Source organism: Bos taurus, chromosome 20 (genome assembly GCF_002263795.3).
Source record: "Bos taurus isolate L1 Dominette 01449 registration number 42190680 breed Hereford chromosome 20, ARS-UCD2.0, whole genome shotgun sequence".
In the NCBI taxonomy this organism is placed as follows: Eukaryota; Metazoa; Chordata; class Mammalia; order Artiodactyla; family Bovidae; genus Bos; species Bos taurus.
In genome coordinates, this window is record NC_037347.1 from 21994404 (window position 1) to 22138582 (window position 144179).

General features: G+C 39.0%; 1 protein-coding gene, 1 long non-coding RNA gene and 1 pseudogene across 11 annotated transcripts; 2 read left to right on the forward strand and 1 right to left on the reverse strand.

Moving 5' to 3' along the window:
- Positions 1–22598: 22598 nt before the first annotated feature.
- GPBP1 (GC-rich promoter binding protein 1) lies at positions 22599–88077 on the reverse strand. Of its 10 annotated transcripts, XM_010816760.4 has the most exons (14): positions 87714–87866; positions 87060–87092; positions 85557–86519; positions 53216–53335; positions 41352–41475; positions 40996–41219; positions 40052–40118; positions 38947–39006; positions 31908–32092; positions 31161–31301; positions 29193–29360; positions 28550–28737; positions 25247–25349; positions 22599–23568 (listed from the first exon to the last, which is right to left on the reverse strand). In XM_010816760.4, the coding sequence occupies exons 4-14, from the start codon at positions 53276–53278 to the stop codon at positions 23410–23412; spliced, it is 1482 nt and encodes a 493-aa protein (XP_010815062.1). In that variant the 5' UTR covers positions 53279–53335; positions 85557–86519; positions 87060–87092; positions 87714–87866; the 3' UTR covers positions 22599–23409.
- LOC132343217 (uncharacterized) lies at positions 54836–56191 on the forward strand. Its single transcript, XR_009491929.1, has 2 exons — positions 54836–55340; positions 55924–56191. It is a non-coding gene; the product is annotated as an uncharacterized lncRNA (long non-coding RNA).
- Positions 88078–127211: 39134 nt separating the features above from the next.
- Positions 127212–127646, forward strand: LOC524269 (40S ribosomal protein S15a pseudogene; annotated as a pseudogene).
- Positions 127647–144179: the final 16533 nt, after the last annotated feature.

Here is a 144179-nt window from a genome sequence, read left to right on the forward strand (position 1 = left end):
ACCTTGCCCCCGGTTAGCCACCAAGGCTCAAACCTAAGTCTGTTGAAAGATTTAAACAGACTTTATAGATGGGATTCGGGGCTTCTCTTTTGTGGGTCTTTTCCTTCTGGAATATCCCCCCTAACTTTCTGTCCTGTGGTTCTTCAGCCAGAAAGAATACAGGTTTTCTGTTGGAGTTCTAGCTGTTTGTAACTAGGGCCTGACTCAGGCTAGATGCCAGAAAACAGAAATCTCGGACGGTGCTATCCATTTTTTCAGAGCCAACGTCCATCCAGGTGTTTCTGGATGGTCTCTTGCCTGTGCCCCTCTGTGTATCAGTCACTCAGTCGTGTCCAATTCTTTGTGATCCTATGGACCATAACCCGTCAAGTTCCTCTGTCCATGGGATTCTCCAGGCAAGATCCTGGAGTGGGTTGCCATTCCCTTCTCCAGGGGATCTCCCCACCCAGGGATTGTACCCAGGTCTCCTGAATTGCAGACATTCTTTACCACCCGAGCCACAAAGAAGCCCTAGTCTTCCGCCCTCCAAATCTGATGACTAACTGCCTTCGAGACATTGCTATTTGAATATCTCAAATGCAGTCATCCTTATTCCCAGAATACACTGTTCCTTCTGAATTTCTGATTTTAGTGATGACACAACCATCTAAACCAAACACAGGGCCGGCGTCCTGGACATCTTCACTCCCTTACCTACCAAATCCTACTGATTCTCTCTCCTTAACGTTTCCATTTCATTCCTATTGAATTGCCTGAGTTCACTTCTTTTCCATTTGTTGCCAAAATGCAACATTTCAAATTCACTCCCTACTCCTCAGTTTACCCCCTTCTCATCTTCTTTTCACACTGTGGCCAAAGTGAACTTTCTGAAATGTGTGTACCTGCTCATATGACTCCCCAGTTTAAAACTTTTCAGCAGTTTGTTGCCTCCAAGAAAACCTGCCAGATGTTTATTTGAATAGTCAAGATCTCTGCCTGCCTCTTACAGCTATTCCTCCACACAGTCCTCCAATACCATCCACACACTAGCCCCGTTGTTGAAACATCCTTTCCTCCACCATCCAACTAACACTTAATTGTTCTGCAAGACAGGATCAGAATTTTACGTCTGCAGAGGATTTTCTGACATGCCTATATGCTTGTCACAGCACTTACGACGCTGCCTTGTTTTTAACTTTGCTGGCCTCTCTAGGAGAAGAGCTTCGTGAAGGACGAGACTCCCTTTTCAATATCCGTGTTCCCAGAGCCCAGGATAATGGCTGATACATATTAGACTCTCCATAAATATTTGAACAAATAAATGAAATAAAATGTTTTAAAAATGGAAGGGTGGTCATGTTGTAAATACACTCTGTGGATGCATCTATCCTAGACTTTTCTCTATCTAGATAAAAATTTTAGTTCTTCCAAACTTTTAACACTTTGGTGAACTTCCACCAAAAACCAAACAAAAAAATCTCTTCAGTGTCCTCACATGGCATTCAACCTTAAAGCAAGTATAAAATTCTTGGTTCTTTCTACTACATTGACCATCAGTGTGACTGAGTGATCCGAAAGTCTTTTTAATAATTTGGGTATTATAAGGAACTCAATACACCTAAGGCATATCAAAACTGCCAAATTTGTTAATAATAACTGGGGAGATCACCCACATTTTCCATTTATGTAAGAGTTCCCTGAAAATAAATGTGGTCACCTTTGCTCTTTTGGTTACAAGTATGTGCACCTACAAAACCACAGAGTAAAAAAACTCATTTATTTTGGAACAGGTATAACAAGATAAAATAATTAAACTCAATTAAAAGAAAATTTTAAATATGCCAGACATTCGTAATATGAAATAATGTCTGCTCTCAAAAGAAATATAGACCCATAACAGGGTGAAATAACAAAGATTTGAATCAAAGGCAAGAGGTAATTTCAGAATATCAAGTACAAAACTCACCTCTCTCATCAGAGAAAACTAGCTGCAATGATCAGCTTTTCTTGGCAACAGGAAAGTAAGAAACCGTGGAGTATAGTCAATTGGTCAGCATCTTAATGCTAGTAAGAAACTATTCAGTAAAGAATATTATCATTTCAACCTGTATCAACATGAAATGGGACATAAAAAGTGGAATACAAGAATCTGTTTGACACTTGTAAGATAATTTGGAGTGGAAGAAAACTCTTATCAATCCAGAGAGGTAGCAACCTAAACCCAAATTAGGCTCAAAATTAAAAAATAATGCATGCAGTATTTTCCATAAGCTGCTTTGCACTACTATGCCTCTTGAGGGCACCAAAGATTTTTAAATACTTTGACCATGTTTTCTGATGAAATTAAAAATTCTCAAATTTTTTCAATGAACATTTATTGAAGACTGTTAATATGTTTTATGGACAAGGAGCCATAATAAAGATGCAAAGATAAACAAAACATGATCACTTCCTTGGTGACTGAGCTCAAGGTCTGGTGGGAGTGGCCTTAGCACTATTAAGATAATGGAGAACGTAATTTGGTGAACTAACTACTGGCATTAGGTATAAGCATATCTAATCTAGCCTTTACAGGGGTTCTCTAAGTAGGGGCCAGACTCCTGAGGCTATGACTCCCTTTTCAGGTTGGGAAAAGTCAGAACTCCTTTCACTGTAATACTAACATGTTTTTGCTTCTGTAACTTTCATTTTTCCATACATGTACAGCGGAGTTTTCCAGAGGCTACGTGACACATGATAGTGTTACTGCTCTGCTGACTGATGCAATGTGTATTTGTATATTGTAATTTTTTTTAGAAATTTCTAAGGCATAACTGGTTTAGGGTATGAATCCCTGCATTTTCAAAGATTAATTTTGTCCTCTGTTCTCCTACAGGGCTCTTGCTAGCTATCTTCAGTTATACTTGCTATGTTTTCTGCTAATTCATTATCCAATAAATCATGATTCTGAAGCCCACAATATTTTCTTGTAACTCTGTGGAAACAACACTACTGAGTATAATTTTATATTTTTATATTCTTTAATATTGAATATAAAATTCAATATTTTAAAATTCTTGAAACTGTTTTAGAGTTTCACATAAAATATTAGGGTAGCTTAATATTTTATATGAAAATTAACTATATATTTTTCTTATGTTTTAGCATAGATGCCTTAAAATAGGGAGATTGAAAGACTGTTTTTTTCAATCCACACTTGTGCCATCTACATTTAAAGATGTTGAAAGAGATGAAATTGACACCCATAGAAGGGTCCTATCTCATGGAAGGGAGAAGAATCTACATCTACTCCAAAGAAACCGGGAAAAACTATAAGCAAACAAAAGTACAATTAAAACTATCTTCCCCTTGGCTTTACAGATGCTTATAACTTGCCTTATTGTGCCTTATACAGGAGAATATTTTCATATAGTTTTTCAAATAGTTTTATAGTGCTACTTAAGTTGCAACATCATTTTGAGACCAGAGTTTAAAGAAAGTATATAAAGAGTTTAAAGAAAAAGGGATTGAGTTCCCACTGAGTTGTGTGCCGCCCCTCAAGTTCCTGTCTACCTTGAAAGTGAGAATGTCATTTGATGGAGGCAGGGTCTTTCAGACATAATCAACTAAGATGAATCATAATAGCTTAAGCCCTAATCTAATCACTGATGTCCTAAAAGAAGACAGATACTAGATACACAGAGGGAAAAGAACCATGTGAAGATGCAAACAGAGATTTCGTGTTACTTCCTGTTACTGCCACAAAGCAAGGAATGCCAAGCATTGTCAGAAAACACCGGAAGCTAGTTAGAGACAAGGAGGAACCGTCCCCTAGAAACTTCAGGAAGGGGATGGCCCTGCCAACCGGAAGCTAGTTAGAGACAAGGAGGAACCGTCCCCTAGAAACTTCAGGAAGGGGATGGCCCTGCCAACACCTTAATTTCAGGCTTCTAGTCTCCAGAACTGAGAGACAATAAATTCCTGTTGTTAAAAGCCACCTAATTTGTGGTACTTTGTTATAGCAGCCCTATTATTTTTAACATGGACATGATGAGCTCTTTAAAAGCCAAAATAGTTTTAGGCATTTCCAGACTGGAAATGAAAAGGTCATCAAAGCATCTCACAGGTTTTTGTATTCCACTAACTAGAGAAACTCACACATTAGCTGAGAGGCATTTAATTTCAAGCCCTGATAGAACAGACAATATGGAATGCCTGAAAATTAAGTAAAGAAATCACAAGCGTGCTATTTTCCAATGATATGGTAATTTGTTGAATTAAAATTTTAGCTGCAAACATGGAGACTGAATTAATAGCTTATCTTTAAAATTGTACTTGCCATGTAAATGACTGAATTTGGGATTTGTTGTTTTGCTTATATTCACCTGGTATCAATATCAATTAATTACCAAAGAATATCTTCTTCTTTCATGTAAATGCTTGCCAACAAAAAAATTATTCAGTGCTTAAACAGTCAAACACTGAATGATTTCTTTAAAATATATAGTTCATAGTAGAACAATTGTGTTGAATGTGTACACCAATAGTACTTTAGCATGAATCGAGGTGGAGGCACCAAACAATATTAGTAATCATTGTATCTTTTCACTCCCAGGTACTAACAGTAAAGGAAAACAAAACAAAACAAAACACCAGCTTCATTTAAAAATGTTCTGCATAAAACAGTAAGTTATTTTTACCAGATTTCAATTCTTGAATACATGTCTTTTTAATATTCTGTGTGATGCAAAGGGACACACACCTAAGGCTAAATATTCCAGGTCATGTTAGTCATAGAGTGCTATTAGAAAGCATGAGGCAAATGAATTACACAGAACATCCAAGGGAGAAGCAGCTGAAGTTATTTATGACCTTGTAATGAGTCACAGTGAAAAATGACAATTTAAAGAGCACAAGTTAACAAATTTCCCCTACGTGAAACCACACAATCTAAGTCAAAAGGGCCATTTCAGTTATCTAGGTCAAGATTTTCCCAAATACAAAAAGCCCTTAATAATATCTATCAAAATTGGTCACCCAGCTCCTGCTTGACTACTGTCACTGCTCATACCTTCTCAAGGAAACCACTTCGTAAGAACTCTAGTAGGAAGATTTTTCATTCAGTGAGCTGAAACCTCCATCCCTCATCCAACATTCTCGGACTGGCCCTTAACCTAGTAGAAAGCACACTGAATTAGGAAATTAGACAGCCCCATTCATAATTTCCAGCGTACCCACGTGCTAGGAGGGTGACTTGAGGCAAATTACTAATCTCCTTGGATTTCAGTTTGTAAAAATAAGAGTACTTAGTCTTTTCAACTACATTCCAGCAACTGGTGTAAGGACCAGTGAAGAATATGTTTAAAACTACTTGTTAAACATAAAAATAATGTTTACTCATATGACACATTTATTTAGAAAAATACTTGCTAGATTTCTCAATAAGCTACATAGGGGAAAAACAATAGCAAAAGCTAATATTGCTGGTTGTTGACTACCTGCCAAGCTCTTAAAAGGGCTTTACATGTTTGAGAGGTTTTGTTAGTCTTCCCCCAAATTTTATAAGACAGCTCCAAATAGTATCCAATTTTTTACCTAAGGAAACAAGTACACACAAGTTAGGTAACTGGACCAACATTGCACAAAAACTATCTAATTAATCCCTCTTTTTCCAAGAGTCCTGCAAACTCTTAAAACCAGCCTTCTTACTTGCTCTCTACTTGCCTCATCTTTGGGGGACCCTTGCACACACATTTATCTTTTGCTAAAAATAGCCTGGAGTCTCAGCAAATGATAGATGGACCTTCTGAGACCCAAAAATGCCTGTGCTAATTAGATTCAACAAGATGAATGAATGCCTATGAAGAGTCACCCAGCCTGCATTGAGAGAGATGCTAGGAAAATCTAACCTCTCTTCATAATTATCTCCAAGTCAAAAACAACAGCTTGGAAATTTGCCAAAGTTAGCAACTGCAATTTCAGCAAAACTCCTGTCTACCAAATCAGTAGCTAAAATTCAAGGCAAACAACAAGTAATACTCTAGGAATTTTTTTATTAACATTACATCTTATAAAACATGTGATTTTTATTTTTTTTAACAAGCACACTGGAACTGGACCATCCAAATGACTATTGTTTCAGAGTAATCACATTGGTAGGCTGTACACTTCGGAAGACTCAGGAGAGGACCTGGACACACCAAAGTTGCTTAGATGTGCAAATAATTTTGGTGATATTGCCATTACTTAGATCATTTTTGGAATTCTTTTGGTTCTGTCCTCCAAAGTCAAGACATGTATTTATTTTAAATAATCTTTGATAGGAGCACTTCTTGGCCTTAGAGGATACAGCTTAGCACTTTGTGAATTTCTTCCTCTCAATTGTGAAATAAACCACAGAAAATTACATACAACATATGAAGAATCTGAACAAGCTTTAAGTGTAAATTCAATTTATTTTTGGAAATAACACAAATACCTATTCAAAGAGATTTTTTAAAAACAAACGTTCAGATACTAAGAATGTATCTAAGTAAGCTATACAAAGAATCAGACTTATCTTCCCTGGTCTTAAAAATACAGATATTTAGGTAAAAAGAGCATGTCTCTCGAGGAAGGACCATGTCTTTATATGTTGAGTCTCCTCATTCACTATTCCTACATTTTGTTTATGGTAATTGTCAAATAATTTTCAACTATTTGCTTTTTAGTATGAGTTACTTTGGACTACCGGAAGCTGACTGTGGCTCAGATCATGAACTCCTTATTGCCAAACTCAGACTTAAACTGAAGAAAGTAGGGAAAACTACTAGACCATTCAGGTATGACCTAAGTCAAATCCCTAATGATTATACAGTGAAAGTGAGAAATAGATTTAAGGGACTAGATCTGAAGGACAGTGTGTCTGATGAACTATGGACGGAGGTTCCTGACATTGTACAGGGGACAGGATCAAGACCAAGAAATGCAAGAAAAAGAAATGTAAAAAATCAAAATGGCTGTCTGAGGAGGCCTTACAAATAGCTTTGAAAAGAAGACAAGCAAAAAGCAAAGGAGAAAAGGAAAGATATACCCATTTGAATGCAGAGTTCCAAAGAATAGCAAGGAGAGATAAGAAAGCCTTCCTCAGTGATCAATGCAAAGAAATAGAGGAAAACAATAGAATAGGAAAGACTAGAGATCTCTTCAAGAAAATTAGAGATACCAAAGGAACATTTCATCCAAAGATGGGCTCAATAAAAGACAGAAATGGTATGGACCTAACAGAAGCAGAAGATACTAAGAAGTGGTGGCAAGAATACACAGAAGAACTGTATGAACAACATCTTCACGACCCAGATAATCACGATTGTGTGATCACTCACCTAGAGCCAGACATCCTGGAATGTGAAGTCAAGTGGGCCTTAGGAAGCATCACCACAAACAAAGATAGTGGAGGTGATGGAATTCCAGTCGAACTATTTCAAATCCTAAAAGATGATTTTGTGAAAGTGCTGTACTCAATATGCCAGGAAATTTGGAAAACTCAGCAGTGGCCACAGGACTGGAAAAGGTCAGTTCTCATTCCAATCCCAAAGAAAGGCAATGCCAAAGAATGTTCAAACTACTGCACAATTGCACTCATCTCACACGCTAATTGGAGAAGGCAATGGCACCCTACTCCAGTACTCTTGCCTGGAAAATCCCATGGACGGAGGAGCCTGGTAGGCTGCAGTCCATGGGGTCGCTAAGAGTCAGACTCGACTTAGCGACTTCACTTTCTCTTTTCACCCTCATGCATTGGAGAAGGAAATGGAAACCCACTACAGTGTTCTTGCCTGGAGAATCCCAGGGACGGGGAAGCCTGGTCGCACAGAGTCGGACACGACTAAGTGACTTAGCAGGAGCAGGAGCAGCACACGCTAGTAAAGTAGTGCTCAAAATTCTCCAAGCCAGGCTTTAACAATACATGAACCGTGAACTTCCAGATGTTTAAGCTCGTTTTAGAAACAGCAGAGGAGCCAGAGATCAAATTGCCAACATTGGCTGGATCATCGAAAAAACAAGAGAGTTCCAGAAAAACGTCTTTTTCTGCTTTATTGACTAAGCCAAAGCCTTTGACTGTGTGGATCACAATAAATTGTGGAAAATTCTGAAAGAGACGTGAATACCAGACCACCTGACCTGCCTCTTGAGGAATGCGATGCAGGTTAAGCAGCTACAGTTAGAACTGGTCATGGAACAACACACTGGTTCCAAATAGGAAAAGGAATACATCAAGGCTGTATATTGTCACCCTGCTTATTTAACTTATATGCAGAGTACATCATGATAAATGCTGGGCTGGATGAAGCACAAGCTGGAATCAAGATTGCCAGGAGAAATATCAAAAACCTCAGATATGCAGATGACACCACCCTTATGGCAGAAAGTGAAGAGGAACTAAAGAGCCTCTTGACGAAAGAGGAGAGTGAAAAAGTTGGCTTAAAGCTCAACAAAGATCGTGGCATCTGGTCCCATCACTTCACGGCAAATAGATGGGAAAACAGTGGAAACAGTGTCAGACTTTATCTTTTTGGGCTCCAAAATCACTGCAGATGGTGACTGCAGCCATGAAATTAAAAGATGCTTACTCCTTGGAAGGAAAACTTATGACCAACCTAGACAGCATATTAAAAAGCAGAGACATTACTTTGCCAACAAAGGTCTGTTGAGTCAAGGCTATGGTTTTCCAGTGGTCACATATGGATGTGAGAGTTGGACTATAAAGAAAGCAGAGTGCCGAAGAATTGATGCTTTTGAACTGTGGTGTTGGAGAAGATTCTTGAGAGTCCCTTGGACTGCAAGGAGATCCAGCCAGTCCATTCTCAAGAAAATCAGTCCTGAATATTCACTGGAAGGACCGATGTTGAAGCTGAAGCTCCAATACTTTGGCTACCTGATGTGAAGAGTTGACTCATTGGAAAAGACCCTGATGCTGAAGGGATTGGGGGCAGGAGGAGAAGGGGACGACAGAGGATGAGATAGTTGGATGGCATCACCGACTCAATGGACATGAGTTTGAGTAAACTCAGGGAGTTGGTGATGGACAGGGAGGCCTGGTGTGCTGCAGTCCATGGGGTTGCAAAGTCAGACACGACTCAGTGACTGAACTGAACTGACTTTGTACAAAGGAGAGAGAAGAAGTTTACTTATTGAAAGAGAAAAATCATTCATTAGAACCTCATTTTTCTGGGGTCATTATCTAACATGGTATTATTGATGGGCTGCCTTGGGGAACTTCTCTTGTGCAAATCAGACCCCTGTTCAACCTTTCTCCCAACGTGCCGGTTTTAGTTTGCCTCTTCTATTGCTAACATTCACCCCTCAACCTAGATGACTTTATGTACGCAAACCTGCATGAGACATTGGCAAGCTTTCCCTCCTACCTGTCCCTGAGATTTAAGAAAGCATACATATGAACCTTGACGTAAAAAGATTTAAAGCTCAAGCTTACACTGAACCCCGTAAGGTTTCCTGAACTCAGTATGGGCCAATTCCCATAATTCGCCTACAATTCCCTTCTGTCCTCTGTGTGCCTTATAAATTATTATTCGTTAAAACCAAGCTAAGACATCTTCTGGAAAGCCTCCCCTGAGACCTCTTACCCTACCCCTAACTCTACACACTGCACATATTTTGAAAACTCATTTACATTAATTTATCCTACAAAGCCGTGATCAATTTCAGCACAGGGGTTATCTTTATTCTTTGTACTTTCAGCACAGGGCCTGGCCTAGCAGGCCCTCCTTTTACAGACTTTTCTATTTGTTTTAACTTGGGAAGTTCCAGATATAAGGAGTATTTACTGCTAAATAAGTCACTGGTCAAATTTAAATGTAAGCTAACAAGAGTTTATATCTCCACATTTTTTCATTCTCCATTTTAGATCAAATCCCTCTTATCTAGGTTGGATGACAGAGTATTTAAACCTGGAGCCAGTTAAAGACCATTTAGTCCTGTCTCTTGTGAGTTATGGCTGGGTTCAGTCACTGCTGCAGGAACTTACTCCTTATTCTTTTCTATGGATTTAGACCCCATGCGGTATCTGTGCAGTGGCTTGACTGCACTGTTTTGCAGCTTTACTAGCTGAGGAAGCTGTTTCCTATCATGAATTTCTGGGTTCAGATTCAATACACTAGTCTTACCTTTTTCCCTGTTAGAGACCTGAGACCTTTCCCTCACTCCAACTTGAGGAATAATTTTGTACTGTCCTCTTTTCTGTGCCAAACTGCTATTCTGAACATGCACTAATGAGAGATTATCCAAGTTATTATCTGGGCAGTCATCTAAGCAGCCACCATACTTCAAATGAAGGGACCCAAAATCTAATGGGAACCTGATGTGTTGTAATAGTAACTTCCAGTACCAAACAGAATTGCTTCTCTCATGTTTAACAGATAAACTATTCTTCACCATAAACTGCCGCTTCAGAGAAAAATTCTAATTTCTACCAAAGGCTTTGCCTAAAGGCTTTTCCTTTAAAATAAATGGTTCATATTACTGTTGACAAAATAAAAAATGAAAAAAAAGTTTCTTTTTATGTTTATAAACACATGAAGTCCAGAATGCTGGCAGAGTAACAGAAGTCAGGAAAGAAATTACTGCACTTTTAGAGGAGGAAAAAGTTTGTACTTCTAAAACTCTCCATGTGTTACTAAAGTTTTTCCATTTTCTCAGTAGTCTCTACTTATATGGTATTGATAAATCTGCATTTCTTTCGATGTGATTCAGGATGCAATGTATTTTATCCTGCGTAGATACATTACTACAATCATCTTTACAAAAACAGGAAAAATATTTTAAAGGTTTTTTTAACAAGACAAAAAATCATCCAGGTAATGGTGCAAAGATCAAATACCACAATCCAACTTTTACTCATTTCCAAAGTTCTGGTCCTTAAGACTGAAAAGTTGTTGAGCAGTCACCAGGTCATATCCGACTCTTTGTGACCCCAAGGACTGCAGCACGCCAGATGGATTCCTTGTTGTTCACTATCTCCTGGACTTTGCTCAGACGTGTATCCATTGAGTCAGTGATGCCATCCAACCATCCCATCCTGTCACCCCCTTCTCCTCCTGCCCTCAATCTAGCCAACTACTGCCCCTAGATAGCTAGTTTTATTGGAACACAGGACACATCCATTCATTCAGGTATTTTCTGACTGCTTTCATGCTATAATGGCAAATTTGAGTAGTTGCAACAGACCATATGGGGCTTCCCTGGTGGCTCAGATGGTAAAGAATCCACTTACAATAAGATCCCCTAGAGAAGTGAATGGCTACCCACTCTGATATTCTTCCCTGGAGAATTCCATTGACAGAGGAGGCTGGCAGGCTACAGTCCACAGGATCACAGAGTCAGACATGACTGAGCGACTTAACACTTTTCAACAGATTATATGGCCTAAAATATTTACCATCTGCCATTTTATAGAAAGTCTGCCAACACCCAACTTAAAAAAAAAAAAGTTCCCCATAAGGAAATTATAGATATCTTGATGGGTGGCATGAAGCCTTTACATCTCTATTTGGGCATAAAGATGGGCCCTATATGCCTCACTTCTCACTACCCAGGTTTTATCTATTCCACCAAATGACTCTCTGCTCTACAACTCACTTCACCAAAAATAGCAGTGCCATTGTCAGGACATTTCAGCTCAATTTTGAGGAGAAAGTACTAACTCCAAATAAAATACTTTTTCACCTCACCAAATCAGCTTCTTGTAAAGCAACTACTACTATTTCAGTACCCAGACTAACTGAAGGAGGCGTTTAAAGTGTGCTTAGTCTGCCAGGATTCTTTGCAACCCTGTGGACTATAGCCCACCAGACTCCGCTGTCCATGGGACTCTCCAGGAAAGAATACTGGAGTGGGTTGCTATTTCCTTCTCCAGGGATCGTCCCAACCCAGGAATCAAACCTGGATCTTCTGCATTGCAGGTGGACTGACTCTTCACCATCTGAACCACCAGGGAAAACACCAGTTAATTGCTAGTCTGCAAATTCCTCCTATCTTTAAAAAAAACCACATTCAGTTCAGTTCAGTCACTCAGTCGTGTCCGACTCTTTGTGAGCCCATGAATCGCAGCACACCAGGCCTCCCTGTCCATCACCAACTCCTGGAGTTTACACAAACTCATGTCCATCGAGTCGGTGATGCCATCCAGCCATCGCATCCTTTGTTGTCCCCTTCTCCTCCTGCCCCCAATCCCTCCCAGCATCAGGGTCTTTTCCAATGAGTCAGTTCTTTGCATCAGGTGGCCAAAGTATTGGAGTTTCAGCCTCAGCATCAGTCCTTCCAATGAACACCCAGGACTGATCTCCTTTAAGATGGACTGGTTGGATCTCCTTGCAGTCCAAGGGACTCTCAAGAGTCTTCTCCAACACCACAGTTCAAAAGCATCAATTCTTTGGCACTCAGCTTTGTTTATAGTCCAACTCTCACATCCATACATGACTACTGGATAAACCATAGCCTTGACCAGACGGATCTTTGTTGGCAAAGTAATGTCTCTGCTTTTTAATATGCTATCTAGGTTGATGATAACTTTCCTTCCAAGGAGTAACCATCTTTTAATTTCACTGCTGCAATCACCATCTGTAGTGATTTTGAGCCCAAAAAAATAGTCTGCCATTGTTTCCACTGTTTCCCCATCTATTTCCCATGAAGGGATGGGACCAGATGCCATGATCTTCGTTTTCTGAATGTTGAGCTTTAAGCCAACTTTTTCACTCTCCTCTTTCACTTTCATCAAGAGGCTTTTGAGTTCCTCTTCACTTTCTGCCATAAGGGTGGTGTCATCTGCATTATCTGAGGTTATTGATATTTCTCCTGGCAATCTTGGATTCCAGCTTGTGCTTCTTCCAGCCCAACGTTTCTCATGATGTACTCTGCGTATAAGTTAAATAAGCAGGGTGATAATATATAGCCTTGACGTACTCCTTTTCCTATTTGGAACCAGTCTGTTGTTCCATGTCCAGTTCTAACTGTTGCTTCCTGACCTGCATATAGGTTTCTCAAGAGGCAGGTCAGGTGGTCTGGTATTCCCATCTCTATCAGAATTTTCCTGTAGAAGGCGATGGCACCCCACTCTAGTACTCTTGCCTGGAAAATCCCATGGACGGAGGAGCCTGGTAGGCTGCAGTCCATGGGCTCATGAAGAGTCGGACATGACTGAGCAACTTCACTTTTACTTTTCACTTTCATGCATTGGAGAAGGAAATGGCAAGCCACTCCAGTGTTCTTGCCTGGAGAATCCCAGGGACGGGGGAGCCTGGTGGCCTGCCATCTATGGGGACGCACAGAGTCGGACACGACTGAAGCGAGTTAGCAGCAGCAGCAGCAAAATGAATTTCTTACTTTTGACTTATATTTAAAAAGAACTAAGATCTTTTTACTTATATTTCTTTTTACAATAAAAATGGGTTAATTATGAAAAAAGAAAAAGAATTTTCCACAATTTACTATGATCCACACAGTCAAAGGCTTTGGCATAGTCAATAAAGCAGAAATAGATGTTTTTCTGGAACTCTCTTGCTTTTTCCATGGTCCAGCGGGTGTTGGCAATTTGATCTCTGGTTCCTCTGCCTTTTCTAAAACCAGCTTGAACATCTGGAAGTTCACGGTTCATGTATTGCTGAAGCCTGACTTGGAGAATTTTGAGCATTACAAAACCATGTTAAAGCTGCATTAAAGTTGTAACAACAAAAGTAAATCCCTTACTGAAAAAATACTCTAATATCTAAAATGTCATTACAAGGGAACCTTACTACACTGTTGTTGGGAATGTCAATCGGTACAGCCACTATGGAGGACAGTATGGAGGTCCCTTAAGAAACTAAAAACAAGAGCTACCATATGATCCAGCAATTCCACTCGTGGGCATATATTTGGAGAATACCATAACTCGAAAAGATACATGTACCCCAATGTTCACTACAGCGCTATTTACAATAGCCAGGAAGCAAACTAAATGTCCACTGGCAAAAGAATGGATTAAAAAAATATGGTAAATACATATACATAGGTCTTCCCTGTAGCCCAGACAATAAAGAATCTGCCTGTAGGAGAACCAGATTCAGGAAGATACTCTAAGAGACTGGAACCAGAGTGCGTGTGCATGTCTGTGTGTGTATCTGTGTGTCTGTGTGTGTCCACTCCACTGTGTGTGTGTTGCTGCTTAGTTGCTATGTCTTGTCCAACTCTTTGCATCCCCATGGACTGCAGCACACCAGGCTTCCCTATCCTTCATGAACTCCCATAGTTTGCTCTGATTCATGTTCGTTGTGTCAACAATGCCATCTAATTATCTCATCCTGTTGGCCCTTCTCTTCCTGCCCTCAATCTAGATAGATATCTATATATTTAGATCTATATCTAAATATATAGATATCTATCTAGATATATACACACACATACAATGGAATATTAGTCATGAAAAAGAGAATGAAATCATGGCATTTGCAGTGACATGGATGGGCCTAGAGATTGTCATACTGAGTGAAAAGAAAAGAAATATACTGCTTATATGTGGAATCTAATAAAATGGTACAAATGAGCCTATTTACAAACCAGAAAGTCACAGATGTAGAAAACAAATTTATGGTTACCAAGGGGGAAGGCAGGAGAGTTGGGAAGGATAAATTGGAAGGTTGGGTTGATATATACACAACACTATAATAAAATACATAATTAGTACCTATTGTGTAGCACAGGGTACTCTACTCAAGGCTCTGTAATGATGTATATGGGGATAGAATCTAAAAAAAAGTGGATATATGTGTAACTGATTCACTTTGCTATTCAGCAGAAACACATTGTAAATCAACTATGCTCCAATAAAAAAATTTTAAATATTACAGAATCATAAACTTCTTAAAAGTTGATACCTATAATCTTAATTTTCTTGTGACCCAGACCTAGTAAGCTTGTCCCATGATCTAGTGTCCATTTAAGGGTAAACAGCTTTTAAAAAGTCATATTCCTCTCATCAAAATTCTCCACATTATCTCTGATCATCTTTAGCATCCTAGTAAAAGGATAAAACCTTGAGAGAAATAAACTCCAGCTTAAAATTATTTCTACAAAAAATGTCACTATTAAATGCAATTCTATTTTTAAAAATTTGAAAGTACTGAAGCCCACCTTTGTAATTAGTTGACAAGAATATGATTTACCACTAAAGTTTAATGACTGCATTTCAGAAAACTGGTAAACTTCTCCTTAGAGTAAAAAAAAAATATATCAAGTTTAGTTCATAACTGAGTATAATGTCAAATAAATGAAGTGGAAAGGAAGTCAGTTTAGTAAGAACTCAACCAGTTGTTTTACACCACATATAACCATTTAGAATAGTTTCTGTTTAATCTAACATGTAACTTTTAAAAATATGTACTACCTGCTTCAAAATCACTGCAGACGGTGACTGCGGCCATGAAATTAAAAGATGCTTGCTCCTTGGAAGCAAAGCTATGATCAACCTAGACAGCATATTAAAAAGCAGAGACATTACTTTGCCAGCAAAAGTCTGTCTAGTCAAAGCTATGGTTTTTCCAGTAGTTATGTATGGATTTGAGAGTTGGACTATAAAGAAAGCTGAGCACTGAAGAACTGATGCTTTTGAACTGTGGTGTTGGAGAAGACTCTTGAGAGTCCCTTGGACTGCAAGGAGATCCAACCAGTCCATCCTAAAGGAAATCAGCCCTGAATATTCATTGGAAGGATTGATGCTGAACTTGAAACTCCCAATCCTTTGGCTACCTGATGTGAAGAACTTACTCATTTGAAAAGACCCTGATGCTGGGAAATATTGAAGGTAGGAGAAGGGGACGACAGAAGATGAGATGGTTGGATGGCATCACCGACTCGATGGACCAGAGTTTGAGCAAGTTCTGGGGGTTTGGTGATGGACAGGGAAGCCCTGCAGGCCGCAGCCCACAGGGTTGCAGAGTTGGACACGACTGAGCGACTGAACTACATGCTACTGGGATCCTGTTGAATTACGTGGTATTAACAGTAGTGATTAACAGCTAAAATTCATGAACACCTACTGTGTACCCAGGATTTACACTAGGTGTTAGTGATTCTCTTCATCCTTACGGTAATTCTACAGAAGAGATATTAACATCTCAAGAAGTTAACTATCTGGATTAAGATCAAAGCTCACATAAAGGGTAAAGCCAGGTTTCAAATCCAAGTGTGACTACTCTACCATACTGCATGTCAATACATTAGAATCTTTTTTAAGTTCTCTAGTAACACTAATGTGTAGACAAATTTGAGAACTACTATTACAGGGGGTCTTATGTATACCCAAGGGTTGGGTATACACTGCTGCCATTAAACATGCTACAGTAATGCCCTTCTAACATGATTTAACATTATGAATTTCAGTTTCAGATTAGGTTTCTACAAAACAAAGATTATAAATGGATAGGTAGAGTGAAATCTACAGGATAAATTAAATGTCAGCAAGTGATGAACTGCACAAGTAGTGATTAACTGCACTTTATATCTCATGAGGACAGAATTTCAATTAGAAAACCTTTTAAAGTAGATAAGTGAATTATACATATTCTCAAGCCCTTAAGTAGTAACACTTTGGGTCCATGTGTCAGCAAACAAAACTACCTACTAAAATAATCAAAAGTTCTCTTGGGAGACCCATCATTTTTCTAAATTCTAGCATTCAGCCCTAAGGCAAATTTACATTAAGTAGCAAAATAGAATAATGGAAACTTCTTTACAGCCCTCGGAGATTTTAATGGATTTTGCTATTGCTTGAAATGTCCTGCTCACTCACTCCTGAAGAGCCAAGTAATGATTACAACCTCCAGAAATGTAACTGTTTTCAAAAGAAAAAATCATAATACCCACCTCTCACAATTAGTGATATTCTTATTTAAAAACCTAGCAATATATCCCTAGGCCTTCCCAGGTGGCGCTAGTGGTAAAGAACCCTCCTGCCAATGCAGGAGACATAACAGACGTGGGTTCAATCTGGTCAGGAAGATCCCCTGGAGGAAGGCATGGTAACCAGTATTCTTGCCGGGAGAATCGCATGGGCAGGTGGTACAAGAGGTCATAACCTGCCTGCCAATGCAGGAGACAGAGAGAGACGCAGGTTCAATCCAATCGGGAAGATCCCCTAGAGGAGGGCATGGCAACCCACTCCAGTATTCTTGCCTGGAGAATCCCATGGACAAAGGAGCCTGACAGGCTACAGTCCATAGGGCTGCAAAGAGTTGGACATGACTGAGGTAACTTAGCAGCAGAAGCAATATATTCCTAAATTTATATGGCAAAATAAAAACCTCACTTTAATGAAAAATTTCACAAGTACCTTTTCTAATCCAGGTAGCTGAATTCTAATAAAACACATTTAATAAAACATCTTTTACAAAGTTTTAGAGTAAGGGATTATGAATCATTTAGGCAGAATCTGAAGGTCAAGGTTAGTTATGTTTTGGGAGTCAGTAATATACACTTCCTATGTATAATCATAAAGGATAAATCAAATTCCTTACGATTATACAGTGGAAGTCAGAAATAGATTTAAGGGACTAGACCTGATAGACAGAGTGCCTGAAGAACTATGGACAGAGGTTCATGACATTGTACAGGAGACAGGATCAAGACCATCCTCAAAAAAAAGAAATGCAAAAAACCAAAATGGCTGTCTGAGGAGGCCTTACAAATAGCTGTGAAAAGGGAAGCAAAAAGCTAAGGAGGAAAAGAAAGATATACCCATTTGAATGCAGAGTTCTACATAGCAAGGACAGATAAGAAAGCCTTCCTCAAAATCAATGCAAAGAAATAGAGGAAAACAACAGACTAGCAAAGACTAGAGATATCAAACTACTGCACAATTGCACTCATCTCACACACTAGTGAAGTAATGCTCAAAATTCTACAAGCCAGGCTTCAGCAATATGTGAACCGTGAAATTCCTGATGTTCAAGCTGGTTTTAGAAAAGGCACAGCAACCAGAAATCAAACTGCCAACATCTGCTGGATCATGGAAAAAGCAAGAGAGTTCCAGAAAAGCCTCTATTTCTGCTTTCTTGACTATGCCAAAGCCTTTGACTGTGTGGATCACAATCAACTGTGGAAAATTCTGAGAGATGGGAATACCAGACCACCTGATCTGCTTCTTGAGAAATTTGTATGCAGGTCAGGAAGCAACAGTTAGAACTGGACATGGAACAACAGACTGGTTCCAAGGCTGTATATTGTCACCCTGTTTATTTAACTTATATGCAGAGTACATCATGAGAAACGCTAGACTGGAAGAAGCACAAGCTGGAATCAAGATTGCTGGGAGAAATATCAATAAGATCAATTCAGATATGCAGATGATACCACCCTTATGGCAGAAAGTGAAGAGGAACTCAAAAGCCTTTTGATGAAAGTGAAAGAGGAGAGTGAAAAAGTTGGCTTAAAGCTCAACATTCAGAAAACGAAGATCATGGCATCCAGTCCCATCACTTCATGGGAAATAGATGGGGAAACAGTAGAAACAGTGTCAGACTTTATTTTCTTGGGCTCCAAAATCACTGCAGATGGTGACCGCAGCCATGAAATTAAAAGACGCTTACTCCTTGGAAGGAAAATTATGACCAACCTAGATAGCATATTAAAAAGCAGAGACATTACTTTGCCAACAAAGGTTCGTCTAGTCAAGGCTATGGTTTTTCCTGTGGTCATGTATGGATGTGCGAGTTGGGACTGTGAAGAAGGCTGAGCGCCAAAGAATTGATGCTTTTGAAGTGTGGTGTTGGAGAAGACTCTTGAGAGTCCCTTGGACTGCAAGGAGGTCCAACCAGTCCATTCTGAAGGAGATCAACCCTGGGATTTCTTTGGAAGGAATGCTAAAGCTGAAGCTCCAATACTTTAGCCACCTCACGCAGAGTTGACTCATTGGAAAAGACTCTGATGCTGGGAGGGATTGGGGGCACAAGAAGGGGACAACAGAGGATGAGATGGCTGGATGGCATCACTGACTCGAAGGACCCGAGTCTGGGTGACTCCAGGAGTTGGTGATGGACAGGGAGGCCTGGCATGCTGCGATTCATGGGGTCGCAGAGTCGGACATGACTGAGCGACTGAACTGAACTGAACTGAGAGATCTCTTCAAGAAAACTAAAGATACCAAGGGAACATTTCATGCAAAGATGGGCTCAATCAAGGACAGAAATGGTACGGACCTAACAGAAGCATTAGATATTAAGAAGGGTCAAGAATACACAGAAGAACTATACAAAAAAGATCTTCATGACCCAGATAACGGCAATGGTGTGATCACTCATCTAGAGCCAGACATCCTGGAATGTGAAGTCAAGTGGGCCTTAGGAAGTATCACTTCAAACAAAGCTAGTGGAGGTGATGGAATTCCAGTTGAGCTATTTCAAATCCTGAAAGATGATGCTGTGAAGGTGCTGCACTCAATCAGCCAGCAATCTCGAAAACTCAGCAGTGGCCACAGGACTGGAAAAAGTCAGTTTTCATTCCAATCCCAAAGAAAGGCAATGCCAAAGAATGCTCAAACTACCGCACAATTGCACTCACCTCACACGCTAATGAAGTAATGCTCAAAATTCTCCAAGCCTGGCTTCGGCAATATGTGAACCATGAATTTCCAGATGTTCAAGCTGATTTTAGAAAAGGCAGAGGAACCAGGATTCAAATTGCCAACATCCACTGGATCATCATAAAAGCAAAAGAGTTCCAGAAAAACGTCCACTTCTGCTTTATTGTCTACGCCAAAGCCTTTGACTGTGTGGATCACAGTAACTGTGGAAAATTCTTCGAGAGAGAGGAATACCAGACCACCTGACCTGCCTCTTGAGAAACCTGTATGCAGGTCAGGAAGCAACTGTAAGAAATGGACATGGAACAACACACTGGTTCCAAATAGGACAAGGAGTACGTCAAGGCTGTATATTGTCACCCTGCCTATTTAACTCATATGCAGAGTACATCATTAGTACAGAAACACTGGGCTGGACGAAGCACAAGCTGGAATCAAGATTGCAGGAAGAAATATCAATAACCTCAGATACGCAGATGACACCACCCTTATGCCAGAAAGTGAAGAACTCAAGAGTCTCTTGATGAAAGTGAAAGAGGAGAGTGAAAAAATTGGCTTAAAGCTCAACATTCAGAAAACTAAGATCATGGCATCTGGTCCCATCAGTTCATGGCAAATAGATGGGGAAACAGTGGCAAGTGTCAGACTTTATTTTTCTGGTCTCCAAAATCACTGCAGATGGTGACTGCAGCCATGAAATTAAGACGCTTACCCCTTGGAAGGAAAAGTTATGACCAACCTAGACAGCATATTAAAAAGCAGAGACATTACTTTGTCAACAAAGGTCCGTCTAGTCAAGGCTATGGTTTTTCCAGTAGTCACGTATGGATGTGAGAGTTGGGACTGTGAAGAAAGCTAAGCGCAAAAGAAGTGATGCTTCTGAACTGTGGTGTTGTAGAAGACTCTTGAGAGTCCCTTGGACTGCAAGAAGAGCCAACCAGTCCACCCAGGCCCGGGTGTTCATTAGAAGAAGTGATGTTGAAGCTGAAACTCCAATATTTTGGCCACCTGATGTGAAGAGCTGACTCATTTGTAAAGACCCTGACGTTGGGAAAGACTGAAGGCAGGAGAAGGGGACGACAGAGGATGAGACGGTTGGATGGCATCACTGACTCAATGGACATGGGTTTCGGTGGGCTCCGGGAGTTGGTGATGGACAGGGAGGCCTGGCGTGTTGCGGTTCATGGGGTCGCAAAGAGTCAGACACGACTGAGTGACATTAGGACATTTAGGACATTAGTATTTAAACTTATCCTTAAGTAATTTTAAAATGCTTATGTAATCTTATTCTAACAAGAGTACAAACACTAGCCAAGAAATCTGAAATGTTTATAGATACCAAGCCCTTCAACATACTGTATTTTAATAAGGTATACCTGATGCTTTCAAATCTGATTTTTTTTAGCTCAACATTTCTATATTCATTTCAACTTTAATAAAAATGTATTTATGGAAATAAGTTACCCTAATCCTGAATATAAGACAAGATACAGTTTTGGAAATGCTATTTAAAATCCATTACCGTAAGAATTTTGCTCATTAAAAAAAGGCTGGGAAGAGGGGGTAGTAGTAGTAGTAAAAGGGGAAGATTACAATGGAGGAAACATAAAACTTCTCAGCGTGACATATATATTCAGTACCCTGACTCCAGCAATGGTTTCCACAAGGCAAAGATAAACTATATGCTTTAAATATGTAGTTTATGTCAATTTATACCACAATAAAGTGGTTGTAAAAAAGAACTTACCACAGAGAAACAGTTTGAAGCAATTAAAAGCAGTAACTTTTCCCCCCAGGCCTCCATGTCCTGGGTTTGACAATTTCACACTAGATGTACAATTTAACTAGTTTCCATAATACTCACGGGTTCCCTTTCAAACAATATAGTCCAAACTCTACCAGCTGCCCATATTTCAAAAGCAAGTTTAAATCATGCTATGCTTTAAACATTCTATCAAAATAAAATACATCCATATGGCTCCATCTACTCCGTAGCCAAACTGGTTAATGCTATCATTAAATACACAGAATAACCATACCATTGTATCTTACCACAATGGAAACATTCAATATCACAATATGTGAATGCACAATAAACAGTAACTGCTGAAAAATGAGACTTAAGGCAAAATTATCAGAAAGCAGAAAACGACAAAAAATTGAAAATTATAGAATCTTTTCAAAAAGCTATTTAGAAAACAATAAATTAATTTCAAACATAAACCACATTTTTCAGATCCCTTCGAGCTTGTGTTAGCAAATACAACTTGCATCTGATAAATTAAGCCATAAACCAAACAGTGCAATCTAAGGGTTCCAAAAACATTCGATACTGACAAAGCTTTGTTTCAGTTTCACTGTAGCTAATGCTACCATTCACTTTAAGTGATTAGACTGATTTATGGCATATTATATAATAAAAGCCTATTATAAAAGATAAATTTTAAGATATATTTAATACTAATATCCACTTTAATCCATCCTCAGAAGTTTTGTGGGGGTGAAACTTGTGTTTTGTTTCAATTTCCCCATCACCAGCAGTCTCAATGTGAACCAAAAAATCTGGCTTCTGGTGAAAGCTGGGGATCCTGCACAGGATTTCTAAAATGGAAAACAGCAAAAACACTGCAGCTTTCTGAGAAGACATCTTGAGGATGTTGGCTCTTTACAATCAGAATATATTTAAACATGGAAATGGGATGGAAGAAGCTAAAAGCAAATGTGGGTAAACAAAATTAGAAGAGTCAAAAATACTAAAAAAAGGAGAACAAAATTACTCTTACAGTGAGCAGTAAAGAGAAAATTCTATAATTAATGTGCAAATGAAAAATAAAGTGTCTTTTTTTTTTTACCATTCATTTAATAAACTTGTTAAGCAGTTGATAATAAAAGGGCTATTTTAAGTAGTTTTCTTTTTCTAAACTCAAAAGTAATCACCATAAAGAAATAAAGTATAACTTTGTTTTAAAAAGTGAATAAACCACAATGTGTTTAGAGACCAATATCTTGAACACTACAGAGAACGACAATATTCTGAAAATCCAGTTTATTTTCCATGTGGACAGATCCAGTCAGTGTGATCAGTTTTCTGCATGTGTAATAATTTATCAAAATAAGTTTTCCCACAGACTCTTTTCCATCAACTCTGAAAATCCTGGTCTTACAACATACCCAAATAAAGCTCTTGAAAATCACCTCCTTAAATTTGGAAGAAAGTGTGGCAAGTCTTTCCTGTTATATTTACTGAACTACAAATGGCTAAAGAGCAATTTATGTTTTAAAACGTGACTAGCACAACAGTTGAGTTCAGGAAATTAACGTTTTAGTGCACTCTGCTCCAGTTTTAGCCAACATGCTACATTGTCCTTTTTTGACGAGGGGGAAGGCTGGGGACAGCGCCACACAAAGTGGACTTGAGGATTTCCATTGTACGAAAAGATATGACTCTGCAAGCAGAACAGTGTAAGCTGCCTTTTTTCTTAAGACCTGGACATTTTAAGACAGAAGCTTTGCAAAACATTACACAATTTTTTTATTATTAAATGAGAAACTCTCATTTGTTACATCGTCACATTGCTAGTCAGAGAAATGCTGCAGTGATGAAGAAAGTCAATGTTGGATCAACCAAAGTCCTCATTTCTACAACATTCATTTACAAAGAAATAATGTTCAACACAGCCCAACACAACATTCTTGGTTTTCTTCATATTGAAGTCCCCCAAAAAATCATCTTCTAATGGGGTATTTTACTACATAAATTATAGTTCTTCATTTTTACAATTCACCCCAAACTGTATGAGAGATGTATCACACTAAAATTTCTAAAGCTGTTAGGAAATCCTTCACACATCGTCGTCATCTGATGTGTCACTGCTACTTGTCTCTGTGTCGTCATTCTCAATAGTGGGTTTGAAAGTGCTGTTTTTCCAGGGTCCAAACTTGAAGTCACAGATCAGGCCATTTTTCAAAATACCATTTTTCCTCAGACCATTCTTCTGTAACTAAAATATCAACAAAAATAAACTGAATAAATAAATTATCCTCCAAGAGTTACTACAAACTAAGAATCCTCTAGTAATTAAACATAATCAAGAACACAGTAAAGGTAAATAGAACTCCACAGATTACGGTATCATTTCTGAAAAACTAGCTATATAGGTAATTATAGATCAAACCAATATAACAAAATATTTCCTAGGAATAAATCACTACTCTTGGGAGAGCTGCATTTACAGCATACCAAACCATTTATATATATACACATATATATTCTAATGTTTTGGGGTGGGTGGGTGGGTGGGGGTGTGTGTGTGTGTATAGAGAGAGAGAGACAGAGACAGAGAAAGAGACACTACTTATCAACCTATAGCCATGTAGATAGATATCTATACACCCATATTCACACAGCATTATTTACAACAGCCAAAAGGTGGAAGCACATCAAGTGTCCATCAACGGACGAATGGATAAACAAAATGTGGTACATACACATATAATGGATTATTGTGTCTCGGAAAAAAGATATTCTGATTGACCCATGCTACAACATGGATGAACCCTGAAGATATTCTGCTAAGTAAAATAAGCCAGTCACAAAAGGACAAATACTGCATGATTTCACTTACATAAGGGGCTAAGGCAGTCAAATTCATAGAGACAGAAAGCAGAGTGGTTGTTTCCAAGGGTTGGGAGCAACAAGGAATGGAGTTATGGTTTAATAGGTACAGATGTTCAATTTTACAAAATGAAAAGAGCTCTGGAGGTGAGTGGTGGTAATATCTGCATAACAATGTGAATGTAGCTAAATGCCACAGAACTGTATGCTTAAAAATGATCTAAATGGTAAAATTTATGCTATTTGCATTTTGGCACAAATTTTTTTTAGGATGATGAATCTACTAATATAACTAATTTCCTCAAAAATTTCATTCAAAGCATGTGAAAAGTGTTTGGAAGATTATTAACATTAATAATACTTGAAAATCACTTCTGTATGACCAGAACTATTTTCAAAAAGTATAATGGATTTGAAAAAAATTTTGAAAAACTCCCTCAGATTTCCCTCAACTCTACCATACATCTAAGAAACACTCCCTGGTGGCTCAGTGGTACAGAATTCACCTGGCAACACAGCAGATCAGGTTTGATCCCTGGGTTGGGAAGATGACCTGGAGAAGGAAATGGGAACCCACTCCTATATTATTGCCTGGGAAATCCCATGGACAGAGGAGCCAGAACGGCTATAGTTCACTGGGTCAAGAGTCAGACACGACTTAGCAACTAAACAACATAGTTGCAAAAAAGCAACTATGCAGACATTAAAATATATATAAGATGTTATAGGATATCAAAATTCCTGTGCCAAGAAAAGGATAAAAGTGAAATTACATTTGAGAAAGCTACTGTTGTTTTCTACTTATCACCAAGTCATTTTTTAAATGCCTGGAAAATGATAAATCAGACACATTCTTTACACTAATTTCTAAGTACTGTGGATCCATGGATTTAAAGAAATTAGCCTTGAAGACCTATTTAAAACAAAGGCAAATCTGACCTATAATGTGATGCTCAACAAATCCCTAAATAAAACTATCTTACCCCTTAAAAATGCTTAGTTATATGTTGTTCTGATTAAGGAAGGGCTATTTTTAAAGTGAGCTTACATGATTCAGTTCTTACCTGTTCACTAATAACCTGGAATTCTCTCATTTCATCCTCAGTTAAGGGTGCACATGTTTCATCATTTTCACTGTCTTCTTGCCAACCCATCTCCTTTAACAATCTGGAAAGGGGAAATGAATACATTTAATTTAGAATTTCACCCAAATTAAGTCCATATTTTATATTATGTGCAAGAAAATATGATCCATTATACAAAGTCCACACAAAAGATGTTATGTGCAAGAAAATATGATCCATTATATGCAAGAAAATATGATCCATTTTTTATATTTTATATTTTGTGCAAGAAAATATGATCCATTATACAAAGTCCACACAAAAGATGTTAGGGTTTATGCTTTAAATATCTTTCTGAAAATGAATAGGTAAGATTATGCCCAATAAACTTTTAAATAATCAGATTAGAATGAAATGCCTAATTACTTTATCTTTGGTGTAAGAGGTTCTCTAAGGCTGGAAACCTGCAAAAGGTTCTTTAGGATAAAAACTGAAGAAAATTTGCTAAATTCTTACACTAAAAGTAGAAGCAATACACCTCCCCATTTTCTTTAGGGCCACTACAGTTCATCATGTTCTTAGCTATTCATTAGGTTTTCTACTTCTGCTTTTTTTTTTGGTTTTTTTTTTTAATAATTACATCCCTTAAGCACTTGTTTTACTCCTTTTTATACCTAACTCATTTTTCAAACTGAACCTGTCACAAACTGACTACTCTGTAGACCTTTACACACTGTCAAACAATCTCATAAAAAATCAGTGCTCAGAGACTTGAAATATACCCACAATTTCACCTAAAGCCTTTGACTATGTGGAGCATCACAAACTGTAGAAAACTCTTAAAAGAGATGGGAATACCAGACCATCTTACCTGTTTCTTGAGAAACCTGTATCCAGGTCAAGAAGCAACAGTTACAACCTTTTTATGGAACAACTGACTGGTTCAGGATTAAGAAAGGAGTACAATAAGGCTGTTTATCGCCATCCTGTCTATTTAACTTATACACAGAGAACATCATGCGAAATGGCGGGCTGGACGAGTTACAAGCTAGAATCAAGACTGCCAGGAGACATAGCAACAACCTCAGATATGCGAATGATAATGGCAGAAAGCGAAGAAGAACTAAAGAACCTCTTGATGAGGGTAAAGGAGAGTGAAAAAGCAGGCTTAAAACTCAGTATTACAAGAATTAAGATCGTGGCATCTGGTCCCATCACTTCACGGTAAATAGAAGGGGGAAAAGGTGGAAGCAATAACAGATTTCCTCTTCTTGGGCTATAAGATCACTGTGGACGGTGACTGCAGCCATAAAATTAAAAGACAATTGCTTCTTGGCAGGAAAGCTATGACAAACGTGGATAGTACAGTAAAAAGCAAAGACATCACTTTGCTGATAAGGTCCATATAGTCAAGATTAGGGTCCTTCCGGTAGTCATGCATGGATTTGAGAGCTGGACGATAAAGGCAGAGTGGTAAAGAATCAATGCCTTCAAATTGTGGTGCTAGATAATGCTCTTGAGAGTCCCTTGGAGAGCAAGGAGATCAAGCCAGTCAATCTTAAAGGAAATCAACCCTGAATACTCATTGGAAGGACTACTGCTAAAGCTCTAATACTTTGGCTACCTGATGCGAACAGCCAACTCATTAGAAAAGACCCTGCCTGATGCTGGGAAAGAGTGAAAGCAGGAGAAGGGGCACCAGACGATGAGATGGCTGGATAGCATCACTGACTCAATGGACATGAGTTTGAGCAAACTCCAGGAGACAGTGAAGGACAAGGAGTGCTGCAGTCCATGGGGTTGTGAACTTGGACATGACTTGGCAACTGAACACCACCACACTATACCCACATTTTACAGATCAAGAACCATGATCATGTAAGTAAAAAATTTTGCCTACTTGATAGCAAAGAAGCAGAATTCTGGTTTTCTGCCTCCCAAGTTAATATACACTGCACCAAACTCTGTGGCCTCTGGACTAAACCCACACTTAGGAACAGATCATAACAGTGATCTGCACTGTCCCTTTTCATTAGCATTTCTTCTCATTCTCTTTCAAACTATTATCAAATCACTCTAATACCACTTTCACAATTACCATCCTCTGCCAAATATTTTCAACAGCTCCCCAATTCCTAAAAGAGCAAACTCCGTAACACACAATGACCACAAATTCAAATTCCTTACATTAGAGAAAGCACAGCACTAGAAGTGGAAGACCTGGGTCACAAATCCTACTCTATCAAAAACTAGGTATAAGACAGAGCTCCTCCTTCATCTAAAGCATTCAGAGTTTGACTAGATCTCTAAGACCCTGTCTTTGCAATGTATCTCTAACTCAATTTAGGACTCCACACTCTTGTCAAGTTATGCTATACATCACCCCTAAAACAAACCATGCATGTATTCTATTCTAAACATCCTTTCATATCCCCATTTAAAAATGACTACCCAGTACCCTTGCCTGTATTGTCTCAGCCTTTAAGATTTAATTTAGGTCCCAATTAAAACTTTCTAACTGGTACTCAAGCCATAATGCTATCTAACCCCAAATCCCTTTGAATTTTTCTGGCACTCATTTCTATTAAATCATTTGGTACTTAGACAAGGTAACAATTACCTCTCTGATGTTGAAACTATCCTCAATATTTTGATGATATACTGAAACTTGGTAATAACTAGTAATATATATGCCAAACTATTTCATTTTAAATTTTAATTTACGCATTTGAACAAAAAAAGTCATCCATGAGAACTGTATCACTGATACCTAACTTTTTAAATCAAGCAACATGAGTACTTAAATATGTATGTAACTTAAGAAAGTTTACAGGGAGGTCCCTAGTGGTCTAGTGGTTAGGATTAACGCTTTCACTATTGTGGGCTGGGTTCAATCCCAGGTCCGGAAACATATCCCACAGCCCTCCCCCTCGCTCCCCGCCAAGAGATTTACAGAAAATCTGAAGCCATGGAAAATAAATAGCACTCAATTTTCAGAGAAACACATTACAATATGGATGAACCTTGAAAGTATTACTGAAAGTAGACTGGTGGTTACCCAGGAAAGAGAGTAACAATGAGGTGTAACTGTAAATGAGCAGGGGTTTCTTTATGGAGTGAAAGAAATGTTCTGAAATTAGACTGTGGTGACAGCTACATAACTTCAAATATACCCAAAATTAATGAACCGAGTAAAAAAATTAAGAGTGTATATAAATTATATCTCAATGAAGTTGTTAAAAAAAAATCAATTTGCCATGTAAAATCAAAAGTTTGGGTAGAGAAAAATGTAAAAACACTGACCTGTGTTCTGCTTCAAGTGAACTAGAAAGAACATCAGTCTGTGGGAAGGCTGAAGACCGAATGATCTGTTGGGAAATTACTGAGGCATTGCCATTCTCTTGTGGAATTTCATTTTCATCGAAGTTTCGGTTTATATCCCTTTCTTGGTGAGTACTATTGCTGTTATGCAAATTAAATGAGTCGTCATCCTGATTTTCGAAGAGTTAAAAAAAAATTAGAGAATAGTTATTAAAAAAGGAAACTTTAATAGATCCTGGTTAGATTTTCATGGATAAAACATAACTGTAATGTTTATATAATCATGTAGAAAACAGTTTCGTAAGATGTAAAACTAAGTTGTGAAGGCAACTTACTAACTTCAAGTATTCACATCTATTCAACCAAAAATTAAAAGGACAAAGGCAGGCAAGATGGGGAAAACCAAAAATACAAATATGAACAGCAATCTTTTAAATTTCATTTTTGCACATCAACTAGAGTAAGAAAAATCTATTAAGAAAGGAATTCATTATTTATGCAAATAGCTAACTAGGCCTTGCTTTCATCAATATGAAAATATTCAAAGATCCTAAATAATATCTGTCCAACTATTCCAATGACATGCTAATGTCAAGCCCAAGAATTACACTACACGTTCAATTACCTTTTCTGAGCCTACATGGCTTTCATCTTCATGTTCCTCTTCCACTCTGTCCCTTTTCAATGCTTTCAAAAACTCACTCTTTTTATCTGTGCGCATTCGTGTCAGTTTGGTTAGACGAGGCTGCTGATTAAGTTTGTCAACAGGTGAAGAAGAATTTGAGCGATTACACTAAGAAAAAAATTTAGAATGTTGATAAATACATAGAGAACTAATATCAACATAAAGTTCACAACTATAATGACTTTCTATTTCACTTTCTTCACAATATACAAAATTGATTTTAAATTGTATTTTCTACTATCCTTGTTATTTTTAATCTATCGCACTGAATGACTAAATATAAAATCTTTCTTATCTGAGAAACAAAGTCTGATAATACTAAGACCTATGATTCTAAATTAGGAGTTTTAAATACTATTTTATAAAATGGATCCTGAAATTGTTAAATATTTTTATATATATTTTTTAAAAAGCAGTTTTAAAAACTGTGTTCCACAGAGTTCGAAGGTTCTAATAATAGTTTCCAAAACGAACTAGTATAATTATTTATGCACAGGTACACTAAGGGTTTATCATATAGAATTTCACAAGGGAAGTTTTGTGGAAGAGCAGAGGAGCGTGGTAAAGGGACTTGTATTGGAGTCCTTTTATTTTTCATATATTGAGAGTGGAATACAGAAGGAAAGAGAATGTTGGAATTCTGTGTCACAGGAATTTTAAGCCTTGGGAATACATCAAAATGCTTAACTTAGCAATAACATCTGCAGACTATAATGAATTGAAGCCACAATTAACCAGCTGGTAATGTGGGTCCTTCTAGCATAGCTCTAAAATTCTATGACTGAGAACTAGTCAATGAGGGGTTATAATATTCCATTATAGTACCCAGAACAATCTCAGTTATTACAATATAGTCACAAGTGTCTTTTGTCCCTGAACTGGTCAGGAAAGTCCCTCATCTAAAAGTTTCAGAAAGCTGGCCAAATGAGAAAGAAATGTGTAAGCTATTAAGTATTCAAAGTCAGTAAATATACATCTTTCTCTCTTCTTCCTCCTCTCCATCCTGAGTGTTGATACTAATAAAATGTCCATAATCCCCAAAAGAAGAGTATATAAATCCTGATTTTTTAGTCAAGGTTTAATCCTACATCATAGCATAACTTTATGACAAAAGTAAAAACATCTGTTTTCATAATTCTTTTCTTAAAAATTACTCTTTCTGGGGCTTCCCTGGTAGCTCAGTGGTAAAGAACCCACCTGCCAAGCAGGAGACGTGGGTTCGATCTCTGGGTTGGTTAAGATCCCCTGGAAAAGGAAATGGCAAACCACTCCAATATCCTTGCCTGGGAAATCCCATGGACAGAGGAGTCTGGTGGGCTACATCTATGGGGTCATGAAGAGTTGGACACAGACTTAGCAGGAGACACGGGTTCCACCCCGATCTAGAAGATTCCACATGCCGAGGAGCAACGACACGTGTGCACCACAACTATTGAGCCTGTGTTCAAGAGCCCAGGAGTTCCAACTACTGAGCCCACATGCTGCAAACACTGATGCCTAAGCACCCTAGAGCACGTGCTCCACAAGGGAAACCCAGGCACTGCAACTAGAGAGTATCCCCCGCTTGTCAAAACTCAAGAAAAGCCTGTACAGCAGTAAGACCCAGCAGAACCAAAAATAAATACTTTAAAAACTCCTTCTGGTTAATGGGTTACACATGTTTATTTTACCATAGAATTTGCTACACTTTAGGTTATTTGGACGTTGTGTTAGAAATTTTTTAAATTAATCCTCCTTAAATTGCAAAATTAGTTAGCAAACAGAGAGAAGTATCTGAATTCTAGAACTAAAGTCTCTTACTTTAATGAATTTGTTCAATGAATCTATGCCTTTTGTTCACTGTTAATTAAATTACCATGATTGAGATACGTTTGGCTTCTCAGGACTACTTTTCATTAAATGCCATACCTCTTTCACTGAAGTTGTTGATGGACTAAAATTCTTGGCAGTTGATTTAAAAGCATTAAAGTTGCCAACACCGTATGTAGACTCATGAGGGAAAGAAGTCCCAACTTTATTTTCTTTAGTTTGGCTTTTCCATTGTGTAGGCTAAAGAAAAAACACACAAACATTAATTAATGTGTATCTAAACAGATTACATAGAGGAAAGAGAGAACAAAATGAATAACTATAAAATAAAGATGACTAAATATGACTTAAAAAAACAATTATTTTGTATCTTAATCATTTCTACATGGTTCTCTCTTCTTTTTTTTTAAACAAATAAAATCAAAATCTGGTATTCAGATAAAACATTTAACTACCTTGCCTTTTTTCCAACTTTTATAAACCTTAAGTTAGGTTTCCTTTGCCTAATACCAAGAGAACACAAGTGAGAGTTTCAAAAGCCTAAAACTGAAGATGAAGGACAGCATTTTATACCATTATTAAGCAAATATATCACAGACCCATCTGGCAAACACGTATTTACAGATTTCATTTACTACTGACTACTAAAACAAGAAAACATACACAGACAAACACACAAACCACTTAAAAGATAATTAAGGATACACAATGGCCCAACACTTTCCACTGAGAAATCAGCAGCCCATCAATACCCTCCCCACTTTGATGTGAATTTTTCAACATTTGGCCAAAGTAACTCAGTTGATATCAACCTGTAACTTGCATGTTAAACAATTTAGAACTTACTTTTGTAGGTGGAGCAGCAGGTTTAGGAACTAAGCCTTTATAAACACTTGGACCAGTCCCATTCTTAACTGGCTGTGACTGAAGATTTCCTACTACTGGGAATCCAGATAGTTGTAAGTCTTTTGTATTACCTTTCTTAATGACCAGCATCCTTTGAGTTCTAGATTTAGGATTCGGGGGATATTCTGTATAAATAAAGCACGAGCAACAGTTATACAGTTTAGATTTTAGCATAAAATTAAATCACCAAAGAAAAGCATATTCCAAACTTTACTATATTTAAAAATAACAGCTGCTTCTTGGATAAAATGACTAAGCTATGTAAGTATGAATTATATCCTTGCTTGAGAAATAAAGCTTCAACAATCATCAGACCACAGCAAGGAACTGAGCAATGTCAAGTAACATTCAGAGATGAATTCAGTTAGATAGTAGCCTAGAATGCTATGACCAAGCCAAAATTAATTACATTTGAGTATATTTTTAGATTATAAATTTCATCCTAACAAGCTCTTAAGACTTGAGATACAAGATACATTTTCCTCTTTTCTATTTTGAAAAGAGTTTTCCTAATTCTTTTTATTTCATTCATAAAATTACTACCAATAAGAAAGGATCTACAGTCCCTCTATTTCTAAATTCCTGCTTAATTTATGACGAATGAAAAAGGGAACTATGTTTTCACAATACCAGTTCATTCAAATATTTACTAGCCATCCAAACTAAACTGAAGGCATTGTGCAAGCTGTAGGGGATCCAACTCAATCTTTGCTTCTGAAGATTATACTAGAAAGATTTTCTCAAGACAACTGAATTTGCTAAAATATGAAATTTAACTTCTAGAGTTTAATCAGTTAATGTGTAACCAAACAGTTAATGTGTAATTAAACAGGTGTTACAATGAGCACGTTCCCAACAATGGCAGTGACATGTCTTTCTGCCTACAGAAATACTCTGAAAGCCATCAGTTTCGCCACTGAAGAGTTTTGAAGAAAAGAATTAACTGGAAACAAAACTGCAGAAAATGTAAATTAAAATTAGTTTAAGATATGATCCTATGAAACAGTGAGTAATACAAATGTACATAATGATGGCCTACATCAAACAAACTTTCTACTGATTTATCTCAGAAACTAAACAAGGACTACTAGGGACACAGAGGCATTCTCAAAGTCCCTCTGAAACTTAACTCTTCAAACTATAGAGCTGATAAAGTAGTTCATTTATTGTAATGCTAAAAAAATAAAAGAACCTGAGAATTCCCTGGTGGTCCAATGGTTAGGACTCAGTGCTTTCACTGCACAAGCCCTGTGGTATAGCAAAAACAAGCAAACAAATGAAAAAACATACCACCCAAGAACCTAAAGCAACTGAGAAAAGATTCATCTTTCTGAAAGTTAAACACTGAAAGTTTATCTACTAGGGCAAACATTCCAACTTCTCAGCTACCTACAAAGGCCCAAGATATGAAGGCTAAGAAAAATATTTTCAGGCACACAAGGACACTAATTACATCACCAGTATATAGTTTTTCTGAAAAACTAGCACACTGAAGTCAAAACGAAAATGAAGAATAATGTTCTTACACAGAGATCCAATGAAGAACATTAGAAATAGTGCTGAACAATTTTAAGTTTTACGATTACTTCTGGTAAGCAGAAGGTGACACCATAAATAAAATAATAAAAAGACTCCTGAAATTACCAATTCTTTAAATTAGAATATAAGAGAAAATCTTAACAGTCTAGTACTCAAAATCTAAGTTAATGAACCTCAAGAATCTGAGGGATGACTGACTGATGCTGGGAAATGCAAAAAATCTAAGTCTCTAAGGTCTGATCTCAGAAAAATCCAAGTGCTGAAGTAGGAGGTGGTCTTATCTGTGCACCACAATAAGTTCATATATGACTGGCAAAGACTTCTATTCCAATATCGTCAATTAAGCACACAAGTTTATCTTCCTTCCCTTTTAGATCCTTATGTTAAAATTACCATAATGAGTGTTAGTCGCTCAGTCACATCTGACTCTTTGCAACCCTAAGGACTGTAGCCCGCCAGGTTCATCTGTCCATGGGATTCTCCAGGCAAGAATCTGGAGTGAGTTGCCATTCCCTTCTCCAGGGGATCTTCTCGACCCAGAGATTTAACCCAGGTCTCCTGCATTGCCTGCAGGCAGGTTCTTTACCATCTGAGCTACCAGGAAGCCCCCCAAACTATGCGGGAGTAAACAAATACAGCAATAAAGAACAGGAGGAGGTTCCTCAGCAATGAATGATATCAACCCATATTTCTAGACAGTAAATAAAGAAACTTCAGCTTAGTGTGTGCACAAAGAACTCAACAGCTGAGGAGGAGACTAATTTCCGCTGTAGAGTAGATTGTAGAGTGGGACTTGGAAATGCCATATAAAGCAAAAGGAGGAAATCAAATCTTTTCAGACAAAAGTTAATCACCAAGAAAAGTAAAGTAAATCTACTAAAGTAAAATCTTTACTAAAGCAAATCCTAAACAATGCACTTTAGGGAGAAGTAAATGATTTCACATTGAAGGCTGAGGATACAAGATAAGAAATAATATTTTTGTACATAAGTCATCACTGATCAAAAATAGAAGACAGAAGAGGAGAACAGATAAGCACGCAGGGATGATTAAGCCTCAATATAATTTCTGAATACAAAGTTCACCTTTCCTAAAACTGGATTTCTAGATACCTAAGAAATACTTTCACAGTTTCCTCAAAGAGGTCTTTGGTGCAAAGAATGAAAGGAAATCCTACAAAGAAAGATGAAGCCTAAGAAATCAATCACAGACAAGAGGTAGTAAAGTAAAAGATAATAAATGTACCTAAAAGATGATGAAAGGGACTGGGAGGAAAAAGAAAGCAGACACAGTGCTGATTTACTTACTAAGCATTCATATTCAAGTAGTATAGAAATTAAGACCATGTGCTTTTGTACCAGATTTACAGAATTTTGATACCTGCTCCAACATCACTAGTTAATCTCATCTATAAAATGAAAAACAACAGTTCTTGTCTCAGAGTTACAGTGAAATGGTCTCTTTAAAGAAAAATGTCCAGAAAAGTCATATACAATCTCCACTGTAATAGGTAACTGTATTTCAAATTAAAGGTGTCTTTTTGAAGAATTTTAAACCTAAAATTTAAACTGAACAACCACAAGAGTATAGAAGATGAGAAAAATTACAACAGAAATAAACAAAATAAAGACTAACCTATATCATATATATCTATGCTGAACACACTACATAAACCTGCCTGCTTAACAAGAAATGTGTCCTTAGTCTGATGGGCCAGGATGGCATGGCGGCCGCCAGCAGAGGTGTTCACCTGGTGAAGTGTTCCCAACTGTGTGTGCCACCAGTGTCTGTGTCCTCAGGGTGAGCTGCAGGCAATTCCCACCAGCCTTCCCTGCTGCTCTGGGAGACTCTCCAAGAGCAGCAGATGCTGGTTATTGAACTGGTATCATGAGACTGGCTGACCAAAATTGAGAATTCAGACTTCAGAATCCCTACTTTTTGATAAGCGCTCAAATTAATGTGTTAAACATCAATACAAGAACACAGGAGCCAAAAAGACGAGTGGGGAAGAGGTCTGAGGGAGGGGGAGAGGGAAGGAAGAAGGGAAACAGGAAGAATGGGAAAGCTGGTTCTTGATGGTAATATCACATCTAAACAATAGCAAAGGTGATGGCAGCACTAGTAACTTAAATCTGCATCATTTCTATTACTTATAAACTGGTTTACCTATTCATAGATTATCTCTACAAATTCTCCTGACATGAACCTTCTGAGCTAGGTGCTGAATCTGTTGGATTCAAACAGTATCCAATAACTCCTTCTATATTTTCTTCACTTTATCAACTGGTAAACTTCCTGAAAAAGATTCAAACTGCTCATTTTTTTTTAAAGAGAAAATTTATGCATTGATGAAAGACATTAACACTTATAAGGAAGAATTAGTGACTTCGGTGACTTCCTTCTATAAATCATATATGCTTACTTATCAAGCTCATATAAAGCAAATATTCAAATTGCCTTCAAAATACCTAAAGGCAAATATGAGTTGTGGATTTTCATTTCATTACTTCCTTCTATCCTCACCAACAACTGTAATCTGATGATACCTGGCTTTAAATATTGTTTTATCATCTTGTTATTTCATGCTCTCCCAGTATCTTTGAATGTTGTAGTAAGTTTTGTTCCTTAAATACAAAGCCAATAGTGGAGGGGAGAGGCTCAATCTTTTGAAGAAAAATCAGAATTAAAACACTGCCACGTATAATACAAAGTAAGTTGGCCACACGCATAAGTCAGAGCTGACATCTCAATTCCTTATTCTCTTTTCTGTTTTCATGCTCTCCATACAGTTGGCTTATATTCTGAGTCAATCAGTTTTCACTTTTATTTTTGAATCTATCACTTTTCATCTTTTCGTAAATCTGTAAGAATCTTCCTCACTTACTAGATTTGAACTTAATTAGCTAACTCATATTAAACAGCTGTTAACATGATCAAGGATACCAATTTAATAGACAACTTAATATTAACAATGCTTTTCTCATTAGTATTAGCATAGTGCTCCATCCTCATCTCAGAGACAAGAAAATTCACTGAGATTAAGTAACCTTCCCAAAGTCTAAATAATTAAAAAGTAAAAGACCTAATGTTAGCACCCAGAACTATCTGATAATGCACTTAACCACTATATTATATTACTGGAGAAAATGGATTAGAGTATTGGCTAGGTCAAACAGTTCAAAATGTATACGATTCTCAACTAAACTACTACTAGTAAGTCTATACTGAATGGTCAAAATAGGAGGCTTGAAAGTGTACACTACCAAGTCAGGGTCCACCTTTCCCCTCATCACAGTGATGACAATTACTATGTTTAGCTTCCTCGTAGTGATATAAGAGGCAACTTTACTGTGTGAATAGTAGTCAAGTGAAGGATAAATAGTATTTTAATTGTTTTCACATTAATTTGAAGAAGAAACTCAATCACATAAGACATAATAACATACAAATATCAGAAGCAAAGAATCGGTACCATAGCAATAAAGCCATCTGAACACTAATTTTAAAAGACAAAAAGATTTTAAAGATTATTTTTCTATAGATTGATATTATTTGAATATTGCTATTTTTGATATTTTATATAGTGTACAAATATTTTGTTTCACAGTAGTATGAGGCTTTTAGTCACATGAGTTTCACTAACATAATGTCAAAGAAGGGGCATGATATTCTTTCCTTTAACAAGGTACCCACATTACTCATATGAAAAAGAGGAGGCTTTTTAAAACAAAAACAACTTAACTGACGAACACTATTTCTAACTCTAACTCTTACTTATGTCAAGTCATCTAATCAAACTCTTAATTTTCCCTTCTCAACTTTGAACATGTGTTGTAGTTACCTTTTTCTTACTGTTAACAACTGTTTTCACCAGAGACACTGAAGGAACATAGACTCATACCAATATATAATCTACCTACAGAATACTTTTATATAGAGCAATCTGATAAAGATTATTCCCTTCTCTTAATCCCTTTACAAAGTCACCTTAAACACTTCATTTGTTTTCATGACCTAAAACCTCATTTAGTGTTATCATGTCACTCAACCTGTATGCTAGTGGCTAGTATCATTAGAATTCTCTAGAAAACAATCCATCTTTAAGAATTGGTCAACAATTTGCTTTAATTTAGAAGGCTAAACAAATAAAGTTCATAGTACTGTATCAAAAACAAGCAAAAATTAGGAAGTTCATCAAATTATCAAGGGATAAACACAAATGTAAATGCTGAGTTGCAACAAAACTAATTAATAGTGACTAAAGGTTTTCATTATTTAGTATCTTAAGCACAAAATGTTAGATCTGTTAATACTATGTTGCTAACATATTATGTCAACACAGAATAGCCAGTAGGACTTCTAAAAACACAAGTCAATTTGATAGTTACTAATGTCTCAAACTGCATACAAACACTTATCATTTTCTCTCTTTCTCACTACTCAAATCAATCACCCAGCTAAATTATTTTAAAATTCTCAAAGGAACAATGAAGTGCCTTGATTTTTTGTTTTAGATTTAAATTGCTAGATATAGGAGATAAATTTAGTATGAATCAAGCAACAGTAATCCTGGTTAAGATAAAAACACTACAAAAGTCAATTACAAACTACAAGGAGTTTCCAATAAAACTAAGTTCTAGGTAGAATTAAACATATTTAACAACAGGTTTAAACAGCTTAACTATTAATACTTCATTCAAACAATTTTTTTAAATTGGGATATTATGTTTAGACTCTTGCAATTTTTGATTTACAAAAGGACAGTTCCAGGGACAAACTGGTGGTATTTGTTTTTAATATATATTACATTTCCATTATTAAATTTTGACTTACCTGGAAGGAAGTAGCACTAGAAAAGTTCTACTGAAAATTTTCTGTCTTCCTCAGGAACAAAGCTATTTTAAATGTTGCAATGGGGATAACAATATTTGGGAACCCAGGGCATAAATTAAGAAAGGAATAGTGAAGTGTAACACAGTGAAAGTTTCATTGTATTCCTATGGGAAGTACTGGGAATTTAACAATTAATCAAGTCACAGTTTTTTTTCCTAATGCAGACACACTTTTTAGTTTACCTAAGACACAGTAAAGAGTACATCGTCCTTTTAAACATCTTTTCAACTAATGCTCAAAATCCTTAGACCAACTCTGAAACAGTAGTACCAAAATCTTTATATTAATACATTTTATGCTCAATATTTTCAAAAATGTATTTCTAAATCATTTCTAAAATTATTAACCAAGGATCAGTACCAGTAGTATCTATAGGTAGTTTTATATGACAATGCTCACTAACATTCTTGATTTTATTTACTTTCATTTTAATCAAATCCAAATTATTCCTAATTTCTTAAGAGATTTTATTTAACACCTTGCAGGTGGTTCTATATTCTTATGCAATCAGCTGTTCCCAGAAAAACTGAATAATAAGGAAACATACCTAAGAGAGGAGCTTGGGAGATTTTTTTGGTTGGGTATGTGTGTGTCTGGGCGTGTAGGCCTGGGGAGAGTGGTAGAAATACTAATTTGCAATACAGAAAAAACAATGCCATTCACATGGTTCTAACAAAAGTGTCTGACCACCCCCACCCCCACCCTCAAGAAGCCCTTAAATATATTGGGAGATCAAAAGAAACAAAATAATTCCCCCAGCATATCACCCCCAAATACAATAAAGAACAGCACAGGAAGTGGCAAAGTTTAAAATAATGCCTTTATCATTAGGACTATTATGCTGTCATAAGCCACGATCCTTTTGTTTTGGTAAATTGCTTATTTTCAACAGAAAAACACAAGAACGTGTGTACAAGTTCCAAAGCGGATGCATCGCCTCTGAATTTGGTATCAAATAATTAAATTTATTTTTCAGATATCAAATCTTCATATTTTAAATTATTCCATTATTTTAAACTTCACTTGAATCTCTAAAAAGCTAATTAAGTTACTCTAAGTGCAGTTTTATCTTCTGTAGATGCTATCAAATTAAACTTTCAGCAGTTTTAAAGAAAAGGGAGTCATTACCAGAAAAACTGTCAAGATTTGACAACCAAAAAGGCAAATAATTTCAAACATAGACTAGTTCTAGGCAAAATTTATACAATTACTTTTAATACTGTCTATGTAGAACCATTTTCATTAAGTAAAAAATTATTTTTATAGCACACTATGATTAAAAGTACTTATCTTTCCAGTTAAGTTTTCAACTTTGAAAAACTATAAATTGAGTTAAAGTAAATTTTTTGTTTCAACAGATTATCAAGCTGCTCTCCAAATGATATCAATTCATTACATTTAACTTACTTTAAAAAAACTCATATCTGAATATATTTAATGGTACTAATATGTATAATTATCCAAATCAAGCTTTTCTTCTGTCCCCAATATCTTGTTTTTTTAAAGTGCTACCTTTTTTTTATAGCTTAGCACATCAAAAACAGGTATTTAAAAGATAAAGTTTAATTCTAGCCTACTATTTTAAAAAACACAAATGTGAAACCTAAAAATAACATTTTATACCCCTCAACAATAGATCAAAAATTACTTACCCCATACACCCGCAGCTAAAGATTTATTCTGATTTGGTTCTCTCTCATATTCAGGATTTAGAGATGGCTGGAAAAAAAAAGGTGGAATAAAAAGAACAAATGTTTAAACTAATCCTATTTAAGAAAAAAATTCCTTTTAAAAGTAATCTCAAGAATATACTGACAAATTTGACATAATGAACTCTTAACAACTAAACACTAATTATTCATAAACCTTACTTTCTACTTATTGTAACAATTAAAATGGTTAATATCTATACTCAAGCTAAGTTGAAAAAAACAAGGTAAGTGTCTTTAAATGCTCTCCTCATCCTCAATTACATGAAGAAAAACTGTTAAAAAAAAAGAAGAAAGCAAATGTAGGAGAATGCAGTCTTTGCATCATTATGAGAAACCATCCTTTCTTAGCATAAGGTTAAGAGCAGACAAGAGGAAATCAGACCATTCCTTAATTCTTCTGTTAGGTTTGCATCACTGAATGCTTTAGTTAACAAGCTCATACTCAAAGCAAAGTACAAGTTTATTACTTCAAATAGTGATGCTCAGGTTATTAAAAGGAAACTGAGTTGAGCGCTGAATGTGTACTCTAAGATTAGCTTAGTAGATGTTTGCTCTTTAGAAAAGGGAAATTTAAACTTCTATGAAGAATAATATGACAAATTTATCCAAAGTTTAAAAAAACCACATGGTGAGACACAGGAATAAGTAGATGTAAGGAATGAAGAAGATTGGGGAATGAAAGAGTTATCTACAGAAAGTCTCACGAAATGTAAAGACTAAAGATACCTGAACCAAAATAAATAAATAAAAATTAAAAAATAATTGAACCTGTCAAGTGTGATCTCTGGAGAAAATGATATGTACTGATAAAATCTCCTGAGAGATTTGATGCTTAAATAGCACTTGTAGAAACCTCATTCGTATTAAAATTACAAGCAACTTACAAAATCCTCAGCCTCAAACTGCTTGCGTTCTCTCTTGTCGTCTTTCCTCCCTGTCTCATTGTCAGGTATGTTGTTTTCATGAAGTCCTTGGCTTTTTCCAGAATGGAAAATACTGCTACGAGAACGGGAACTTCCACCATGGTATCCCCCTCGATGATTTATGTTTTCAGTACCATTTCTTCCATGTGTACGCCATCCATTTTTTTCTTTCCTTCCAAAGTTACCTTTGAAAAATAATGGCAAAGTATTACAAATTCAAAGATGGTTATTCTTAAAGACTCAATCACAATCAAAACAATTCTTGCAAGAATGTGAACAAAATTCTTCTTAAACTCTACTATTTCTCAGCAACTTACCTCCATTAGGACGTCCAATACCAGAATCAAAGCCATCTGAAGAGTTGTGTCGTCGGCGGTTCACATCATAACGATTTTCTGTCCATGAAAAGTTTTCAGAATGCTTTTCAAAATTCAATGACGACTGAAACAAAGTATAAGCATACAGATAAACATACATATAAAATTTGACTAACTTTAGAAACTAGTAATAAATTGGCTTAATTAATTCCCAAGAATTTTAAATGGTTAAGAAGAATATTTTATAATTATTTCAATGTGTTTGGTAACTGAAAACTTGTAAGAGGGATTCCACTGTTCATCTATTTTTTCTACTTAAGATAAACGACAGCACCATTCTTAAAGAGTTTAACAACTACATTCACCAGAAAACTTTAAAGGTAAAGCCACTATAAAGGCGTCAAGACAAATATAGTACACTTCTTTTAAAATAAAACATAGTATCGTGTATTTCACATTCTTTGATTTAAATAGCTCAAGGTTTTCTTCAAGATCAGAAAATTATGGTGAATGAAGCTACAGTTCTATTTTAAGTTCTCTATAGATTTATTTCCAAACTGCTCTTCCCCAAAACAAGTGAATTAAAAAATCTGTCAAAGGAAGAATGTTGTAAAAACAATTACTACAATTCTCTCCAGGACAAACAGAAAAGCTCCTCAGTTTTAATACAAACACACTGCACACACTCTTTACATTTAACTAGGCTCCTCCACATGGCCACTGTGGGACTTACTGGTGCAAGTTCCCCTACTGCTCCTGGCTTCATCCTCATGCTGCTTCTGTGCATGAAGGACAAAGCCCTTCATCTGTCTTCCACCAGCATCCATGAAACAACAGTGACAACCTGGCTTGCTAAGCTTTTAAGCAGGGTAAAAACCCAAACACTTCACAACCCTACCAGTTATGGTGATGAAGATACCATGCTCTCAAAGCTAAAACTTTCTAGAAAAACAAGGGTAGGGTCTCTTAGGCCAGACGGGGGCACAGGATAAGATTCTTCAGGACCTGGCAACAATTGTTCTCATCCAAATGATGGGTAGAAGTAAAGGTTCCTCACTGTTTAGCAACTAAGTAAGTGGCAAGGGGCAGGACTGAAACAAGATAGTCCCAATAGTGCTTTAATGATGAAACTCTCCTCTGAGTAAAAGGAAGAGATGTATTATCATGAGATGGGGTCCCATCTGAAAGGCAATACAGCTTCAGCCGCTGAAGTCAAGAGGTCACCAAAGCCGAACAGCAATGAGAATAGAGAGTTTGGGAAAGACTGAAAATATTAGAAGTAAATCTGTTAAGGCCAAACTGCTACTGACATTGGAAACAAAGAAAAATGCAAAGCCTAGCTTTCTGGAGTGGATGTATTCTGTGCTCTTTGTACTTTCTGACTCCTTTCTTCCCCACATCAAACTCAGCTGCTTTAACAAGAAAGTCAGTGTGCGCCAGAAGTTAAGGCAAGAAAGAAACAAACTCTTATAGTTCTCTTACACACAGGTATCCAAGTTACCATCCTACCCACTCCCATGGAGGGGAGACAGCATTAAGCACAAGAGTAACTCAAACTTTTCCATACAGGGCAAAGCCATGGCATTGTGGTACACGGGGGCATGAAAGGTCCCAGCCTGGGGTGTTTCCTGGGGCCAGGAGGTACATAAAAGAGAAATCAACACCAATCTTGGCTTGAGAAGCCACAAAAGAAAAAAGCCTCCAGGCCACCCATGCAACCCCCAAAGGAACAGTCTCCCCCTCCACCCTGAACTTTCCCACATTCCATGCTAAAGAAATCATGAGCGGTCCTGAAAGCTTAGACTGTAACTCTGATATGCATATACATACTAAACTCCTTAGTCTAGGCAAGAATATACAACTGAGAAAAGACAATCTCTTTAACAAGTGGTGCTGGGAAAACTGGTCAACCACTTGTAAAAGAATGAAACTAGAACACTTTCTAACACCATACACAAAAATAAACTCAAAATGGATTAAAGATCTCAATGTAAGACCAGAAACTATAAAACTCCTAGAGGAAAACATAACCAAAACACTCTCTGACATAAATCACAGCAAGATCCTCTATGACCCACCTCCCAGAGTAATGGAAATAAAAGCAAAAATAAACAAATGGGACCTAATTAAACTGAAAAGCTTTTGCACAACGAAGGAAACCATAAGCAAAGTGAAAAGACAGCCTTCAGAATGGGAGAAAATAATAGCAAACAAAGCAACTGACAAAGAATTAATCTCAAAAATATACAAGCAGCTCATGCAGCTCAATTACAGAAAAATAAATGACCCAATCAAAAAATGGGCCAAAGAACTAAACAGACACTTCTCCAAAGAAGACCTACAGATGGCTAACAAACACATGAAAAGATGCTCAACATCACTCATTATCACAGAAATGCAAATCAAAACCACAATGAGGTACCATCTCACGCCGGTCAGAATGGCTGCGATCAAAAAGTCTACAAACAATAAATGCTGGAGAAGGTGCAGAGAAAAAGGAACCCTCTTACACTGTTGGTGAGAATGCAAACTAGTACAGCCACTATAGAGAACAGTGTGGAGAGTCCTTAAAACACTGGAAACAGAACTGCCATACGACCCAGCAATCCCACTGCTGGGCATACACACTGAGGAAACCAGAATTGAAAGAGACACATGTACCACAATGCTCATCACAGCACTATTTAACAATAGTCAGGACATGGAAGCAACCTAGATGTCCATCGACAGACGAACGGATAAGAAACCTGTGGTACATATACATAATGCAATATTACTCAGCTATTAAAAAGAATACATTTGATTCAGTTCTAATGAGGTGGATGAAACTGGAGCCTATTATACAGAGTGAAGTAAGTCAGAAAGAAAAACATCAATATAGTATATTAACGCATATATGTGCAATTTAGAAAGATGGTAACGATGACCCTATATGTGAGACAGCAAAAGAGACAACAGATGTAAAGAACAGACTCTTGGACTCTGTGGGAGAAGGCGAGGGTGGGATGATTTGAGAGAACAGCATTGAAACATGTATATGACCTTATGGGAAATAGATCGTCAGTCCAGGTTTGATGCATGAGATAGGGTGCTCAGGGCTAGAGCACTGGGATGACCCTGAGGGATGGGATGGGGAGGGAGGTGGGTTCAGTTTGGGGAATACATGTACACCCATGGCTGATTCATGTCAATGTATGGCCAAAACCACTGAATACTGTAAAGTAATTAGCCTCCAATTAAATAAATTAATTTAAATAAATAAATAAACAAACACCTTAGTCTGTGTGCCCATGGTGGGAATGGAATGGACCCTAGTATCCCAACATGGCTGATAAAAATTTGGAAAAATCTCAGCAGTAAGAGTGGGAAATTAAAGTGATCCTGCAGGTGGAGCCACTAGGCCAATTCAATGTACCAGTGTGTTTTATAGTTGGTGCTAACGTTACATGCTTGTACTAAAAATGCTCTAGATTCTCCCATTCAGGAAATGTCACAGGTTGAAAGATGATTCCCATCCCCTTCAAAATGGTCTAATAAAAAGTACAGCTTCCAGAAGGAAAGAAAATAAAATCATATGTGGCTGAAGACTTGGCTCTGCAGTATTCAGAAAGACTATTTTCCAGTACAGCAATACCATCTGCCTGACACACACACCAAGTACACACTCCTTTTAAAAACTGAGTTCCCCTGGTAGCCTAATGGTTAGGATTCCAGGCTTTCACTGCCATGGCCAAGGTTCAGTGTTCAATCCCTAGTCGGCCAAAAAAAAGAATGTGGCTCCTGCCATAATGCTGAGCTCTTACTGAAAGCAAACTTAAACTAAGGACTAACCAATAAAAGAACCCAAGAGGGCTCTTGATCAAATGGAAATCATGTGTTCAACAACACAGCTGGCCTCGCCCTTGAAGTGCCAACCATAAATTTGCAGTATACTTTATTCCCCTTCCTGCCACCATGACAAACCAGTGTTTCAATAAGCTCTCAAATCAGAAAAGTTCCCCTAAATGACTGAGCCTGGTTCACTGATAGTTCAGCTAAGTTAAAAGATGCTGGTACACACAGTAGCCACCCAGCCCCAACAACTCTGGAAAACCAAATGGTTAAGTGCCAATCACCTCAATGGAATAAAGCTATGATCCCTGCCTTAGATATTCTTAAGGACAAGACATTTTATATTTTTCTAACTCTTGTGTTGTTGCCAATGGCCTCATCATCTATCACTGAAAAACTATAGACTAGCCAATTAAAAACATCTCTTGGGGTCACACATGATGGGAAACTGCAGCTGCTGCTGAGACAATCTGAGTCATTTATGTTGATTCAGTAAGGCTTGCTATCTGATGAGAGTGAATGGCATTGAGAGTGACTGAAATTAGAATGCTGATCAAATCTTCAGCATACCACCTAGACCCATTATCACACCAGACATGGAACACACCCACTATCACAGACTGGTTACAAAAGAAAGGACTTTATCTTTCTGATGCAGAAACCTCTACTGCATGCCAGCTTGTGACTCCTGCCAAAAGCTGATCCATCTGTCTCACTGTAAAGAACACCACATCACACGGAACTACATCAAAGATCTGACTTCTTCATGGAGTCCTCAACGGAGTTATATCACTACTGAAACTTTTTCAGGTTACATTATTACTGCTGCAGTCTGATGGGCAAACTCTGGTCACAGTATTGTGTCTCCTGAAATTAATTCACGTAATGGGTATATTCAGACCAGGAACAGTCCATTAAACAGTGCATCTTTTGTCAAAAAGGTCATCCTGCAATGAATCAATATTCAAAGTACTCAATGGATGTTTCATACTATTATTCACAAGTATAGACAAGCATTTTAACAGTCCCCTCAAAATTCAACTCAGAACCATTTATACTATACCTCTACACCCCTCATCTCTTCCCACATCTTAGTAAGATGAATGAATGCAGCATAACCAAAAGGGGATCATCTCCTCTTGGCCACTTCTTGTGTAGTAATCAGGATGACAGAAGTGGAAGAGTTATGACAGTAAACAGACTTACACTAAAAATTCTGCTCTGATTATCCCTAGATATAATGTTTCTTTCTTTTCCCTAAGAACAACTACAGGCCAGGCCAACCCACAGGGTGATGGCTAACCAAAATGAAATTCAAACAAATCTAGTTTGGCCATCTGGATTCTCCTGTTGAACTGGCATGGTCCTAGACATGTAGACAACAGCCATTTGCTTGTGTACACTTCTCACAGAGTCCCTGCCTACAGTATCCAAAGTAGACGAAGGTGAGGGTGAGATATCTTTAAAATGGGGTCTCTGAAAATTATTTTAAAATGCCCCTGTCCCACTCACATCCAGTTCCTCTAGATTAAAATATCTAGGTACAAGGAGAGTTTTTAAGTGAAGTTAGAGCTATGGGAATGGGACACACTGCATACAGATTACATGGCTATAGAGGGAGAGCAAAAACCCTAGCAATTGGGAGAAGAAACATCTTTAACACCAGAAAGCACAGGTACAAAGGAGAACAATTAATGATCTCCTTATCCCTTGGAACAAGGGTCCCCAACACGCCAGGCCACGGACCACTACAGGTCTATGGCTTGTAAGGAACTAACCCACAAGCAGGTGAGCAGTGGGTGAGTGAGAGAAGCTTCAACTGTATTTACAGCTGCTCCCCATCATTCACATTACTGCCTGAGCTCCACCTCCTGTCAGATCAGTGACAGCATTAAATTCTCATAGGATTGCGAACTCTACCACGAACCATGCACAGAACAGACCTAAGTTTCACACTCCTTATGAGAATCTAATGCCTAATGATCTGAGGTGGAGCTGAGATGGTGATGCTAGCACTGGGGAGCATCTGCAAATACAGATTACCATTAGCAGAGAGGTCTGACTGCACAGTGAAAGTTGCTCAGTCCTGTCCAACTCTTTGTGACCCCACAGACTATACAGTCCATGGAATTCTCCAGGCCAGAATACTGGAGTGAGTAGCCTTTCCCTTCTCCAGGGGATTTTCCCAACCCAGGGATCAAACCCAGGTCCCCGCACTGCAGGTGGATTCTTTGCCAGCTGAGCCACAAGGTATGGACTCCTGACTGCACAGAGACCATAATAAATCAACTGCTTGCAGATTATCATCAAAACCCTATCAGTGAATGTCAAGTCACAACAGGGCCGCATCTGGTGGCAGGCTTTATAGTGGCAATAATGCACTTCATCTCATGAGACCTGGAAGTCTCATCTTCTGCCAGCATCCATGACAGTAACAAGCTAGCTTATTACAGTTATCTTGAAAGCAGGATAAAATTTCAGACCTTTCAGACTCTGACATATAGCCAGCATAGTAAAATATGAATAAGAAACACAAAACAGGATTGAAAATATAGAAAGAAAACTGATATTATTTGTGAATGATTGATTTTCCACATTAAAAATTCCAAAAGCATTCAAGTAAAAATTAATCAATGTTGCTAGCAACAACATTAATACTTCAAGATACAATATATATGCTAGAAAGACTTAATAAGAAAGCGTTTTAAAATAGCATTTAAGGTAGCAACAAATAGGAACCTCCCTGGTGGTCCAGTGGCTAAGACTCCATGCTCCCAAAGCAGGGCACCCAGGTTTCATTCTTGGTCAGGGAACTAGATCACACATGCCACAACTAAGACCAAAAATCCTGCATTTCACAACTTAGAGCCAGCACAGCCAAATAAATAAGACTTTTACAGAAAGAAAAAAAAAAAAGGAACAGCTACTATAAAGCAATTGAATATGGTGGGTACATGTGTGTGTGTGTAGAGAGAGAGAGAGAGAGAAATACCTGGGTGACTGAAAAAGAACTATGCAACTTTATGTAAAACAGTTAAAGATCACACACAGACATACATACACACACACTCTCTTTTTCTCTCCCCCGCCAAACCAGTACTCCCCCCAGAAAGGCAGCCCATAAGAAATAATAAACAAAGAACGTGAATAGGCAATTCACAGAAATATAACCCAATGTCCAAGAAACAGTAAAAATACATTTCATAACAAAGACCGGCAAAAATGTTAACCCTGATAATCTGACAAAGTCTTGACAAGAGTACAAAGTAAAAAGAATAGTTATGTACAGCACGCTATGCTATGCTAAGTCACTTCAGTCATGTCCGACTCTGTGCAACCCCATAGACGGCAGCCCACCAGGATCCCCCATCCCTGGGATTCTCCAGACAAGAACACTGGAGTGGGCTGCCATTTCCTTCTCCAATGCATGAAAGTGAAAAGTGAAAGTGAAGTCGCTCAGTCGTGTCCGACTCTATCGACCCCATGGACTGCAGCCTACCAGACTCCTCCGTCCATGGGATTTTCCAGGCAAGAGTATTGGAGTGGGGTGCCATTGCCTTCTCCGATGTACAGCATACAGGAGTATAAATCAGTATACCAGATGGAAAAGAAATTTGGCAGTATGGAACTGAATTCCAGCAATTTTTCTTCTAACTATAGGTAAGAGCCTTGCCATTCAAAATGTGGTCCAGAGACAAGCAGAATCAACAATACTTTGAAGATTGTCAGGACTAGGACCCCATTAGAGATTTACTGAAATTAGAATCTGCATTTTAACAAAATCCCCAGGTTACTTTCATAGCCATTAAAGTCTGAGAAGCAGGAGTCTAAAGAATTCTTATCTATGCATGCTAGGAGACAGTAAAAGAATAGTCAATACAGTATTCATTATAGAGTTCAGTTCAGTCGCTCAGTCATGTCCGACTTTTTGTGACCCCATGAACCACAGCACAGTCCAGTGAGTTGGTGATGCCATCCAACCATCTTATCCTGTCGTCCCCTTCTCCTCCTGCCCTCAATCCTTCCCAGCGATATAAACAATCTCAACTTAATGAGATAAACACAGTGTGATACAGAGGCAAAAAATAGAATACAGAGTTTTGAGGCTCCCCTGGTGGTTCAGACTGAAGAATCCACCTGAAATGTAGGAGACTCGGGAACAGTTTTTAAGATAATTACAGCAAATCTGCAGATATCAACATGGGGGGAAATCTAAAAGATATAAATAACAAATATAAAAACAAGGTTCAGAATATAAATGTTAATCATTTATATTAATGTTCTATATATACAGAAAACTCTTTTGATATTCACATACCTAGTAACAATATAAGAACATGCACTGAGAATATCTCTGGGGAAAAAACGAAGACAGAAAAAGGACTGTGAAGAAGTCAACAGCAGACTTCAATTGTCTATTTCCGTAAGAGACACAAAGATAAAACTGCAAAATGTTATGATGTGACTTATTCTCCATGTTTCTCTGTACGTTTAAATATTTCTTTAGAACTATCCACATGGTTCTTTTAGAATTATTAAGACAAATATACTGTAGGAAAATATATGCAGAATATGCAACAAACCCCTCAATATGAAAAGAGCTATTACAAATAAATCACTAAGAAATAAATTACATGAATAACATTTCGTAAGACAAAACTATGCTCAGTCATAATTAAATAATGCAAATCAAAACAATGAAGTGTCGTTTTTCATTGAATTTCACAAATATGAAAAAATGGGGCAACAGCCAGCATTGCCAATAGGGAAAAATCTGCCCCCCTCCATATAATTTTTATAGGATTATAAACTGGTACAATCTTTCTAGACAACAATTAGGCACTATCTACCAAAAGGTATAAACTTCCTAATTCACAGATTCTGCTGCTAGGAATTTCCCCTACAAATACATTCAAGAGATGGCCAAGCATTCCTGCAACTTAGTCCATTAATAGGTCCAATTAATCTATGTAGATTCACTCAATAAAAGATTAAGATTGACAGTTGAAAAATGCAGGGAGTTAGGGGTGCCGACTCTATGTATGGTCAAAATCAGTATCCACAGATCACGGAGCTGTACAGTACATATATTTATTGGGGAGAAAAAATCCACATAAGTGGACATAAATAGCCCAAACCCATATTGCTCAAGGGTCAACTGTACACAGCTACTGCAGAGTGAAGACACCCATGTACTAACTACATAAATAGATTTTTTTTTTTTTTCCAGAAATAGATTATTGGAGATGCTACCCTTGAAGGAAAAATTGCTTTTAATTTCATTCGCTTACCCAAACCAAGATAAAATTATATTCTGATATATATATTAAAACATCCCAGTATTTCACTTCTGAAAATTAGTCTATTTCTTAATAATCAAAAAAAGGAAGTTATTAAACATAAATATTTAAAGTCAAGCACACATATGTTCCTACACTAACGCAAGCACTTTGGGTCAAGTTACTTGTCTCTGTCAACCTCAGTTCCCCATCTGTTTACATGGATTGGGGCAAGTAGTGGTGGAAGAGCCGAACAGTATTTTACCTTTTATGCTTTTGTTTGCCTTTTTATAAAGCGCTTTACACAGTGACTGGTATACAGTAATGACTTGAGAAATATTAGTTACCACATTTTAAATCTTTTACTGAATTTTTAAAAATAATAGCATAATTTTCTGATTCCCAGAATATGTGAATCAACAGTTAAAAACTACTTAGTAAACAAGAAGTTTCAATGAATTCAGCTACCAGTCTAAATTTTCTCATCCTTTCTTAGCCTAAAGTTTAAAAAGCACAGTTTCAATGCAAACTGATACTACTTATATTATTGAAGGCAAGTAATTACAATTCTATTTTTCAAACTGCAGGTGAGGTCTCATTATAAATAAGACACATAATTAGTAACAATTTGTTTTTAGCATTTTTTTTTGATTGGAATAAAAAGACCCCAAGAGAAAGAAGAACATAGGTAAATGACTTTCTAGTTACAGCTATGTGAATATGAAAACATGATGTAAAATTTCTTACTGGGTCCTAATGAACAGTTCAAATGCCAGTATGTCTATTTCATAGACAGAAACAACCACATGCAGTTTAAAATTCCACCACATGATGGGGCTAAAATTCTGCACACCTTAGAAAACTGCTCAGGTGCAGTGTTGAAAACATTGTTAACCCTTAATTCAAGTACTCTTATCATCTCTTCAAATAATAAAAGAAAAGACTTAACACAAAGTTGAAAAAGAGAACCCAACAGTTATTTATGACTATCCCATTTATTCAGGAAAAGATTAAAAGGGCTCTGTCAGAAAACAAGAATTACAACTGAAAACCCACGAATAGTGATTTTGAGTGATACAGACAGCATTAATACCTAATGATGTGTGTATTTATTTATTTGTTAAAACCACTTTGCGAAAGGTCTAAGAAGGTAATTTCAAATATTGCTAGCTAAGAGTTCAAAGTGACATTATTTTCTGTAGGTAAGCTAAAATAAATTAGAATTAATTGAAAATTTAGAATTGGCAAAATCAAGACTTCGTTTCATGAGGGCCTATATTCAGATCAAATGTCTGGTTCTAGAAAACATTAAGAATTCCACCACACAAAACAAAGTCAATCTTAATCAACCTTAATCAACACTTCAATGAAGACAAGAATTATCCTCAATAATGTTTGTAACTAATTTTCCAGGTGCTGATAATTTTTATTGATATGTTTAAAAATGAAAACAAATCTTAACTCATTTCAAAGAGAAAAGGGAAACAAACGGAGGAGCAAGAAATTCATGTACTTCCAGGCTCTGAAGTAGGTCTGGAAAAAACTGAATCCAGGAAAAGCATAGCTGACAGCAACCAGGGGGGTGGGGTAGACATAAACAACAAGAGCAAAGCAAATTTCAGAGACCTAAATAGAAGAGGAAAGGCAGGCAAACAGAGTCTGTAACTAAGAAATGGTTTTCCCATTTCCTAACAACTGTGATCCCATTTTATAATCTATGAAATAAAATGTTTAATCATTTTACAAAATTCACAAATGAAAATACTACAAAATAGAAAATGCATCCTAGATTCTAGTCTAGGCTCACACTAATCATATGAAAAGAGGCAAGTCAATGAGCCTTCCAGAGAATCCATCTGCATAAAATAAAGTCAGTTCACATGCTGTTTCTCCAATGCAACTTTTCCAATATATTATGATCTGACAAGTCCTTACTGGGGAACAACTCTACAAATTTAAAATTGTTCCCATAAAAGCTGTTTCAGCAAACTGTTCTATAAGAACTGCTTGGACCCCCAAAAGGTCCTAGATGAATGCTTTAGCATGGTAGAGACTGATTAAAAGGTAAGCAGATGATTAAGACCTCCCTCTTGATTCCTTTGCACTATGGAAAAAACGAAGTGGAAGATAGTATGGAGCCAGATAGATTGATTCTAATCCATTTCAACATCCCTCTCAGCAAGGCTTATAAGCAGATGACAATTTCAAGCATGTCAAGCATGTCTTATACACTAAGTTCTGTTTCGGTTATATAAAATGAACATTTTAAAATCAGTGAGTCATCTGATATGTAGCAACACTGCAATGTTCTCATAACTCCTAAAACTGAGTAATATGCCAAAGTCTTATTATTTGAAAAAGAATTCTTCCAGTTGTAAGGAAAGACTTAAAAAACTTCTGATGTTTTTTTAATGTTATCTATAGGAAAGTAAGCAAAGTTAGTTATCAGAAGAATAGTACACAGAGAGGTAAGCCGCAAAAGTAAAGTGCAATGTATTTAACTGGCTTGAATTGTAAAATGCAGAACTTTAGCACAAAAGATAACTTTTGAAGTAAATGGTTTAAGAATGTTGATGGTATACTGAAAATTGACATATATAGATAAACCAACACATTAAATATGAAATAATTTAGAAAGTTTAGGTGTTTCTCTGCAAAACATTAAGCTTTGGTTTAACTACATCTGTGCACAACATGAACTAAATAAAAGCAGATAGAAAGACAAAAAGAAAAGAGAGATGCAAGAAAGAATACCTTTGTTGATGATGGTGGGGTAGGAAAATTAAGCCAGGCTGGAGCAAAGTCATGCTGCGCCATTTAGGTCCAGTCTCTCCAACTCAGCGAAACAAGGTTTCAACACCTCATGGCAAGTCCCTGTCATACAAAAGCGGAAAACATTAGATCTATATAGTTCCTGGCCAAAGTATCTTATACCTCCTTTAAATTACAATGATCTGACTACTATAAGATTTCAATTATAATTCTAGAAAAGGCAAAAATATAGTGACAAACCAGATCAGCACAGTGGAGGGTAAAGGGCCTGGAGAGAAGGGAAATGACTACAAAGGGAAGAAAGAAATTTTCAAGGGTAACTGGGTATTTATCTTAATTGTGGTGAAGGTTATTATACAAATGTAGACACCTGTTAAAACTCACCAAATTATGCACTTAAAACTGGATAATTTTATTATAAACTACCTCAATGAAGCTTAGTTTTGAAATTATAATAGTCTTGAAACAGACTAGTTATAAAGTGTCTCCTGATGTGACACAATATGATGCACACAGCATTACCTATGTACACAGCACATGTTCTTCCCCCTGGCCCATACAGAATCTGAATTCTGATCTAATTACCAATTTGCAGGAAATTCAACACAGATAATAAGTTAAAGGACAACTGAGGGAAGTAATCCCATCGAATGGAGATGACATGATATTCTACAGGTCAAATGACCTGGCTTCTTCAACAAATACATGGATTTCACAGACAGATCAATCAAATACATGTGGACCTTACTTACATAGATCCTTATTCCAACCAAATTCAAAAAGTGAAAATTATGAAACAGTCCAAAATTTGAACATGATCTGAATATTAAATGACTTTAAGAAATTATTAGTCACTGTAGATGTAACTGTTAGTGCAATGACGGTACAGTGGACCCTTCAATAATAAGGTCTCAAACTGTCATGGTTTGAGATACTTATATACAGATTTTTTTTCACTAAATATGTAATACAGCACTACATGACCTGAGGTTGGCTGGATCCAAAGATGTGGAGCAGCAAGTGGGGAGGGCCAACTGTAAAGATTTTTTGATTTCTCAAGTCAGACTTTTGAACTGCGTGGATGGACAGCACCCCAACCTCTATGCTACTCAAGGGTCAACTGTATATAAAAGGACATATACTGAAGTCTTTGCAATTAAATCCATGTATCTGGAACTTGCTTTAGGGGAAAAAAACAAGGAATATGGAAGTCACTGAAACAAAGTTGTCCGTGTGTTATAAATGTTAGTACAAGGTGGTACCTAAGTAGTCTCTCTACTTGCATGTATATTTGAAAATTTCCACAGTTAAAATGATTTTTAAAATTACAATCATCACAATGGGCATCCACTACTCTTCTACATTCTAAATTTAACTTTTTGGAAGCCTTTCTCAATTGCATCAAAAATTTCAAGTCACCAGCCCAATCTAAACACAGTAAATTCACAGATTTTTTTAAAATGGGGAAGAAGCCAACTGGGCAACTGTACTCATTTCAATATAGAGCTTAGAAATTAGTCAATGAAGAAATAAAATTTTCTGAACATTAATGTCTAAATTTACTAATGTCTTATAATTACAACTGCGGAATAATCTCAAAAGGGAAATTTTAAGAAGCAAAAGTATCAATACTACTGATAATCATCCTTTTTCAAAATTCTTTCAAATGTAAGTGCTATGGCAGAATTTAAGTCATACCAAAGTATTTCCTAAAATAAAAATTCTCGAGATACTACACAAAAACTCCACTTCTACTATCCAATGTACTGGAAAGGGGAAGGGGCGGAGTGAAGGTCAACAAACGTCAGATATAAGAAACAGAAACTGGTTAACTCACTAAGGTAAAGAAAATGTTTACATAATTAAATGAGCAGGGCTTCACTGGTGGTCCAGTAGTTAAGAATTTGCCTGTCAATGCAGGGGACACTGGTTGATCCCTGGTCCTCAAAAATCCCATATGCCACAAGGCAACTAAGCCTGCGTGCTGCAACTACTGAGCCTGCGCCCCTAGAGCCTGCATTATGCAAGAGAAGCCACCACAACACCAAGCCTGCACACAGCAACTAGAGAGTAGCCCCGGGAACCACAGAAAACCAAAGATTAAATGGTAAGTTACACACTAAACTTATTCCTAAGAGACACACCACTACTATTATCTCTTTCTGTGTGTCTTTATGAATTCTAATTTAAATCAATTCTTAAATAATAAAGCATAGATAGCTAATGGTATAAGTTTTCCTGTTCTGAAAAAAGGTAAAGAGCAATACTAGTTAATATCACATTTATGCCATCCCCTAAACAAGCCACCTTGATATAAGAAAAATTGAGCTGAAGGCATGCGAGTTCCTAAAATTTCTTATCAACCTAAATGCAGAAACTGCCAAAAGAATTTATTAATCCCCTCTCCTGGAGCAACTCATCTTCTCTTTTTGGGAGAACAAAAAAGAAAAAAAAAATTCAGCACCATACTCAGACACTGCCACAAACGCCTAAGGACCCCGTTATCCATTTTGTCTCAAAAATCATTTGCTTTTTTCTACTAAGTATTCTTTCCCCCTGTGAAGTTACGTATACACACAGACCCCAAGTTCTACTCATCCTCTTTGAGTTACTCACGGTGAGAGGTACTGCCAAGTGACCGCATGCTAATAAACTTGTTTGTTTTCTCTTGTTAATATGTCTTTCCTCAGTTTAATTTACAGAGCCCCAGCCAGAGAACACAGGAACGGAGAAAAGAAATTTTTCCCTGGTGGCTGAGGGGTAAAAGAATCCGCCTGCAGTGCAGAAGATACAAGAGACATGGGTTTGATCCCTGCGTCAGGGAAGATCCCCTGGTGGCAGGCTCAGCAACCCACTCCAGTATTCTTGCCCAGAAAATCCCATGGAGAGAAGAGCCTGGCAGGCTACAGTCTGTAGGGCTGCAGACTCAGACACGACTTAGCGGCTGAACAACAGAGGAACTAAGATGCCACATGCTGCAGGGCAACTAAGCCTACAGTCACAACTACTGAGTCCATATACCACAAATAAGAGCCCAGGCACCACAAAGAAAGATCCCACCTGCCACAACTAAGACCCAATGCAACCAAAAATAAATAAATATTTAAAGCAAAGACAGAGTACCCTAACACAGATCCAATAAACAATGACTGGGAGAGTTCTTATTTCTTTCATTTTCATTCCCTTTAGGTTCCAGACACGTATCTGCAACAAAACACAAGCTGGACAAGGTAACAATGGCTCTTGTTTGAAGAGCTCTGACAACAGCCATATCTACGGACAGCTGAAATAAAACTATTATATTGCCTTGAAACTACTTTCTATAACCACTGAACCTTTAGTAAAGTCTTATTAAAGGCTGCAACCTGTCTCAGCTGTGCTATGAGCACTAAGTTGATTTCTTGCTTGCCTATGTGTGAAGGATTTGCAACCTTTAGACAATATACTGAGCCTGATAACTTCTTATTCACCATGGACTTTTTGCATTAAACTTTATTAAAATATTATTTCTCTCAAACAACAAAACACTAGGTGATTACAATCTGAGGGACAGAGACCTCAGAAACTACCCAAAACAAAGAATACAGACTTTCAGAAATAGTTTAGAAAAGTCACTAAATGAACACACAACCACAACCCAATAGTAAGCAACTCCAACGATGGGAAGAAAAAAATATTTGACTCCTAGAGTCTCCAACTTATTCAGTATTCAAAATGCTTGATTTTCTAATAAACATTACAGAGCATGCAAAGAAACAATACAGTACAGCCCATGGGGCAGCGGGGGTGGGGGGGTGGGGGGGTGGGGGGGTGGGGGGGTGGGGGGGCCGGGGGGCCGGGGGGGAGCTGTGACATTAGCAGAAACTGCCACTGATGAGAAACAGACATCAATTGTCTTAAATACAAAGGGCTAAAGGAAACCAGAACAATGTCTCAACAAACAGTATCATAAAGAGATAAGAAATACAGAAAAGAACCAAACAAATTCTGGAGCTAAAAAGTACGTTAACTGAAATGAAAATTTCACTACACAGTTTAATAGCAGATTTGAGCCAGCAGAAAGAATCATCAGAGAACCTGAAGAGTGAAGAGGTCAATTAAAATTACCAGATTAAGGAGCTAGAAGAAAAGAAAACTGAACAAAAACCTGTGGGACATCATCGAGCATACCAACATACACATAACAAAAGTTTCAGGAGAGAAAAGAAGGGGGACAGAAAAAGAAATCAAGAAATAATGGCTAAACACTTAGCAAATTAGCTAAAAACACAAAATATACATATCCAAGAAGTTAACTGAACTCCAAAAAGATAAACACAAAAAGATTCACACCAAGACACATAACCATCTAGTCAAAGCTATGGTTTTTCCAGTAGTCAAGTATGGATGTGAGAGTTGGACTATAAGGAAAGCTGAGTGCCGAAGAACTGATGCTTTTGAACAGTGGTGTTGGAGAAGACTCTTGAGAGTCCCTTGGACTGCAGGGAGATCAAACCAGTCAATCCTAAAGGAAAACAACCCTGATTTCTGTATCTGTGGGTAAAACTATAAGAGCTAATAAACTCAGCAATATTGTAGGATACAAGATCAACAAAGAAAATTCAGTAGCATTTCTATATACTAGCAGTAACAATCCAAAAGGAAATGAATAAACAAGTCTATTCAAAAATTATCCAGAAATAAATTTAACCAAGGAGGTTTAAGATTTGTTCACTAAAAACTACAAACCATTGCTACAGGAAAATTTTAAAGATCCAAATTAATATAAAGACACGCTTTGTTCAAGGACTGGGAAACTTAAGTATTGTTAAGATAGCAATAACAGATTCAACATAACTTCTATTAAAATTCCAAAAACCCTTTTTGCAGGAACAGAAAAGCCATTCTCAATTCATTTGGAACTGCAAGGAACCCCAAATAGCCAAAACACTACTGGAAAAGGAGAACACAGTTACAGGACTCACAAATCCCTATTTTGAAACTTACTACAAAGCTATAATGATCAAAATGATGTCTTACTGGTATAGTGTAAGGGATAGATATATAAACCAATGGAACGGAACTGAGAATCCAGAAAAAGTCATACATGTATGGCCAATTGACTTTTTTTTAAACCAAACTGCTAAGACCACAACAAATGGATTTCAACAAGTGGATACCCAATAAACTCCTATTGATATCTATCAAAATGGATCAAAGACCTACAAAAGCTAAAATTATAAACTAGCAGAAGAAAACAGAAGTAAGGTTTCACTAATTTGGATTTGGTAATAGAATTTTAGATACAGCACCTTTGGATTTCACTAAAATTTAAAAATTCTATACAAAGGATATCATCTAGAAAGTGGAAAGACAACAAAATGGAAGAAAATATTTTCAAATTTTATCTAACAGGTGTCCAGTGTTCAGAATATAAAGAATTCTTGAAGACAATGTAAAAATGTGCAAAGGACTTGAACAGACATTTCTCAGCATCCCTCCAAGAAAGGGGAAAGGAAACAAAAGAGTAAAACAGTAAGTGTTAGACAACCCTGGTGGTCCAGTGGTTAAGAATCCTCTTGCCAATGCAGGGGACATGGGTTTGATCCCTGGTCCATGAAGATTTCACATGCCACAGGACAACTAAGCTCATGCGTCGCAACTATTGAAGCCTGCATGCCTTGAGCCTGTGCTCCACAATGCAAGAGAAGTCACTGCAATGAGAAGCCTGCCCACTGCAGCAAGAGTAGCCCCACCTCGAAGCAACTACAGAAAGCCCAAGTGCAGAAAAGACCCAGCACAGCCAAAAATTAATTAATTAAAAAACAAGTGTCTGTACACCCATGGTTGATTCATGTCAATGTATGGCAAAAACCACTACAATACTGTAGTTAGCCTCCAATGAAAATAAATAAATTTAAATATATATATATATAAATAATATAAAAATGAAACTTAAAAGTACATAAAATAATAACAAGTGTCGTCAAATATATGAAGAAACTGGTACCCTGGTACATTTTTAATGGGAAGGTAAACTGATGCAAGTGCTGGGGAAACAGTTTGATAATTCCTCAGAAAGCTAAAAGCATATAGCACATGACTCAGTAATACCACTGCATTCAAAAGAATTGAAAATGGATACTTAAATACTTGAATGCTGATGTCCACAGCAGATCTATTTACAACAGCCCAGAGGTGGAAACATCTCAATGTCCACCTATAGATAAATGAATAAAAAACAAACCGTGTACGTATTCAATAGAAGACATATTCTCTTATGATTAACCATGAAAATATGCTAAGCCACCAAAAACATCCAGAAGCCAGATCACATGCTATACAATCCCAATTTTTATGAAATATCCAGAACAGACAAATTCAGAGATGAAAAGCAGAGACCTAACCAGGGACTGCTGGGAAGGAGGAATGGGACTGGCTGCTAAATGGATTCAGACTTTTCTTAGAGGGTAATGAAAATGTTCTGGAACTTGGTTTCACATCATTGTTAATGTACTAAATGACACTGAATTATACATTTTTAAATGGTTAATTTCATGTAACATGGCTTTCACCCCATAAAAATAAATGTGCTATATTATAACCCCCTGAATAAAACACTATGAATCCAGATATATATACAACTGAAAAATTTTAGAAGGAAGAGGTTATTTATACAATTTCTAAGTACCTCAAAAAAAAAAAAAAAAAAAAAAGGTTACTACAATTTTGCAATGAAATGGCCTGGCACATAGCCTGGGAAATCCTTTATCAACAGACCAAAGTAAGCATCATCAGTAAAAGAACAAACTGAAATTGTGTGCCAATGAGCAAGACAGGGCACCATTTCACTTCTGTAATATCCTAACCAAAGCACAGCCTGTCTTCAACAGGAGAGGCACTAACTTGAGAGACATTCAGTTCAGTTCAGTTGCTCAGTCATGTCCGACTCTTTGAGAGACTCCACGGACTGCAGCATGCCAGGCTTCTCTGTCCATCACCAACTCCTGGAGCGGTGATATTATATGAGACACATTGTATGTACTCTAACAACTAGCTCAAAATCTTCAAGAATCAGGTTTTTTTAAAAATCATTTTTCTAAAATGATAAGGCTGTGACATGTTTATTCTGTATTTTTGCATCATGTTTTTAACACTTTTTAAAGTTTTTTTTCTTTTTTTTGATGTGGACCATTCTTAAAATTTTTATTGAATGTCACAATATTGTTTCTGTTTTATGTTTTGGCTTTTTGGCCCTAAGGCATGTGGGATCTTAGCTCCCCAACCTGAACCCCCCTTTCTTTGGAAGGTGAAGTCTTAACCACTGGACCACCAGGGAAGTTTCATATTTTTAACTTTTGAAAAGTATATTCTGACATCTTATTCCACTGTTGTGTCTGCTTCACTACTGCAATACCACTAATGAAGTCTGATTAACATTTAGTAAGCGTAGGTGATTTCCAGATTTCCCTAATAAAAAGTAAAAGATCCTTTCACTATAGATTCTGACTCAGCGGTTCTTAAGGCTGAGAATTCTATTCTTGAGTACTTTAAGTAACGATAATCAGGAAAAGATGGTAAGTACTGTAATATTTACCAAGAAAAAAACTCTTGCCTAAGGAACATGGCCTCTAAACACAGGAAAATAATCTACTGCTCTACTGTTTTTTGCAGTTTCAGTTATGAAACAAAGTGTCTAGTATCTTTTCTTAGTTATCAAACTCTCAATTATAGATTAGACTCTCAAATATAAAACATCAGCAAATTTCACAAGAAATCTAGAGTATTAGAAATTTCCATCCTTTAAAAAGCTTCATATTATTGGCTTGCTTTAACCTTGAGTTTTGTTAGGTTCCCTACCTCCCTCAGCTTATCTCTTATTAAGTTGCTCAGAACCTGTTTTACTTACATATAAAAATAAAAAACAAAACAGAAGAATTTTATGAGAATTGTTATTTGCTAAATTGCTACATGTGAAAATTGCTACTTTCACCCCTACAAAAAGAATTCTATTTAAGGAGAAAAAAAAAGACTGGAAACAGCATGCTTTCAATTCTTGAGATTTTAGATTACTAAAGGCTTAATACACAAAATATAACTGAAGTACTCCAAAACTTATAATGAGCTAACAATTTTCATACAAAATGTACCACTACAAAAAAACAACCCCTACTCTATAAACAAATTTTTACTCACTGAGCTTCTCTGTCAAGCTCACAATACTAAACAGTTTAAGTCATCCCTGAATGAGATCTTTTTTTAAGGGCTGGTAAAGATACATTTTAATTTAGAATTATACTGCAAACAATATGGTCTATATAGGATAAAATTTAATTCAAATCAGCTCATTTACTAAACAGCCAATGTAAGCAAAAACAAGCAGCACTAAACACTGCTGAAGATACTAGATTTAAAAGGGCAGTCTTCCCTCTTTAACAGCTAACAAATGGAAACAAGGTTGCTGCCTCATATCCTTCATAAGTTAAGGTATAAGCAAATTATCCATCTGAAGTATTTAACCAAAGAAAAGCGCAAACTATGTGTGTGTGTGTATGTGTGTGCGCACGCACGTGCACTTCGTCACTCAGCCCCATCCAACTCTTTGCAACCCCACGGACTGCAGCCCACCAGGCTCCTCTGTCCATGGAATTTTCCAGGCAAGAATACTGGAGTGGGTTACCATTTTCTACTCCAGGGGAATATTCCCAACCCAGGTCACCCCTTGACTGTGGACTAGTCTTAATAGCTTGCTTCTAATGAAAAGAATGTGGTAGAAGAAACTTCTAAGACTAGGTCATAAAAGGCACTGCACACTTCTACCTACTTTTCTTCTCAGATCACTTCCTCTTGAAATGCAGAAGCCAGGCACACAGTTGGACATCTACATATGCAAAGGACATTTGAGTGCTCTAGACAACAGCCAGCAGCAACCTGCTAACCCAAAGAAGAACACCTTCTTAGAAGGAGATCCTCTAGGCAGCAGTGTCAAGCCTTCAAATGACAGCAACCTTTGAGATTTTTATGAAAGAAATGGAAGAAGCCAGAACCACTCAGCTAAACTGCTACCAAATTTCTGGCCCACAGAAAATTCACGTGCAAAAGTATTTTAACTCCCTTGTTAAAAGAATATACAGTTTAAGGGGAAAAAAAATGATGTTTTGCCATTAAAAAAATGCCAATATTGTTAGAGTTCAAATAAAGTAAACAGATATACTTTAAAAAATAAATGTGGCATCAGTTTATATATGTTCTCTGAAAGGGGTGGGGTGGGGCGCAGAATAGGAAGAGATAATTTACCCCCAGACTAGGTCCTTCCCAGGTGGTTCAGTCAAGAATCCGCTTGCCAATGCAGGAGAAAGCAGGTTTGATCCCTGGGGGTCAGAAGAACCACTGGAGAAGGAAATGGCAACCCACTCCAGTATTCTTGCCACCGACAGAGGAGTCTGGCAGGCTACAATCCATGGGGTCACAGAGTCAGACACAATTTAGCAACTAAACAACAAAAAAAAAACTACAGAGCCTGTTACGATATGAACTCAAATCTTCCTGCCTCAAAACCATGCTCATTGTTCATTATCAGTATATTTCTCAAACTTTTTCCCACAGAAGTTACTTACAAAGTTAACAAACCTGCACCCTCCAAAATGTATTTTCAGAAAGTAACCAAAACAACTCGTCCTCAAGTCCTATTGTACAAACTCATGAAATTTCTGAACGGTACTTTATATATGTTTCAATATAAAAAATTTTAAGTTACTTATTCAACTAAAATAACTTTGGATCAGAGATGATTGGTTTACCTTAAGGTTTCTTAAACCGTGTGTTTGAGAAAACACTGCTATAACAAGGTAAAATCCCAAAGATGACTTAGTTCAACTGGAATATAAACATGAGAAAAAAAACAGAAAGATGTATAACTATGGTTAAATATAGATATATATCTTAGACACAACTGACAATGTTTCATATAATATAGAATATTTTAAAAAAAAACGGTATTATAAATTAGAATAATTACCAAGAAGCTTCTAAATTACCATCCCTTAAGATTTAAAGATCTTGTTATTTAAAATCTTCAAATTTATTTAGCCCAAGACACAAAACCATAATGTTTAATGTCATGTTTCAATTAAGTACAAAGCAGAAAACAAATTACACTCTCTGGCACTGACACAGGAAGGAAATGGAATTTATCACTGTTTCTCCTTGTCTGTCCCCACACCTTGGCCAGTAACATAATCCTAAAAAATAAAAAACCTGAAGGAATCATTTTGTGTGAATAATTTAGAGTAAGCACAGAATATTTCTAAACAGGTCTCTTAAAACCACTGGGGGACTTCCCTGGTGGTACAGTGGATAGGAATCTGCCTGCCACTGCAGGGGACATGAATTTGATCCCTGGTCCAGGAAGATTCCACATGATGCAGGCAACTAACCCTGTGGGCCACAACCACGGAGACCGAGTGCTGAAACTACTGAAGGCCACGTTCCAGAGCCTGTGCTCCTCAACAAGAGAATCTCCCACAATGAGAAGCCTGAGCAGCGAAACAAAGAGTTGCCCCTGGCTCGCTGCAACTAGCAAAAGCTCGTGAGCAGCAACGAAGATTCAGCACAACCAAAAATAAGTAATTTAAAAAACAACCACTACTACTAGGGGTTTCCTTTCTCAATGGTACTAAGTCATTCTGTTACAAACTTCTTTGAACTAATGAATCTAGCCAATAGACTCTCAACACATCAACCCAGTAATGAAAATGTCAACCAACACCACTCAACACGCCAGTATATCTAAAACCAAGTAGAGAAAGTACTCTGAGGACACTACGTACTGCCTTGAACAGCACACAGGAATGAGAAATCGGAACTAAATTCAGCAGGCAAAGGAAGCACCCAGAAGTTTTAAAGTTACAACTGTATGTCTGGAAATGTGCTTAGAAAAAACAAATCTGGTATAGTTTGTTGTAAAATAAAGGGGGCAGGGAGGATTCAGAAAATCACCTTGAGAGGAAAGGTATTGGTTCCCATTACCACTCACTCATAACAGAAGCTTTCAAAAGATGTGTTACTTAAAAAATTCCAATTTCAGTGGAAAAGAGCTAGCTTCCTTCAATTTTCTAAAAACTGTAATATAAAAGCCAAACTCAAAGCTCTCTTATAAAGAATGGAAGTAAAGAGAGCAAGAATAAGGAGATAGTACATGCAAATAAATGAAGTCAGAACACTCTCATACCACACACAATAACAAACTCAAAATAGCTTATAGACAAATATAATACGTGACACCGTAAAACTCCTAGGAAAGATCATAAACAAAACATTCTGACATAAATTGTACCAGTGTCTTCTTAGGCCATTCTCCCAAGACAATAGAAATAAAAGCAAAAATAAACAAAAGGGACCTGATAAAACTTATAAGCTTCTACACAGCAAAGGAAACCATAAAGACAACCTACAGACTGGGAGAAAATATTTGCAAACAATGTGACCAACAAGAGCTTAATTTCCAAAACACACAAACATCTTCTACAACTCAGTAACATAAAACAAACAAACCCAAACAAAAAATGGGCAGAAGACCTAAATAAGATATTTGTCCTCCATATCTAGAGATATTCTTCTCCAAAGAAGATATACAAATGGCCAAAAAAGCACATCAACAGACGCCCAATACAATAATTCTTAGAGAAACGCAAACCAAAACAATGAGTTATCAACCTTACTTGGTCAGAATGGCCACCGTCAGAGAGTCTAGAAATAACAAATGCTGGAGAGGTTGTGGAGAAAAGTAAACCTTCCTACACTGTTGCTGGGAATACAAATTCCTGCAGCCACTGTGGAAAAGAGTACGGACGCTCCTTTAAAAACTAAAAGAGAGTTACTGTATGACCAGCAAATCCCTCTCCTGGGCATGCATATGGAAAACACAAAAATTCTAATTCCAAAAGATACATGCACTCTAATGTTCATAGAAGGATTATTTACAATAGCCAAGACATGGAGGCAACCATGGACATTTATCCATACAGATGAAAGGATAAAGAACATGTACCGACCGACACACACAGGAGTATTACCCAGCCATAAGAAAGAATGAAATACCATTTGCAGCAATATGGATGGACCCAGAGATTATCAAACTAAGTGACGTAAGTCAGAGAAAGACAAATATTATATATCATTTATATGTAGAATCTAAAAAACAGTAGTACAGATGAATTTACTACAAAACAGATTCATAGAAAAAACTTATAGTGACCAAAGGTGAATGGGAGGCATAAACTGGGATTTCGGTATTAAAAGATGCACACCACCATATATAAAATAAACAACAAGGATGTAAACCAACTATACTTCAAGTAAAGAAAAAAACAACAAAGAATAAGGGGGTATTAACGATGGAAATGATGTGCAGGGGGGGAGACAGAGGGAGACTGCAGAAACACAACCTATAGGTGGGTGATTGCAAAGGACTGGATGTGAAGACAGAAACTGGATGTGGAGACAGAAAGGGAAGATGAAAAACATTTCAAAGTTAGAAAATGAGAAGGACACAAACATTTGGGGGTGCTGGTAAACGGTGTTAATACAGGGTGTTCACTTGTGAACACACTGCATACTTAAAATTTTGTGTGCAGTGTCCATTAGTGCATGTGTGTTACAAATGAAAACTTTTTACCAACAGAAAACCAGAAACAAAATTTTCAAGAACTACTGGGCAACTTGCAGCAAATCACTAAAGGCCAATGATTTAATCACTCACTCCTAGGTACTAGAACCTCTGTAAAAACCCTAAAAGAACGGGTTTACAGAACTTCCAGGTTGCTGAATGTGCCTACTTGCTGAGGCAGTGGTATACCCCAAACTCCAAAGGGACTATTCCAGACAGCACCCTATGTACTGCTTCATTTGGCTGTTCAGTTGTGTCTTCTAGAATATCCTTTACAATAAACCAGTAACAGTAGTGTTCTGTTGCATTCCATGAACCATTACAGAAAAATATGAAACCTGGGGGATGGCAGGGGGGAACTGGTGGTGGTGGGAGGGGTGTCCATGGGCATCTCTACTTTAAAACCAAATCAGACAGAAGTGTGGGTAACCTGAAAATCTAGTACTTGAGATTCATATCTGAAGTGGGACCAGAAGGGCAGTCCTATGGGACTGAGCCCTTAACCTGTACAGTCTAAACTAACTCCAGGTGATAAGTGTCAGAAAATCCGAACTGAATTCAATTGTAGAAAACCCAGTTGAGTATCCACAAAAAAAAACTGGAGAACTGCTTGCTGCTTGGTATACGAATGTACATAGAGTATGGAGCAGTACTCGAAAAGAACGGAATTAGGGTAGATTCTCCAAATAAAGAGCTAAAATGGGCACTAACACCACAAAGATATTTGGCTTTCCAGAGTCCTTCAACATAACAGCCATTCAAAAAGCACTGTTTACACACATAAAGTCCCAAAGAACTTTTTAACCATTTTTAAATGTGAAGTAATAACCAAACATTTTAAGACAAGTGGCAACAGCAAGGAGACCACTAAAAACCATGAACACAGAGGAAACACATAATTCAAGAAATAACTAGCAAAATGGAATTTTCAGAACCCCAAAAATACAGAACAATTTCTTGAGAGATAAAAACATTTCCACATGAAGGGGAAAAAAATCATACGGCATCAAACTACTTAAACATCTCATGCTATAAGACAACAAAATGGCAGTCAAGGTGCTGAGGGAAAAAGTATTTTGAATCATGAAAGCTATACTCAAAGTATCAAAAGTGAAGCAGATAAATACATTCTTAGACAAGCAATTCCTAACAACCGGGAGGAAAGAAAAAGAAGAGTGGGACTTCCCTGGCTATCCAGTGGTTAAGACTCCAGGGTTCCAACTGCAGGGGGTGCAGGTTTGATCCCTGATGGAGGAACTAAGACCCCACATGCAGTGTGGCGCAGCCAAAAGAAAAAAAGACTAAGACCAGTGACCAACATTTTCTAGTCACTTTATGGACAGTTCATTAAAAAAATTAACCATTAGGGGCTTCTCTGGCGGTATAGTGGTTAAGAAATTTGTCTGGCAATGCAGGGGATGAAGGTTCAATCCCTGGTCAGGAAACTAAGATCCCACATGCTATGGAGCAACTAAGCTCCCAGGCACCACAACTACGGAGCCGGTCCACTATGGAGCCCGTGTGCCACAACTAGAGCACCCAAGTGCCACAACTTCTAAAGACTGAGAGTGGCTGAAGACTCCTGGAAGCCTTGAGCCACACACAACTAGAAAACCCAGGCACAACAACAAAAATCACATACAATGCAACAAAGATCCTGTATGTTGCAACTAAAAACCCGAGGCAAATTAAAAAAGAAAAAAACTATTAGACGGGAAAAGATGTCCAGCTATTTTAATAACAAATTAAAATACTGGAACTACTCAGCTACCAAACTTACAAAACTCTTGGTTCAGTTCAGTTCAGTCGCTCAATTGTGTCCAACTCTTTGCAACCCCCATGAATCGCAGCACGCCAGGCCTCCCTGTCCATCACCAACTCCCGAAGTTCACTCAAACTCACATCCATCGAGTCGGTGATGCCATCCAGCCATCTCATCCTCTGTCGACCCCTTCTCCTGCCCCCAATCCCTCGCAGCATCAGAGTCTTTTCCAATGAGTCAACTCTTCGCATGAAATGGCCAAAGTACTGGAGTTTCAGCTTTAGCATCATTCCTTCCAAAGAACACCCAGGGCTGATCTCCTTTAGAATGGACTGGTTGGATCTCCTTGCAGTCCAAGGGACTCTCAAGAGTCTTCTCCAACACCACAGTTCAAAAGCATCAATCTTTGGCACTCGGCTTTCTTCACAGTCCAACTCTCACATCCATACATGACCAAAGGAAAAACAGACAGACCTTTGTTAGCAAAGTAATGTCTCTGCTTTTCAATATGTTGTCTAGGTTGGTCATAAGTTTTCCTTCCAAGGAGTAAGTGTCTTTTAATTTCATGGCTGCAGTCACCATCTGCAGTGATTTGGGAGCCCACAAAAATAAAGTCTGACACTGTTTCCACTGTTTCCCCATCTATTTCCCATGAAGTGATGGGACCAGATGCCATGATCTTCGTTTTCTGAATGTTGAGCTTTAAGCCAACTTTTTTCACTCTCCTCTTTCACTTTCTGCCATAAGGGTGGTGTCATCTGCATATCTGAGGTTACTGATATTTCTCCCAGCAATCTTGATTCCAGCTTGTGCTTCTTCCAGCCCAGCATTTCTCATGATGTACTCTGCATACAAGTTAAATAAGCAGGGTGACAATATACAGCCTTGACGTACTCCTTTTCCTCTTCGGAACCAGTCTGTTGTTCCATGTCCAGTTAGAGTGGGTCCAGAAAAGCTTGTAGTTTAGAGTTAATTTTGCACCACTAATTGGAACTAATCCTTTTGAAGATTTTGCCTATATTCTACTTACTGCCTATGCTCCAAATCTTAGGTGGGTTTTCCACTGAAGCTGATGTAAACATAAACTTTTCCTGACCCTACGTAAATCTTTGGAATTGGTACACCTACTCCTTTCTGGTGGTTGTATTCCCTGGCTTCAGTCACTTCCAAACATGCACATGCAGGTCCAGTTGTAAGTCACAAGCCTTGAGTAGATTCTTCTGAGTTCTCTCTCCACTCAACAGTTTCCTATTACTTTGCCCCACAAATTCTATCTACTTTGACCTTTCCAAATTTTCAGCTGTCTCCTCAACTTGTAGTAAGACCACCAGACTGTTTGAATTCAACCCACCACTCCCCCGCCCCGTGCTACAACCTATTACTTTTCTTCAAGCAATGAGGGCTTTTATAAGACTGACCACCTCCTGTTACCCAATGTATAAAAGCCTGCAACATACGTTTTGTCTGGCTTTTTAAATTTCCGAGATGAGTGGGTAAATCTGGTTATCTGGTTACCTGTTACTCTGTCATAGCCAGAATTTAAAAACTGCATGCCAATTCAATTTTACTATTACAGGATTTTCACGAAATTCAAAGTTTTACTTGTATAAATTTCCTCTTAGAACTTTTCTTGAAAGGATCCAACTAATTCCAGCTTGTTTCCCAAAGCAAAGTCCAATGACAAAACCTAACACTTAACAATATGAAATTCATAATCTTTAGCATTCAGTCAAAAATTATCAGTCACTCAAGACTTCCCTGGTGGTCCAACAGTAAAGAATCTGCCTGCCAAGGCAGGGGGACACAGGTTTGCTCCCTGGTCCGAGAAGATTTCACACGCCGTGGGGCAACTGAACCTGTGCGCCACAACTAGTGAGACTGCACTCTGGAGCCCACATGCTGCAGCTACTGAAACCTGCACACCTACAGCCTGTGTTCCGCAACAAGAGAAGCCACGATGATGAAAAGCCAACGCACCGCACTAGACTAGCCCCAGCTCCCCACAACCAGAAACCTGCTTGCAGCAATGAAGACCCAGAGAAGCCAAATAAACAAAACAAAAATAATTAAAAGTATCTGTCATGCAAAAAAAAAAAGGGGGGGGTGGCTCCCCCACAGGAAAATACTACCAATAACAAGAGGAAGAATCTACTTAAAGAGATAGCCAGATATGATGGATATGACAGCATTAGCAGACAAGAACATTAAACCAACTATTATAAAAATATTTACGGACAGGGAAAATAGGAACATAAAGGAGAAATAGAGAACATAAAATAATGCTTCTAGAAATAAAAAATGTAATATCTGAAGTGAAAAACACTGGACAGGATTAACAGCAGATTAGATAATGTACAAGAAAATGATCAGTAAGTGTACTAACAGGGTAGCATTCAAACTAGAAAGCAGTGGACAAAGACAGACTTTATAACTGAAATGTACAATAACAAGGTAATTCTAATATTTATGATCCCAATAACAGTGATACACTTTCATAAAGCATAAAATACAGGTAATACAAGAAAAATACAGACGACTTGAACACATCTTGCTCACTCCAATACAAACCTAGTGGATAAAAAATTAGTAAGCATACAGAAGATTTAAACCATACTCATTTAAATTTTAACAGATTTTATGTATCAAATGCTAAACCCCTAAACAGAGAAAGTATATCTTCTTTTCAAGCACCCATCTCAGGTCACCAAGAAATCTTTAATAAATTTCAAACATACCTACAAATGACATTACCTGACCAAAATTCAATTAAACTAAAAATAACAAAATCAAGCCTCTTCCACGTGCAATTTTAAAACAAAATAAAAAGAAGCAAAGTCACAAAACCAATAGTTAATACACTGGAAAAGCTGAAGAACTATAAATCCAAAACTGCTGTGGGGTGGGGGTTCGGACAGATCAGTAGAGAAGCTACTAGCACAATATATAAAATAAAAAATGACAACATTTAAAATCATAAACCATCTGAACAACTCTATGTAATTAAAGCTGAAAATACAGAAATAGACAATTTTTAGAAAAAGACAATTTACTAAAAATATCCCCAGTAAAGAGAAAATCTAAACAAATTACCATGAAAGCATCCCATTACTAAAAAAAAAAAAAAAAAAAAAACCACAGACTAAAGTGTCCTTGAGAACGAAGATTCTAAACGTTGAAAAAAGGAAAATACACATGTAAGACAGAAGGCGATAAAAACCCAGTGGTCCTAAACTTGAACTGGAAGTATCAATATGAACTCTACAGTACTGCAAAGTAAATAAATATACATTAAGACTGGTTTATAATTTAAATTGTGCTTTAAATATCAAGCATTCAAAATTCAACTCAACGTGATAAACAACTATTACCTTTCTAAGAAACTCTTCCATCCACGGATGAATGGATAAAGCAGATGTGGTACAAAAAAAAAGGAAATCTTGCCATTTGTGACAACAAAAAAGAGTAGACCTTAAGGGCATGATGCTAAGTGAAATAAGTCAAGGAAAGGCATATACTATATGATTTTACTTTTATGTGAAATCTCTTAAAAAAAAAGAAAAAAAACTAGAAAGAGATCAGATTTGTGGTTACAGAGATGGAATGAGGAACCCAATGGAGAAGCATAATCAAAAGGTACAAACTTCCAGTTACAAGATAAGTACTCAGGATGTTATGCACAACATGAGAAAATGGATGCTAACTAAACTTACTGTGGTAATCATTTCACAATATATGTTAAGTGAAAACATGCTGTTGTAGACTTTGAACTTACACAAATTACATATGTCAATTTATATCTCAATAAAACTTAGAAAAGATTAAAGGCATAAAAATTTTTCATAAGAAAAACCTTAATCATTTCACAAGTTATCAAAAGATTCAGCATAAATATATGCTATTCTATTAAACAATTAAGCTTCCCATAAAGAAATATCTGACATTTGTTTTCGTATAACAAAAATGAAATCTAGGGAGTCAAAACTCCAAACCAACACTTTAAAGAACATCCTTCAAAAGAACACATAATAGTACGGAATGAATGAAGAACTGGATGGAGAACAGGAGAGAGGGAGGGAAGAATTCATGTCCTGTTTAGAGAATAATGGGCCTGATAATTTCCATTTCAAAGGCAAATCAATTTTCTAAAATTAGGAAATAATAAATTAAACATTAAATATGCAGTTCCTTAATTACGGATTAAATGGCTTTTTAACTCCTTTTTTATTTAACATAACTCAACTTTAAAAGTCACAGTGACTTTAAGGCACCATAACATTAATATGTGAACAGAAATAAACCTCAGTGAAAGAAAGAAAAGTCCACATAGACAACACATACAGAAATTTAGTATAAGAGGAAAGTCTGGACAAGTCTCCTACTTCAAAGTTTACTTAAAATAATCAAACAGATTAACGATTTAAAGGAGAAAAAAGGCAAAGTCATTACAGAAAAAGAGAAATTTTTATTATCTCAGAAAAGGGAAGAAAGGCCTTCCTAAGTATGACACACAAGAAGAGAATAAAAACATATTTACATATAAACTCAAAAAGCATTCTATTTGATGAAAATCACAATCAATGTCAAATAAAACATCATTATACTGGAGGAGGGCAGGGAATACTTGTCACACAAAGCATATATAAAGGTCTTTTACCTTTATACACAAATGTTCCTATAAATCAACAGAAAAAGAACTCATAGAAAAGAGAGAAAAATGAGAAAAGGATATAAAGAGTTCACAGAAAAAGATCTTATATATAAAATCTTCATTCTCAGGAGTTTCCTGGTGGTCTACTGGTATTAATATGGAATAATCTTCCAAGATAATTCCTTAAGTAAAAAAGGTTAGATAGCAAGATGGAGGGACTTTCCCTAGTGGTCCAATGGTTAAGAATCCATCTTGCAATGCAGGAGACACAGGCTCAATCCCTGGTCTAGGAACTAGGATCCCACATGCTGCAGCACAACTAAACGTGCACACCACAATGAAACCCAACTCAGACCAAAAAAAAAAAAAAAAGCCAAGTGGACATCATGCTACTACTTGTATTAGAAAGAAAAATATCATGTGCTTATATATCTATAAAATCTCTAGAAAAATTCATAGAAAACAGTTTCTTCAGACAAGAACTATAGCTGGATAAAAGGAGGTGACTTTTCTATTAAAAAAAAAAAAACTCGTGTACGATTTGTAATTTGCACTAGGTGCATGTATTCAAAATAATTTTAAATCCTCTTAAGTCTGACTCAGCTTTACCAGTTCTTGACTCCTCAAACACTTTAATATAATCCATCTTTAATTTAAAGATTTGGGGAATTCCCTGGTGGTCTAGTGGTTAGGACTCTGCTTCCACTGCAGGGGGCAATCTCAGGGAACCAAGACCCCTCAGGCTACACAACATGGCTAAAAGTAAAAAATTAATTTTTTAGAAAATAATTCAGGGAACTTTTTAAAGGAACTAACTGACTTAGCAACAGCAACAACAGCAAACTGGTTATGAAGACAAAATATACAATAAATATATATATTCACACGCACACAATTTGTTAGGCAATCTGCTTAGGATTTTACAAGTATTATCTCATTTAGTTCTCACTATCCCCAGGAGGTTGATATTATCTTTTCTTCAAACAAGAAGAACAGGTTTTTAGATGTGAAGTACATTTTGAAGTTCCCAGGGTCACAGTACTAATCAGTGGTAGCTCAAATTCTTAACCTCTATATACACCCTACACGTACTGTAAATAACCCAGGGTACATCAGGTAGAGACGGTGTGTTATATAAAATATTAGCTTTAAGTTTAACAAGTATTTCAGTCAGTCTCTATTTTCTGAGTTTTAAGTTTCTGCCTTACCTGTCAGGCACCATCTTGAGTTATAGCTTTATATCAAACCATAGAAAATACAGATCTCAATCTCCTAGACAAAAAGTCTTTTAGGTGGCAAAAAGAAGACAAATAGTCTAAACTTCTACAACAGTCACAACTTGCTTTCCACTAACCTAGCCAACTTTATCTTCAAATAAGACTCATTTTCTCATCAGATTCAATCCTTGGAAGGCCCTAATTTAAAGTACTAAGGTGAAAACATTTTTACTCACTTTTCTCCATTTCCACAAAGTGCCTATAAAAGGAACTCATTTTAAATGTAGATCAAAGAGTACATAATGTGAAAGATCTAAACTATGAGTTAAAAAAAAAACCTAAGGCAACTAAGCTTGCATAGGAAAAGTCCTTAAGACATCTTGATAATCAAGTAGTTTTCAACCTAGCTAGTGTTCATGAAGCAATGATTTCATTACTCACCTAATGACATCTGCTACAGCAGCCTTAAGTCTACCATCCTACCAGAGTTTTATTAAATAAGCCCCCTTGGAAGGGATCTAAAAGATTCAAAGCCAAAACCAAACTGAGAAAATCTGCAATACTAAAAATAATTAAAGCTCTATGGACATAAATCTGCATTTGCCATCTCTGAGGACGGAACGTAAAAGGATTATGTTTCCTCCTTAAATAAAGACATCAGTTAATATAAATGAATTGTCATGGCCTTTCTGATTTCTGAAAATGAGCCCAAAATTGGCTACCCACGTATTTCAAGGTCACTTCTTGAAATGTAAAGTGTTCTATCTCCTTAAGCCTGAGAGGCCAATTCCACTAGATTCCAACCCCTCTGACTGAACATTTCAAAACTATGGAAATTTTTTTAAAAGGCCAGGATTATAATAAAAAGAAGTCTTTATCAAGCAGTCCCTTCAGAAAGGTTACAGCAAACCCAAAGTTAGCCTTCAATCTAGCAAGCAGACTAGAAGTTCATGTAACAATTATTTAAGTCTAGGCAGATAAAGCAGAGAAGGCAATGGCACCCCACTCCAGTACTCTTGCCTGGAAAATCCCATGGACGGAGGAGCCTGGAAGGCTGCAGTCCATGGGGTTGCTGAGGGTCGGACACGACTGAGCGACTTCATTTTCACTTTTCCCTTTCATGCATTGGAGAAGGAAATGGCAAGCCACTCCAGTGTTCTTGCCTGGAGAATCCCAGGGACGGCGGAGCCTGGTGGGCTGCTGTCTATGGGGTCGCACAGAGTCGGACACGACCAAAGTGACTTAGCAGCAGTAGCAGCAGCAGGCACATTAAGAACTTTGCTGGTGGCTCAGACCATCAAGAATCTGCCTGCAATGCAGGAGACCTGGGTTTGACTCATCGGTTCAGAAGATCCCCTGGAGAACGAAATGGCAACCCACTCCGGTATTCCTGCCTGGAGAATTCCAGGGACAGAGTAGCCTGGCAGGCTATATATAGTCCATAGGGTTACAGAGTCAGACACCACTAAGCAACTAACACTTACTCTCAGGCAGATAAAACCGCTTCTAAATGGTCAGACAACAAAGAAATTCACCTGTAAATAATCCCCTAACAAATTTTACCTAGCCCCCAGGCAGTTAAATAGAAGTTCTACAATAAAATACCGAGGGTGGTGACGTAGGTGGGGAATGGATTACATTATCTAAGATGTCTTTGCTCTACATTAACGCACGGAGCATGTAACAATAAACAAACGAGACAAGGTACCTCTCCTCAGAAGTTTATGCAATAAAGATAGGTGAGAGGAGATAATTAAGAGACTGATCTGAACGTAATACAGTAACAAGAGAAATCAAAGGTTATAGGAAGGGGGTTGCCCACTTCACACAGAATGATTAGAGACAGTCATTCAGAACATAACATATGAGTCAAAACTCAGCTAAAAAAAGGAAAAAGAGGCATAGCATAAAGGCCCAAAGACAGGAAGGAAAATGCCTGGTGTATTTAAGGAAGAAAATGCCGGAAGTCAATGGTCTAGGATGACAGTGACCAATGTTACAGAGAAAAAGAAGGGACAATGAAGTTGCTTGTAGGCTATATCCTCTGCGTGTTATTCTTAGGTCCGATGAAAAGACCATCCTCTGGGAATAATGAACTATAAGAATGCAAGAATGACACAAAGTTACGAGGCTACAACAAGTAGTTCAAGTAAGAGAAAATCAAGGCTTGTAACAAGCCCAGTGACAGTGGACCAGAAATGGATATATTTGGGAGAGCAAAGAGACTTCCTCCCATCTAGTCAATTGACTAGATGGGAGGAAAATAAATCAAACATAAGACTTGATTATTTAGTCTGAATAGGCGGATACTGTATCCATTTATTGAGCAATGGAAGCAGGGACAAAGGGGCTGGGAAAGACTCAAAGACAAGTTCAGTTTTGGATATGTTAAAGAGGTCAAGGTTGGTTAAATTACAAGCGTAGAATATGGGGAGGAGGCCTGGACTGGAGATTTAAATTTGAGATCTTTTGCATAAAGATGCCATTTAAAATTATGGTACCATATTGCAAGTTAAGCAATTACCTCAGAAGAGTGTAACGACTATGGCTCAACAATTTTAAACAGGTCATAAATGCAATCTAAATATACCTGGTTTCTGCTCAGTTCCCTACTTTCCCTTACCTACAATCTCCCTCCTGGCTGATCACATGATCCTCAAATACTACTATCTATATGGCCCAGCCATAACAATACTATGTTGCCATCATTTTACAATTTCAAAGCATTTAACATTCATTATCTCACTTGATTGTAATGATAACTTTGTGAAACAGGAAAAAAAAAAACTAGTTTTACCTGAGCAGAAAATAAAGTCTTAAAAAGGCTGGCCTGGCCAACATTAAACAGTTATTATTTACTAGATGATATGAAATCAGCATTCAAATTTAAGGACTGTGTTTACTCTATATTCACAGAACTTCAGAGAAGACAAACTACATGAGTTTAGGAATCTTATATTATCACCTTGTTTGCTACTAAATGCCCAGCACCAAAGTACAGGCACATAACAGACAAACATCTACCAGGCAATAAACATCTCTAGCACAGACTAACACTCAAATAAAAATCCCAGATCCACTGTTGAGTCAATATTTTACCATAAATAAGATGATATGCTTGTATCTTACTTTCTCATTTGCCACATGAAAATGTTGTCATTTATTTTTCAAGTACGCTTACGTATAAATTAGATAATATCTAACATCACAAGCCATTCAAAAGACAATTGCTCCATGAATTCAAGATGGTATTATTTTGCAACAGGTCATATTTCATATCCCCACAAAAACAATTTCCCCTTTTAATCCAAATTTCCTATAAAAGATGTCAATCAGGTTTTAAAATAAAGCAAAAAGTCAAAAGCTACCATTTGTATTTATCGACTACTGCTTTGTGGAACTGACATATATCAGAGAAGCCACAATAGTTCCACATGTATAAAGTCAACTGACATTCAACAGAGGGATTTCAACATCATTCATGGGAAACAAAGTCTTTTCAACAAACAGGAGAGTAGGACATCTATATTTAAAAAAGAAAGAAATGAACCTCAACCCTTTCACAAGTAAAAAAAAAAAAATTCACTCCAAATGGATCACAGACCTAAAAATATAAACTACAGAACTTTCAGAAGAAAGCTAAAAAGGAGAAAATCCTATGAATTCGGGTTAAGTACAAATTTCTTATGACACAAAAAGCACAAATCATGAAAGAAACATAACCAATTTTACTACAAGTTTTAAAATGTTTGATCTCTAAAGCATAGTTAAGAAAATGAAGACAAACCATAGATGGGAGAAATTTGCAAAATACATTATCTAATACACTTATAGCCAAAACAAAGAATTCTAACAATGAAACAAGATAATCTTTTAATGGATCAAAGACTTGAATAGACACTTCACCAAAGCACATTAAAAGATGCTTATCATGTTACTATACTGTATGATAGCTTTAATGTTGGCTAACTACCCATTCAACTACCCTAGCAGTAAATACTATTAAAGGAAAAATTAATCAACTTGAGGAACTTTTCTTCCTTAAAGGACAAGAGTATTTATTAGATCATCTGCTTCTTTTTAAGAAGGGCAAATAACCTGTAGAGTATGGTCTGGAAATTAGGGGGCAGAGAGGAGGGTATCTGATCATACTTACGCTATTATATATTCAAATACATTATCATAAATGTCTATTTTCTTATTACAGCTGTATAACATTGTGATATTACTATATGCATAGGCTATTTTATTTCAGGAGCACTTTAAAAAGTATTTGTCACAAACGGTTAGGAATCTGACAGAATTCTGTACCACTGCTCTAGAGCTGTGCTATCCAATATGGCAGCTAGTGGCCATAGGCTGTAATTTAAATTTAAACAAAAATTAAACAAATCTTAAAATTCAAATCCACATCTGCACTAGATGCATTTCAAATCTCCATAATGACATATGAAGTCTTGAAGTGTTGGTCGCTCAGTCGTGCCCAACCCTTTGCAACCCCATGGACTGCAGCCCACCAGGCTCCTCTGTCCATTCAATTTTCCAAACAAGGATTACTGGAGTGGGTTGCCATTTCCTTCTCCAATGACACATAGCTAGTGATTATTATACTAAAAGAAGAGACACAGAATCTTACACCTTTTCACAAAGTTCTGTTGGATAGAATAAGACCTACTACTTAGAACCTTAGAATGCTAAGGAAGCTGACTGTAACAGAACAATGCAAATAATCCAAATTATGGTTCCCTCACTTAGTGAGAAGCTTACATAAATTATTTAATTTCAGACTGACCTTCTTAAACCACTGAACGGAAATAACATTTATTTTACATGATAATTGGGGAAAACACTTTCTAAATTAAACTGCTATATAAACATTAGTAATGAGGTGATTCTAAAGGAAAATATTCCTGAAAAAGAACTTATGTGAGCATTTTATTAACAAGTCACAACTGTATCACATTAAGGAAAATAAATTTAGTTGCTGCTTAAGAATAAAGTTTCTAAATTCCTGAAATAGAATAGAATTTTACTTTCTTCCTACTGTCATCCTAAAATTATGAACCATAATGGTTGGGAGTTCTAGGTTCTGGATGCAGAATGTACGGATTCAGAAATCCCACTTACAGGCTGTGTAACCTTAATAAGCAATTTAAAACCTCTGACTTCATTTTCTTACCTATAAAATGAGAATAGAACCTTTCCACAAGCTGCACCTATGAGGATCAAATTAGTTTATATAGTTAAGAAGCTTTGAATACTGCTTGAAACACGGTAAGCATTAACATGGATTAACCCACCCATTATGGTAGATGTTGATATCAAGAATAAAGAACTTCTATAACTCAACAACAATCTGGTTTAAAAATGGGCCAAAGGCTTGAATAGGTATCACTCTAAAGGACACAAATGACCAATAAGCACACCAGACATCACTTATCACATTACTAATCATTAGGGAAATCCAAGCCAAAACCATAACAATATCACTTCACAACCATTAGAACACAATACACAGAAAACAACAAATGCTGAGAAAAATTTGAGGAAACTGGGACCCCTGTGCATTGCTGGTAGAAATAAGAAACGGTGCAGCCTCTATGGAAAACAATATGGTGGTTCCTCAATTAAAAATAGAATTACTGTATGATCAGCAGTTCCACTTCTGGGTATCTATCCAAAAGAATCAAAAGCAAAGATGCAGACAAATATTTGTCCTCCCATGTTCACAGCAGCATTTACTACAGTCAAAAGGTGGAAACAACCCAAGTGTCCATTAACGGATAATGGATAAACAAAATGTGGTACGTACACATATAATGGATTATTTTGTCTTAAAAAAAAAGGGTATTCTGATCGACCCATGGTACAACACAGATGAACCTCAAAGACATTCAAAGGAAATAAGCCAGTAACTAAAGGACAAATTTGCATGATTCCACTTATATGAGGTACCTAAAGTAGTTAAGTTCATAGAGACATAAGGAGAGTGGTGATTTCCAAGGATTGGGAGGAGCAAGGAATAGTTATGGTTTAATGGGTACAGAGGTTCAGTTTTACAAAATGAAAAGAGCTCCGGAGGTGAGTGCTGGTAATGACTGCGTAACAACATGAATGTACCTAAATGCCACACAACGATACACTTAAAAATAACTGAAATGCTGAACTTCATGTTATGCATATTTTGCCACAAATTAATTAGAACCCAAAGGTCTATTTTATTATAAACATACCTGATTTCCTTGAAGATATCCTTCAAAATATTTAAGAAGTGTTTCAAAGAGTACAGTATCAATAGGTAAGAGGTACCCAGAGTAGTCAAACTCATAGAAAATACAACAGTGCTTGCCAGGGGCTTGGGAGAAGGGAAAATGGACAGTTAATGGGTAGCGTTTCAATTTAAGATAAAACAATGTTCTGGAGATGGATGGTGATAATTGCACAATGTGAAGGTACTCAAGGTCACTGAAGTGTACACTCAAAAATAACTAAAATGGTAAATTTTATGTTTATTTTACCATGATAGAACAGTTCCTCATTACACAGATTGGGAGATTAGTGCAAAGGGGGCCGAAGATTTTACTTCTCTATCTCATACAGTGGCTCAAAAGGCAGAAAAGACTTATACCTGCTAAACTGATACAAATTTAGAATCTATTTTCTTCTCTAAACTTAAAACAACCTATTTGTGGGGGTGAAGACTTTAGCTAATTATACTGACAACATGTGGGTATCCTCGGTCACTCAGTAGTATCCAACTCTTTGTAATCCCATGGACTGCAGACTTCTCGGGTTCATGGAATTTTCCAGGCAAGAATGCTGGAGTGGACTGCCATTTCCTACTCCAGGGGAAATGTTTCCAACCCAGGGATCAACCAACGCACCCCTGCCTCTTGCATTGGCAGGCAGATTTCTTTACCACTGAGCCTCCTGGGAAGCCCCCATATTGACAACAACAGGTTGTAAAGAATTACCCCCTAGTTTTTTTTAACTATGTCCACAAAATCTTTTGACACAAGGTGGAACCTAATTTCTCACTCCTTGACTGTGGGCTAGACTTAATAGGCTGCTTCTAATGCAAAGAATGTGGCAGAAGTGACTTCTGAGACTAGGTCATAAAAGGCACTGCACACTTCTACCTACCTTTCTTCTCAGATGACTTCCTCTGGAAATGCAGCTGCCATGGAAACAGCTGAAGATCTACATATGCTAAGGAAATTGAGTCCTCTAGACACCAGCCAGCAGCAACCTGCTAGCCCAAAGAGGAACACCTTCTTAGAAGGAGATCCTCTAGGCACCAGTCAAGCCTCCAAATGACAGCAACCTTTGAGATTTTTATGCAAGACATAGAAGAAGCCAGAACCACTCAGCTAAACTGCGATCAAATTTCTGACCCACAGAAAATCCACGTGCAATAGTATTCTTTTAACTCCCCTGTTTAAAGAATACAGTTTTAAGCAAAAAAAAAAAAAAAAGTTTTGACATTAGAAAGAAAAAAACAAGAACATACAGTTGACCCTTAAACATAGTCATTAGAACTGTGCAGGCCACCTTACATGTGGATTTTTATCAATATTAAATATTAGACTACTACACTATCCAAAACTGGTTCAATTTGTGCATGCAAAACTGCAGATATCAAGAAACATCAGATATAGACGTCTGGCCTACTATATGCAAATCTTCCAATTCAAAGATCAATCAGATCAGTCGCTCAGTCGTGTCTGACTCTGCGATCCCGTGAATCGCAGCACGCCAGGCCTCCCTGTCCATCACCAACTCCTGGAGTTCACTCAGACTCACGTCCATCGAGTCAGTGATGCCATCCAGGTGCCTATAATCCCCGTGTCATTCGAGAGTCAACTGTGTTATTTATGTTCACTGAAAGCTAACTTGTTTTTACTAGTATACATACATACGTAGAGACAAAAAAAATGACAATGTTTCAGTTAAATAATTTTCTAAAGGCATCTGCGAGGTACAACCAAAACAATCCATTTAACTAGAATTTTTAAGATCTTGCTTAAAAAAAAAAAAACAAGTATGGAACAACTTCTAAATATGGTTTTAAAAATACATAACCTGGAAACTGAATTAACAGGTAGGAAATGAAGATGAAAACACTGCACTGCCCAAGTTGTGAACAGAAAGATGACTAAAGAAACTGGGGCTTCCCTGGTGGTCCAGTGGTTGGGAGTCCACCTGCCAATGCACAGGACATGTGTTGGCCTGGCCTGGGAGGATCCCACATGCCTCACAGCAGGAGCGCAGCTACTCCAGTGCTCTGGAGTCCAAGCAACACAGCTAGAAAAAATCTGCACACAGCAACTAAAACCAGCACAGCCAAAAATAAATAAATAAAAACTTTTTAAAGAAACTGAGTATGATCTCTTACATAAAAAGACGCAGAAAACAGCAATTACTTTAAGAGATACAGCACATAAGCTTTAAGTATTCTGCTGGGTGGGACAGCTAACAAATAGGGGAAAAGCAGGCAGGTAAAACTGAAAAGGAGATCCAATCATAAAAGGTCTTATCAGTAATTATAACATTTTGTGTCTCATGATCCTGCTGTTGAAACTGCTCTCCAAAAAAATACATGGAAGCACCTTCAAATACATCTATTTCAAAGACTTCTCAAATCAGTCTCCCATCCACATAGCCAAAAAAGAATTCATATTAGGAGCCTCTCACACATGAAACATTAAAAGAGGGGAGGACATAAGATAATCTCTTTGCAACTTGCTCTTTCCGAAATATTCCAAAAACATTAGCTGAAAGGCTGCTAAAGTAACAAAACCAAGAACTGTAATTTAGGCAGATTTCTCTGGCCACAGGAAAAGACTTTGTAAACTCAACTAAGGACCTCCTTGGTGGCTCAGACCGTAAAGAATCTGCCTGCAATGGGGGAGATCTGGATTTGACCCCTGGGTTGGGAAGATTCTCTGGAAGAGGGCATGGCAACCCACTCCAGTATTCTTGCCTGGATAATCCCCATGGACAAAGGAGCCTTGTGGGCTACAGTCCATGGGGTTGAAAACAGTCGGACACAACTGAGCGACGAAGCGCACACACACAAACTCAACTAAAGTAGGGTATTTCCTTAGCCAAAGATCAAGCTAGGACGATAGATTAAACTGGAAATGAGGAAAGCGTGACTAGGATGCAGGTAATACTGTTAACAGAAACAAGAGACAGAAATAATTTCAGAGCCCATAATACTAGTTTAACATGTAAAATATATTAAACAGAATTTTATGTTACAAATAAAACTTTACCTGTATATTAATTACACCTCACAATTAACAAAAAAGCCTTCACATACATTATTTCCATCATTTTTATGAAAAAAGTAAAGCCAAGAGATTAAGTAAATATGTGCGTGCATGCTAAGTCGCTTCAGTCATGTCTGACTCTTTGCAACCCAAAGGACTATTTTTTTTTGCAACCCAAAGGACTACTTTGCAACCCACCAGGCTCCTCTGTCCATGGGATTCTCCAGGCAAGAACACTGGAATGGATCGTCACGCCCTCCTCTAGGGAATCTTTCCTGCCTAGGGATCGAACTCCCATCTCTTAGGTCTCCTGAACTGACAGGCAGGTTCTTTACCACTAGCACCACCTGGGAAGCCCTTAAGTAAATACGCAAGGTCACAAAGACCCTTTTCTAATATTCCAAATCCTAGATCAAAAATCTCCTAATTCCCCAAAACTACCCTTTTCCTACATCACTACCCCTAACTGGATCTAAATTGTTATCTAAACCCGTTTATTAAAAAGTGGTTGAGTTAAAGACAATTAGATAATCTGGCCTGTTTAGGTTCTATCCTCAGTTGTAATTTTACTTTCAGATTAAAGGTTCCCATCCTTATTCCCTTCCCTTGTTGAATTTTATTTTCTTCTCTCTTCTTTTCACATTTCATAATCTGAAACCATATTTTAATCTTTAGCTAAACAAAGTTAGCACTCAAATAGCTACTAACAAATAGTAAAACAGTGGTTTTTCTTCTTTTAGCTGGTCTCCAAGCTCCACCAGTAATCATTATTTACCAAAGAAAAGCAGTAAAAGAGAAGAAAAAAACATCAGTGATAATGTTCAAACTGAATTAATAAACATAAAATCCACATGAAGACAGTATTAAACATGGCTAGTGATTAAGTTTGGGTCTCTCTAGTCCAGCTTGGAGACTTGGTCAAGACTCCTACACCAGTCTCAGTCTCTCTAAAACTTTTAATTTCTCACCTATACAACTAATAGTTTTCTCTACGATACACTACTATGTATCACACAATCATCATCTATAAATGTTAATCATTGTAATTGTTATTTTAGACCTATATATTGTTCAGGCACAGAGGTAGGGGAAAAAATGGGAGGAAGGGAGATAGAGGTACTTAGGGTGAGGGGGGAGAACCCAGCCATTATTTCAATTACTCTGGTACTGTATATTTCAATGCCAAGAAAATAATGAAATATTTATGAAAACACTCAAGTCGAATAAAGCTGCCCTTGAACAACTACTGTAAGCAAATGTTACTATTCAAGGATTAAAGTTAATTGTTAAAAATCCTGGTCACTAGAGTCATCTTTATCCTGATACTACTGCTTGGAGCAACAGGAGAAATTTAAAGAAAAATAATCACAAACAGTAAATCTTATGTGGTTCTTTTCTATTAAAAAAAAAAGGCCATTCACTTCCAGTTCAAATTCCTAATCACATTCAAAATGTATGTTCTTAGATAAGTAACTTGAAAACCCACTAAGTTTGAGGAATATATAAAATACAGGCTCTCCGAAGCAAAGAAAAGGGCAGAAGGGGGGTTGTTCTCATCACAGGTTTATATAAATCAAAGTGGAAACTCAATTAGAAGTACTACACAAAGCTCTGACAAAGAACACAAGAAATATCCTATTCTTTTCTGACAGATTTATTTAACTCTAATCTCAATTTTGTATCAGAAAATAAAATACCACGTATATCTAAATACCTACCATCTTTTGGACTCTCCTACCTCTCCTGCTTTAAGGGAGCTAACAGGATTCAACAGCATAACAACAACAAGACAATAAATGAGCCAAATGACCAGTTATTAGGCTATCCTGGCAAAGTGTGCAAATATTATGGTATTTTTTAATTTCAGAGAGATAATTAAGTGAAAAAAAATAACCTTAACTTTAGCTACATTCGTCTGTTAATATAAACTGCTTCAAAAATAAATTTTAGTCAATTTTTTAAAAACAAACACTTCTACTGAATGCCTATGACTCACTAAAAAAAATTAAATGCAGTAACAAATCATAATACCAGTCAATCCTCAAATAAACAATTAAAAGATACTCTTGTCAAAGGATTTTCATTACAGCAATTAATATTCACAAGTTTTTTTTTTAACCAAGATTTGTTTATAACTTAAGGCAACATTACCTTCTGGAGGCAGAGACTGTATACTCATTTTTTAAGTTAAAGGTTCTTAGTGTACCTTCTCTTCCTCTCAGTTTCTGTTCCTAGTAATGACTTTTTGAAACTTTTTGGAACTTAAGGAACAATCTGAAATACAAAGCCACTTCAAAATTTGTTTCAAAAAATTTCTGTAATGGATAGGAATTGTTATCCCTTAAAACAATTTACTTCATGAAAGACCAGATTAAAAGTCAAGCCCTGTAATTTGTTTAAACAACTACCTAATTCTACACTGGAACACTAAACTGCATTCAGAATGTAATCTACAGTCATATTTAGGAAGTAAAATGACTATTTGTTGATTTTTTTCCTACCTTTCTATTAATCCATAAAGCCATACTGACCGTATGGATTTGTCTACTTCAGAAGTACAAAAACTTCAAATGTGAACAGTTTCATCTGAAATATTCTTAACAATTCTTTCTGCATTTCAATTTACTTAACAGTTCTTTTCAGACTGCCCAGGAAATTGAAGCCAAGGAATCGTACTGCAAGAAACTGAAAGGCTTCCAAAGAATAACACAGGATAAAGTTGACTCATTACAGTTTACAAATGAACATTTGATTTGCTCACCATATAGTACTTACAAATTCCAACAGGACTGCACAGGAAGGTGTTGGATTTGTCTCTGTAATCTTTATGTTTTCCAGTTTGTTTTTTTATTCTGTATCCTCTGAAATAATATCCAAGTTCTTTGAAGACACTTAACCTATGGCTATTTGACATAGAGTTACTTCAGTCAGCTACCCATACTTCTGTTTTAAAGTTTTCATATGGCTATCGCCAGAATTAGCCAAGTTCCTTGGATTTTAAGATTTTAAAGTCTTCTTTATTATTCCATGTATTTGTCACTGTTGTACTTATCCACTCCAGATGAAATAATCCAATTTATGAGTCAAAAAGAAAAAACAAAAAGAAAATTTCACATCTGAAGAGCATTCCTAAACATCAGCATAAACAAGAGACACACAGCTATCTCAATACTACCATGCTGCTGGGAAACTGCCACATCTTAAATTTCCACGTAAATAAAAGATAAAAGCAAAAAAACTCTGTATTCATTCAATGTCTTCATTTAGAAAAGCGGTCCCATTGTGACATGAAAAGGGCTGAGGTCAAAAATTCCTAAAACTTTTAATAAAGGTAAAAATAAACTGCCATGAAACTTCAGCAATATTTAAACAGTAATTTGAAACTGCCGAAACTACTCAGTACACAAATCAAACATATCTTACAGTTTTGGCTGAAGAACAACAAGAGGGGAGGGGTTGGGGGGAAGGCAAAAATACCACCAGCTGAAAACACTTTAAACCAGTTATATAATCCGTTTGAACCAAAATACTGAAGAAATGCCTGGATCTCTTTTTAAGTAGCTTGCAGAACTGTTCACTACTATCAATTCACTTCAGAGATGATTCTTGCCAATTTTAATAAACTTCTGGGGTAAAATTATCCAAAAACATTGTAATTCCAAAATGGCCACTTGAAATATCCGGGGCCTTTTACACAAAACCTAGAAGATGATCTTCATATCTGAGTAATTCAATCACCTGTAAAAGTTATAAAAAAAAATTTAAATTACACACTGAATTTTAATTTTGAACTAAAAATCAATCCCCATCCTCAACAGTCAACCTCTGGAGAGAAATGCACTTCCGCACCCAAAAAAGGTCTACTGTATGAAAAGGACTTCAAAATATGTTGAGGGGGAGAAAAAACGGTGGGAAACGGTATTATGGAAGACAAGTGCTGATTCCAACTGGGAAGGGTGTGCGGATATAAGGTAGAGGGATTATATAAGCAAACCTTCCTATACTTTGAGTAAATGTTACAAACGAGCAAACAATCTTCTAAGAGATCTTCCGTATTTTCTATTCAAATCTACCAAAAGAAAACGCAAAGACAGGTGTGCTGCTACCGAGCATTACTAAATGCAACTTAGCGAATGAGGGATATAAAGAGAAAGACGCTCCCTCCAAACCAGAATGTCCAGAGGAAAGGGGCACATTTCCCCCATTCAGAGTAGGAAGGTAAGTGGCCGAGAAGTGGGACAAGAACATTCCTTAAATTCGCCCGAGGGTGAGACTTACCCGGCAGCCACGAGATGTGAGGGTTCCCATTTCCTTGAATTAAGAAAACAGGTTTCTCTCAACACTGAGGGGGTGGAAGGTACTGAGCCCTTCTCGTATACCACGTTAAGAGTGCTTTTCTCCCCAACCAGACCGAGTCCCCTCAGACCCTACAGGACTCAGAGGGGCAAGGCTGCGCTCGCCTCGGTCCACAGCCACGGACCTGGAGAGGCGGGCTGAGCGGGTGCGCTGAGAAATCACCAAAGGCCACAACTCGGCCTCGACTCTCTCAACCCTCCGACAGCGGCAGCGGTGCAAAAGGAGGCGGGCGCCTGCGAGAGGCCGGAGGGAGGAAGACCGAGCACGAAAGGCGTCGGACCCATTCCCAGCCTCCGCCAAACAACACCCCCCACCCTCAAGCCGCCCGGGCTAAGCCACCCACCCCCTCCCACAACCGCCACCTCCGCTCCACCCGGACCAAGCCAATACCTAGAGGGGCCTCGCCGCGCCGTCCTTCCCTCTCTGTCCTCGCTCTCCCGCCACCCTCCCCCCGTCCTCGGGCAGCTTCACACCTCACGCCGCCAACGCCGCTCCCGACCCCTCAAACCTCAACGCCGACACGGGTACCCCCTCCCATCCCTAGACCCTGGCGCCGAGCGCAGAGAACGCTATTACCTTCTGCCACACCAGAGGTGCCCCTGGCCTAGGGGTGCCGCTGCGCTCGATCCCGGGAGGAGGTTTTCGGTACTTTGAATAATCCCCTTTTGCCGCTTTTCCCTCCCCCACAACCAGTCTCAGTCCCAAAATGGCGCCGACCCGATCCGCAATGTTCTGGGCCAAGTCTCGCGAGATCGTGGACGGTGGCGAGGCGGGGAAGAAACTAAAAGGGCTGAGGATAAGGGAGGGGAAAGGCGGGGCGAGGAGAAGGAGGAGGGAGATAGGGTGTGGAAGAAGCGGTGCGAACAAACCTACTGGGCGGGGCAGCAGGAGGAGCGTCTCCACCAGAGAACCTTCTGGCCTAAGCAACCGCTCACGCCTCGGCCAAAGAAGCCCCGCCCGCTACGTCGAGCGGCTGGGGGAGGGGAAGAGGGCGTGGTTATGCTTAGGGGAGGGGCTTCGAGGAGGTCCCGGAGGCAGGGGCGCGCGGGGGGCGGTGGCTCCGCGCGGTGACGTCAGGAGCAGCTGGAGTCGGGGATTACCCCCTGCTGCTGACGTGAGGATGGTGAACAATCGGGAACGTTCGGTGGAAGGGGGAATTCCCCGCTGCTCCCTGAGGAGCCCCTCCTCCCGCCCTTCCCCGGGTCCGCGGCCGCCCGGGAGCTTGGGATGGTGGGGCTGCGGGAGGGCGAGAGGGGAACGCCGATTCGGGAGGCGGCCGCGCCGGCTCGAGTGGCTCGCGCCGCGGCGTCTACCCTGGCTGGATGTTCTGAGGAGCCACGGCGCGCGCGAGGCGCCGGATACCTCTCTCAGGCCTGCGAGGCTGAGAGATCACATGCTCGGCGGTACACAGCCTTGCGCGGGCGGAGCGCCGGCGGAGTTGGCGCAGGACTAATCCGGCGCCGTGAAGCAGTGGATTCACTGTCGTATGCAAATACGAGAGTGTCGGACATAAATAATATACGCGAAGCCAGTGACTGAGGAGACGAGACTCGCTGGTTGGGAACGAAGCCCAGATTCTCAGGGATAAAAGTGGCTACTGGATATGACCGTGTTAATTATCGTTTTTCTTTTTATTAAATCTACAGCAGGGTAGGATTATTTCAGCAGTGTCTCGGTCCCTCACAGCTCGTAAGATTCGGTATAATGAATTTTGTGGGCGTCACCGTTTTCTAATCGCGATACCTTTTTGCCTTGAAACTGAAGACTCACGTTGAAACCTGTGAAATCAGCCTTTCAAGGGGTATCGCGAAGTAAGAAAAGTAACCGTATTTCTTTAGGAAGTATGTGGGGGAAGGGTGTCTTAACGAGGGAAAAACCAGAGAAGAAAAAATCCTTGGCTCTTCGCCCTCCTCCAAGCCATGAAGATTTCATACACGGAAACTTTATGGTTCTTTTATGTGCATTATGGGGTTTGTAGTTTAATGAAATGCTTCTAAAAGCTACCTGAAAGAATGTTTGAATATAAACTCACCAAAAATTACACCTCCCAATCTTTTCGTTTTCGTGAACACTTGGCAATTAATAATGCCTCGCTGAGTGCATAGAAATGAGAATTAACACTTGCTGGATTCCTTGTCTGTGCCAAGTACTTAATTCTTATTCTAGTCTCTGAAGTGGTGTTGTTTTCCTCTTTTTGCAGATGAGGAAACTGGTTCAGGTTACACAACATAGAATGTGGGTGCCACCACTTGGCTGTACCAGACTTGAACTCAAATGTGTTTGGGTCTTAATTCACGTTCTTTACACCACACCACATTGCTTCCATAGAAATAACTTACGTATTGGGACAAGACCTGCTGCTGCTTCTGTTTCTAAGCATGGTGTCAATTCAACAAAGGAAAATATTGATGCTTTGAAAACACGAATTGTACCTTTCATATGGCAAAAGATACAAAGCTGAAAACCCAATAGTGAATGGAGAAACAGTTGTAACATGGATGACGAAAGTGTTAATATTTAATTATATACAGTTGGTTACTATTCGAAATATCTAATAATGTTTAATTTACATAATAAATACATTAAGAGCTCTTACAAATTATTAAGGAACAGGCAACCATACTCTTAAAAAGGTCAAAGTACATGAAGAAGCCAGTCGTGTGTCAGTAATTATATGAAAAGATGTTCTACCTCACTAAAAATCAGAAAAAATGAAAAAATACTAATAGTGACCTACTGTACTACATTTCACCTAGCAGACTGGCAAAGATTTAAAAAGAATAAAAACTAGATGAAGGTATAAGGAATAGGCATTTGTGTATCAACAGCCTTTCTACATCTGAGAATTTTTATTAGTAAAAGGAAAGGTGTCCAACAATTTATAAAGATATCCATTGATAAATTGCTTATAATTACAAAAGCCATTTAAAATGATGATACACTTTTTGTAAAAAATGATAACATTAAAAGATGTTCACAGCAGACATTACTGAAAAGTAAATCAGTGACAGGACTGTCCATTTTCTGTCACCTAGAAAAACTTTACATCAAAAGATTGTCTGAATAGATATCAAAATGTTACCAATGTTTATTTCCAGGTAGAGAATCTTTATACTGTGTTAACTTTTCCAGTCATTAAAAAACAAGCTAACTAAAAAAAATACAAGAATCTGTCTTCAACCAGTAATATGGTTTCCATTATTTTATTCATTTAGTGAAATGTAAACAAAGGATTTATCACATAATAGATTATTTTAATTTATTAGTTAGCATAACATTATAATAGTTTGAAAAATGCTTTTTTAACCAACCCCCGTATAAGAAATAAGGGCTTCCCAGGTAACTCAGTGGTAAAGAATCTGCCTGCCTATGCAGGAGATTAAAGTGATGCAGGTTCGATCCTTGGGTAGGGAAGATTACCCTGGAGTAGGAAATGTTAACCTATTCTAATACTCTTCCCTGGAAAATTCCATGGACAGAGGAGCCTGCCGGGATACAGTCCATGGCATCGCAAAGAGTTGGACACAACTGAGCATGCACACACGCTTCACTTTATATAAGAAATAGTGATAAATTTGACAACTCTTTCAGTGATTTTATAAATATTAGTCATAAAGAGATTAAGTAACTTGCTTCAAAATAATGTTAGCTCAAGTATACATGATGTGTAAATGAAGGTATTCATTCCAACTTATATGTAATAGTGAAAACCAGAAAACCTAAATGTCTGCCAACCAAATGTGTGTGTGAGTGCACGCTCAGTGGTGTCCAACTCTTTGCGACCCCAGGGACTGTAGCCTACCAGGCTCCTTTGTTCATGGGATTTTCTAGTCAAGAATATTGGAGCGGGTTGCCATTTCCTACTTCATGGTATCTTCCCAACTCGGGAATGAACCTGCCTCTCTTGCATCTCCTGCACTGGCAGAAGGATTCTTTACTACTGTGCCACCTGGGAAGACCCTACCAGCCAAGTACTGGTTAAAAAATTAATGTGCATACATATAGTAGAAAACAGCTGCTAAGAATAAGGTAGGCCAATATATGCAAAGATATTCAATATGTCAAGAGGTAAAAGTATGTGACAAAACAATATATATATATATATATAGCATCAGAATCTTTTTTAAAGTATGTATATAGCAATAGTGAAAGAATAACTTTACTATTCATCAGATCAAGATTTTTTTGTTTTATTCACTTTTGTGCTATTTGAATATACTATTTTATAATAATTTGATGTTTAAAACTTAATTGCCAAAAATCTAAAGCAGTTGGGAAGCAAAATATTTCTGCAGGAAACCTTGAATCTTTCCAAACTATATCCAGTGTTCCTTTTCTGTGTTCCCATTATGCAATCCTGTGTTCATATCTATGATTACCCATTTTTACCTCTATCTTGATCCTGGAAAGTGTCTAGGAACTTCCTTATCATCCCTCTACATATAATTACAGTTGCTGGTTTCCTTACTTGTCTCTACCACAGAACTCAAAGGTCCCTGAAAGCAGCAATTATGTTTTTCATATTTATTCATAGCAACTAGTATAGTTTTGGCCACAGCATAAATATTTGTTAAATGCATGGCTTCCCCGCCTTATTCTTTGTTTTTGCCACATACTATTATACTTGTGGGCTTCCCTTGTAGCTAAGTTGGTAAAGAATCTGCCTGCAATGCAGGAGACCCAGATTCAGTCCCTGCGTTGGGAAGATCCTCTGGAGAAGGAAATGATAACCCACTCCAGTATTCTTTCCTGGAGAATCCCATGGACAGAGGAGCCTTGCAGGCTACAGTCCATGGGGTCACTAGAGTCAGACACGACATAACATCTAAACCACCACCAATAACAATTTTTAAGTACAAAAGTTGTACATGCAGAACGTTTGACAGATACAGAAGAGTATAAAGAAATAAAAATTACCTGTAGTCCATGACCCAGAAATAATGGTTCTTAAGTTTTATTAATGTATTCCTTTCAAGGATTTGTTCTTAGTATGTTTTTGTATCATCGTATATGTAAAGCTAACCTTTATATCCCTTTTTTATTCCATATGTTCAAAACTTCCCACATTTAAAAAATTCTTCCTTTTGTCTACGGTTCATTTTCAGGATTAGCATAACATTTGATATCTAGTTTTATGATCTGTTTATTTTAACACAATAAGGATGGTCATTATTTTTGAGCCACTTTTCTAACCTACCTTTCCCTAGAAAAGGTCCCTGCTCCTATTAAGTTTCACTCAATTCATGATTATAAATTTAAATTTACCATGTATTTTCTCCTTTTGATGAGTTTTTCAGTTGTGACAGTGTTAGTCACTCAGTCATGTCCAACCCTTTGCTATCCCATGGACTGTAGCCTGCCAGGCTCCTCTGTCCATGGAACTCTCCAGGCAAGAATACTGGTATGGGAAGCCATTTCCTTCTCCAGGGGATCTTCCTGACCCAGGGATCGAACCCAGGTCTCCTGCATTGCAGGCAGATTCTTTACTGTCTGAGCATAGAACTAATTGCTGGAGAACTGACCACTTACTCCTTACTCAAAGCATATATGTGAATTGACAAATATTCTCTGGGCTCCAGTTATGGGTGGCCCAGTTTTGCTAATTGGCACTTCCACATCTGTGTTCCTCTCTTTGTTCTAGGAGATATGGAGGAACACCATTAGCTTGGGCACAATTGTCAAGAAAATTTTTAAATGTTCTCTCCAATATGTGACTTTCAAAACACAGACTCTTCTTGCATGGTATCTATAATTTAAAGCTATAACATGTAAATGCATGTAAATCACTGATGATAAAGTGAAGAAAACGCTTTGTAGAGTTTTTAAAAGTCTTAGAATCTATTTCAATATGTTCCTCTGTGATCTCTGAAAATGAAACATGAGGAGTCCTGGAGGTACAATAGCCACCATCCCCTGCACCTTGTTACTGACTGAGTGACTTTAGAGAAACTGAGTCAAGATCTGGGCTATTCTGCTACCTCTTGACTCTAGGTACAATCAATATGTGGGAAACTGCTTAGGAATATTCTCCATTATGAAATTTCCCTGGTTTTTTCCTCTTAGGTTTCCAAGTTCATCTTGGGGTAGCTCCATCCTCTTTTGGCTCTGAATATTCATTCAGTGAAAGGAAATCCATCACGTACTTTAGAAGGTTTATTGAATCAATAGCTTCCCAGTAAAAATGAGTGGCAACACTGCCCCCCCCACCCCACCCCGGCAAATAATTCTAAATGTGTTAATGCCACTTGTAACACTAAGTCTAATTGCCTAATAAGCATATAGGGATACAGACTGGAGGCTAAATGGCCTGGTCAAAAGTCAGTCAAATAGATCTGGAAGTAAAACTAAAGATTTCTCATTTAAGTTTCAGAATTAAGTAATACTGCTAAGTCAATTCAGTCATGTCTGATTCTGTGCGACCCCATGGGCAGCAGCCTCCCAGGCTCCTCTGTCCCTGGGATTCTCCAGGCAAGAGTACTAGATCACTTCAACTTTGCTAAGACTAGAAGCTATGCTCAAACTAACCAGCTTTTAAAACAAAATCATAGGAATTAATATGGTAATAGTTTATGTTATCAGAGCATCTTTTATATTTTCACCCTTATCTTCCTTTTTAATTATGAAAACGATACAAGTTTATTCTAAAATCAAACAATACAAAAGTATATAAATTGAACAACCATCTCCTACTATATAACACAGAAAACTATGTTCAATATCTTGTGTTCAGTCACTCAGTCGTGTCCGACTCTTTGTTGTAGCCCATCAGGCTCCTCTGTCCATGGGATTCTCCAGGCAGGAATATGGAGCCAGTTGCCGTTTCCTCCTCCAGGGGATCTTCTCCACCCAGGGATCAAAGCTGAGTCTCCTGCATAATAAACTATAATGGAAAAAAATCCAAAAATACATATACATACCAACTGAATCACTTTGCTATGTACCAAAAACTTAAAAAAACTGAAAATCAATGATACTTCAATAAAACATTAAAAAATTTTAAAAACCTAATGGAGATAAAAGACGTTCATGGAGGACTTCCTAAGCATCCGTCTTCTGCATAGATGGTTCAATGTATCTTAGGTCAAGGATCATTGTGAGAACCTAATGATGATAATGCACACCATCCCCGGGGGAAAAAAGCACATTTCTACATACATGCAAAAGGTATATGCTCTGTCAGAGGGTGCACAGCCAGTCCCCCGTAGCCCAGGTGACAAAGCTCTAGGAGAGTCAGGGGTGTCTCTAAACTAAGAATCTCAGTCCTACTTATAGAAAACAAACTTGTGGTTACCAAGGGGAAAGGACAGGGGATAGATAAATTAGGAGTTTGGAATTAACATATACACCCTATTATATATAAAACATATAAGCAATAAGGACCTACTACATGGTACAAAGAACTATATTCAATATCTTATAATAACCTATGATGGAAAATAATCTGAAAAAGAACAGGTATACACGTATGTATAACTGAATCACCTTGCTGTATACCTGAAACTAACACAACATTGTAAATCATCTATACTTTAGTAAAAAGTTGTTTGTTTTGAAAAAGTATATATAAATGAGAAGATCCTACTATACCTCCAGAATGAAGATTTTGTCAATAGTTATGATCCTTGTAGATTTTTTCTTATTCATGTATGTATCATATCCATATATATTTTAATAAAATTGGTCTATACACATTATTCTGCAACTTGTTTTTTCAACTTAGTAATATATGGTCATCTTTCTTTGTCAGTTGCACTTAGTGCTAACTTAAGAATTGTATAATAATCCTTTGGAAGAATTTACCTTATGTAACCAGTACCTTATAGAAGAACATTTAGATTGTATCTAATTTTTTCTTCTATTAAACTGTATAGTGATAAATGTTTCTGAATTTAGAGAGTGTGTCTGGAGAGGAAGGAGAGAGAAGTGTTGGAAAATTAAGGTAATATGCCAGAGGGTGACTCATTGAGCCAAAGATGGTAGTTTAAAAGGACGATTTGGCAAAATTATTTATTGAGCATTTAAAATGAACCAGGTCCTGATTACTTATGATCCATGCCATTTTTCTTTAATAGTGTTACTATTTTTACTTTAATAGACTCGGATTCATCTGGATTCCACATAGTAGTGGAAAGATCATGGACTTTGAAATTAGGCAGACCTGGGCTTGAATACTAGCTCAATTCAATTCAGATTTAATTATATTTGGCACTGTTGTACATCTGTTGAGGATACAGAAATGATTAAGACACAATCAGTGCTCCAGATTCTCATAACCTGAGGGGCAAAGCTGACCTAATATCTGTTTTGTTCACTACTGTATCCTCCAGTGCCTAAAACAGTGCTAGCAATAGTAACCACTCAATATTTGTCAAATGAATGGATCACAAGACTTTGTGCCAAGTGTTATGTTAGAGGCATGCAGAGTGCTGTGAGGTGGCTTTCCAAGAAGAAACCTTTAAAAAACTGAGTCTGATGAGTTGAACATAATTCCAGGAGGGAAGGGCCTCCTAGTTAGAATCTGTTGCACAGTCAGAGGTACATGGATGAAAATAAGCCCGAGCAATGGGGTTACAAAGAGTCAGATACGACTGAGCGACTAACACACACACACACACACACACACACACACACACGCAAGTCATTTCCAAAGACGCAGATGAAGCGACTGCCACCACATAGACTGCTAGGAACCATGAGGGAGGAAGGCAGAAAAACACGTGAGAACAAATCCCAAGGGCCTTGACTCTGTGCTAGGGAGATTAGGTGTTTATCCCGAAGGCTTTGGAGAGTCTTTAAGTAAGAAAGAAACATGTTGGATTCATGCTTTACAAAGAGCCTCCTTGTGATCCTCTGAAGAAAAGATTAGGAAAATGAAAGTCCACGAAGAGAAAAGCTAAAATGCTATGGCAGTCATCCAGGTGAAAGACAATGATATCTTGAGATTGCTGCAGCCATTTTTCAGTTTCTCCTACACCCCGTAATTCTCCACGATCCTTCTAACACATCCTCCTCCTACTCCTCCTAAGGCGCTTCAGTCGTGTCTGACTCTGTGCGACCCCATAGATGGCAGCCCACCAGGCTTCCCCGTCCCTGGGATTCTCCAGGCAAGAACACTGGAGTGGGTTGCCATTTCCTTCTCCAATGCATGAAAGTGAAAAGTGAAAGTGAAGTCGCTCAGTCGTGTCCGACTCTTATCGACCCCATGGACTACAGCCTACCAGGCTCCTCCATCCATGGGATTCTCCAGGCAAGAGTACTGGAGTGGGGTGCCATTGCCTTCTGCGTATAACACATCACAACTGTGTAAATGGTCATCACACAAACTTCCTCTTGGCTGGAACACAGGTGATCTCCCACTTTCTGCCAGTTCTTACAAGCTTTCAAGGTTCAATTTAAATGTCACTTCCTTAGGTAGTCATTCCTGAGCTCCTTGTTCCCCTTGTACTCACCCTCATAGCACTGATCATAACTATAAATTAAAGTTATTTTTATGGTTATTCATTTGATATATACCTGGCCCAGTGGACTCAAGATTTCTTGAGGAATTGAGTGAGTGGAGTAGGTGAATGGACAGGGAAAGATTCGAACAGATTCAAGGGTGGATGCAGAAAATGTTATGTTTAAATGTTTGTGAAGATGGGCAAGTAAAAACTAGCTTCTAATTTGGTCATCTGTGTTGATGCTGGTAGCATTTTCTGGGTTATGAAATCAAGGCAGAGAAACAAATTAGGTGGAAGATGGGAATCCCAATTCAGATTGAGACTTACTGTGAATTTGAATCTCAGATCACAAACTCCAGTGGACAGCAATGAGAACTCAGCTAGCTTTCCACAAAAAGCCCTATATCCCAGTTAATTTCAGAATCTCCCTTGCTGACTCCAATGATAACTAAGGCTACCAATTTTCTCAGTAATAATTATGCTGCTGCACTCTTGGAGTTATTTTACATCTGTTTTATTTGTGTCTTTTTTTTTTTTTCCTAATTTTCTCTCTTTCCAGGCCATAAAGTCGCTAAAACAAAGTTGTCAAAGTTTGACATCTCTCAAGATTCCAACAAAAAAGTAAATTAGAGCATGAGTAATCTTGATTGGAAATAGAGATGATTTCTGATAAAAATTTACTAAATATTGGAATTAATAATAGGATACTTTAAGAAATTGCCATCTTTTAAGTGTCAAACTTGAAAAAAGTTTAAAGTGGAGACCAATAAAAAAAATATTGATGGAAGAGTGGGAGCTGGCCAGTACTCCTTTCTTTTGAAAACTTCTAGAATGTCTGTTCCGAAAGGGACCCATTCTGTGTTGTACGATTTGGGGCTGACCCCACCCCTTAGCCATTAGCCTCCCCACCCCTCAGTTACAGGTATGAAGCTGGATCCTATCCCTGCCTAATCGGAATACTATCTCCATGGCCACAGTGCTGATTTGAGGCACCTCTCTCAAGCTAGACTCATCAGAACCTTCTCTGAGACTTTTTTACAGGAACTATCAAGAAAACATTCTCTATTAGGGTTACTAAAAACGGAGGGAGGCCAAATCTGGAATTTCCAGTGCAGAAACTCTGGAATTCTCATCCTGCCTACTATGTGGCTCTTACAGGTAAACATAGTCAGAACCCTAACGTCCTTTCAGTCCTTAGACCTAGTCCTACCTGAAATAATGACCATCCCTGGGTTTAAGAGTAATGCAAACAAATTTTCTTTATTGCTTTACTAGTTTGCTTTACATTTCTGTCACTTTCAGTTTAGGAGTGTCTATGAATTTAGGGTCTTTGTCCTGTAGGCTGGCTGATACTATGCAATGTTTTCTTTCATCCGTGATATTCAAAGTCAGTTGTGAAAGACCTTCAGTTTCTGGTAAAGGAACTGGCCATCTGAAACCACCAATGGGGTAAGTGTAACAATTCCGGTGTTTTTCTCCCTTTTGTGTCAACACTGTGGCTAACCCAAAGAAGAATCAAATTCACTTATCCTATCTATAAATAAGTTTCCCTTTAAAGCAGGATTTCTTTTGTGGAAAATAAATTGAAAAGGAAGCAATTTATCCTATCCAATTTTCCTCTATTACCCAGGGCAGACACTCTTTTCACTTCCACAGAATGAAAAGGGCATCTGAGAAAGACTCTAGGAAGTCTCCCTACAGTTAGCATTCTTTTCTACTGTAAAGAATGAATTCAGCCAGACTTCTGGAGTGTAAAATGAATAGGTGAAGGAAGGCAATCACTTTAAGGGGAAAAAGTTGGTGACTCAAAGAGTGAGAGAAAAGCATAACTGGAATAAGAAAATAAACTGGATAAGAGAGAAGAAAACTGAAACAGAAAAATAACCTTATTTAGAATTTTCTTTGTTGTTCTTTGCCTTAACTTACATGTAAAAAATTTATTTATCAATTCCATAATCATTCATCCATTAAAAACAAACAACAAAGTCCTATAAAGCCTATTCCGACCTAGGCAGAGGCTAAATGCTGAGGATGCAATAAGGAATAAGATACCCATAACACCATCTATATTTATAAAAATCAAAGTTTGATTGTAGGCAGGATTGAGGAGAGGAGAGAAATAGGTGAGGGAGATTAAGGGGTGCAAACTTCCACTTACAAAATAAGTCTCGGGTATGAAATTTACAGTGTGGGAAATATGGTTGATAATTATGTAATATCTGTGTATAGTAACAGATGTTAACTAAGTTTAATATAGTGATAATTTTTAGCATATTATATATAATATATAACATTTTATACACATATATTGTATAATAATATAATCTAGTATTATAATGCATAATTATGTGATCTATTATATGTAATAGATTACTTGTGTATGTATCTTTATATATAAATTTGGACTGAGCAACTTCACTTTCACTTTTCACTTTCATGCATTGGAGAAGGAAATGGCAACCCACTCCAGTGTTCTTGCCTGAAGAATCCCAGGGATAGGGGAGCCTGGTGGGCTGCCATCTCTGGGGTCGCACAGAGTCAGACACGACTGAAGCGACTTAGCAGTAGCAGTAGCAATACTGAAAAAAGCAGTATTACACATTCTTTTCAAGCATATACTGAACATCACTAAAAATCATCAACTGGTCTTCCCAGGTGTCTTCAGATCAGATCAGTCGCTCAGTTGTGTCCAACTCTTTGCGACCCCATGAATCACAGCACGCCAGGCCTCCCTGTCCAACACCAACTCCCGGAGTTCATTCAGACTCACGTCCATCGAGTCAGTGATGCCATCCAGCCATCTCATCCTCTGTCGTCCCCTTCTCCTCCTGCCCCCAATCCCTCCCAGCATCAGAGTCTTTTCCAATGAGTCAACTCTTCACATCAGGTGGCCAAAGTACTGGAGTTTCAGCTTTAGCATCATTCCTTCCAAAGAAATCCCAGGGCTGATCTCCTTCAGAATGGACTGGTTAGATCTCCTTGCAGTCCAAGGGACTCTCAAGAGTCTTCCCCAACACCACAGTTCAAAAGCATCAATTCTTTGGCACTCACCTTTCTTTATAGTCCAACTCTCACATCCATACATGACCACAGGAAAAACCATAGCCTTGACTAGACAGACCTTTGTTGGCAAAGGAATGTCTGTACTTTTGAATATGCTATCTAGGTTGGTCATAACTTTCCTTCCAAGGAGTAAGCATCTTTTAATTTCATGGCTGCAGTCACCATCTGCAGTGATTTTGGAGCCCAGAAAAATAAAGTCTGACACTGTTTCCACTATTTCCCCATCTATTTCCCATGAAGGGATGGGACCAGATGCCATGATCTTCGTTTTCTGAATGTTGAGCTTTAAGCCAACTTTTTCACTCTCCTCTTTCACTTTCATCAAGAGGCTTTTTAGTTCCTCTTCATTTTCTGCCATAAGGGTGGTGTCATCTGCATATCTGAGGTGATTGATATTTCTCCTGGCAGTCTTGATTCCAGCTTGTGTTTCTTCCAGTCCAGAGTTTCTCATGATGTACTCTGCATAGAAGTTAAATAAACAGGGTGACAATATACAGCCTTGATGAACTCCTTTTCCTATTTGGAACCAGTCTGTTGTTCCATGTCCAGTTCTAACTGTGGCTTCCTGACCTGCATACAAATTTCTCAAGAGGCAGGCCAGATGGTCTGGTATTCCCATCTCTTTCAGAATTTTCCACAGTTTATTGTGATCCACACAGTCAAAGGCTTTGGCTTAGTCAATAAAGCAGAAATAGATGTTTTTCTGGAACTCTCTTGCTTTTTCCATGATCCAGCAGATGTTGGCAATTTGATCTCTGGTTCCTCTGCCTTTTCTAAAACCAGCTTGAACATCAGGAAGTTCGTGGTTCACATATTGCTGAAGCCTGGCTTGGAGAATTTTGAGCATTACTTTACTAGCCTGTGAGATGAGTGCAATTGTGCGGTCATTTGAACATTCTTTGGCATTACCTTTCTTAGGGATTGGAATGAAAACTGACCTTTTCCAGTCCTGTGGCCACTGCTGAGTTTTCCAAATTTGCTGGCATATTGAGTGCAGCTGGTAAAGAATTCACCTGCCAATACAGGAGACGCAAGAGAAGTGAGTTTGATCACTGGATCCCCTGGAGAAGGAAACAACAGCCCACTCCAGTATTCTTGCCTGGAGAATCCCATAGACAGAGGAGCCTGGTGGGCTGCACTCGAGCAACTGAATACACCCATCCTCAGCATTTAGCGTTAGATCACAGGCAAGTTTCAACAATTACAGAAAAACTGAAATCCCGGTAGTTTGTTTGGGTCATTATAACAAAATACCATAAACTGAAAGTAGTCAAAGTGAAAGTTGCTCAGTCGTGTCCGACTCTTTGCAACCCCATGGACTATACAGTCCATGGAATTCTCCAGGCCAGAATACTGGAGTGAGTAGCCTTTCCCTTCTCCAGGGGATCTTCCCAACCCAGGGATCGAACCCAGGTCTCCTGCATTGCAGGTGGATTCTTTACGAGCTGAGCCACAGAGGAAGCCCACCTGGGTGGCCTTCCCAGAAGGCCACAGAAATTTATTACCCAAGTTCTAGAGGCTAAGTCCAAGATCAAGATACCAGAAGTTTCACTGTCTGCTGAGAGTCTGTTTTCTGGTTCACTGTGTCCTCATATGGTATAAAGGTCATGGTGATCATACTGAAATGTATAGAAATACAGAATCACTATATTGTACCAGGGATTAAATAGTGTTGTATGTCAATTATATTTCAAAACAAATAAACAAATAGACTCATAGAAGAAGAGGTCAGATTTGTGGTTATCAGAGGTAGGAGATGGGGGAGGGGTAACTGGATGAAGGTGCTTAAAAGGAAGAAACGCCCAGTTATAAGGTAAATAAGTCCTAGCAATGTAATGTGCAACATGATAAACATAATCAATGCTGCTGCATTGTCATCCATACCAGCCCCTGAGAGCTAAAGTATGCTTGTGTTAATTTATCCCTGTGTTTGTTTCTAAAGCACCTGGCATTTGACAGAGATGTTTTCCATCTGTGCTTTAAGAGAAATGCTGTGGTCAACTGCTCTGAACCAGCTGGCTCTGATTTAATCACAGAAACATACCTGAGCAGATGAGACCTGGAGGTATCCGAAAGTTACCTTTGCTTCATTACCATGCTAAGATCTCTGCCCAAGGAGGGATTTGTTCTCTGCTAGGCACAATTTGTACCATGTGCAAAGAATTGTGGAAGACTGTGTGAGCCCCAGCTGCCCCTGGCTGCTCAAGGAAATCTATCTCCACCACTTTTCTAGAGCCCTGATGACAGGTCTCCCTCCTACCCCTGAAAATTTCCTTGGGAAGAAGGTGTTTTTAGAGCATGAACTCTCTCTTCTCCATTCCTTGGTCAATGAATAAAGTTTCTGCTCTGCTATACCAAACTCCGTTTCCTTTGATTGGCATTTACAACTCCAGGCAAAGGACCCAAATTAAAGGATCATTGATCCATCAGGGATTGGTAAAGTATGTTATATATAAAAGCTGATAAGACAGTAAATCTTAAGAATTCTCATCACAAGGGAAAAATATATCTACACATCTATAAATATATCTATTTCTTTAATTTTGTTTCTATATGAGATGATGGATGCCCGCTGAACTTACTGTGGTAATCATTTCCTGATATTCGTTTTCATTTCAAATCATTATGCTGCACAGCTGAAACTTACAGAGCATCCTGTATCAATTATATATCAATAAAACATAGAAAAAAAAAGTTTAAATAAAGACCAGATGAGTTTAAAAAAAAATTGATTGTAGGAAGGAAAGAGAAATGAATAGCAAGAGTCCACTGTATCATTGTGTTGATGTTCTCCTAATCCCAGGAGGGTGCTTAGGCCATTCTGAAACCAACCAAGAAGGAAGCTTGGAGGACAGGACACTTGACTCAGACCTGAGGGTCTCAGTGTTGTGGTGAGCTGCTTTTCTGACAACAGAGTTAAGCAAGAGAACTCTGCTGGGAATGGCCTGAACCTGAAGTTTGGTGGGTTAGGGGGTGCATAAGTGACCCAAAAACCAGATGTAGACGTAGGAAAGGGAGCTGGACTTGGCCCAAGATGATCACCCGAAAGGGTGTGGTGACTTCAGCAAAAGGGTGGGTCGCCTGAATCCTAAAAACTATCAAAGAAAAACAAAGCCAGATGCTAGTTAAAGTGGTAAGGACAAATTTTAATTAGTATTACACTATTGCCATAGGCGGAGAAGGCAGTGGCACCCCACTCCAGTACTCTTGCCTGAAAAATCCCATGGGCAGAGGAGCCTGGTGGGCTGCAGTCCACGGGGTTGCGAAGAGTCGGACACGACTGAGCGACTTCACTTTCACTTTTCACTTTCCTGCATTGGAGAAGGAAATGGCAACCCACTCCAGTGTTCTTGCCTGGAGAATCCCAGGGACAGGGGAGCCTGGTGGGCTGCCGTCTATGGGGTTGCACAGAGTCGGACACGACTGAAGTGACTTAGCATTGCCATAGGGAGAAGATTCCAGTGTAAACTGAACCCAACTTTTAGTGGAATTTGTGCAGAGGTGGCTGGGCAGTTAAAGGGGAGAAAATGGAATAGGGAGAGGGGAGGGCCTTAGCAGAGTCAGGGAAGTGAAAAATTATAAAAAACTAGAAGGGTGGGGTGGTGCCTGTGAAACCCATCTGTGTTTGTTAGTTGGCCCTTATCAAAGTCTCTTCTCCCACAGAGAGGGAGGCAAGGCTCTATCTTCAGGTGTTGGCCGCAACAGTCAATTCTTTTGGCAGCATGGAGTTTTCTAGGGAGGCACTTGAAGGGAGTGAGACTCATCCTAGGGATATGGCCTTGAGCTGTTAGAAACTATGTTTGTGTTTGTTCTAATCTTTGCAGGCCAAGGTTGAGGCCTACTCAAGAGAGGGCTCAGAAGTGCCTGGCTGAAATGTAGTCCAGAAGAGAAACTTCGTCAAAACTCATGTGAAAGTGACAGTGAAAATACTGCCCAAGATATTGTACTGAGACAGACAAGGGCCATTCTAGAGAGTTGAAGGGGCTTCCCAGGTGGCGCTAGTAAAGAAACTGCCTGCCAGTGCAGGAGACTTAAGAGACGTGGATTAGATCCCTGGGTCGGGAAGATCCTTTGGAGGAGGGCATGGCAACCCACTCTAATATTCTTGCCTGGACAGAGGAGCCTGAAGGGCTATAGTCCATAGGGTCGCAAAGAGTCAGACACGACTGAAATGACCTAGCACGCAGCAGGAGTAGAGTTTAAACATAAGGCTGCAAAGGAATAAGGGTTGTTTTCTGTTTACACTGGTCCAATTTTAATAGTTTAGTAAACTATTCACACGCATTCATCCAGTACCTCCTCTTCCAAATGTCCCTTTAGAATGAATCTATTTGCATATTCAAAGGGTAAGGTGCTTATGCAAGTGTTTATGCTTAAATGTAAATGTATAAGAAGTCTCCTGGTTTTCATGATGCTCTTAAAGGTCTATTGATCCCAAAGTAAAAAAAAAAAAAAAATCTTACCCTAGGCTAATGGGTCTAAGCTCTACATATCTACACCCTCCTCCCTTTTTAAATAATAAGTGTTTTGTGTCACCCCCTTTACTTTAAAAAACTGGAAGTAATTTGTAATAAAACACACAGTTGGATGTGTAAATGCTTAGTCACAGTTTTACTGGAATGCATAATGGAATCGTCATATGTCTGTAGTGTTAAAAAATAAGACAACAGGCCCAAAATGGAATCAGTTATGCCAAGGCCCATGTTGCCAAACCAAAACCTAATTACAGTTTCTGTTCTCCCAGAAATGGAATCTTAAACTAGTTAATCAAGAATCATCTGATCAGCACCAGTTGGGTAAACTGCTTGACAGACTCCTGCCATCAACTGAAGGAAAGTAACCCTGCAATGCTTTTATTTTTTTGCCTCCTCTAACTTCCTTGTTCCTCCACCCTTCTACGGATGAATCTTTCATGTTGTACAGCTCCTCGGAGCTCTTTTCTATCTGCTAGATTGGATGCTGCCCAATTCTAAGCATTTTTTGCCCAAACTTAAAATTTTTTATATAGCTCAGTAATTTCTTAACAGTTTCTGTATGTGGAATTTTTGACTGCAAAAGCTATAAATGCACACTAAAACAAGTGTATTATTTTGATTTAAAAAACATTAGCTGACATGTTACTACTGGTATTATTTCAAAAGTTCTGAATGTTTTTTGGTAACGTTCTGCATAAAAGGAGGTATAATTTTCCTTCAGTATATTCAGTAGCTGCAATCCCAGAAAATTCAACGTACATTACAGTCAAGCAAGAAATATTTGGTGTTTATCTTTTAAAAGAAGTTACATTGATTACATTTAGCTTTACTAAATGCTATCTTTGTAACGCTCAAAAAACACTATCACAAATTTCCAGCTCACCCTCAGGGGACTATCCTGCCCTTGGGTGCTATTGCTCTGGGAGGGCCCTTTAAGGTCATCTAGTCCCACTTCTCCCTCTGGCCTTTTCAGTTCCTGCCTCCCCCTCCCTCCTACCTTTCCAGTTTAAGGGGAATTTCTGGATTAAAGAGAAACCACTTTGTAGTATTTTTCTTTTAGAAAAATTGAGAAGATCTTGACATCTGATCATCTTACACAGAAAGCCAAATCTTGATTATGTTTTAGATGCTTTGTGTGTGCTTGGTCGCTCAGTCCTGTCTGACCCATGAACTGTAGCCCGCCAGGCTCCTCTGTTGATGGGATTGCCAGGCAAGTATACTGGAGTGGGTAGCCATTCCCTTCTTCAAGGGATTGTCACAACCCAGGGATCGAACCTGGGTCTCCTGCATTGCAGGCAGATACTTTACCATCTGAGCCACCAGAGGAAGCCTAAAACTCCCCAAGTCACCCAGGTTCTCAACCCTCCCTTTTTAGTGATTTTGCTTTTAGGAGATTCTCTGTCTGTATTTGGGGACTCTCCTGCAGAAAATCCCAGAACCATGCTGACTGACCTTATTACAGATTTACCTGTCTCCGTTTCAGGTCCCTTGGAGCAGCATATTTTCTCACGTCAGCTTCTCTCATCTTCGTCAACTCTGACCCCCAAACCCTCTAACCAATTCCACTCCAGCTGAATGTCAGCTGAATGTTTCTTGGTAAAGTTCCTACCTCAGTTCCTACTTCAGTGAGAAAAAGTTGTATAATCCTTCCATTTCCTTGCTTTTCTCACCTGCCAAAGCAACAGCTTTCTACAGTAGCATGCATCCTGGCACCCTGTTATGGAGGACAAGGTGGAATGCTGAAGGAAGGTTTCTACTGCCAAGCAGGAGGATGCCAACCCAGCTGAGTGTGGTCTCCAGTGGATGAAATTGGAGAGAGAGAAAATGGAGTCCTATTTTAAAGCCAAAAGCCACAGTCCCTACCATGTTTTAGGACAGTGTTGCTGTGCCCAAGGACTGGGTGGGGCTGGAGGACATTTGCCTGAGGAGCTTAACTTTCAGCAGCTTCTGCTTCCAGCTAGCTGGTCAAGCGCGATTTGAAACCTCCTTTCCTGGTGGCTCAGATGGTAAAGCGTCTGCCTACAATGTGGGAGACCTGGGTTCAATCCCTGGGTCGGGAAGATCCGCTGGAAAAGGAAATGGCAACCCACTCCGGTACTCTTGCCTGGAAAATACCTTGGACGGAGAAGCCCGTAGGCTACAGCCTGTGGGGTTGCAAAGAGTCAGACGGGACTTCCCTTTCACTTTCCTTCTTGGACTTCCCTGGTGGCTCAGAGGGTAAAAGCATCTGCTTACAATGTGGGAGACCCGGGTTCGGTCCCTGTGTTGGGAATATCCCCTGGAGAAGGCAATGGCACCTCACTCCAGTACTCTTGCCTGGAAAATCCCATGGACAGAGGAGCCTGGTAGGCTACAGTGTATGGGGTCGCTAAGAGTCAGACACGACTGAGTGACTTCACTAGTCATTGATATTTTGCTTTCAGATGCCACCACTTTAACCTTCATAAAATGCTTAGATGGTTGGTCCATTTTCCCTTCACTAAGAAATGGGTTTTTTTTTTTAGGATTTGAAATAGCTCAACTGGAATTCCATCACCTCCACTAGCTTTGTTCATAGTGATGCTTGCTAAGGCCCACTTGACTTCACATTCCAGGATGTCTGGCTCTAGGTCAGTGATCACACCATCGTGATTATCTGGGTCATGAAGATCTTTTTTGTACAGTTCTTCTGTGTATTCTTGCCATCTCTTCTTAATATCTTCTGCTTCTGTTAGGTCCATACCATTTCTGTCCTTTATTGTGCCCATCTTTGCATGAAATGTTCCCTTGGTATCTCTGATTTTCTTGAAGAGATCTCTAGTCTTTCCCATTCTGTTGTTTTCCTCTATTTCTTTGCATTGATCGCTTAAGAAGGCTTTCTTATCTCTTCTTGCTATTCTTTGGAACTCTGCATTCAGATGCTTATATCTTTCCCTTGCTCCTTTGCTTTTTGCTTCTCTCCTTTTCACAGCTATTTGTAAGGCCTCCCCAGACAGCCATTTTACTTTTTTGCCTTTCTTTTCCATGGGGATGGTCTTGATCCCTGTCTCCTGTACAATGTCACGAACCTCAGTCCATAGTTCATCAGGCACTCTATCTATCAGATCTAGGCCCTTAAATCTATTTCTCACTTCCACTGTATAATCATAAGGGATTTGATTTAGGTCATACCTGAATGGTCTAGTGGTTTTCCCTACTTTCTTCAATTTAAGTCTGAATTTGGCAATAAGGAGTTCATGATCTGAGCCACAGTCGGCTCCTGGTCTTGTTTTTGCTGACTGTATAGAGCTTCTCCATCTTTGACTGCAAAGAATATAATCAATCTGATTTCAGTGTTGACCATTTGGTGATGTCCATGTGTAGAGTCTTCTCTTGTGTTGTTGGAAGCAGCCACAGGACTGGAAAAGGTCAGTTTTCATTCCAATCCCAAAGAAAGGCAATGCCAAAGAATGCTTAAACTACTGCATAATTGCACTCATCTCACAGGCTAGTAAAGTAATGCTCAAAATTCTCCAAGCCAGGCTTCAGCAATATGTGAACCATGAACTTCCTGATGTTCAAGCTGGTTTTAGAAAAGGCAGAGGAACCAGAGATCAAATTGTCAACATCTGCTGGATCATGGAAAAAGCAAGAGAGTTGCAGAAAAACATCTATTTCTGCTTTATTGACTATGCCAAAGCCTTTGACTGTGTGGATCACAATAAACTGTGGAAAGAGATGGGAATACCAGACCACCTGATCTGCCTCTTGAGAAATCTGTATGCAGGTCAGAAAGCAACAGTTAGAACTGGACATGGAACAACAGACTGGTTCCAAATAGGAAAAGGAGTACGTCAAGGCTGTATATTGTCACCCTGCTTATTTAACTTATATGCAGAGTACATCATGAGAAACTCTGGACTGGAAGAAACACAAGCTGGAATCAAGACTGCCGGGAGAAGTCTCAATAACCTCAGATATGCAGATGACACCACCCTTATGGCAGAAAGTGAAGAGGAACTCAAAAGCCTCTTGATGAAAGTGAAAGTGGAGAGTGAAAAAGTTGGCTTAAAGCTGAACATTCAGAAAACAAAGATCATGGCATCTGGTCCCATCACTTCATGGGAAATAGATGGGGAAACAGTGGAAACAGTGTCAGACTTTATTTTTGGGGGCTCCAAAATCACTGCAGATGGTGAATGCAGCCATGAAATTAAAAGACGCTTACTCCTTGGAAGGAAAGTTATGACCAACCTACATAGCATATTCAAAAGCAGAGACATTCCTTTGCCAACAAAGGTCCATCTAGTCAAGGCTATGGTTTTTCCTGTGGTCATGTATGGATGTGAGAGTTGGACTATGAAGAAGGCTGAGTGCCGAAGAATTGATGCCTTTGAACTGTGGTGTTGGAGAAGACTCTTGAGAGTCCCTTGGACTGCAAGGAGATCTAACCAGTCCATTCTGAAGGAGATCAGCCCTGGGATTTCTTTGGAAGGAATGATGCTAAAGCTGAAACTCCAGTACTTTGGCCACCTGATGTGAAGAGTTGACTCATTGGAAAAGACTTTGATGCTGGGAGGGATTGGGGGCAGGAGGAGAAGGGGACGACAGAGGATGAGATGGCTGGATGGCATCACTGACTTGATGGACGTGAGTCTTGGCTTGGCGTGCTGCGATTCATGGGGTTGCAGAGTCGGACACGACTGAGCGACTGAACTGAACTGAACTGAAGAGATGGGTACTGACATTTAAGAGTAACCTCCAGGTGGTTAAATTATGAGTAATTATTTTACTATTTTGTATCTTCCAGATTTCAAACAATAAACAGGTATTGTGTGGTTTCATTTTTAACTTTGAGATGGTAAAAGTACAGAATAGTGCAGACAAAAACATAATACTTATGTTTCCATAATCTTAAGTTCATCTATAACATTTATATTAATAATTTACCAAGTAATATAAAATGAGTAACAGTTACAGAATGGAAGCATGAGATGACACACTTATCTGACAGGCTCAAATCCGCCAGGTGGGCTTTCAGCATGACCTCCACTCTTTGTGCTGCTGATTTTTCTTTTTTCTGGTTAGAAATAAAATAAAACTTTATCTTGTAGAACATAAAAAGCCAGAATGACAGCGGAATCTGAAGAAAGAGATCATTACTAAATGACTACTTCTCTGAGTACACAGGTTCTTTTGGAATGATAGAAATGTCTTAGAACTAGATTGACTGCACAATTATTTAACTTCTTTATTTTTTTATCATTGTGTTTTTAGTCTTCTGGCTATGCCCCTCAGCATGTGGGATCTTAGTTTCTGAACCAAGGATTGAACCTGCACCCCCTGCATTGGCAGCATGATGTCTTAACCACGGGACCACCAGCGAAGTCCCGTATTTCACTTCTTGATTTGCATACAGTCTATCAACACATTCTACTTTCAGCTTTCTGATAAATAAGGAGTGACTAAGAAGGAAAGAAAAAGAAAACATGAGTTGCCTTATATTTCCTTTTCCTTTTATGCCACCATTCACTTGGCTATGCAAGAAATTGGGCTTCTCAGGTGGCTCAGTTGGTAAAGAAGCCACCTACAATGCAGGAGACATGGGTTCGATCCCTGGGTTGGGAAGATCCCCTGGAAAAGGAAATGACAACCCACTCCAGTATTCTTGCCTGGGAAATCCCATGGACAGAAGAATCTGGCAGGCTACAGTCCATGGGGCTGCAAAGAATCAGACATGACTTAGTGACTAAACCACCACCACAATACAAGGATTATTGTTTCTTAGAACACCACTGCCTTTTTTTTTTTTTTTTTCCTGTTTTGGAAACTAGTTCCAGTTCAAGCAGATAACCTGGGCTCTGGGGGCTTCATTCCTTACTCAGTCATAGATGCAGTATGCTATCTTGCCCTTGGTTTGAGTCTTATGGAACGTTCACACATTGTGAACCCATGGAAATTTTGTGACCATGGGCCTCACAAATTGTATGTGCAAACAGAACAGCAACAAGTAGCAGACACATCTATTGTACATATCTCTTCTGTTGACACACAGGCTTCATTGTCTCAACAAATTTCTCTTGCAAAACACAAGTTCAAAGATAAAATTTTTAAGAATTTCAAGACTGTGACAGCAGAGCATTAGACTCTTTGGGAGCTCATTATCCCATGTAACTGTATAGGCTGTATGTCCAGGAAGCCCACTCTCATTCCAGAGCTCAGATTCAGCCTTCTCAGCACATTGACCAGGTCCTGAGCAAAAAGAAGAGCCTGGGAAATTACTGTGATATTTGGCGACATCATTTGGAATCAAAATAAATTTTTAAAATCATTTTACTTTAGTATGGGATAGAATATTTAATAGAATTATGGGTCAAAAATTTAGATATTGCTAACTGGCAACTCTCTCCCTTAACTCCTGTCACTGTTTGATTTTCTAATTTCTGTTTCTTTATATATTCTATTTCTCTAGTTTAAATTGAAATATAATTGACTTTTAGTACAAAACACAGATCTTAAGTGTACAGTTGACTGACTTTTTACCTATATATCCAACTATGTATGTATAGGTACAATATGGAAAGTTCCATACCCAAGCAAATTCTCTTGTACCCATTAACAGTCAGTAGCCACCAATCACTATCCAAAGTTTGTGTTCTTTGCCTATTTGGCTTTTCTAGAACTTCACAAAAACAAAAGAAACAAAAAGTAATTAAAAACAACAACAGCAAGAAAATAATTTTAAAAAAGAGAAAACAGAGTATTTGTTTGTGTAATGTTTTTTAAGATTCATCCATGCTGTTGCAGGTAGAAATTGTTCATCCATTCCAGTGTTAATGGACGTTTGGGTTGTTTCCCAAAATTCTCCAAGCCAGGCTTCAGCAATATGTGAACCGTGAACTTCCTGATGTTCAAGCTGGTTTTAGAAAAGGCAGAGGAACCAGAGATCAAATTGCCAACATCCGCTGGATCATGGAAAAAGCAAGAGAGTTCCAGAAAAACATCTATTTCTGCTTTATTGACTATGCCAAAGCCTTTGACTCTGTGGATCACAATAAACTGTGGAAAATTCTGAAAGAGATGGAATACCAGACCACCTGATCTGCCTCTTGAGAAATCTGTATGCAGGTCAGAAAGCAACAGTTAGAACTGGACATGGAACAACAGACTGGTTCCAAATAGGAAAAGGAGTACGTCAAGGCTGTATATTGTCACCCTGCTTATTTAACTTCTATGCAGAGTACATCATGAGAAACTCTGGACTGGAATAAGCACAAGCTGGAATCAAGACTGCTGGGAGAAATCTCAATAACCTCAGATATGCAGATGACACCACCCTTATGGCAGAAAGTGAAGAGGAACTCAAAAGCCTCTTGATGAAAGTGAAAGTGGAGAGTGAAAAAGTTGGCTTAAAGCTGAACATTCAGAAAACAAAGATCATGGCATCTGGTCCCATCCCTTCATGGGAAATAGATGGGGAAACAGTGGAAACAGTGTCAGACTATTTTTCTGGGCTCCAAAATCTCTACAGCCATCTCATCCTCTGTCGTACCCTTCTCCTACTGCCCCCGATCCCTCCCAGCATCAGAGTCTTTTCCAGTGAGTCAACTCTTCGCATCAGGTGGCCAAAGTACTGGAGTTTCAGCTTTAGCATCATTCCTTCCAAAGAAATCCCAGGGCTGATCTCCTTCAGAATGGACTGGTTAGATCTCCTTGCAGTCCAAGGGACTCTCAAGAGTCTTCTCCAACACCACACTTCAAAAGCATCAATTCTTCGGCGCTCAGCCTTCTTCACAGTCCAACTCTCACATCCATACATGACCACAGGAAAAACCATAGCCTTGACTAGACGGACCTTTGTTGGCAAAGGAATGTCTCTGCTTTTGAATATGCTATCTAGGTTGGTCATAACTTTCCTTCCAAGGAGTAAGCGTCTTTTAATTTCATGGCTGCAATCACCATCTGCAGTGATTTTGGAGCCCCCAAAAATAAAGTCTGACACTGTTTCCACTGTTTCCCCATCTATTTCCCATGAAGGGATGGGACCGGATGCCATGATCTTAGTTTTCTGAATGTTGAGCTTTAAGCCAACTTTTTCACTCTCCTCTTTCACTTTCATCAAGAGGCTTTTGAGTTCCTCTTCACTTTCTGCCATAAGGGTGGTGTCATCTGCATATCTGAGGTTAGATTTCTCCCGGCAGTCTTGATTCCAGCTTGTGTTTCTTCCAGTCCAGAGTTTCTCATGATGTACTCTGCATATAAGTTAAATAAGCAGGGTGACAATATACAGTCTTGACGTACTCCTTTTCCTATTTGGAACCAGTCTGTTGTTCCATGTCCAGTTCTAACTGTTGCTTTCTGACCTGCATACAGATCTCAAGAGGCAGATCAGGTGGTCTGGTATTCTCACCTCTTTCAGAATTTTCCACAGTTTATTGTGATCCACAGAGTCAAAGGCTTTGGCATAGTCAATAAAGCAGAAATAGATGTTTTTCTGGAACTCTCTTGCTTTTTTCCATGATCCAGCGGATGTTGGCAATTTGATCTCTGGTTCCTCTGCCTTTGCTAAAACCAGCTTGAACATCAGGAAGTTCACGGTTCACATATTGCTGAAGCCTGGCTTGGAGAATTTTGAGCATTACTTTACTAGCCTGTGAGATGAGTGCAATTGTGCGGTAGTTTGAGCATTCTTTGGCATTGCCTTTCTTTGGGATTGGAATGAAAACTGAACTTTTCCAGTCCTGTGGCCACGGCTGAGTTTTCCAAATTTGCTGGCATATTGAGTGTAGCACTTTCATAGCATCATCTTTCAGGATTTGAAATAGCTCAACTTGATTTCCATCACCTCCACTAGCTTTGTTCGTAGTGATGCTTTCTAAGGCCCACTTGACTTCACATTCCAGGATGTCTGGCTCTGGGTCAGTGATCACATCATCGTGATTATCTGGGACATGAAGATCTTTTTTGTACAGTTCTTCTGTGTATTCTTGCCATCTCTTCTTAATATCTTCTGCTTCTGTTAGGTCCATACCATTTCTGTCCTTTATCGAGCCCATCTTTGCATGAAATGTTCCTTTGGTATCTCTGATTTTCTTGAAGAGATCTCTAGTCTTTCCCATTCTGTTGTTTTCCTCTATTTCTTTGCATTGATCGCTTAAGAAGGCTTTCTTATCTCTTCTTGCTATTCTTTGGAACTCTGCATTCAAATGCTTATATCTTTCCTTTTCTCCTTTGCTTTTTGCTTCTCTTCTTTTCACAGCTATTTGTAAGGCCTCCCCAGACAGCCTTTTTGCTTCTTTGCATTTCTTTTCCATGGAGATGGTCTTAATCCCTGTGTCGTGTACAATGTCACGAACCTCAGTCCATAGTTCATCAGGCACTCTATCAGATCTAGGCCCTTAAATCTATTTCTCACTTCCACTGTATAATCATAAGGGATTTGATTTAGGTCATACCTGAGTGGTCTAGTGGTTTTCCCTACTTTCTTCAATTTAAGTCTGAATTTGGTAATAAGGAGTTCATGATCTGAGCCACAGTCAGCTCCCGGTCTTGTTTTTGTTGACTGAATAGAGCTTCTCCATCTTTGGCTGCAAAGAATATAATCAATCTGATTTCAGTGTTGACCATCTGGAGATGTCCATGTGTAGTGTCTTCTCTTGTGTTGTTTGAAGAGGGTGTTTGCTATGACCAGTGCATTTTCTTGGCAAAACTTTATTAGTCTTTGCCCTGCTTCATTCCATATCCCAAGGCCAAATTTGCCTGTTACTCCAGGTGTTTCTTGACTTCATACTTTTGCATTCCAGTCCCCTATAATGAAAAGGACATCTTTTTTGGGTGTTAGTTCTAAAAGGTCTTGTAGGTTCATAGAACCGTTCAACTTCAGCTTCTTCAGTGTTACTGGTTGGGGCATAGACTTGGATTACTGTGATACTGAATGGTTTGCCTTGGAAATGAACAGAGATCATTCTGTCATTTTTGAGATTGCATTTTTGCAATTGTACTGCATTTCAGACTCTTTCGTTGACCATGATGGCTACTCCATTTCTTCTGAGGGATTCCTGCCCGCAGTAGTAGATATAATGGTCATCTGAGTTAAATTCACCCATTCCAGTCCATTTGAGTTCGCTGATTCCTAGAATGTCGACATTCACTCTTGTCATCTCTTTTTTGACCACTTCCAATTTGCCTTGTTTCATAGCCCTGACATTCCAAGTTCCTACGCAATATTGTTCTTTACAGCATCGGAGCTTGCTTCTATCACATCCACAGCTGGGTATTCTTTTTCCTTTGGCTCCATCCCTTCATTCTTTCTGTTTCTCCGCTGTTCTCCAGTAGCATATTGGGCATCTACTGACCTGGGGAGTTTCTCTTTCAGTATCCTATCATTTTGCCTTTTCATACTGTTCATGGGGTTCTCAAGGCAAGAATACTGAAGTGGTTTGCCCTTCCCTTCTCCAGTGGACCACATTCTGTCAGATCTCTCCACCATGACCCACCCGTCTTGGGTTGCCCCACGGGCATGGCTTAGTTTCATTGAGTTAGACAAGGCTGTGGTCCTAGTGTGATTAGGTTGACTAGTCTCCTGTGAGTATGGTTTCAGTGTGTTTGCCCTCTGATGCCCTCTTGCAACACCTACCATCTTACTTGGGTTTCTTTTACCTTGGGCGTGGGGTATCTCCTAACAGCTGCTCCAGCAAAGTGCAGCCGCTGCTCCTTACCTTGGACGAGGGGTATCTCTTCACCATCGCCCTTCCTGACCTTCAAAGTGGGATAGCTCCTCTAGGCCCTCCTATGCCCATGCAGCCACCGGTCCTTGGACGTGGGGTTGGTCCTCCTGGCTGCTGCCCCTGGTCTTGGGCGTGGGGTAGCTCCTCCCGGCCGCCGCCCCTGACCTCGGGCGTGTGGGCGTGGGGTAGCTCCTCATGGCCGTTGCCCCTGGCCTCAGGCATGTCATAGAGTGGCATATATTGTACTTGAGTAGAAATTGCAAGTGGGCTTCCCTGGTGGCTCAGAGGTTAAAGCATCTGCCTCCACTGCAGGAGACCCGGGTTCAATCCCTGGGTCAGGAAGATCCCCTGGAGAAGGAAATGGTAACCTACTCCAGTATTCTTGCCTGGAGAATCCCATGGACAGAGGAGCCTGGCGGGCTACTGTCCACGGGGTCGCAAAGAGTCGGACACGACTGAGAGACTTCACTTCGCCTAAGTAGTTATATAATTTTGCACTCTTGGACTTCCCTGGTGGTCCAGTGGTAAACAGCATGCCAGCATAGGGGATATAGGTTTGATCCCTGGTACAGGAAGATTCCACATGCCACAGAACAACTAAGCCCTTGGGCCACAACCACTGAGTCCAAGCTCTGGAGCCCATGCATTACAACTACTGAAGTTCATGTGCCTAGAGCCCATGATCCACCACAAGCTGCTGCTGCTAAGTCACTTCAGTCGTGTCCGACTCTGTGCGACCCCATAGACGGCAGCCCACCAGGCTCCCCTGTCCCTGGGATTCTCCAGGCAAGAACACTGGAGTGGGTTGCCATTTCCTTCTTCAGTGCATGAAAGTGAAAAGTGAAAGGGAAGTCGCTCAGTCGTGTCTGACTCTGCGACCCCGTGGACTGCAACCCACCAGGCTCCTCCGTCCATGGGATTTTCCAGGCAAGAGTGCTGGATGATCCACCACAAGAGGAGCCACCAAAATGAGAAGCCCAAGCACCGCAACCAGAGAGTAGCCCCCACTTGCTGCAACTAGAGCAAGCCCTCTCAAAGCAGTGAAGACCCAGCATACCCAAAATAAACAAATAAATAAAAATTTAAAACTTTTAAATACTCTAGCAATGTATGAAAATTCTTTTTATTTTTCCTTTTGTTTTGCCTCCTTGCTTCCCCAGCTTCATAATCATTTCCATATAATTGAGAGGAAAGGTCTTAATTTAGGAACAAACTACGTACATGGCTAAGAAGAGGATTTGAAAATCTGAGGGTCCTAAGCAATTAATTCTTCTTTTAAACAATTTATTTACTTTAATTGAAGGCTAATTACTTAACAATATTGTGGTGGTTTTTGCCATACATTGACATTAATCAGCCAGGGGTGCACATGTATACCCCCGTCCCGAACCCCCCTCCCACCTCCCTCCCCATCCCATCCCTCTGGGTTGTCCCAGTGCACTGGCTTTGAGTGCCCTGTCTCATGCATCGAACTCGCACCGCTCATTCTATTTCACATATGGTAGTATACATGTTTCAAAGCTATTCCTCAAATCATCCCACCCTCACCTTCTCCCACAGAGTCCAAAAGTCCATTCTTTACATCTGTGTCTCTTTTGCTGTCTTGCATATAAGATCATTGTTACCATCTTTCTAAATTCCATTTATATGCATTAATATACTGTATTGGTGTTTTTCTTTCTGCTTATTTCACTGTGTATAATAGGCTCCAGTTTCATCCACCTCATTAGAACTGACTCAAATGCATTCTTTTTTATAGTTGAGTAATAATCCATTGTGTATATGTACAAAAGATGCACTCGTGTGTGTGAGTGAGTGTGTTTGTGTGTATGGAGGGAGCATGTGTATTTCATGTGTTCTTAGATAATTCATACTGCCAACTAACTTTAGGAACAAATATTTCTAAAGTTCCCACTCAACTGAGAACTTTAAAAACATCAAGCATATTCCCCTACTCTTCATATTTCAATTTAATCTTAAAATATTAGCCATTCCAGAATAATGCAAGAAATTATTTTATTTAAAACGTTCAGATATTTATCAATGGTGATGATGTGCAACCTACAAGTGACATTTTTAGAAGAGATAACAGATAGTACCAGATAATATTATCTGTTTTTATTGAATTCACTTAATGTTTATTGAGATTCCCAGGTGGCTCAGTGGTAAAGAATCTGCCTGCCAATGCAGGAGACTCAGGAGACACAGGTTTGATCACTGGGTTGGGAAGATTCCCTGGAGGAGGAAATGGCTACCCTCTCCTGTATTCTTTCTGAGAAAATCCCACGGACAGACGAGCCTAGCAGGTTACAGTCCATGGGATCACAAAGAGCCAGACACGACTGAGCACGTTCACACACACACACAATGGTTTATTATTTTAGAGGTCTTAGCGTTTCTTTTTTTCTTCCATAAAATCTTCTTTGTTGGTGAAATAGCTACAACATTTAAGAGGTGAATATACAGGTAAGATAGCATTGTTCGATCTTATGGCAGCACAAATACACGGTTGTGATTATCCCACCTGTCCCAGGTCAGAGGGAAGTTGGGAGAAGGGGCTTTCTGGCCCACAGCAGTGGCTGAGGGACCTGTCCCAGAAGAGGGCAGCCAAGAGCTGAGGAGAGACTCGGTTGAGACTGAGGGTGACTATGAAAGAGACTCTTGTCCATTATGGAAGTTCCCAGAGTCTGGGGCCTGATGAGCTCCAACTTGACTCGACCAGGAATGACGGTTAGTAGTGGAAGCTAGGGTACCAGCTCAGGTACCCCAGAGTGAGATTAAGAGAAAGCAGAAGGTTGCTGGCCTAAATCAAAGTCAACTGAGAGATGATACAAGATCAAGCTCCACAAAAAGAACAGATCGACTCACAAGCTTTTTCTTTTTTTGGCTTTTTCTATTTTTTAATAAAGTATTTTTCCTTTAAAAATATTCACAGTCATTATGATACACTGGAAATTACAACAAAGGTTTGTTCTAAGGATGAATTTGGGGATGCTTTTAGGGCCTGAAGCCAGAAGATAGTTGTGATCTATCACAGTACCAGGCCTTCAAGCTCCCTTGGAGTATGTTTGGGAGTAAGTAAGGGCTAATGCTTAGTTAAAAGCCACCCAGATGTTAACTGAGGCCTTCTATATTTAATAGACAGGATTGGCCTGCTTACTGTGGGAAGTCCAATCCCTCTCTGAGACTGCTGGCAATCTCTGGGAGAGAAGAGGCAAGTGCTGGGTATTACATTCTTGTGGTCACCCTCATCTGTTAAAAGCAAAGCATTTGGACAAATCTTGGCACACTTTACAAATGACCATTATTTCCCTCCTTCATCTTCCTTTCTCCTTCTCTTTTGCTTCTTCCTCCTTCCCCTTGTTACTGTGATGACCTCTGGTTATGAGTTCCTGCTTCCACTGGACACTGGTCAGTTAATAGATTGTTTCACTATTTCTTTTTATTTATTTATTTTATTTTATTTTTAAACTTTTTTTTTTGACATCATTCTCTGCCTTTATTTTTTTTTTAATTTTTTATTCCTTTATTTCTCATGTGTTCCCCATCCTGAACCCTCCTCCCTCCTCCCTCCCCATACCATATTTTTAAACTTTACATAATTGTATTAGTTTTGCCAAATATCAAAATGAATCCATCACAGGTATACATGTGCTCCCCATCCTGAACCCTCCTCCCTCCCCATACCATCCCTCTGGGTCGTCCCAGTGCACTAGCCCCAAGCATCCAGTATCGTGCATTGAACCTGGACTGGCATCTCGTTTCATACATGATATTTTACATGTTTCAATGCCATTCTCCCAAATCTTCCCACCCTCTCCCTCTCCCACAGATTCCATAAGACTGTTCCATACATCAGCGTCACTTTTGCTGTCTCGTACACAGGGTTACTGTTAGCATCTTTCTAAATTCCATATATATGCGTTAGTATACTGTATTGGTGTTTTTCCTTCTGGCTTACTTCACTCTGTATAATAGACTCCAGTTTCATCCACCTCATTAGAACTGATTCAAATGTATTCTTTTTAATGGCTGAGTAATACTCCATTGTGTATATGTACCACAGCTTTCTTATCCATTCATCTGCTGATGGACATCTAGGTTGCTTCCATGTCCTGGCTATTATAAACAGTGCTGCGATGAACATTGGGGTACACGTGTCTCTTTCCCTTCTGGTTTCCTCAGTGTGTATGCCCAGCAGTGGGATTGCTGGATCATAAGGCAGATCTATTTCCAGTTTTTTAAGGAATCTCCACACTGTTCTCCACAGTGGCTGTACTAGTTTGCATTCCCACCAACAGTGTAAGAGGATTCCCTTTTCTCCACACCCTCTCCAACATTTATTATTTGTAGACTTTTGGATCGCAGCCATTCTGACTGGTGTGAAATGGTACCTCATAGTGGTCTTGATTTGCATTTCTCTGATAATGAGTGATGTTGAGCATCTTTTCATGTGTTTGTTAGCCATCTGTATGTCTTCTTTGGAGAAATGCCTATTTAGTTCTTCGGCCCATGTTTCACTATTTCTTACTCAAGTTGTCATGTTCTGCACCAGGCAAATCCATCTGTGAATCTCATTTCCTTTCATAGTTGATACACACTAATAACACTACCACTTCCCTCTCCCCCTCAATACACACAGATGTGTATATATCTGTTAACATGAGATTTTTTTGTTTTATCAGAATTCAGTGCAAATTGAGGGTGACAAATGGAGTATGAGTATTTACAACTCAAAAATGAACTCCTACTGTCCACCTGAAATTATTACAACATTGTTAATCAGCTGTGCTGCTGCTGCTGCTGCTAAGTCACTTCAGTCCAATATAAAATAAATTTTTTAAAAAATGAACTCCTTCCACTTGAAAACTTGATTCTTATTTAAAGTTCTTTTCCCAGGAATTGTTCTATTGGCTTTTCATCCATATAAGGGCTCAGCAACACACTAGCTAGCTTGTTTCTCTTCCTTTCCCCTGGGTGCTATTTCCTCAGCATCCTCTCCTTCCTGGCTTGCAGCCTCCCATGCAAATTCTTAATTCTTTATGCAGAGCACACAGTTCTGGCTGGGGTCTACTTCCAAGCTAAGGTCCGGACCCACTTTTGCATATCCAAACCTATAGAAATACTCAACAAAGCAAAAATGTTCTTATTTGCCATGCTCCATTCTCCTTCTTGGGCTTCCCCAGTGGCTCAGTGGTAAAGAATCCACCTGCCAATGCCAGAGACGTGGGCTTGATCCCTGGGTTGAGAAGACCCCCTGGAGAAGGAAATGGCAGCCCACTCCAGTATTCTTGCCTGGAAAATCCTATGGACAGAGGAGCCTGGCAGGCTGCAGTCCATGGGGTCGCAGAAGAGTCGGACACGACTTAGCAACTAAACAACAACATTCTCCTTACACTGTGGTTGTAAATTTCATTTTCCACTTCTTTTTTGCTCCAGGCAAGTAGAGTGACTGTGTGGATCACAATAAATTCTGTGGAAAATTCTGAAAGAGATGAGAATACCAGACCACCTGACCTGCCTCTTGAGAAATCTGTATGCAGGTCAGGAAGCAATAGTTAGAACTGGACATGGAACAACAGATTGGTTCCAAATAGGAAAAGGAGTACGTCAAGGCTGTATATTGTCACCCTGCTTATTTAACTTATATGCAGAATACATCATGAGACACGCTGGACTGGAAGAAACACAAGCTGGAATCAAGACTGCCGGGAGAAATCTCAATAACCTCAGATATGCAGATGACACCACCCTTATGGCAGAAAGTGAAGAGGAACTCAAAAGCCTCTTGATGAAAGTGAAAGTGGAGAGTGAAAAAGTTGGCTTAAAGCTCAACATTCAGAAAACGAAGATCATGGCATCCGGTCCCATCCCTTCATGGGAAATAGATGGGGAAACAGTGGAAACAGTGTCAGACTTTATTTTTGGGGGCTCCAAAATCACTGCAGATGGTGACTGCAGCCATGAAATTAAAAGACGCTTACTCCTTGGAAGGAAAGTTATGACCAACCTAGATAGCATATTCAAAAGCAGAGACATTACTTTGCCAACAAAGGTCCATCTAGTCAAGGCTATGGTTTTCCTGTGGTCATATATGGATGTGAGAGTTGGACTGTGAAGAAGGCTGAGTGCCAAAGAATTGATGCTTTTGAAGTGTGGTGTTGGAGAAGACTCTTGAGAGTCCCTTGGACTGCAAGGAGATCTAACCAGTCCATTCTGAAGGAGATCAGCCCTGGGATTTCTTTGGGAGGAATGATGCTAAAGCTGAAACTCCAGTACTTTGGCCACCTGATGTGAAGAGTTGACTCACTGGAAAAGACTCTGATGCTGGGAGGGATTGGGGGCAGGAGGAGAAGGGGACGACAGAGGATGAGATGGCTGGATGCCATCACCGACTTGGTGGACATGAGTCTGAGTGAACTCCAGGAGTTGGTGATGGACAGGGAGGCCTGGTGTGCTGTGATTCATGGGGTTGCAAAGAGTTGGACACGACTGAGCGACTGAACTGAACTGAACTGAACTGAACAGGGAGGAAGACACACTGGGAGAGAAGTGGAGCATCCTAGCGAAGAGATTAACATTTGGACAAAAGTATCTGTAGTAACATGGTAGTTTCAGTCTGGAAGCCCCAAACTTAGAGGAATTCAGTTTGTAGGGAATAACACATACTAAGCGCTTCCCTGGTAGCTCAGATGGTAAAACATCTGCCTGCAATGTGGGAGACATGGGTTCGATCCCTTGGTTGGGAAGATCCCCAGGAGAAGGAAATGGCAACCTACTCCAGTACTCTTGCCTGGAAAATTCCATGGATGGAGGAGCCTGGTAGGCTACAGTCCATGGGGTCACAAAGAGCTGGACACGACTGAGCAACTTCACTGCTACTAATACATACTAAGACTTTTATCCAAAGCAGATTAAAGAAAGAGTAGAGACAAGACCCCCAAAATGAAGCTAATAGGTAAGATAATCAACCAATTCCATGTAATTATAGTCTTCACTTGATAGCCATGGGGTATTGGTTCCAAGAGCCCCTGTGGGTACTAAAACTTGGTGGTGCTCAAGTCCCTTATATAAAATGGTGTAGTGCAATTGGTCTCGGTATCCACAGATACAGAGGGCTGACTGCCCTAGGGGACCTGATAAAGCACATCCATATTCCTGGTACCTGTGTTGTGGGGCCAGAAGAAAGGATGTGGAAGAAACCCCAACCTTGAAAAATCCATGTGAAAAGGATTTAAGTAAACAACCTAGCTGCTTGATATGGATTTGAAGACTCTCTGACACTCATGATGTAATCAATATTTCTTCCATTTTGTGAGAAAATATGTGTCATTAAAAACTTATTGCTCTCTATTACTCTTAAGGAAGCCACACTAATCACTCTGCAATTCACTATAAGATAAAGTGTTCCTAATACAACAAGGGTAAAGAAAATATAGTGGTAGTATAACTTCACTGAAAATCTATGGTAACGATAGTATAGCGTTAGTGTAGGCAGACAGACAAAGCAGAGGAACACAATGGAGAGCTTAAAAATATAAACTTGATATTTGACAAATGGCAACCCACTCCAGTGTTCTTGCCTGGAAAATCCCATGGACGGAGGAGCCTGGTGGACTGCAGTCCATGGGGTCTCGAAGAGTCGGACACGACTGAAGCAACTTAGCAGCAGCAGCACCACCACCACAAAACAATCTGGAATGGATAGATAGATGGCTTCTTAGGTAGTATGAGAAAACTGGATCACTGTAGCGACTTCCCTTTCACGTTTCACTTTCATGCATTGGAGAAGGAAATGGCAACCCACTCTACTGTTCTTGCCTGGAGAATCCCCGGGACGGCGAAGCCTGGTGGGCTGCCCTCTATGGGGTCGCACAGAGTCGGACATGACTGAAGCAACTTAGCAGCAGCAGCAGCACCACAAAACAATCTGGAATGAATAAATAGATGGCTTCTTAGGTAGTATGAGAAAACTGGATCACTGTACAAAGAAAAATTGAGCTTGATCCTGCATTTTTACTATATGCTAAGAGGATTCAAACTGGATTTTACAACCTATTAACGTAATAGACTATGAAAGGACTATCTTTATGAACCAGGGGGAAATCTTTTTAAGCAAGACCCCAAAATAATAAACATGAGATAAAGAAATAATTATTATCACTGCATAAAATTTGAAGATTTCTGTTCAATGAAGTATAAACTTAGACAAATGACTAAGAGGAGATATCTATCAGCAATGACTAAAATCTACAGGGCATTAAAACTAAAATATACAACAAGGACCTACTGTATACACAGTGAACTATACTCAATATTTTGTAATAACCTATAAGGGAAAAGAATCTGTAAAAGTATATGTGTGTGTGTGTTTTAAATCACTTTAGGTCTGTCCAACTCTTTGTGACCCCCCACAGACTGCAGCCCACCTCTGTCAGTGGGATTCTCTAGGCAAGAATACTGGAGTGGGTTGCCATTTCCTCCTCCAGGGGATCTTCCTGATCCAGGGATCAAACCCACATCTCATGTCTCCTGCACTGGCAGGCAGATTCTTTACCATTAGCACCACCTGGGAAGCTGTCATAAAAGTATATATGCATATATATATATATATATACACACACATACATTCATATACAACTGAATCACTTTCCTATACACCTGAAACTAACATAAATATTTCAATTAAAAACAAAAAACTAGAGGGATTTCCCCAGTGGTCCAATGGTTAAGACGCTATGCTTCTAATGCAAGGGGCATGGGTTCAATCCCAGGTTGGGAACTACGATCTCACACGATGTGCAGTGCAGCCAAAAGAGAAAAGCTAGAATATACGAAATCAGCAGGAATAAAATTGGAAACTGATTATAAAAATAGATAAAAGATATGAATAGGCAATTTGAAGCAAAGGAAGCCCAAAGGGCTAACAAATAATAAAAAGATACTCAACATCACTAGTAAGCTGATATATCAAAATTGAAGCAAAAATGATACACCAATTTTACAGCCATCAAATTGGCAAAAATTGGAAAAGATGATGCATATCAGTTTGGCAAGGATATGGAGAAGTAATGTAAACTGGTACAGGTATTCTGGAAGGCATTCTGGCAGAATTCAGTAAAAATGTCAGTGCATGCCTCAGACTCACTTATCTCAGGGAATATACATACCAAAGAAATTCTTGCATGGATCTGAAGGAGAGTTATACAGGGACATCTGTTGCAGTGTTTATGGTAGAAGTATGCTAGGGGATGGGTACATAAAATGCAGTGAATGTGAAATGCTATGCAGGTAGGAGCAAGATATATACAGCAATATGGGTACATCACAGAAGATTAATGCTGAGGGAAAAAAGTAAGAAATAGAACAGAAAAATAGCATATATCATTTGTGTAAATTAAAAACACAGAGATATACTGTATAAAACTATGTATTTCACAAGAACATATGCATATTTTATAATCTGTATTAAACACATTAGAGTGAGGAGAGGAACATGGGTTTGGATTGAGGTTAAAGAAACTAAAATAGACCAGGAATAAGCATTACATAAATGATGTTGATATTAAGCAATGAATTGAGAGGTATGATTAAATTTTCTATAACCGAGGTCTAATATGAAAGTAGAAGATAAATGATGAAAACATACGCTTACTGAGCAATAACCACCTTGAAAATATTATAGTAAAAGTGATAGATAATTACAACAAACATAGTAAAGATATATTTAGGAAAAACTGCATTACTGGATATTTAAAGACAACATGCACCAAAGGATTTTGGAAGGGGGAAAAAGAAAGAAAACAAATACCATAAATATGTTATTCTTTCTAAGTCATTTTATAGCTTAACATTATTCCAATCAAAACACCAATAGGATTTTTCTTCGAAGAAGATAAAGCTGATGGAAAGTTCACTAAAGTGTACTAAATAGGATAAGTTCTCAAAAAATAGCTTCAAAAAGAAAAGCAAAGAGAGGACAGTAGTTTTCAAGATGGCAAATGATAGTATGATACGACAAAAATTTATATAATGGCACAAAACAGATCCACATAAGTGAATAGAAATTTCAGAAACAGAACACTATTACATACCATAATTATAGAATTAAAAATATACTGCAAAATAAAGGCAAAGGAAAGAAAGATTTCATAAGACAACTAGATTATAATCTAGAGAAACTTAAGTGAGAACCATACCTTATATAAATACCAAAATAAATTTGAAGAATATTTTCTTTTTAAAATCAACTCTTGTAAGTAATTTACATATAGTGTTCCATTCGCTCTTAACAATAACTCTGGTGATGGTGATTTAGTCGCTAAGCCATGTCCGACTCTTGCGATCCCATGGACTGTATCCTGCCAGGCTCCTCTGTCCGTGGGATTCTCCAGGTGAGGATACTGGAATGGGTTCCCATTTCCTTCTCCAGAGGATCTTCCCAACCCAGGAACTGAACCCTGGTCTCCTGCATTGCAGGCAGATTCTTTACCCACTGAGCTATGAGGGAACCCTCAATAACTCTTTAAATAGGCATAATTATTATAATAATTTTATAGATGAAAAACTGAAGCAAAGAAAATTTAAAAAAATTTTTTTGACTATATTTTTGGTTGCTGTCTGCAAATATCATTAATCAGCCTAACACAAATGTCCCCAATGTGTCTTTATTCCTTTTGTTGGTTGGAATGAAAGTCATTCTCTCCCAGAGGTTTTCTCCCTTCTGTGCCCAACCTATGAAGAAATCAATTTCTGCTGTCAATCCAAGCACTAATAATGACTATATAAATTGGCTATACCTTGAGGGAAAATTTACTGGAGATCTAAGTAAGATCTTTGGGAACTCTAAGACTTTCATTTAAATCCAGTCTTGAATACAAGTATTGTAATGGTATCCAGAATGTTTCTTAGGGCTGTTTCCAAATGAAAAAAATAGGTCTACTGAAGGTCCTAATAATGGAATTTTGTTCTGAAGACTGATTTTGGCAACTGAAGAAGTTTGTATGCCTTTGCTATGACGATTAAAAGAACCAATGCTATCATTTCTCATGAGATCCAAAATCAATGTTCTTTAAATTTTGTTACTTTGCTTGATTATTCTACTAAATTGTTTTTGTCCCCCTCAAATTGTGCTTTAAATCTGTATCTTTTTGGCCAGGAGCTATGTGAGTTGTATTTGTCTGTGCTTTCTATGGGACAGATACCACAGATAATTTTTTTAAGGAGAAATGACAGCATAAAAAGCACATCAGAGTTCTGTTAGCTCATGGCTTCAGCTTCCCATTGTGTATGTAGCTTTGCTTCCAGAAGAATTAGTTGCTTATAATTTAAAAATGCTGCTGCTGCTGCTAAGTCCCTTCAGTAGTGTCCGACTCTGTGCGACCCTGTAGATGGCAGCCCACCAGGCTCCTCCATCCTTGGGATTCTCCAGGCATACTGGAGTGGGTTGCCATTTCCTTCTCCACTGCATGCATACATGCTAAGTCGCTTCAGTCGTGTCCGACTCTGTGTGACCCCATAGACGGCAGCCCACAAGGCTTCTCTGTCCATAGGATTCCCCAGGCAAGAATACTGGAGTGGGTTGCCGTTTCCTTCTCCAATAACTTAAGAATATATAAAAATAAATTTAACCAAGCAGGTATCAGTTATCACTGAAATTACAGTATGAAAATTATCTCTGTCTTTGGGGAGAACAATTAAAATGAAAGTACTGTGGTTAAAAACTAGAACAAAATTAAAAGAACTGGTAGAGTAAGATCAATGAAGCTAAAATATCATATGCATGGGGATTATAGCAAGGTACTTCCCAAGTTAAAGTTAATGAGAAATGAAATTAGATAGATTCAAGAATGTAATGGATGAGTTCAACCACTTGTACAAATGATATAACAAAGAAATTGTCTTTAATATTAACTGAAGAATTCAGAAAATATCTAAATCCAGTCAAAGAGTCTTGTGTTTCAGGAAGGCATGTTAACTGCTGTGACCCAGAAAATATCAGCTAGGGGTCAAAAATTCAAAGACCCAAAGAGAATATAAAGACTCAGGCAGTTAATATAAATATAAATCAAGATGAAAAAAAAAATAGCAACCTACTGGGGACTTCCTTGGTGGTCTGGTGGCTAAGACTTCTTGCTCCCAATACAGGGAGCCCAGATTTCATCCCTTGTCAGGAAACTAGGTCCCACACACCACAGCTAAGAGCTTGCATGCCTCAGCTAAAGATTCCACATGCTGCAACGAAGTGCCGCATATTCTTAAAAGCCATTAAAGAATAGCAACCTACAGACTGATATATTTGCAAATCATAGATTCTATAAGAGGCTAATATCTAGAATATATTAAAAAAATCTGAGAATTCCCTGACAGTCCAGTGGACAAGACTCTGTGGCCTGCCTCTTTCCACCATCTTTCTGTGCCACCAGAATGGTGCACATGAATGTCCTGGCTGATGTTCTCAAGAGTATCAACAATGCCAAAAAGAAAGGCAAATGCCAGGTCCTTATTAGGCCATGCTCCAAAGTCATCGTCAAGTTTCTAACAGTGATGATGAAGCATGGTTACATTGGCGAATTTGAAATCATTGATGATCACAGGGCTGGGAAAATTGTTGTGAACCTCACAGGCAGGCTAAATAAGTGTGGAGCGATCAGCCCCAGATTTGATGTGCAACTTAAAGATCTAGAAAAATGGCAGAATAAACTGCTCCCATCCTATCAGCTTGGTTTCATTGTACTGACAACCTCAGCTGGCATCATGGACCATGAAGCAGCAAGACGAAAACATACAGGAGGGAAAATCCTTGGATTCTTTTTCTAGGGATTTAACACATACAAATAAAATGCCTCAGAGGATTCTGGTGCTTCCTTAAGTCATTTTGAACTTTGTACAGCAGAATAGCAAGAGCGTATTCAGGAGCATACAGCCTTTGTGTTAATTGGTGAATGCTGTTTCCTTGAAGTACAAGAAAGTTTTGACTTGGCGTAAATTTCACCATCATCCTTGTGGCTCATCAGAGGAAGGTGTGTCTGGCCCTGGATGGTTGACTCTGGTTTGGGGTCCAAATGGTGAAGCTGCCTCTTCTGGAGTCTTAAATTAACCCTTGAATGAGTGGTGCCTTTCCTATTTTTAGCTTGATAGAATTCACATTTCATGCCCTAAAAATATGATAACAGTTATAGTTGACTATGTAAGTACTCATAAGGAAGCAGATAATTAGAGCTCTACAGCTCACTAAGACTCAAAGTAAATTTGGATGGCATATTGGGGACATGCCAGCAGTATGTGCTTATAAAATGCCATTCTTTTTAAAAAACCAGTACTGTAAACCTATCACCAAGTGTATTCTGGAATTGGGCAGAATTAGTAAGAGCAGTGCTGTGCAGTAGGCATCTAACAAGAGCCACATGTGTATTCAAAACTTCTGGAAGCCACATTAAAACAAGGAAAGAGAAACTTTTTTTTTTTTCTTAAAATAACATTTTGTGTTCAAAAGTTAAAATTTCACCATATAGATAATATGGGGGGAAAAAAAAAGACTCTGTGGCCTCACTGCTGAGGGCCCAGTTTCAATCCCTGGCTCGGAAACTAAGATCGCATAAGCTGTGAGGCATGGTCAAACAAACAAACAAAAAACCTGTAACTCAACAATAATTTAAAAACACAAATAATCCAATTTAAAAAATGGTTAAAGAACTTGGCCTTCCCTTGTGACTCAGCTACTAAAGAATCCGCCTGCAATGTGGAAGACCTGGATTCGATCCTGGGTTGGGATTTCGATCCTGGAGAAAGGAAAGGCTACCCACTCCAGTGTCTTAGCCTGGAGAATTCCATGGACTGTATAGTCCATGGGGTCTCAAAAAGTCGAACATGACTGAGCGACTTGCGCTTTCACTTAAAGAACTTGACTAGATATTTCTAAGAATGCCTACAAAAACCCAATAAGTACTTGAGAAAACACTCAATATTACTAATTGTTACAAAAATGTAAATCAAAACCACACTGAGATAGCTTTTCACACCCATTAGAATGGCTACTGTTTAAGAAGCAGAAAATAAGGAACGCTGGCAAGGATATGGAGAAATTGGAATTCTTGTGTATTGCTGGCAGGAATGTAAAGTACAGTCAAACAATATAATAGCTCATCAAAAAATTCAAAATAGAATGACCATATGATTTCAGCAATTCCACTTCTGGGTAAGTATATACCCAAAAGAATTGAAAGCAGGTACTCAAAATATAGGGTGCCCCTGATGGCTCAGAGGATAAAGAATCCCCCTGAATGCAGGAGACACGTGAGACATGGGTTCAATCTCTGGGTCAGGAAGATCCCCTAGAGGAGGAAATGCCAATCCACTCCAGTACTCTTGCCTGGAAAATCCTATGGACAGAGGAGCCTGGTGGGCTAAGTTCATGGGGTCTCAAAGAGTCAGACACGACTTGGCAACTGAACACGCATGCACACACACACTCATTCAAAAGATATCTGTACACCCATGTTCCTAGCAGCATTATTTACAAGAGCCAAAAGATGAAGGCAACCAAGGTGTCAATCAACAGGTGACTAGATAAACAAAATGTGGTATATGCATACAATGGAACATTATTCAGCCTTAAAAGGAGGAAATTCAGACACATACTGTCACAGTGATGAATCTTAAGGAAACTATGCTAAGAGAAATAAGCCAGTCACCAAAAAGTAAATATTGGATAATGGCATTTATTTGAGGTAGCTTGAGCAGTCAAACTCATAGAGATAGAAAGTAGAATATGGTTGCCAAGGACTTGAGGAAGAGAGTAATAACAGGGACTTGTTTTTTAATGGGTGCAGAGTTTCAGAACTGCAAGATGAAAAGAGTTCTGGAGATTAGCTGCCCAACAATGTGAATGTATTCAACACTACTAAACTGTCTACTTAAAAATAGCTAACATGACAAAATTTATGTTCTGTGTATTTTGCCACAATTAAAAACAGCAGCAACAACAACAACATTGTATCTGTCAGTAGACTTCAGTAAAGGAGAGACAATTGGAAGTGATAAATAAGATAATCACACATATGTATTAGCTGAGATAAGCTAATGTCAGAGGTTTCTTGGGTTTAGATAATTGTTGCTGCACAGGAATGTGGGTCCAGTATTGTCTAATGCTCTAGTTTTTTAAAATCTGAAATTTCATTAAAATACCCTGACACTTATCATTAACCAATTTAAATATTTTAAAAATTCTGTGCAAAGATGAGCAAAATGTTGACAAATGTAGAAGCTAGGTGATGGGCATACAGTGACTCACTATATATCCCTTCTCCTTTTCTGTATGTTTGAAATTCTTATAGTAAAAAGTTAAATAAAAAAAGAAAGCCTATCTCGGCCAAATAAAATATGTCAGCTAGCCATGGGCTATAAATTATAATTACAGTGCTAAGCACTGTAGAACACAAGTTCCGTGAGGGCAGGGATGTCACCTCAGTGACTTGAATGGTGCTGGGAACACAGTAGAAAGTCGGTCCATGTTTGTGGAATTAATAAATGAAGGAAGGAAACATACCTTTTAATAGTGCCTGTGCAGGTGTTGTGTTGGACACTTAACACTACCGCTGTATAATTGTGCTTTATTTTTTTCTAAAGAAATATTTAGCATATACAGAATGGTCTGCATTGCCTGTATAAAAGATCAGTTAAGAAAAAGAGTTCAGAGACCAGTTTTTTTCCTATTGCTTCATAAACTTAGTGGCTTAAAACAACACAGATATATTATCTTAAAATTTTGGAGGTCAGAAATCCCAATTGGTCTAGAATGGGCTAGAATCAAGATGTTTAGCAGGGCTGTGGTCCCTCTGGAGGCCCCATGGGAGAATCTATTGCCTTGCCTTTTCCAGTTTCTATACGCTGCCTGCAGTCCCTGACTTGTGGCTGCTTCCTTTATAGTCAAATCCAGCAATGGCTGATTCAGTCTTTCTCATCTTGTGTCACTCTGACACTGAGCTTTCCACCTGCCTCTTTCATGTTTAAAGACACTGTGAGTACATTGGCCCTCCAAGATAATCTGAAATAATCTCTCTCTCTCTTTTTAAGGTCTGCTGTTGCAGTCTGACTAGTGTTGCAGTCAATATGCCAGCAAATGTGGAAAACTCAGCAGTGGCCACAGGACTGGAAAAGGTCAGTTTTCATCCCAGTCCCAAAGAAGGGCAATGCCAAAGAATGCTCAAACTACCACACAATTGCACTCATCTCATGCACTAGTAAAGAAATGTTCAAGATTTTCCAAGCCAAGCTTCAACAGTATGTGAACCGTGAACTTCCAGATGTTCAAGCTGGATTTAGAAAAGGCAGAGGAACCAGAGATCAAATTGCCAACATCCGCTGGATCATGGAAAAAGCAAGAGAGTTCCAGAAAAACATCTACTTCTGCTTTATTGACTACGCCAAAGCCTTTGACTGTGTGGTCACAACAAACTGTGGAAAACTCTGAACGAGATGGGAATAGACCACCTGACCTGCCTTTCGAGAACTCTGTATGCAGGACAGGAAGCAACAGTTAGAACTGGACATGGAACAACAGACTGGTTCCAAATAGGAAAAGGAGTACGTCAAGGCTGTATATTGTCACCCTACTTATTTAACTTGTATGCAGAGTACATCATGAGAAACACTGGGCTGGATGAAGCACAAGCTGGAATCAAGATTGCCAGGAGAAATATCAATAACCTCAGATATGCAGATGACACCACCCTTATGGCAGAAAATGAAGAAGAACTAAAGAGTCTCTTGATGAAAGTGAAAGAGGAGAGTGAAAAAGTTGGTTTAAAACTCAACATTCAGAAAACTAAGATCATGGCATCTGGTCTCATCACTTCATGGCAAATAGATGGGGAAACAGTGGAAATAGTGACAGACTTTATTTTGGGGGGGATCCAAAATCACTGCAGATGGTGACTGCAGCCATGAAATTAAAAGACGCTTGCTCCTTGGAAGAAAATTTATAATCAACCTAGACAGCATATTAAAAAGCAGAGACATTACTTTGCCAACAAAGGTCCATACAGTCAAAGCTATGGTTTTTCCTATAGTCATGTGAGAGTTGGACTACAAAGAAACCTGAGCACCGAAGAATTGATGCTTTTGAACTGTGGTGTTGGAGAAGACTCTTGAGAGTCCCTTGGACAGTAAGGAGATCCAACCAGTCCATCCTAAAGGAAATCAGTCCTGAGTATTCATTGGAAGGACTGATGCTGAAACTGAAGCTCCAATACTTTGGCCATCTGATGCGAACAGCTGACTCATTTGAAAAGACCCTGATGCTGGGAAAGATTGAAGGCAGGAGGAAAAGGGGATGACAGAGGATGAGATGGTTGGATGGTATCACCAACTCAATGGACATGAGTTTGAGTAAACTCCGGGAGTTGGTAATGGACAGGGAGGTCTGGCGTGCTGCAGTCCATGGGGTCACAAAGAGTCAGACACGACTGAGTGACTGAACTGAACTGAATTGATTAGCAATCTTAATTCCATCTATTATCTTTAATTCCCCTTTTACATAGAACGCAAAAGGACTTAAAGATTCTAGAGATTAAGATATAGACATCTTTGAAGAGGGAATTATTCTGCCTTCTCGGGGCTAAAGTGGGTATCATGCCTCCATATCTGAGCAGCCAAAAGGGCACACTAGCCACCGAGAGGATCCCCCTATAATGCAGACTGGTGTACCTGTATTCCATACATATGTGTCTGTCTTTAATACATATGTGTATCTTTCTTTCATAGACCTGTCTTTTTTTTTTTTTTACAGCCTGATCACAGTACATATTAAAACCATACAATTTCCCTTTTATTAATACCACATTCAAACAGTTATATGTATATGTACTTATGCATATATATTTTCAAGATACAGAGTATTCTGTCCAGGCAATATTAATACATTCTCCATTTGGCAGTTGCACATTTAGGATGCTGGTTCTAGCTTTTTGTACATTTTCTGGACAATGAGAAGTTCATTCTCTTGGTATATACAAAAAGATGGAATTTTTGAACTTGAGGGCTCAATTCTAGATTGTGGTGAACACAGCAAAGTTCTGCCGTTATATGTGGCTATTCCCCAGTCACCATCTGTCTCTCTCACTGGGCATTTCTTATAAACAAAGCAAAGACATCATAAATGTAAAGTCATCTTAAATGGAAGTTGAAATGAGTTCTGACTTTTATACAAAGATGACATCATAGACAAAGGATAACACAGCCTATCATGATATCAAAATAAAAGTAAGGACTTTTAAGGCCAAGAAGGCAAATGGAAAGACAGCCACAGAAGGCCCACTAGTTACTTGTCTTCTTGATGTATAACACACTGTGACTCTAAAGGAAGCGCAAGGGCCAAGGAGTATACCAGGAACAACACACGAAGAAGATGGACAACGGCACACTGGTGTTTCCTATATCTGCCAAGGTCAACAAGCCTTGGATCAAGCATTCTCTGAAAAATCCTCACAACATTGACATGGCTGAAATTGACATCCTGATCAGGCTTGATGGAACATACATTCACCTGGCCCTTGATTCCCGTGACTTAGTGCTGCCAACAGGGACTTCACTGGTGGTCCAGTGACTGAGAATCCACGCTCCCAATGCAGGGAGCCCAGGTTTGATCCCTGGTCAGGGAACTAGATCCCACATGCTGCAACTAAGACCCAGAGAAGCCAAATTTTTGGCTGCACTGGGTCTTCATTGCTGTGTGTGGGCTTTCTCTTGTTGCTGCAAGCAAGGGCTACTGTTTGTTGCGGTGAGCAGGCCTTTTCCATTGTGGAGGCTTCTCTTGTTGCAGAGCACAGGCCTTCAGAGCATGGACTCAGTAGTTGTGGTACTAGGGCTTAGTTGCTCTGTGGCATGTAGAATCTTCTGGACCAGGAACCCATGTCCCCTGCATTGGTAGGCAGGTTCTTATCACTGTACCACCAGGGAAGTCCCCAAACTCTTTAATATGGGCAGCTCATAATATTTTGAGATATTAGTTTCAAATTTCTCCCCATATTTTCCACTTGTTCTTTCCTCATTCAAGCAGATAGCTGTTTCTTCATTTCTGCAACAGGTCAGAAAACACAAGCCCATAAGATATCCTGTATATCTCCAAAATCTCAATCAATCCCATGAGGAACTGAGAGTTTTCCAGAAGTAGAAAGGAAAGAGTGTGTGGGACAAAGAGTTTGGATAAAGCTGTTGAGAGGGAGATGGTTCTTCATCCAGGGTGCAGACAGATGTCACAGGCTGCAGGGCAGACAGGGTGCGTCTCTGGAGCTTGTTTGAGTAGCAGAGAGCCCCATGGTGGTCCCAGGCAGCATCTCCGGAGGATGCAGTAAGATTTCCAAGAGAAATGATTGCAGGGGACATGTAGGGCAGGGACTACAAACTCAAACAGCTGTAGGGCCAGGAAGTTTCCACTAATCAGCAAAAAGGCTCTCCAGCACGAAGCCACTACTTAGTTCCAGCCTAGTGTTGTCATGTGAGAATGTGGAATCCAAATTACCATCTCTCTCAATTAAAACAATTAATAAATCTGGATGCTACAAAACAAATCTCCTGATTGTTAATGTTGCAGTTAATGCACATGTCTAAATGCCACTATGTGGGCCAAAATAAAATCATCCACTGAGTCCCATATGTCAAGTGTGACAGGACTGCACAAAGCCACTGGACTGGAACAAGCTACTTGGACAGGAACAAGGGCCGGCTCCACTGTGGTCTGTGCACAGAGAGAGAGTCAGTGACCAGAGGCCCCTACTCCACCTCTGCAGCTTTGACTTTGTTGGCACTTTCTTTGTTGAATATACCTAGGTGAAACTAAAGAGTGACTGTTCATCTCTTGTCAGCCCAACATGATCGATCTTGAAGAAATAATTAAATTCATTCATGAAAATTAATGGATTGTGACATATCTTTCGGGTGTGAGTTCATGGGCTGAGATTCACGCCTGTTACACAATTAAAGGTATCTAACCCCACTGTGGTTTAAAAAGACTTCCCTGGTGTCTCAGATGGTAAAGCATCTGCCTACAATGTGGGAGACCCGAGTTCGATCCCTGGGTCAGGAAGATCCCCGGAAGAGGAAATGGCAGCCCACTCCAGTATTCTTGCCTGGAAAATCCCATGGACAGAGGAGCCTGGTAGGCTACAGTCCATGGGGCCGCAAAGAGTTGGACACGACTGAGCGTCTTCACTCACTTACTTAACCCCCCTGTGATCAGGCCTATGTCCTACTTACAACCTCCTCTCCACTTCAGGCTCCGGTTAACTGAACGCACTCATATCATATTCTTCGATGACAAAGCCAGAACAGTCATTCCCTTTATGTACCCTCACATTCTGCCCAGGGCTGCGCTTACTCTGGTCCTTCTCTTGGAATGCCCTTCCCCATCCTCATTTCTGCCTATAAAAACCTATCATCTTTTTTATTTAACTAGAGGATAATTGCTTTACAATGTTGTGTTGGTTTCTGCTATACAGGAATAGTTATGATATATAGTTATGTATATAACTATATATAAATATAGTTATGATATATAGTTACAGATAAAACTATATATATATTCCCTCCCTCTTGAACCTGCCTCCCCTCTCCCATCCCGCCCCTCTAGCTTGTCGCAGAGCACTAGGCCAGGCCCCCTGTGTGGTACAGCTTCCCACTGGCTGTCTATTTTATACATGATGGTGTATAGGTCTCCTTCCCCTACTGTGTCCACAAGCCCTTTCTCTACATCTGCATCTCTATTCATGCCCTGCAAATAGAATTCTGGGCTTCTTCAAAAGGTGATAAGATATATATGAAACCTATCATCTATTCAGAATCCATCTTTTTCCTGTCTGTTCTCAAGAGCAAGTGGCCTTGTCTATACTGTGGCTCTTAAGGGAGGGGCCTTGCCTGACACTGAGTCATAAATGTTTCCCTTTGCTTTATGGATGAGCCTTGCCTTAAGATTTTTGCTTCTGCCATGGTCTCAGAACAGGCCTGAAAAATGATGGCTGACTGGACTTGAATCACACAATGTGTTGTGGCTTAGGAGATGCAGCTGTGTGATTTTCCTTGGAGTTTGGAAACCAAACAATGAATTCCATTGTTTCTGCAATGGACACTGCCATGCAGCACGTAAGAGTCCTTTCAGAAAGGAAGGGCCTATTCCCCCAGCTGCCAGGGGTGTTGGGAGGAGTCAGCCCTGGGCTGTCAGCCTTCTTTGGTGATTGCTGGGACTTCAAGCAGGGCAAAGACTAATAGAGTTTTGCCAAGAAAATGCACCGGTCATAACAATCACCCTCTTCCAACAACACAAGAGAAGACTCTATACATGGACATCACCAGATGGGGGTCAACACCGAAATCAGGTTGATTATATTCTTTGCAGCCAAAGATGAAGAAGCTCTATTCAGTCAGCAAAAACAAGACCAGGAGCCGACTGTGGCTCAGATCATGAACTCCTTATTGCAAAATTCAGACTGAAATTGAAGAAAGTAGGGAAAACCACTAGACCATTCAGGTATGACTTAAACCAAATCCCTTATGATTATACAGTGGAAGTGAGAAATAGATTTAAGGGCCTAGATCTGATAGACAGAGTGAACTATGGAATGAGGTTCATGACATTGTACAGGAGACAGGGATCAAGACCATCCCCATGGAAAAAAAAGGCAAAGAAGCAAAATGGCTGTCTGGGGAGGCCTTACAAATAGCTGTGAAAAGAAGAGAAGCGAAAAGCAAAGGAGAAAAGGAAAGATATAAACATCTGAATGCAGAGTTCCAAAGAATAGCAAGAAGAGATAAGAAAGCCTTCTTAAGCGATCAATGCAAAGAAATAGAGGAAAACAACAGAATGGGAAAGACTAGAGATCTCTTCAAGAAAATCAGAGATACCAAAGGAACATTTCATGCAAAGATGGGCTCGATAAAGGACAGAAATGGTATGGACCTAACAGAAGCAGAAGATATTAAGAAGAGGTGGCAAGAATACACAGAAGAACTGCACAAAAAAGATCTTCACGACCTAGATAATCACGATGGTGTGATCACTGACCTAGAGCCAGACATCCTGGAATGTGAGGTCAAGTGGGCCTTAGCAAGCATCACTATGAACAAAGCTAGTGGAGGTGATGGAATTCCAGTTGAGCTATTTCAAATCCTGAAAGATGATGCTGTGAAAGTGCTGCACTCAATATGCCAGCAAATTTGGAAAACTCAGCCGTGGCCACAGGACTGGAAAAGGTCAGTTTTCATTCCAATCCCTAAGAAAGGCAATGCCAAAGAATGCTCAAACGACCGCACAATTGCACTCATCTCACACACTAGTAAAGTGATGCTCAAAATTCTCCAAGCCAGGTTTCAGCAATATGTGAACCATGAACTTCCTGATGTTCAAGCTGGTTGTAGAAAAGGCAGAGGAACCAGAGATCAAATTGCCAGCATCCGTTGGATCATGGAAAAAGCAAGAGAGTTGCAGAAAAACATCTATTTCTGCTTTATTGACTATGCCAAAGCCTTTGACTGTGTGGATCACAATAAACTGTGGAAAATTCTGAAAGAGATGGGAATACCAGACCACCTGATCTGCCTCTTGAGAAATTTGTATGCAGGTCAGGAAGCAACAGTTAGAACTGGACATGGAACAACAGATTGGTTCCAAATAGGAAAAGGAGTTCGTCAAGGCTGTATATTGTCACCCTGTTTATTTAACTTATATGCAGAGTACATCATGAGAAACGCTGGACTGGAAGAAACACAAGCTGGAACCAAGATTGCTGGGAGAAATCTCAATAACCTAAGATATGCAGATGACACCACCCTTATGGCAGAAAGTGAAGAGGAACTCAAAAGCCTCTTGATGAAAGTGAAAGTGGAGAGTGAAAAAGTTGGCTTAAAGCTCAACATTCAGAAAACGAAGATCATGGCATCCGGTCCCATCCCTTCATGGGAAATAGATGGGGAAACAGTGGAAACAGTGGAAGCAGTGTCAGACTTTATTTTTCTGGGCTCCAAAATCACTGCAGATGGTGACTGCAGCCATGAAATTAAAAGATGCTTACTCCTTGGAAGGAAAGTTATGACCAACCTAGATAGCATATTGAAAAGCAGAGACATTACTTTGTGAACAAAGGTCTGTCCAGTCAAGGCTATGGTTTTTCCTGTGGTCATGTATGGATGTGAGAGTTGGACTGTGAAGAAGGCTGAGCGCCGAAGAATTGATGCTTTTGAAGTGTGGTGTTGGAGAAGACTCTTGAGAGTCCCTTGGACTGCAAGGAGATCCAACCAGTCCATTCTGAAGGAGATCAGCCCTGGGATTTCTTTGGAAGGAATGATGCTAAAGCTGAAACTCCAGTACTTTAGCCAACTCACGTGAAGAGTTGACTCATTGGAAAAGACTCTGATGCTGGGAGGGATGGGGGGCAGTAGGAGAAGGGGACGACAGAGGATGAGATGGCTGGATGGCATCACTGACTCGATGGACATGAGTCTCAGTGAACTCCAGGAGTTGGTGATGGACAGGGAGGCCTGGTGTGCTGCGATTCATGGGGTCGCAAAGAGTCGGACACGACTGAGCGACTGATCTCATCTGATCTGATCTGGGACTTTAAGAAAACTGTCTCTCTTCAGATCACCTGTCCTTTCAGGGCTGCTCTGCAGCCAATGACTAATAAATCTGGAGCATACAGACTCTTTCTCCCCAGCTTTGGATAACTCTGAAGGGCCATCAAGCTACAGGATAACTTTGCGTGGCCCACTGACGCCCTTGTTGGACCTGCGTATCTGCTAGATTTCCCAATCTTGCTTTCCACCTTCCTTTCCTCAGGTGTTGATCCTGAGAGCACTCCCTAATGGAAATCACATGCTAACTTCTGCCACAGAGTCTATTTCTGAGAAACCCAGCTTGGAAAAGGTTCCATGTCAATTAGCTACTATTATCTTGTAAATTTACTGCTGTTCATTCAGACAATAGACACGTCAAATCCACATTAATTATGCTTATTTTGTAACATAAATTCAGTGAAAGAGTAAAAAGAAGGAAAGATGAAAACATAGAGTGGGAAAATAGGTAGCGATTACTGAATTGTAAAAGAACATAAATTAGTGTCATGAATTTAAAATTGTTTATTACTGTTTTGTTCCATAAAATAACTTGGTGTGTCAGTGATCATTTCAATAAAATTAACATTGTGTTCAGCAAAATTTACAGAGCATTCTAACAGTTGTGCCATTTGCTTTATGTTTCTCTCCTCAATTTTCTCCAATCGACAGCTCTTTGCCATGAAAATTGGGGTTTGGTTTGTTCCCGGGAGCATCCTGGCCAAACATCTTTGGGGGAAAAAAATTAAGTGAATTCCCTTTCAGTAGCTTCATCTCTAAATGTGCTTGACAAAGATAAGGAAGAAGACTCGTCTATGTCAAGCAAGTGGGCAACAAAGATGCTGGCAAGATCCTTCTACCCTGTTCTGCTCTTGACTGTGAGCAGTAAGTAAGAGCAGAGGGAACGTGAAGGTGGCCCCCTAGGCTAATGGTGAGCTGGGATGTGCCAAAGGCCAGCAATGAGAGGCCGTGGAGCTACAGGAGGTGGACAGCACAGGAGAGGTCAGGGTGCCAACAGGAAGACTGAAAGCTCTTCATTATTAACATTTAAGGGTACAGGTTCTAGATTAGTCTGCTTGGATACAGAATCCTGTTTCTGTCTCTAGCTGTGTGACCTTGAACAAGGTCACTTAACTCCTTTGAACTAGTTTCCTGAAACTTAAAATAAGGATAAGGACAAGTCTTACTCTGTAAATTAGTCAGGATGAGTAAATGAGTTGTTACCACTAAAGCACCTGAAGCAATGCCCAGCTATGAAATTGCTTAATGAATGTTAGTGAAAGTGTTAATTGCTCAGTCATGTCTGACTCTTTGCGACCCCATGGACTGTAGCCTGCCCTGCTACTCTGTCCATGGAATTCTCCAGGCAAGAATACTAGAGTGGGTAGCCATTCCTTTTTCCAGGGGATCTTCCTCATCCAGGGATCAAACCCACGTCTCTCACATTTTACGCAGATTCTTTCCATCTGAGAAGCCCCAAATGAATGTTAGGCCTGGCCCTTCTAGACTGGGAGTTGGAGGCTGACCTCCCCAAGCCCCCAGGAATGAGCAAAGTGCATAGGAAACAGCATCAGCAATAGCAGAAGATGGCCTATCTTTTATTATATTATTTAATTCAACCGACATTAATTAGCGCCTAATAAATGGGGTGACCTGTGGGGACCCAAAGATAATTCAGACTGAGACCCTCTGTCCCAAAAGTCTAATGGCAGGTAAGGAGCATATGGTCACCTGGCTCCTGGTGCGCGGAGACCCATCCTTTGAGATTCACAGGGAAGTGAGGGTCAGGGTGACACTTCACCGGTGCATAGTCATTCTGTGCAGAAAGCCCGCCTTGCAGAGGCCACTGCTATAGGGCAAAGGGCATGGCTGTTGGAGTAAGACTGGCCTGACTTTGAATTTCATCTGCTTTGGGCAAGTTTGAGCATTGCTGAACCTCAAGTATTAGGAGCTTCATCTGTAAAATGGAATGGCATTTACCTTATAGGATTTTTGAGATAATGCAGATTAAATGCCTGCACAGATACTGAGTGAGCATTAATTCACTGAACAAACATTTGTTGAGTACCTATTCTTTTAGGTACTGTGCTAAATGATGTTGGTGGTTGTTGTTCAGTAGTTAAGTTACATCTGACTCTTTGTGACGCAATGGACTGAAGCAATAGTCTCCTCTGTCCTCCACTATCTCCCAGAGTTTGCTCAACTTCCTGTCCACTGAGTCACTGATGCTATCTAACCATCTAATCCTCTGTCACCCACTTGTCCTTTTGCTTTCAATAGTTCCTAGCATCAGGGTCTTTTCCAATGAGTTGGTTCTTTCCATCAGGTGGCCAAAGTACTGGAGCTTCAGCATGGTGGTTATATCAATCAAAGCAAAACATAAGAAAACAAAAAGAAAAAAAGATCTGTATCCTAGGGTATTTTGGAAGAAACAAAAATTCATAGAGAGTATGTCCAGAAAAGTTTGCTGATAATATATTAGAGTGCTTATTGTTGCCAAGAACTGTGGCAAGTTGAATGCTTTATACAGGTTAACTGGCTTAATTCTTGTATGATATGATTGTGTGTGTGTGTGTTGGTCACTCAGTCGTGTCTGACCCTTTGCGATCCCATGGACTGTAGCCTGCCAGGCTTGTATGATTAGCAGTCATGAATTGGTCACTGTGATAGCTTGTTATTGGCTTCCCAGGTGACTCAGTGGTAAAGAATCTGTCTGCCAGTGCTGGAGACGCAGGAGACTCAGGTCCAATGCCTGGGTCAGGAAGATCCCCTGGAGGAAGAAATGGCAACCACTCCAGTATTCTTGCCTGAAGAATCCCATGGACAGAGGAGCCTGGCGGGCTTCGGTCCACAAGGTCACAAAGAGTCGGACAGGACTGAGCGACTAACATACATGCACACATCCCTTGTCATCCGAATTTGACAGGCCAGAAGAGGCAAGACAAATAGATGGTATTCAGATGGAAACCAAGCAGGGCCCTGTGGGGCTCCCAGGCATGGAGGCCTTTCTGCCCCCCATTTCTTGTAGGCAAGACTTCAGCCTCCATGACCTTCCTTGAGTTCCAAAGGGCAGGTCTGAACAGTTGTCAATCAAGAGAAGGACAGCCAAGAAACCACCTGTGGCAAGATTGGAGGGACCAGAGAAGCACATCAAGATCTGAAGACCAACCACCTGAGATGCTGGGTCATCTTTGGGTTTCCCTTGTGGCTCAGCTGGTAAAGAGTCCACCTGCAATGTGGGAGACCTGGGTTCGATCCCTGAGTTGGGAAGATCCTTGTGGAAGGGAAAGGCTACCCACTCCAGTGTTCTGGCCTAGAAGAACTCCATGGACCCTATAGTCCATGAGGTCACAAAGAGTCAGACAGGACTGAATGACTTTCACTTTCACCTGAGATGAGATTAAAGGAGTCCAAGCCCTGATCTTGTCGGAGATCCCACCTTTGACCCATTGTTACAAAAACCCTCATCAAGTTCTTTGGAGGTGAGACACAGTTTTACAAAGCAGAAGCCCCCGTGTCTCCCTTTGCCTGGCAAAGCAATAAAACTGTCCTTTTCTACTTCACCCAAAATTCTGTCTCTTAGGATTTAGTTCCACACCAGTATACAGAGAGGCTGAGCTTTCAGTAACAAGATTGCAGTGAACCTCATAACATAGGTCATGCTAAAGGCTTGACGCCTGTGCTGGATACTGTGCTTGTACCTCTCAATGCTCTCTCCACCCTGCTCAGTGCCCAGGAGGCAGACCCGTGAGGCCTGTACTATGGGTTCTGTGCCTGTTTTTCACTGGGCTTTAGCCACTGGTTACCCCAAAGAGGACAAAAGGATGAGCTGGGGTCAAGGCACTGATTCCCTTGATTCCCCCGCAGTGAGCTGACTGTGCTCCTCACTACAGGTCATTGCTTTTCTAAAGGAGGCCAACTTCACATGACTCTCCGCTCTGGCTCCCAGTTAATGCTGCCTCCTCTCAAATCTCCATACATAAGGGACCCGCCTCCAGGCTGCCACCAGCACTACACTATCCCTTGTGGGTTTTCCCACATCCACAACTTTGTAAACAGTACTGTCAATGAAAAAGCTAATCAGTCCAAGAAATGGAAAATTTTATTTGAGTTAAAGTTAAGATGGAGAAACAGTGGAAACAGTGGCAGACTTTATTTTGGGGGGCTCCAAAATCACTGCAGATGGTGACTGCAGCCAGGAAATAAAAAGACGCTTACTCCTTGGAAGAAAAGTTATAACCAACCTAGACAGCATGTTAAAAAGCAGAGACATTAATTTGCCAGCAAAGGTCCGTCTAGTCAAGGCTATGGTTTTTCCAGTAGTCATGTATGGATGTGAGAGTTGGACTATAAAGAAAGCTGAGCGCCGAAGAATTGATGCTTTTGAACTGTGGTGTTGAAGAAGACTCTTGAGAGTCCCTTGGACTGCAAGGAGATCCAACCAGTCCATCCTCAAGGAAACCAGTCCTGAATGTTCATTGGAAGGATTGATGTTGAAACTAAAACTCCAATGCTTTGGTCACCTGATGTGAAGAACTGACTCATTGGAAAATACCTTGATGCTGGGAAAGATTGAAGGCGAGAGGAGAAGGGGACGACAGAGGATGAGATGGTTGGATGGCATCACCTGCCTGATTGATATGAGTTTGAGCAAGCTCCAGGAGTTGGTGATGCAGAGAGAAGCCTGGTGTGCTGCAGTCCATGGGGTTGCAAAGAGTTGGACACGATTGAGCGACTGAACTGAACTACGATTATATCTGGGAACAGCCTCTCAGAAACCTCCAAGAATTGCTCAGGCCTGTTAGAGGTCAAAGCACAGTTGTATAAGTTTTTGAGACACAGGGCTGTACATTAACGATGTATTTTTGACAGTTTATATAATCCAGGTCTATAGTACAAAGCGGGTAGTGGGTCACGGGTCATCATGGCCCTTTAGAAGATTAAGAAGGAAGGTTATCTTCTAAGGAATTGTGACCCTTGATGAGATTAAGAAGGAATGTTATCTCCTAGGGAGCTCTGGTTAATGCGGATGCAGAATACACACTGACAGGAAGAGAGGACAAAACAGGCAAAGAAAATTTTTATCTCTAAATTTTTCTTATCTTGTCATGAAATATGAATTCTATTTCATCAGTCCCTTTAAAAATAAACCTATGCATTTTCCACTGCCACTCCCCCAGTCCAGGCTGTCCCTTCACTCGATGACGATATTGGTGTTCTAATTTGCTTTACTGTGTCTACTCTTTGAGGGAAGAGCATAAAAAAGAAATGTTACCTTCACTCTGTTCTTGATACCCTGCAAGCTAGTCTCCAGATAACATCCAAGTGACTTTTAAAAATATGTAAATCAGATATCACCACTACACTACTCCTGCAATGCTTCAAAACCCTCAGGTGTGTCCTGTGGCTGTAAATCCAGAGATCAAAAAACCATGAACATGGTGTGCAGAAAACTGCTTTTCCATCTTAGTCCATCTTCATTTCATTACGTTCACTGTGTTCCACCCACACTGACCGTCTCTCCGTCTTTCAGTCATAGGCTCCTTCCTTACTCAAGGCTCCACAGCTTGGTATTTCCTCTGACTGGGACGTTCTTCCTTTTCCTCTTTGTCTAATTCACGTCTACTTCTTCAGATCTCAGATCACCTTCGTTCCTCTGGAAGCCATCCTTGACTACCCAGTTAGGAGTCTTCACTTTTTCAGTTCCAAGTGACAAAAAAAGAAAAAGAAATGAAGGAAGGAAGGAAAGAAGAAAGAAAAAGAGAGAGAGAAAGAAAGAAA

Excerpts from the sequence above, each read along its gene's own strand:
- GPBP1 (XM_059878784.1), bottom strand. The coding sequence starts at position 53,278 with ATGGCGCAGCATGACTTTGCTCCAGCCTGGCTTAATTTTCCTACCCCA. Across the intron at positions 32,093-38,946 it reads CTCCCAAGCTCCTCTCTTAG|AATATCCCCCGAATCCTAAA; the intron begins GTATGTTTCCTT and ends TTATTTATACAG. Across the intron at positions 28,738-29,192 it reads GCCATGTAGGCTCAGAAAAG|GATGACGACTCATTTAATTT; the intron begins GTAATTGAACGT and ends TTCGAAAATCAG.